The sequence below is a fragment of the Furipterus horrens genome, unplaced genomic scaffold, assembly GCF_987537825.1.
Source record: "Furipterus horrens unplaced genomic scaffold, mFurHor1.1.pri manual_scaffold_4, whole genome shotgun sequence".
Classification (NCBI taxonomy): Eukaryota; Metazoa; Chordata; class Mammalia; order Chiroptera; family Furipteridae; genus Furipterus; species Furipterus horrens.
This window is the reverse complement of record NW_028327174.1, coordinates 172583881-172723311: the sequence shown is the minus strand read 5'-3', so window position 1 is coordinate 172723311 and position 139431 is coordinate 172583881. Positions and strand designations below refer to the sequence as shown.

Sequence of the window (139431 nt, the reverse complement as noted above, 5' to 3'; positions counted from 1 at the left end):
CTTGTCCAAGCCATCATCATCTCTTGCCTGGATTACTGCAATGGCCTCCTAGTTGGTCTTCATGTTTGCCTGCAGTTGAGAGAGTTCCGCACACGACAGCCAAACTCAGCCTTTCACTCGCTGCTTGGTCATTTCTATCGGCTTCCCATATCATTCAGTCTTTTCACTACCTCCAGGAACCTACTCCAAGGCCCATGTTACCTCTGACCAAATATCTGACCATCCACCTCAGCGACCCTGTCCTAGCCCAGTGGACTCCTTGCTTTTCTTCTGACATATCAAGCAAACTTCCACCTTGGGATATTTATACCTGCTATTCTGCCTTCAATGCTGTTTTCTAGGTATCTCCATGGCTCTCTTCCCACCCACCTCCCTCAATTCCTGCTCAGAGTCCTTCCCTTAATATTTGTGCTTTAGCAGCCTTTCTGCTGTGGTTTTAAAATACCTCCATAAATTTTTTTATATTTTAAGAGATGAAGCCTGATTCCCTTACCCTTGAATATGAGCTGAATATTATATATATATATGTGTGTATATATATATATACATATATATATCCTCACCTGAGTATATGTCAACTGATATTAGAGAGAGAAACATCGACATGAGAGAAACATTGATTGGTTGCCTCCCATATGCATCCCAACTGGAAATGGAACACGCAGCCTAGTTATGTGTCCTGACTGAGGATCGAACCTGCAACCTTTTTGTGTAAGAGACAACACTCAACCAACTGAGTCACCCAGCTAGGGCTTAGTTATATATTTTTAACAAGTAATAATGTGGCAGAAGTGACAGTGTGACCTTCAAGGCTAAGCTATAAAAAGCATTGCTGCCTCTTTAGTCTCTTGGGTCATTTTCCGGGGAAAGCCAGCTGCTGTGTTGGAAGAACACTCAGGCATGAGGTCCTCTCTTGTGGAAAGGTCCACCTGAGGAGAACAGCCTCCTGCCAACAGCCACGGGAGTGAGCCATCCTGGAGACGGGTCCTCCCATCCCAATCAAGATGACAGCAGCCTTAGCAGACATTTTTACTACAACCTCATGAGAGACAAGTTAGTCAGAACCAACCTACGCAGCCACTCTCAAATTTCTGATCCACAGAATTGTGAGAAAATAAATGTTTGTTGTTTTAACTTGCTACTTTTTCATGTAATTTGTTACAGAGTAATAGATCACTAATATACCCTTCCCTTTCTATTCCCCCAGCCTGGATTTATGTCTCTTCATTTTACTTATCACCATCTAACAGCATTCCCCACTGAAATTATACCATTATAAAAGAGACTTTATTTACTCCTATATCCAGCAGTGCCTGACATAAAGTAGATGCTCAGTAAATATGTGTTGGACAAATGGAGGTCTAAGTCTGTCTGTCTCTCTCTGTGAGGTATAGGATCAGATGGGGGTTATGTGTGGGTGTGAGAAACAGCTTTTTCTCTTCACAGATGAAGAATGATAAACCAGGTCCCAGTCAGGCCTATTCCTTCCCCTCAGCCCTTTCTGCCTGTAGTACTCGTGGCTCAGACCCCAAAGGAGGGTTTACTATGTTTGATGGGTTCTCTTTCTTTTGGGAGTAGCTGCCCAGTCCCTTGTCCCTCTTCTCTTCCTCAGCTCCCTGCAAAGCAACCTCCAAACTCTCAGAACTGGAGTTCCCCAAGGCAATTTCAACCTTTCCAAATGGAATCTCCCCATTGATTTCTCTCTGGGTACCTCTTCTCTGAGCAGCCAGGGGAAGCTGTGTGGGGAAAGAGAAGGAATCTGGGTACAGAAATTCCACAAATCTCTACCCTCTGCCCTCTAGTCCCCCAGTAGATCCCCAGAGCATGGTTTTCTGTCTTTGCACATTTAGTGGTTCTCCCCTCTGTGGTCCCAGCCTTAGAGAGGTCTTGGGGACAGGAGGGGGCTTGACTGCCCCAGAACTTACCACGCAAAACTGCAGTAGGGGACATCGGTACTGAAGGTGGTTGGATTAACAAGGTTTTCTAGTAGGAAAGGAGTCTGATGCTTAGGTCACTGGAGTGAGCCGGAGGTGTGAACAGGACTGAGCCTTAGTGTGGCCAGGGATGGGCCAAAGAGAATAAGGACTTAGTGTCCCCGTGGGAGCTGGGCTGGGACAAGAGTGGAGGCTGGAGACAGGGAGAGCAGGGCCGGGGGTGGGAGGGGAGTGCATCTTGGTGAGAAGAGCTGGTGCCCTAGGCCAGGGCAAGCTGGGTCTGAGAGGACAAGACTGATTGGGAGAGGGTAGGTGGGTGGGGGGCTGGTTGGGGGGTTCAAAAAAGGAAGTAAAAGTCACACATGAATTTCTGCCTCCTGAGGGAATTTCTGTACCTGGGAGGAATCTTACCTCACTTGGTATAAGGTCAGGGGATGATTTCCAGCGCTGGTTTGGGTTTGACATAGCAGCTCCACACCCACACCAGGTGTCACCCCTACAGACATGTGTTTTCACCTCTAGGTGGCCCTCCTGCTTTAGTTGGTTGATTCCCTTGCATTCAGGAAGAACTGGGGGATGTGTGACTGTGCCAGAGAGGAGTGGGGTCCAGGATGCTCAGAATTGTGACCTGACTTCAGGATCCCCAAATAAGGAACAGCATTTCAGCATTTTGGGGGTAACTTGGGGCAGAGCAGACCTGAATCAGTTGGCTTAATGTGTCTAGAGATACAGACTGAAGAGTCATGCACACACGGGTGGAGGATATATGTAAAGATGGGCAAAATGCCGATCATTGTTGAAATGCGTGTTGAGTATCAGAGGTTCATTATACTCTTCGCTTTTGTATATATGTTTGAAGACATCCGTAATAGAACGTCAAAAGAACTTTTTTAAAGAACTGTGCGGTTGTATATCTCCATGTAGCACGTGTACCCTGCTGCAGGTGTGGAATCAGCACAAAGACCTGAGTGCACGTACACAGGTGTGAGTTCACCACCACGTGCACATAGTGTGCAAACTGCAGCATGCATGCAGTTGGGGACAGTACCTGGGCAGGGCACAGGGGGAAGTTTCAGTTCTGTCCACACTCACCTCAGCAACTAGTAGATTGATTTACCTTGTGACCACAGGCCATTGGCACTGTCGTCGTCGGCAGCCGTCCGTCTCGAGAGACGATGGTGTAGCTTCTTAAGAGTCTATCTGCACCGCCGAGAATGGCTGCGCAGTCCGACTCGGGAGTGACATGGTATCTGTCTCCTCCCGTGTTGAATCGACATCTTGCGATGACGCTGGAGTGTCCTCTCCAGTGAAGCTGAAGCTACAGAGCCTGGGCAGGGTGATATGGAGGGTCTGCTGTTGCCCATGCAGCAGACCCCCCCTCTCTTCGCAGCTGAAGGGTCCAAGGGAAAGACGGAGTCAATACAGCTTGGCTTCAGGTGCGCCGCAGGAGTTGCCGGTGTTGACTACAACGTCAAACCGCCTTAGGGACTCCGGCTCCGGATTTTCTGTCGGGGTTTACTCCCTTAGCCTTTCCCCTGAGGAGGTATGCCGCAAGGCAGCGGAGGTTTTTTGGAGTCAGAGTTTTCCTTCTCTGATGTGCCCTGACTGGAAGATCGAACCAGCGACACTTAGCTCGCAGGCCGATGCTCAATCCACTGAGCCAAACCAGCCAGGGTTATTGGCACTGTAGTGTCTGTGAAACTCAGTATGTGAAACAGGGCAGCTGTGTGCCTGAACTTGTGACAGGGTATGTTGATGTCTGAACACAGATGTTTGTGTGTGAATGCCAGGCACTGAATGAGTGTGGGTGTAGGAGGTAAGACTTGTGAGGTTGGGCGAGGCCCTGGTCCAGAGAGTCCAGTACCTGTAGACTCCCCACTCTCCTTTGCAGGATTCCCAGCAGCTCTCCAGCGCCCCCTCCCCCGAATCTGGCTGTGTGGAGGGTGAGAAACACCTGTTGGGGGGCTGGGAGAGGCAGAGCCCACCGGGGCCTTTCTCCCTGTGTCCCCGCCCGCCCTGCCCCTCTCGGGTCCCGCCCCCGCGGCCGCGGCCAGCAAAGCGGCGTGAGCGCACCGCGACCAGAGGAGCGCACGGCGGCAGGAGCGCACAGCGGGGAATCCCGTGCAGGGAACCGAGTGGAGGCAGGGTCTGCCCGAGGGGCGGGCGTAGCAAAGCGAAAGCCGTGGAGACGCCGGGGGCAGCGGGCCGCGCCAGGCTGGTAAGTGTGGCCGCGGGGTGCCGGGAGCCAGAGAGTGGGCGTCAAGACCCCGCCACCCCTGCGCATCCGGTCCGGGCCCGTCCCGGGCTCTGCCCCCGCCGCCCTCTATGCCTGCGCGTCCTTGGTTCTAGTTTTCTCCGTCGCTGTCGCGTCTCTCCGTCTGTTTTCCCTTCATTTTTCTGTCTCTCCCGCTCCATCTACAGTCTCTCCCTATCTCTTTCTAATCTCTCTCTTCTGTCTCTGTCTTCTGCCGCGTCGGTCTGTCCCGTCCTCTCTCAATCCCCGTCTCACTCATTGTCTCTATCTCTGTCTCTCTCGTTGGACTACCTGTCACTCAAGTCTTCGATATTTATCTCTTGCTCTCCCGTCTCTCTTACCTTCTTTGGCTCTCTACCCAGTATCTCTCTCAATCCCATCACTCCCCATCTCTCTCTCTCCTTTCCTGTCTCTGCCTGGTGTCTCTGCCTCTCTCCACCTTGGTCCCTCTCAGTCTCTGTCTCTCCCCACCTCTGCCTCTCATTGCCTCTCTGTCCCGTCATCATATCTGTCTCCACATTTCCTTGTCATTCTCCCCCCACCCTGCCCCGTCAGATTGCTTTCTCTCCCTCTCCCCCTTCTCTGCTTCTTGGTCCTTGTCATCCTCTTTGATCCGCTCAGTCTCCACCTGTCCTCGGTCAATGCCCATTTCTGTCTTTTTTCTCTGTCTCTCCTTTCCCCCTCTCTATCAATCCCTGGAAAAGCTATCTTTCTTTCTCCTTATGGCCCCTCTGCACTACCCTGAGTCCATGACCACCTCCCCTTGCATTGGGGTTGTGGGAGCAGCAAAGGTCAGCACCCACAATGCCCTCCCCCACAGACGGCCCTTTCCTCCGGGCCCCGCCTGGTGCCAGCCACCCCACCAGCGGGGGGACTGCGCCTGGAAGCTGTAATGGAAGCCCTGCAGAGGCAGCAGGCAGCCCGACTGGCCCAGGGGGTGGGGCCATTGGCCCCTCCACGCCCACCGCCATCGCGGCCTCCCTTGCCTGGCCTCCGGATTCTGCAGGCCCCAGAGAGGGCCTTGGGGGAGGTTGGAGCTGAGGAAGAGGAGGATACTGAAGAGGATGAGGAGGGGGAGGAAGCCGGGGATGAGGAGGGGGAGGAAGCTGGGGCTGAGGAAGAGGCAGCTGAGGAGAGTCGTCCAGGAACCCGTGGCTCCAGCTCACCTTTCAGCCAGCCCCCTGGATCTCATCCCCATGAGTGGACCTACGAGGAACAATTCAAGCAGGTAGGACCCCCTCAATGTCAACCCTCCCATCTTCCTGTTTCTGGGCAAAAGAAGAGCCCGGTTATTAGTAGCCCAGCCTGCCCTCTACAGGATAGAAAGACAGAGACACAGAGACCTAGAGAGAGACAGTGGAAAGACTGAAGGATAGATAGTGATTGGACACAGAAAGAAGTGTATAGGCAAACATTAAGAGGTGCAGAAGACACCTAGGAACATGGAGGCCAACAGATTGGAGGCTCTTGGTGAGGCTGGAAGGGAAAGTGGGAAGGGTGTAGGCGCCTTTAAGAATTCTTTTGAGGGAGGGGAATCTGACGACTAAGGAGTACAATGCCAGCACCATCCTACCCTACCTTCTCACACATCAAGTCACAAGGTCATATTTCCATGACCAGTGGGGGTGTCTTGGGTTGCCTCCTTCTGTCTTTGGAAGCAGAATGGAGGCTGCCACTCCTTTGGCAAGCTGAAAGCCTCCTCATTTTTTCCTGTCACATTCCCCTCATCCAAATCCTCTTCCTGGTTGGAGTTCTATGGGTGACTGTTCCCAGCCTGTAATGGCCATTACAGCCGCAGTGTGACTAACGAGCCCCTGTGCAGCTGGGAATGACAAGATCTTATTCATAGAGCAATATTTGAGTTATTCCTCCCTGCGGAACCCATCTGGATATTATTCTAAGCACTACTCCAAGCTGTCACTATGAAAGTATTTTGCAGGGCTGTGACTCTAAGGGTGCTACCTGTAGAGTGTTGGTCTTGGGTATTTCCCAGAACTCTTCATCTGTGGTCAATACTCTGTGGTATTAGTGTAAAAAGGAGTGTTACTCAGGGCTGTGTTACTCTGGAGACGTGGCTCTAGTTACTGTTTCTTCTAAGTCTGGGGATTATTACTTGGAGAGTGGGTATGTTATTTGTGGGCATCCCTCTAAGACTTAGGGCTCAGTTCTTGTGAGAGCACAGCAATAAGGGTGAATCTCTGAGGTGTGTTATTCATGGGTCGTTGTTTTTTTGTTTTTGCTTTTTTTTTAAACAGAGACTTCTTATTGGGGGATGGAGTGTTACCTATAGGTGTTACTCAGGGATTCTTACTCTTGGGTAAATGACTATTACTCTAGGGATTGTTCCTCCTGGGTGGTATTTGGGAGATGGTACTGGAGATAGGGCTCCAGGTGACTGGGAATGTGTGGGATTACCCCCTGGGCCTTTCAAGTCCTGTCCGCATAGGTCCTGGGTGGTGCAGAGCCATTGTCTCTCTGACAGCTTCTATAGTGGGCAGGTCACTGTCCCTGGAAGGAGATCAGACGAGAAGGTGGGCTGAGGGTCCCCAGGTTTCAGTGCAGGAGCTTCTGAGCATCCATCTTGCCTGAGGGATGGGTTAGAGTCATCAACCCCAGCCCTGACATGCAGAGATGTGAATAGCAAAAAGCCCTTGCAGGGATGAATGAGAGTGAATGAGTGCCTCAGATATATCTGTCAAGTTCCTCAGTATGGAACACAGCTCCAGCCTGACTTCCTCCCTGCGCTCTGTGCATGCTGGGAGCGCAGGCTTAGCCTCTACAGCTTCTTCTCTTCCCCTACACCTCAGATGGGTGGTTGGACCTGCCCAGGACACCACTAACCAATAGGGGGTCTCTGTGCGTATTAGAAAAAAGTGTCCCTACCTGCACCCAGGGAGAGAGAGTCTAATGTCTGGGAGCTCACATTTCAGACCCAAGTTACCCCTTCAGCTGGGGACCCTTATTCAGGGTACAACCTGAGTTGGGGTCCCAGGGGGTGGGGAGTGAGTGGAGCTGGAAAATGACCTGTCCTTCCTCAGCTGTACGAGCTCGATGCAGACCCCAAGAGGAAGGAATTTCTGGATGACCTGTTTAGCTTCATGCAGAAGAGGGGTGAGTGGAGTGATGTAAGAAAAGGAACCCCCCCCCCCAACTTACCAGGTTGGGTCCTCTCTGCAGAGGCCTGAGCTTGGCAGCACCTGTCCTTTGGGCCCTCAATAACATCTTTAACCTCTGACCCTGCCCTTCTCCTCCACCCAGCAATTAATTAGTGGTCAGCCCACTGGCAGGTTAATGAGTATGGGATCAATTGGGAGGGTGGGAAGGGGAACTGGTGGAGGCTGGCCTGGTGGGGAGGGGGGCTTCCCAAGACTTGAGGACTGGGAATGTCTTTGATCCTCTTTTGCTGACCCTTCCTCCAGCCTTGTCTCTCTTCAGTCTCCCCTTGCTTCAGGCAGGGGACACCCAATGTGCTCTACAGCAGGAAGGACTGGGATTAGACTGAAGGAAGGACTTCTCAAGGGGTAGTCTGGGGACCACATGAGTTGAGGCTATGGAGGGGAAGAAAATCCTTTTCAGAAATCTCAGAGCTAAGAGAGAATGCAAGGAGGGTCCAGCAGGGGATCAGGATGGGTGGCAGTCCATCACTTAGGCTTCTCCCCAGATTCATGTGTCCAAAGACTGACTCATTATCTCTCTCTACAAAGCTAATTAACTCACTCAGAGCGCAGCCCGATAAGCTGCTAATTAACTGGCTGCATTGCCCCCCCTTCAGTGCAGAAGCTCCACGAAGTCCCTCAGGCCCCCACCCTAGACCCAGCACCTTTACAGGTACATTCCTAAGCAGGGACCCTCAGTGGGGCCCCAGATCCCTTTACTTCTCAGGGAGACCTAGTCATTCTGGTCCCACTGTACCTTCCCTGCCCCTTCCTTGAGGTCTCCCCTCCAATGGAGGTTGGGGTAGGGAGGCCTGAGCAGATCCTAGCACTTCCCCCACCAGGCCTAGAGCTCTGCCTCCCTTGAGTCCTGCCTCCCTCAGCTCCCTCTGCAGTGGGAGGGGGTCTCGAGGGGCCGATAATTTTCCCCCATTAATCAGGCCGCAGCTAATTGTTCGGGTCCAAAGGCGGCAGCGGAAGGGGACGGGATCGGTAAGAAATTAACTGGGGCCCATCGCTCAGCGCAGACAGGCCCCTTTGTCAGGCCTGGGCAGCGGGGGTGGTGCGGGCTGCGGAGTTGGCCAGCCGAGGCAGGGGCTGCTTCTCCCATCCACCATCCTTCCGCTTCATGTAGCCACCCTGGTCGCTGCTTAGGGGAGTCGGGCTCTTCAGCACTGTCAGGAAGTCCTTCCTACCGTCTACCCCAGGGATGGGCAAACTAAAGCTTGCAGACCAAATCTAGCCGCCTGCGAGTTAAGAATGGTTATTATATTCTTAAATAATGTAAAAATTAAAAGACAAATAACATTTCCAGACGTGTGAAATTCGAATTTCAGAGTCTGTAAATAAAGTTTTATTGAAACACAGCTGCACAGCTGCTTTCAGGCTACAATGGCAGGGTGGAGGTCTTAAGAGACCGTTTGGCCCCTAAAGCCTAAAACGTTTAACCTCTGTCCCTTTACAGAAATTTGCCTACCCCTGGTCTAGCCTCCTGCCCCTCCTTGGAATGCTGTGGGCTCTGCCTGGAATACTACCACCTCCCCACTCCTCCCTCTTGCCCTCCTTCCTGGAGGTCCCACCCTATATGCCTTGCCTCATCCAGGCAGCTGACTTCTTCAGTCCCCGAGGATACCCACAGGGAGGGTCTTAGTCTTCCTGTCCTGTTTCCCTACCCCCACCAGGGACGCCAGTGAACCGCGTGCCCATTATGGCGAAGCAGGTGCTGGACCTGTACGCGCTGTTTCGCCTGGTGACGGCCAAAGGCGGCCTGGTGGAAGTCATCAACCGCAAAGTGTGGCGGGAGGTCACGCGCGGCCTCAGCCTGCCCACCACCATCACGTCAGCCGCCTTCACTCTACGCACCCAGTGAGGCCAGGCGCAAGAGCACTAGGCCGGGGGTGGAGGGAAGGGACGGAGGGAAGGGACGGAGGGGAGAGGGGGAAGCCCGCAAGGTGCGGGTGGAGGACCCTGCCAAGGGGCGAGGCGGGCCCCTGGGCGGGCGTCCGGGTGTGGGTCTTGTTCAGCGGGGCTCAGCTTCCCTCGCGCACACATTCCGTCCGCCCCTAGGTACATGAAGTACCTGTACCCATACGAGTGCGAGACGCGGGCGCTCAGCTCTCCCGGGGAGCTCCAGGCCGCTATAGACAGCAACCGGCGCGAGGGCCGTCGTCAGGCTTACACCTCCACCCCACTCTTCGGCTTGGGCCGGCCACCCCTTCGGGGCACTTCCGGCCCAGCCTCGGGTCCTGGCTCCGCCCTGCCCACGCCTACGCCCGGCCCCGGTCCCAGCCCAGCCCAGGGTTCCGCCTCCGGCCTGCAGGCGCAAGCCTGCGCGCAGCTGAGCCCGAGCCCCATTAAGAAAGGTGTGTGTGTCGGGGGCCGGAGGGAGGTTTTGAGGTCTCTAAGACCTAGGGGTACAATGAAATATAGGTAAATATAGGGAGATATTAAAATACGAGGACTCTGAGATGTGGGAGTCATTGAGGCGCTGAGATTTGATGTACTCTAAAGTTTAGGGGTCCTGAGGTTTGAGGTCAATGAAGCCTTGGGAGCTCTGGAGTAAGGATTACTGTGGCACGGGACTGAAGGTCTTTTATCCAAAAGCCACTCCATTCCATACCTGTCCACTTAGGGTTCCTATGTGCATGTGGTTTGTGCCTCCTGTGACCTGGCTTATTTAACAACTGAGAACAAGAAAATCCTCCAAATTGTTTTGGACCTATCTAGACATATATTGGTCCTTTGGGTTCTCCAGTTTCAGAGGCTATAGGCTGAGACTGTGGATGGGAGTGGAGATTGAACTTGGTCCTTGATCTTGGGTGACGGATGACCTCCTTTGGTCCCAGGCCAAGGGTGGGGTGGGGGGGACCAAATGCAGAGACTGAATTGGTTGGGCCAGGGGAGCTGAAAGATCTGTTGTTCCAGAGGAGAGTGGAATTCCAGCTCCTGGACTGGCACTGCCTGTGGGCCTGACCTTGGGACCTGCACCGGAGAAGTTGGTACCAGAGGAGCCTCCAGAGAAGAGGGCTGTGCTGATGGGGCCCATGGACCCACCTCGACCTGGTGCACACTACAGTTTTCTGTCCCATGGCAAGGTTCCCTTAAGGGGTGAGGAGGGGCTTGTTGCTGATAGGTCTTTGGGCCTGTGTACTGTGGGAGGACAGATCCATCACCTAATAAGCATTGGAGGTGGGGCAGATAGATCCCTCAATAGGCAACTGTGTGATTACCGATCTGGGGCTGAAGTAGAATGGGGTGTATCTATAGGGATAGAGGGGAAGCTCCTAAGTCTGAAGTCCTAGTCGCAAAAATGTGACTCCCCTGCCCCCTCCTGGACAGAAGAGCAGCTGGATGGGCCTCTCAGTCTGGCAGGCAGTGGTATCAGCAGTATCAACATGGCCCTAGAGATCAACGGGGTGGTCTACACTGGTATGGGTACTACAGACTGTCTACACTGGCATGAGGTCAGGGGTATTTACATTGGCATGGGGATTTTAGATTTTTCTACTAGCATGAGATTCAGGGATATCCCAACTTGCATGGGTAATATGGGGTTGAGGGGATTGCTACACTACCATGGGTTTAAGGGGCTGTCTACATGGCATGGGGTCCAAGGCATGACCTCTCTGGCATGGGTACCATGGGTTGTCTACCTTGTTATGGGCCTGTGTGTCAGTGTAAATCTTTATTGTTTACCTGTTTGAGGGTATCTATATTGGCATAGGAGTCTCTAACTGACCAAAGGGTTTTGTCCTCATTGGTTTGTGGCAGAGATATATGTGTGTGGTGTTCTAGCAATCAAGTCACTAACTTTTATTTCCTTCTTCTGTTTCTCTGCCCTACCCCCTCCTGCTGGTATTTTTCTTTATCATATCCTCACCCCTTTGCAAGGCATCCTCTTTGCCCGCCGCCAGCCTGTGACAGCTTCCCAGGGCCCAGCTAACCCAGCACCCTCAACTGCTGCAGGGCCCTCTTCCAACACCTCACCCTGAGAGCTCTCACTTGGAATTAAGTGTCCCAGCCCATTGCTGGTGGAGGGGTGGGACACATCCCCTCCACCTTGATTCTTCTAGGGAGCCCACTCTAGGACCCAGACCTGGGAGGTGACCACTACCACCCTCATGCTATGTGGACTTGAAGCCAAAGAGTTTTCTTATCGATGTTACATCTACCTCATTGTAAAGGGAGAGCACTTTCTCTGACCAACTCCAGCAGCACCTACCAAAGACCCCTGTGTCCAGTGACCCCCATGTGCCCCCTGTGTCAATGTCATCTGTAGGACCCCTATCTCTTGGAGTCAGATCTTCTCTTCAGGAGCCAGATGAAAGGTTGGGTTGTGGTGTTGTGAAAGAGATGTTCCTCAGGTCACATCTGGATAATAAAACTGCAGTCCCTCTCTCACCAGTGCCTCTTTTCTTATTTGGATCTGGGTGGTAGGAAAGGAATTGTTTGGTGTACACAGGCTGCGTTGGTCCAGGGGTTCTCATAGCGGAGACAGAATAACAAAGGCCCGTGAGAATAGAAGAGCTTAGTCTCATGAATCAGGCTGCCTGAGTTCAAATTCTGATTCTGCCACTATGGTACTGAGATGCCCTGCAAGGCACTTAATTGCTTGAATCTTATACTCTAAAAGATTATGGTATTTCACAGGACCTCCTATTGATCAAATGGACCAATCCCGGAATAATGGGTGTATTTATATGCGCAACGTCGGGGAATGAGGTGGGGAAACCTCTTTGGTACCCTAAAATTAGAAGAAATACAAAGATTGCCTTCAAAATCAGAAGCTGGAATAGGGTAGGGCCTGACAAGTAGCCGTTGCCTAGGTAACCAGACAGCTTTTGACTCCTTTCGCCGGCCCAGCCGGTCACTTCCGGCACTGAAGGCGTGAGTCGTGGCGTTACTTCCTGTGTAGAGGGACGCCCGTACATTCGGATTGGCCAGACTTCTTTATTTGGACGGACGTACCGCCCCCTGGCTATTCCCCAGCTGAGGCGGGGCGGTAACTATGGCGGCTGTAACCGATGTGCAGCGCCTGCAGGCCCGGGTGGAGGAGCTGGAACGCTGGGTGTACGGACCAGGCGGGTCTCACGGTTCGAGGAAGGTGAGCGATCTGGGGTCCAATGGTCTCTTTCTGGCGCAGAGCAAGGGCTGTCTAGTAGCCTGAGCCTCGGGATGGATGCCTTTCCAGTCCTGTCGCCTGCAGTCCGGCCTTTGAAATAAAAAAGGTCCGAGACCTGCGGAGTATATTGGACCCTCGGGGTCCATATCTATGCAGGGAACTGCGAGTTATTAAACCGGCTTGAAAGGGGCTTGGTGTGAACTGTGAGTAAGACTCCGCCCCTACCCTTTCGGGCCAGTTGGGAAGACTTGACACGCCAGTGAATTTCAGGAAGAGCTGAAGTCCTCAGTGGAGGACTATCATGGAGCCCTGTGTAATTAATTGCTAAGTGAATTGTGCAGAAAGAGGTCCATGGGACTTAGAGAAGGCAGAGGAAAGGTGCTTAAGGAAGGCCCCGGAGAGTGAGAAGTAAGATCTGAGAGGACCAGGATTAGGAGAAGGGATTGAATACTGGGTGTTCTAATATGGACTGGCACTCTTTCACATCAGTTACTGAATTTTGACAACTGTGATGCTCACTTGCCCTTTTTACTATGGGAAGACCTTTTACTGAAGGTGGAGTGTCAGGAATACCTTGGAATTAAGTGCATCAGAGGTAATGATATCTGTTTGTACACACTTGTGGAATTAGTTGTCATTAGCAGATGGTGCCCCATTTGAGAACTGACTTATTTTTAATTTTTATTTATTTTTTGTGCTGTGACTCGGATGAGAACTGACTTCTTAAAGCATTCTCTCCCTTTGACATATATGACACCAACCCTCCTAGTTTTTTTTCCCTACCTCTCTGGCAGCTGCTGCTGCTCAGTCTTATTTGCCTCGCCATATCTTTGACCCTTGAATTTTGGCATTCCTTACCCTCTATACTAAAACCTGGGGGAGATCATTTACTTCCATTGCTTCTCCATCTATCAGCCCTTTAATGTTGGAATTCTTCACCCTCTCTCCTTAAAGCCTAGGTAGGTTTAGTCAGAGAGGTAGGAAAGGGGATATATAGTATATGCTAGTGCTCCATAAACTATAAAGTAGTTCATTACCTTCTGCAATAAGACTTGAAACTCCCCAAGGAGTACATGATTATCTCCCTCTTACCACTGAGGATTCACAGAAGGTAGGGTTACATCTCCATTAATACAAGAGAAAGTGACCAACCTAGGTTTCTGGGGCAAAGAGGTTTGGCAGTCTGAGGGAATGAGAATTCTTTACCTCTTCAAATCCTTGAACCAGGGGGTGAATCTTAGAAATAACTTACTCCTCTTACAGGTGGCTGATGGCCTGTTCAAGGTGCAGTTAGCTTTGGGGAACATCGCCAGCAAGAGAGAGAGGGTGAAGATTTTATACAAAAAGAGTAAGTGTTGGAATGGGGTGCCTGCCTGTGCTTCCTTTGACCTTCAGCGCACTAGGTCACTGGAATTGCCCTTTGGGGATAGAATGTGAAGACATTTCCTGGCTGAAATGGTGAATTTGGATGTGCTTTCTATTCTGTGGTTAAACTTCAAGCCCATGACAGTGTCTTAAGTTATGGGATAAGGGCTCTACCTGAAAGATCCCTTTGGTGAAGGAGGGAAAAGGGGTGTGAGATTTCCACAGTTAAGGTTCAGAGGCAGGAATTTAATTAGGCACTGAGAGCCCCGGCCTTGGCTCAGCCATGCCTTTTTGATTTTGTCAGACCTAGAAAACTGCTCAGTAACTAGAAATCCGATAAAGCTCTGGATTGTTGGTGGCACTGAGGAGCAAGGGGCCTTCCACCCTTGATGAACATAGGTCAATAGGAATACTGAGGGCCCCAGGGTGGTGGAGGCAATTATGTTCCCAGCTTTAAAGCTTGAGGTGAGCCAGCAGATAATCAGAGAGGCGAGAGAGGGGGAAGTAGGGATAGGGGCCCTGGTAAGGCTTGCTAGTAGACACTGTGGGTGTCAGCTCCTCACTCAAGGCTCATCCCAAGGTGGACCATTCCTCCAATATCCTTCATGAAACAGATCCCCACTCCCCAACCCTATTCCATTTTCCATCTTCCTACTTTTCTAGTTGAAGACCTGATCAAATACTTAGATCCTGAGTACATTGACCGCATTGCCATACCCGATGCCTCTAAGCTGCAGTTCATCTTAGCAGGTGTGTACATGAATCTGGGGATGTGGATTGTGGGAGAATTTGGGCACAGAGATGGTCTTCCTGCCAGTCCTAATGGATCAAGCCCTGGAAACTGCTGTCTGGATTTATGGCTTTTTCTGAGCTGAGGCCCGAGGTGATCCTGTGGTTCTCTAGTAGGTACTGGGTGTGGTACACTTTTGAACCAGCTGTAGGCCATGGTGCTAGCCACAGTGGGAGATGCTCCAATGTTCTGTCAATAGCCTGCCTCTAGCTTTTTCCTTTAGAACCTTCTCATTTCTGCTCACCAGAAAGAGGAGCTTCTAGGAAAGGGTGTGAGCAGAGAGCTTTGCACATTTAGTAATGGAGACTATTGGCATGAGTTTCAACATCTTTTTTTCATGTGAGAAAACTATGGGATTTCAGAGTTCTAGGCAATGTCTGCTCATCAGTTAGTCAACCACTCAATGAGGTAGGGTTTGCCAAGCACCTATATTTGTCCATACATTGAAAAGATGTTTAATAATGACTTACTATAATCCAGACTGTCCTAGGTGTGAGGTATACAGTGGTGAACCAGAATGTCCCTGAGCTATTGCTATGGCTCAAGCATCAAGTTCAGGAGATCTTCTCCAGCACTGACTCTTGAGTCCAGCCTGCCCATCCCTCCCTGTGGCTACTGCCTCAGTGTTCATCCTCACACATAAACTGTTGCAGTCTCCTAAGTCCTCTTCTTGACTCTAGTCTTTACGTGTGGTCTAATATCATATTTCCAAAACACATTTCCAACATGCCACTTTGTCTGCTTTTGAATCTCAGTGTGTATGTGTGTGTCTCTCTCTCCTTGCTAGGATAAAGTTCTAAATCCTTAACCTGCCATTCAAAGCCTTCTACAGTCTGCTGAATCTACCCTCCCATCCAGCTCTATTTCCCATGCTCTCCCTGTTCCAATTCAGCAACTTGAATTCTTTTTCCTCTTCTAATTGACAAGCATTCTTGCCTCCAAGTATCTGACATAACAGTCTTCCCTTCAGTGCCCTTCCCCCCCTCCTTCACAACCATTGAAATCCCCTGTGCAGGGCCATGTTCTTCTTATTGGACTCTTCTGTTACTGTCCCAGTTCTCCAGAGCCATTGAGCAGAGCCTGCCTGGCAGTCTCCCATGTCTCCTCTTTCAGGCCTTCCCTTCCCAGGAGCCCTTGGGTGTGGGGACCTAAGTCTGAATCAATTTGTCTCCTGTGGTCTAGGAGGGGCTCAATGAATTTGTTGATAGGAGGCCAGAGGAAGAGGCCTTAGAGTTAAAATTTGGAGAAACTTAGAGGCTCGTTGGGCTCAAGCTTGGTTGAACCAGAGGCATTCAGCAGAGGTAGGGGCAGAACGGGGGAATGTGCACTTAGAGAAGGGGCGAATGGGCAGAGTAGCTGCCCCAAGCTCTAGGACCCAGCCATCTCCCCTGCCAGGTTCTCATCCCCTTGCATTGAAGTAGCAGTGCCCAGCCTCCCCTCACTGTGACTGTCCTGTCTGTTTATGCCTCAGAGGAGCAGTTTATCCTCTCCCAGATTGCACTCTTGGAGCAGGTGGAGACTTTGGTGCCTATGCTGGACAGCGCTCATATCAAAGGTACCTCTCCACTACTCTGCTTGAGGAGGTGGGTGGATGGGCAGGACTTCCCTGTATATTAGGTTCCCTAGGCTCAGGCTAGGTCTGCTCCTTGTTTTTACCTTTACACCGGGGGTACCTGCCCCCAGCATTGGGATTAAAATTGCCAGGGCAGAGAGCTCAGTTTCAGAACCCTAGACGATTTGGGCCTAAGGACAGTAGTATAAATAATCCCAGGAGCCCCAACTCTGGGGATTCCTTCTGCCTTTTACCTCACCTCTCAGCACCTGCCCTTCTGGGTGTGGCAGAGCCCAGATCTTACTGCAAGAGTCTCTGCCAGGTTTGTGAATGTGTGTGAATTCTACCTGCCACATTGCTAAGAACAGTCTTTATGCTTGGGTTTTGACAAGCAGACAGTGACTTTAATTGAATTCAGATATCCATCTTGTCTGTCTCTGGAGGTATTTTTCCCAGTTCTCTTTCCCTACCTTTAATCAGCTACCTGCTGAGCATCTGACAGTCTTAAGCTTTGGACCTAGCATGGTGGCCAAGACTTTGGGTGTTGGATTTCAGGAGGCCAGCTTAGGGACCTGGCATTTATTCTCCACCCACCTGCAGGCTCCCTGTTCCCCAGGACAGGCAGACCTGGTCCTACTGAGCTGAGAGCAAAGGGACAGATCCCATGATAGGCAAAGCTCTTTTTACCTGTCCTGACTTATGGTACTGGAATGGGGGTATGGGGCAACTCTGGGGACCCCAAGGTTTTATCTTCTAGGGGCCTATATATTCCCCTCCTTTTTGGGTCCTAGAGTAAGACCGGGGTGAGGAGGGAGCTCCACCACCACCTCTAGCCACAGCGGTCGATGAAGCCTTGCGTTTGTTTAGCTTTTCCACTCAATACTCTAATCCTGCCAAAGACCTAATAGACTATTGAGCAGTCCCGGGGGAAGGCACAAGGATCATCGGGCAGTGTGCATTGTGTTTTACAGCCGTTCCTGAGCATGCTGCCTGCCTGCAGCGCTTGGCCCAGATCCACATCCAGCAGCAGGTATGGGAGGGGAGAAGACTGGATGGGAAAGTAGAGGTGGTGAGGCTCCTAGTCTCCACCCCTACTGGGAAATAGCCCCAGGCTCCCCTGATATCAGCCTCAGGGAAAGCTTGGAGGTTTATCCTTTATCTTCCATCTGCCTTAGGGAGGGGAAGGGGACTTGCCTACGGCTACATCCAAGTCTCCTGCCTTCCAGAGTAAGGCTACTCTGAGACACAAAAAGTTTGATGTTGGGAGGTATCCCAGAATTCCTGGGGATGGTGTGTCCTTGACTGTGGGTAGAGGAGCAGTTTTTTTTTCCTTCTTCTTTCACTATTCCTAGGCTCTAGTGTAAACTCAAAAAGGGTTCAGAAATAGGCGACAGGGGAGGAGGAGACATATATTAGCAGTAATGTTTTCTTAAATGTGTGGTCCACTATCCCTTCCATTAGCGTGAAGACTTATGTTAATGTAATTGTCTTGAAGCCTCAAAGTACCCCTTTAGACATCTGTTCCTTTTGGCTCTGGGGTTAACATCACCTTAGCTAGGCTCTTTGGGGGTGAGGGCCCTGATGAGGCAGGAAAGTTAGTGGAAAGTGGGGGCTTTGTCCAACTCCTTTCTCTGACACTTCGGCCCCATAGGACCAGTGTGTGGAGATCACTGAGGAGTCCAAGGCTCTCCTGGAGGAATACAACAAAACTGTATCCTTTCTGCTCAGCCAGGCCCCTGAGGATGCTGTCCAAAACCCTGTCCTTTTGTTCCTTCTCTAGCTCTGTCTCATCCCATCCCAACCAGCCTATTTCCGTGCTCCCCCACCCTTTCGGCAGATGCAAAATATCTGCAGTGCCTTAGTCAGACTCCTGTTTTCACCTTGACCTGCAACTAGACATTGCTTCTCTCCAAGCAATTCGTGCAGTGGGATGAGCTACTTTGTCAGCTAGAAGCCGCCAAGCAAGTGAAGCCAGCAGAGGAGTGATGGCTGCTCCCCATCTCAGAGTGGTCTGGGGCAGCCAGGCTCTGGGGCCCTGTGCCAGCCTGCCCTTGTAGCAGGGCAGAAGCAATTCTGTATTTATTGGATTCACAGCCTACCTGTCTGCACTTAGGTGGGCCCCTGAGGTGACAGGTCTGGCTACTTGAGATTTCCTCTTCGCACTCCCTCCTCTCATCAGTGTCCTATTCCAGTGACAATAAACTGTAGAGATCACAGTGTGTTGGCTTCTTGGTCTAGGATGGGGAATGGGGGTGAGGATGGAGGTGGTGGAGGGCAGAGTTGTCAGCCTTCCTAGTGATTGAACCAGGAGCTATACTTGTCCTGGTCTGGCTTTCTCTGGATGAATGTTCTCATTTGGTTGATGTGAGTGGAACATTCACTTATGTATCCCTCTTCATGTCAGGTTCCCTGCCAGGTGGGGAGGACATAGATAGGGTCCACCTGATACCTGCCCTGTACAGGTTAGCTGTGAGAGAGTCAAGGAAAAGGGCAGTCCCACAGGTGGGCACAGGGTCCTTTGGGACACAGAAGACAGGATGGAGGAGGCAGCCCTAGAGGGTGATATATGGGCTTTTGAGAGTCCAAGGAGCAGCATGTGCAAAGGCAGAGAGGATCCTTGAAGTTTCTCAACTGGTAGCCTTCTTAGTACTATTAGCCGAAAAGGGAAGCCCAGAGAGGTTCAGATACAGTGGTTTGGCCAGGGTGGAGGCGGTGGCGCTGTGGGAGGGGACTCGTTAGGGAATGAGAAAGGAAGCCTAACAACGAACAGATACCTCACTCCACGAAGTGTTTGCTGCCCCCTTGTGGTATCAGGGAGTGCTGTGTCTCCAGGCCCCTGTCCAACCGCCTGCCCCATCACCTAACCTGCACGGTCTCACAGGCATCTCAAATTCAGCGAATTAAGTCTGAAACTGGGTGTCATCCTAGACTCTTCTCTGTCCAGTCACCAGCTCCTCATCACATCTACCTCCTAATATCTTCCAATTTAATCTACCTTTCTCTATTTTCAGTGTTGTATCTCTGATTCATTCTTAAAACAAGTCATTTAACAAATATTTGAGTGCCTAGTATACGCTGGGCACTGGACGGGTCTCCGTGGCCACACCTCTGGGACGCAGCGGCCAGGAGTCAGCAGCGATTGTGGCCCGATGTCCCCACCCCACCCCCTCTGTCGCTGCAGCCAGAGTGAGCTGCGCACATGAACTATTCTGACTGACCACTGATGAACCGCCCACTCACACCGCGGCCTGCCAGTGCCTACGGAATGATGTCGAAGTTCAGAACCCAGTGACCAAGGCCCTCCCCCCGCGCAGCAACAGCCACGCCAAATGGAACCTCTTGCCCGTGTCCAAAGTGAAACCCGCGGCTTCGCATTTGCTATTGTAGTGTATCATATCGGCAGCCGTCCGTCTCGAGAGACGATGGTGTAGCTTCTTAAGAGTCTATCTGCACCGCTGAGAATGGTTGTGCAGTCCAACTCGGGAGTGACACGGTATCTGTCTCCTCCCGTGTTGAATCAACATCTTGCGATGACGCTGGAGTGTCCTCTCCAGTGAAGCTGAAGCTACAGAGCCTGGGCAGGGTGTTATGGAGGGTCTGCTGTTGCCCATGCAGCAGACCCCCCCCTCTCTTCGCAGCTGAAGGGTCCAAGGGAAAGACGGAGTCAATACAGCTTGGCTTCAGGTGCGCCGCAGGAGTTGCCGGTGTTGACTACAACGTCAAACCGCCTTAGGGACTCCGGCTCCAGATTTTCTGTCGGGGTTTACTCCCTTAGCCTTTCCCCTGAAGAGGTATGCCGCAAGGCAGCGGAGGTTTTTTGGAGTCAGAGTTTTCCTTCTCTGATGTGCCCTGACTGGAAGATCGAACCAGCGACACTTAGCTCGCAGGCCGACGCCCAATCCACTGAGCCAAACCAGCCAGGGTATATTGTACTGTACTCAACTAGTAATGCCCATCACTGCCATCTTCTAAGAGCCAAATCCTTCCCATCCTTCGGACGTGGGACTCCTCCGATGGCCGTTCTTCTCCTCCACAGGGCTCTCTCCCACCCCAATGTGTTTTGGGTTCCCGCACCTCCTGGCGGAGCTCACTCCTAGACCTCGTAGTCACAGTTTTTTCTCAGAGGCCCTGTGGACCTCGCCCCTCAGGTCCCGCCCTCCACGCCCAGGTCCCGCCCCTGGGCTTGCCCCGCCCGGCGCGCGGCCCCTGCGCCTCTGCGCGCTCCCGGCCCGCGCGCCATCTTGGCTCCTGATTCAGCTCGAGGCAGGCGCAGCTGCGGTGGTGAGAGCCGGAACCTAGCAGAGTTGTGGGGCTCCTGGGGGTGAGGGGCGTAGGGGGCAGGAGAGGAAGACTCCTTGGCCGTGCAGGGTGCAGGACAGTACACTGGGGGCGGGCCGTGGCGTTAGAGACCGATGCGGCTGGCGGGCCCGACGCCAGGAGTAGCCCAAGCAACCCTCCGCGTCAAACCTGTGCTCTGAGTTTCTGAAGTGACCTGGGTTTGGGGGGAATGACCGTAGGAATCTCGAAGTGAGTGGTGCTCGACCCTGTCCTGGGGATTTCGGAGCGAGGGAGGGGTCAGCTCTGTCTGTAAGGAGCATTTTGATGAGGGCTCTTGTCTCTGTCTTGGGGAGCTTAGGGTGTAGAGGCTTAGCCCTGTCCTCTGGAAGCACAAGGTGTGAGGGAGCCTTGTCCCTGTTATTGGGGAGCCTGGGGTGAGGAGCCCTCAGTCTTGCTCTCAGGGAGTCTGGGGTGAGGGTCTGGACCCTGTCCCAAGGAGCCCAAGATGATGGCGCCTTGGTCCCAGTCCTAGGGAGCTTGGGATGCCCCCTCTGAGGGGGCTTGGACCTATCTTGAAGGGCCCAGTGTTTGGAGAATGTGGTTCTGTCTCCCTCTTGGGTGGAGGGAGGGTTATGGTCTTGTCCAGGGTAACGGGGTTTTACGGTTACAGACCTTCCCAAAGTGAGGCAGGCATAGCTCCCATCCTGAGAAGCTGGGAGTGAAGGACAAGTGAAGTCTTGTTCTTGGAAGTCTGGGATGAGAAGCAGGGCTTTGTCCTGGAGAGCAAGGGTTGGGGGATGGCCTGGGACTCATGGCTGAGCATTCTTCTGACATTTCCCTGCAGTGGGCAGCAAGATTCCAAGGACGCAGAAGCTAGCCAGATGGAACACTACCGGAAAGCTGGATCTGTGGAACTCCCAGCGCCTTCCCCAATGCCCCAACTACCTCCTGATACCCTGGAGATGCGGGTCCGAGATGGCAGCAAAATCCGCAACTTGCTGGGGCTTGCGCTGGGTCGGTTGGAGGGTGGCAGTGCAAGACATGTGGTGTTCTCAGGTTCTGGCCGGGCTGCTGGCAAGGCTGTCAGCTGTGCTGAGATTGTCAAGCGGCGGGTACCAGGCCTGCACCAGCTTACCAAGCTGCGCTTCCTGCAGACCGAGGACAGCTGGGTACCAACCTCACCTGACACAGGCCTAGATCCCCTCACAGTGCGCCGTCATGTGCCTGCAGTGTGGGTACTGCTTAGCCGGGACCCCCTGGACCCCAATGAGTGTGGCTATCAGCCCCCAGGGGCACCCCCAGGCCTGGGCCCCACACCTAGCTCCAGCTGTGGCCCCCGACCCCGAAGAAGGGCTCGAGACACCCGGTCCTGAAGACCTGCTGAGCAAGTTCTTCTCCAGGCCTGAATGTCTAGGATGGCTGTGCCTTCTCCGAGAAGCCTCTATAACTGCTCAACATCTCCAACAAGACTCAAATCCAGAGAAGCAGGCCTCCTTGTTCTGATTCCCCTTCCCTCTGGCATATGGAAAGGGATCTCAGCAAGGTTCTGGATTGCTTAAGAAAGGCTTACTCTGCCTTCCATCTGCAATGCCTCTGATCTGCCTTCTGACAGAGGTCCAGAGAGTGGGTTAGGAAATAAAGGTTCTGTTGGTTTGTCTGATGAGTCTGTCTCTGCTTGGCCTTCTATGTGGAGGTGGGATTAAGGGTGTGGGAGTCTCTGTCCTTGTCCCCCAGAAGCTCACAGGCTAGAGATGGGAGAGTAGGCTCAGGCTAGTGCTGGGAGGATCTAGAGTCATTAATAAGCCTCAAGCAGTAACCTGACTATATCTAGACCTTTGAGTGGGTCTGCCATGTGCTTTGGGCTGGTTTAGGGACTCTGTGCCAGGTCAGACATTTTTCTCTGTGGCAAATATATATATATATATATATATATATATATATATATATACACATATATGTGCGTATTTAAGATTTTATTTACTTTTAGAGAGGGAGGGAGAAGGAGAGGGAGAGAAACATCAATGTGTGGTTGCCTCTTGCATGCCCCCAACCAGGAACCTGGCCCATGACCCAGGCATGTGCCCTGACTGGGAATAGAACCAGTGACCTTTTGGTTCGCAGGCCGTCACTCAATCCACTGCGCCACACCAGACAGGGCTGTGGCATATATTATAGTGGTTATGATTATAGTCTCAGACAACAGACTGTCTGGATTTGAATGTTGGTTCTGCCTCTAGCTTATTAGCAAGTTACTGCTTTGTGCCTTAATGTTCTCATCCATAAAACAGAATGTAGTGCTTACCTCATAGGGTTTTTATGAGGCTTGAATGTAGAAATACACACATATAACTCTTAGATACCATCTGGGCATATAGTGCTGTATAAATATTAATTCCCTAATTATTAATGACTTCAGCTTACAAACATGCTTTTTCTTATCTCAAGAACATACCTCAGCCCTGGCTGATGTGGCTCAGTGGGTTGAGCATCAGCCTGGAAACTGAAAGGTTGCCAATTTGATTCCTGGTTGGGGCATGTGCCTGGATTATGGACCTGGTACCCAGTTTCTCTTGCATATCACATCAATGTTTACCTCCCAAAATAAATAAAACCTTTAAAAAAAAACACACCTCAATCCCACATATCCCCTCCAGGTCTCATCCTTGCCTTTTTACCTCTTGGTGCTCCTTTTCTGTCTCACCTTGGCCTTAGATTCCTCACAGTCAGGTCAGGGCCATGAAAGGTAAAGATTGCAATGATAGCCAGGGAGCTGCAGGGACCAGAGCAGGATCGTAGGCAGTGATAGACTGAAGAGTTGAACCAATTGAGTCTCCCACTGGATTTTTCTTCAATTACAGTTATGTTCAATACATTGATTTAGGTGTATAGCATAGTGGTTGGACATTTATATATAACTTAAGAAGTGATCCCCCTGATAAGTCTTCCCACTGGATTTTGAGATCTCCATTGTGCACAGTAGCCTGGATGTCTAGTTACCAGGAAAGCACAAAGTTAGGGGTCTTCTAAGCTCACATTGTAGCAGGGTAGACTCAACAATTTGAGTGGTGAATTATTTGGCTGAGTGCAGGCAGGAGGGGTTGAGATGTTGGGGAAGATGGAATTGGGGAGACTTGAGGCCTCAATAAGGGCTTAAAGCAGGGATGAAGGGACCACAGGTCCAATAGGCTGTAATCAAAACTTTGAACACTGCATCATCCTTTGCTTTCAAAGATAGGTTGCCCAGAGTGATGTGGAAGACCCTGAGGGAGAGGCAGGTGATGGAGATTCGGAGGATATGAGGAGAGACAGAAAACTCAGCAGCTGCCCAGCCATGTCTTTCAAATGCAGAGGGTCGTGGAGCACCCAATATACCCCTAGAGGCTGTGGTGGTGACTCAGGTGTCTTGCTACCAGCAACTGCCTGACTTCTCCCCATTCTCTTTATGGCTAATTAGGGTTTTTCACTCCCTCCCAGTTTCTGCATATTGCCTTTTCTCTGAGCATCTCCACTGGTGTGTCTTTACCATCAACAGCTCTCTTGAGTGTCATTGGTCCCCAGAGCTTTGGGACCAGGCTACTTGCAGAGTATTGCTCTTCAGCTCAGCATCCTGTCCTCATCCAGCCTATTGTGGCTAGGGTAGAATGATCATGTGGAATAAGCATGGTGCCCTGTGCTGAAGGAATCATTCAGTAAGGTGGCATCGCAAGCTCTGGGAGTACTAGGAAGCACTCCCAAATGGGCAGCTCATCATTAGGGCCCCATCTGGGATCTCCAAGATGAGAAGGATAGCGTAGAGAGAAACTGAGCTGGGGTCAAAATCCCTTGGGAAAAACAGGGTCTGCAAGTCAGAGAATCAGGAAATGAACCGCAGGCCTCATGAGGTTGGGGTAGCTAGTGATTCCAGGGCCTTTCCCCTCCTTGGCCTCTATAGGGCCTAAATGGGGCCTACAGAAAGAAAGGCGGGAAGGGAGCAGAGAGAAGTGAGGTCTTTAGAGGTTGGAAAACCTGACCAACTTAGGGGGGAGCATAAGAATTGTGTATAATTTCTGATTCAGTTTTTACTTCGTACTTTATTCTTAAGCCACTACAGTATAGCTTTTGCCTCCATATATTTTTTAGAAAAGGTAATGTCATTTCTAAACAGCTCTTTCAAGAAGTTGGATTATGAATTGGCAGAGAGGTGATAAAGAGCTGAAGAGGAATGTAGACTACAGAGATTTATTTATTTATTTATTTATTTATTTATTTATTTATTTATAATGAGTTGGCAGAGACTTGAACATGTTTGTAGGCTGATGGAGGAACCCAATAGGGAAAGAGATTAAAGATGCAGGGGATTGTGGGTAACTTACAGAATGAAACTCCTGAATGAGTGAAAGGGAATGGGACTCAAAACTCTGGAGGTATGGACCTCCCAAAGGTAAGAGGAGAGATTATTTCTTATAACAGGAGGGAAGGAGTTAAGGATGGACATGCATGCAGATAATGTGGTGGTGAAAGTAGGACATGAGTGATTTAAGAACTCAGAAGGCTTCTGTCTCTAGAAGCAGGAGTCCAGCTCTGCTGCTGAAAGTGCAGAGAGGAGGCTAGTGGGGAGGAAGTGAGACAGTTGTTGCAATTGGGAGAGATAATTGGGGGGTTATAGGAGGATGGCTGGGCAGGGCTAAAAGCCCTGTTGAGGCTGGGGACCATGAAAATATACTGCCACCCTGACCAGTTTGGCTCATTTGGTTTGTCATTGTTCCGCAAAGCCAAAGGTCATTGGTTTGATTTCCAGTCACGGTGGTAAATGCCTGAGTTGCGGGTTTGGTCCCCAGGTCAGGGTGTGTAGGAGAGGCATCTGATTGATGTTTCTCTCTCACATCGATGTTTCTCTCCCTCTCTCCTTCCCTTTCCCTCGCTCTAAAAGTAAATAAAACCTTAAAAAAGATAAAGAAAATGTAATGTCATCAGTCTAGGTGTATGAGCTCCAGGAACACCCATAGAACAGGTGAGGACTCAGAGAAAGCATTGTTGCATTATTCCAGACTGAGGTTAAGATAGGCAGTAATGATGGAAGAATAGTGAGGAGACTAGAGAGTGCATATAGTAAAGGACCAAGGAATCCAGGTTGGATCTGGAAAGAAGTAAAGATAGAAAGGGGCAGGAGTCGATGGCCTGGAGGCCCCCATGAAAATGTCTGGAGTGAGATGGAGAAGTTGAGAGACCTAGGAGTGCATTGTAGCTGTATCAGTTTCTAAGCTGCCATAGCAAAGAACCACAAACTGGGTGGCTTAGAACAAGAAAAATTTACTGTCTCATAGTTTTAGAGATTAGAAGTCTGAACTCAGTGTGTCAGTAGGGTCATTTTCTCCTGAAAACTTTAGGGGAAGTTGATTCATCCTAGCTTCTGGTTTGCCGACAGTCATTGGCTTTCTTGGCTTTTAGAATCATTACTCTAGCCCTGACAGGTGTGGCTCGGTGGGTCGGGTGTTATTCCACAAACTGAAGGGTCACTGGTTTGATTCCTGGTCAGGCCACATGCCTGGGTTTTGGGCTGGGTCCCCATCTGGGGGCCTGGCAAGACGCAGCCAATGTTTTTCTCCCTCCCTTCCCCTCTTTCTAAAAATAAATAAAATCTTAACAACAACAACAACAAAAATTGTTACTCTAGTCATCCATCTTCACATCCTTTTCCATTTGTGTATGTCTGATTCAGTGTCCAAATTTCTCCTTTTTATAAGGATACAAGTCATATTGGATTAGGGCCTACCCTAATGACTTTATTTTAACTTGATTACTTCTATAAAGATCCTATTTACAAATAAAGTCACATTTGGAAGTACTAGAGGTTAGGCCTTAATGGATCTTTTTGGGAGGGATACAATTGAAACCATAACAGTAACTAAAGAGTGAGGTAGAAGAGTTCTAGGAGCTGACAGGATTTGGTTGTGAGAGTGGATAGCTGGGTGGCCTGGAGGAAAAGTCACTGGAGATGAAGTTGAAGATTTAAGGGGGTAGGGATGGTGGTAGTGTGTGGGTTGGGGGCATGGGGAGCATCCAGGTGGGTGATGGAGTCATATAGAGTGGAATGTGCTGAGCATTTTTACTATCTGCCTTAGAGGTGGCATGTATAGCGGGGACTCAAGAACACAATATGACTGGAAGAGTTATATACCTCTCATATCCAAGCAGGCATGGAGTTCTGCTAGTTTTGCTTCCTTAAGTCTCTCTGCATTCCCACAACCTCTGTTGATTTGTGCCCTTCATCTTGCAACAGTCTCATTACTGGTCTCCTGTGCTCTCCTCCATACCAAGCCACTGGATGTCCCCTCTGTTTAGAATGCTCTGCCAGATACCATGGCTGTCTCCCTCCCTCCTTTAAGTCCTTGTGCAAATGTCTCCTCGGCAACGCCTATTCTGACCTCTTTGTTTAAAATTGCAGTCAAGCACTTTTGATCTTCCTTATCCTGTCTTCCGCCCCTTTTTGTTTGCCTTTTAAATATAATTTACTTCTTTAGTGTTTTCGTTTATTGTCTATCTGTCTCCTGATGAAAATGTAAGCTCTGAATGGGCAGGAATCTTTGTTTTGTTCACTGATGTAACCTAAGGATCTTGAATATAGTAGGTGCTTGATACATATTTAATGAGTAAATGAATGAATACGGAGCCTCCAAGTGTGTGGCCACACCCAGATCTATCATTCTGCTCCCCTAGTCTCCCCATGCCCAGATTAGAGGACAAGATCCAAATTCACTCACTGGATGGCCTTAAAAGACCCCCTCTTGGTCACTGCCATGGCTCAGCCGATCTTTAGTCTGGTCCCCATGGACCCTGGGCTCTGGCCACACTATTGCCTCACTCTTCCCATGGGGCCATGAGATTTTTCTGCCTCTGAGCCTTTGCTCTTGCCATTCTGTCTGAACATCAAGAGTGTTCAAAGGACACCAGTGCTGGGCTTTGAGAACTCCTCAGGGCCTACCTTCCCACTCCCCTCTGTTTGTCTGGACCACCAACCAACCTGGAGCTCAGGGATCAGGCCTGGTTCTATAGGGTATCTACATCTCTCACTTTGGTACTAGCACTGGGAAGGTAATGTCTGGCTGCGCTTCTGAGTCTGACCAGTAGGTGACAGCATTCGAAAAGGGATAGCCCATCCCTTCCCTTCGCTGAGTCTCCAGAGGTCCCCAGGAGTCTCAAAACAGCAAGGATAGTCTAGGCTTGAAATTTGGCCTTCAGTGGGCTCAGTGACCTCTCAGTTATTCAAAAAACAGTTAATGATCATCCACAGTGTAACAGATATCATCAATGGCTTGCAACCTCCAGCCCCATGAAGACTATAACCCTATATAGATAATTTCACTACTGGTGTGATGAGTTCAGAGATTAGACTTCAGGAATTCAGAGTCCCTCATCCAGTCTTTAGGGATAGGCAAAGCTTCAACAAAAAGGAGGTGACGCTTGTGTAGAATCTCAAAAAAGAGAGAAGTGGAAAAGACTTTCTCGTTAAAGTGTAGGCATGAGCTAAGATATAGATGGGAGAGGAACATAGAAATGATCACTGGAGCTTAAAGTTCAAGACAGGAAGGAGTATGAGGAATAAGGCTCAGAGGTGAGTGAGAGGCAGACTGGAAGGGCCTATGTGCCTGGCCAAGGAGCTTGGACTTTTTCTTTAGGGTAATGGAAAGTCACTGAAGGCTTTAAGAAGGAAGTGATATGGAATATAAGACTGGTATTAGACAGCCCCGGCTGCTGCAGTGTTAAGGATAGACTGGGAGCACAGGGCAGAAGAGCAGTGAGGAGGCTGCCACAGGGATCCAGGGGGAGAGGGTGAAGCCCAAATTATGACTGGATCAGGTCCTGGAGAAGCTCCTCCCAGCCCATGAGAGATTTCAAGGGCTGGCACTTTGAAAAAATTCTTGGCCCTAGCACCTTCTCCCCCACCATTCGAGCCACCTCAGTCCTTTTGTTCCTGAGGCTCCTTTTGGCTCTATTCTAATTGTAATTATTCTGGCTAGAAGCAAGGTCTGTCAGTTTCCAGATGGAGGCCACAGTGTCCTAGGTTCCTCTCTCTAGATCTGTCAGCCTTGAGCTCAGGCTACACCCCAGTGATCCTTTCATGCACTCCCTTCTTTGACAGAAACACCAGATAGAAGTGTGACTTAGATGCTTCCTTCACCAAGGAGCCACTGGTCACTCCCTGCACCAGAGTTCATGTGTACACACTTGTGAATACATGTGTGCATACATGTGTTCATACCATTGGCAAGACTGATGCTGAGGGCAGGGTATCCCTGGCAGGCAGAGGGGCACCGCCTGTGGAAAGGTCTGGAGGTAGGAAAGGACAAGGCATTATTTGGGGAGCAGGGGGCAATGTTGTTAGCAGGGTCTGACAGGGCCAGGGCCTGGGAGGTGGGGCCTAGAGCCATGACCTTGTGCTGCAAGCAGTGGGCACTATAGCCAGGTTTTGAGCAGGGATTGGGAGAGTCACCTTCACTCACAGTTTCATGAATATGCACAGACCTGTTGAATTATGCAGAAAGGATGTAAATGTATATGCAAATTTGGTGCTGCCCTCCATGTTGCTATGGAAACCAGAGAATAGCAAGGGGGTGGCCAAACCCTGGAGAGACCAGGCTGGAGAGACTGGAGAAAAAGGAGATTCTCCTCTGCTGTCCGCTTTTCCTGTTCCTGCTGTTCTGCTCTCTTTCATTGCCTCACCCTGTCTTTGTCCCCCTTTGCCTCGCTCTCTCTCCATCTCTCTGCCTCTCCTGATCTTTCTGTTTCTGTCTCTCTTTCTGTCTCTCTCTGTCTTCTCCATCTCTAGTTTTCTCTCCCGTTTTGTTTTTGTTTTTGTCTCTCAATCTCTGAGTTTCTCTGTCTGTGTCTGTATATCATTACTTCGTGCCACTGTTGTTCTGTGACTGAGATACTGTGTTTCTCTCTGACTTCACGTGTCTCCCTAGCTCTGTCTGGGTCTTTAATTCTGACTCCCTGTCTCTCTGTCTCTGACTCACATCTTTCTTTCTCTATATCTCTATTTTTGTGCCTGATTCTATCTTGGATTGTGTCTATTTCTTGATCTCCTTCTCAGTTTCTCTTGCCTCTCTTTTGCTCTGATTCTGTCTCTTTGAACTTTTTATCCAAATGCTTATCTTCATCTGTGGGAAGGACAGGAAGCTGCATATCTGTCTTTGCCTGACGGGATGCTCCACCCCTAGCCCAGATGCCCACAGGTTCAAGGATTCCTAGGTTTTTTCCCCACGTAAAATCCTGTTTCGCATCTGCCCCCGTCACAGTGTTGTTACAGGCCTAGGATGGTTTCCAGGAATACCAGGGCTCCTGTCCCAACCTCTGCCTGCTGTGTGACCCTGTCTAATGTTTCTCCCTTTCTGGATCTGTTGTCCCAGCTCTCTCTCCTTAATGCTGGGGGGCACCTTGAGGCAATGATGTTTCAGGAATAGGGAACTGAGGGATGAGTTTTAGTGGTGCACACATCTGGCCCTTTGCCCATGGGCTGACTGACGTGAGGGGTCTGGCTGGGGCCCAGGTATGAGGGCATCTAGGGCTAGTTGAGACCAATCCTGACCCCCGGAGTAGAGTCCTTGCTGAACCACAGAGTCACACAAGAACCTTTCCACAGTCTACCCATGCCCTTGCCTGCTACAGCCTCAGCCGTCCAATTCCCTGTTTGGGGTCCTTTGTTTGCCCTGCCTTCATTTGCTTTACAGTTCTAAAGCGCTGATTCTATGCCATTCTCTGTCCTCACAGATCCACAGTGACATAGAAATGACATCTGGACTTTTGTGTGTCCTCCTCCTCTAGGTGAAGAACACAAGATCCTTTAACCCCATAGTTTACTACCCCTGACAGCCTCATTTTGGGGATATAAAGCATATGTGGCTGCCAAAGTCACGGATCAAAGTTAAGAGAGATAGAGACAGATAAATATATATATATATATATGTATATATATATATATATATATAGAGAGAGAGAGAGAGAGAGAGAGAGAGAGAGAGAGAGAGAAGAGAAGCAGGATCTATGGAGACAGCATGCCTCCATACAGAATTTGGGATGGGGTATGGGAAGCTCAGAGCAGGACCTGGGCAGAGGGTGGGCCAGAGTATTTTGAGGGCAGTTAAGCAACCTTATGTAGAGGTAGAGGACTTCCCCTTTTGGTCCTGAACTCTGGGCAGGTTGCCTTACCTCCAGGCAGGCATTAGACATGGGGGATCTGGCTTGGGCCCAGGTGTGGGGGTGGTCAGTGCAGTCAGGGCAAGTCTCCCTTTCTCTAAGAGGCTGCCAGGCTAAACCCCCCACTTTCCTTCCCCATCACAAAGCACACAGACACAATCACTCTTCCCATTGACTGTGATTCACCCATGTTCAGGCCCAGGCGTGATCTTGCTTCCAGGAATTCCATGTGTGAATTAAAAACCTCCCCAGACATCCCACCCCACCCCACTCAGGCCAGTTGTGCCAGTGGGGGTTGGAGCAAGGTCAGACAGGGCTTTTGGGGTGGGGTGGAGTTCAGGCAGAGCCAGATTCAGGGAGAGAAAAAGGATCAGGAGAAAGAGAGAAAGAGACGGAGACTGAGAGACAGAAGATAATGTAGGTAGAGAAGAGAGGAAGAGAGACTGACAGAGAGAAGAGACATAGAGACATCAGTGGGGAGAAAGCCAAAGCCTGCAGGTGAAGAGACCTTTAGTACCCACCAGGCTGGTGCTAAACGCTTGACTGGATTATCTCATTTAATGGAATCTTTGCAAGAGTCTTAGGAAATAGGCACTGTTATGATCCCATTTTACACCTGAGGCAACTGAGGAACAGAGACATTAAGCCACTTGCCTGAGGCCACAAGGCCTTTGGTCTCACTGAAGAGCCACGGAGAGAGACAGATAGAGAAGTTGGGACAGATTCTCACACCAGCGCTCTTGGGGAATCTGGGAATCCTGGAATCATCATCAGGCAGCTGTGCAGTGGGAGGGCCTTCCCATCAGGCCAACAAACACGAGGCCTCCTGTCTTTTCTGTGAGAGGGATACAGAGGGAGAGAGAGAGACAGAGAAAGATATCAGAGCTTAGAGAGAGATAGAAGGGGAACTCCAGGCCACAGACTTACTTCCTCCTTTTTGCCACCCTGACATGCAACCTCTCCTAATTGTGCTTCAGATCTGGCCCAGCCAGCACCTTGTTCTGGTGGGTCCCAGGCTCTGAGACTGATTCTTTCTTCCTCACACATTTATTGAGCACCTGCTAGTTGAGAGGTATTCCTGCCCCACATCTCCTGCCTCTCTCTTTTCTCTTTCACTATTGAGTAATCCTTCCCATTGTCTAACTTCAACCCCCTACAATAGGTTCTGCAATAAAGGATTAAGATTAGAATTTGGGGACAACTTCAATAAGGGAATGGTTAGCTAATACACACTGAGGTTGTCTGAGCACAGAGAAGAGGTGCCGGAGGGCTGGATTTGGGTGCCTTCTAGTTGGTTTGGAGAGGAGGGTCATTGGCCCAGCTGATGGGGGCCTGGAGAGCTGAGCTGTCAGCAGCAAAGAAGATTGGGGTAAGAAGAAAACTGGGAGCTATCCTGGGGGAGCTGGGGAGTCCACGTTATGGTTTCTAATGTCTTAGCCCTGTTTTCAATTACCCCCAGAGTCCCCAGGGTTCCTTGACCACTGCAGGATCCCAAGCTAGAGGAAGGCTCAGGAGCTTCCTGGGAAGGCGGGAAACCAAGGGCTCAGGGGTGGAGGTTTGGGGGCAGGGCAGCTATTTCATCCTCTTTTCCCCTGTGCCTGGCTGAGAGAGGATCCCAGATCACGCCAGACTCAGGACTGCAGGGAGGCTGGGGAAGACTGGGGCTACACTGTACTCACAGGTACCTGGTGGAGAGTATACATCAGCCAACTCCATAGCACCAGCTTGGTCCCACTGGTCCCACCCAACTCCTAGCCACTAAGCCCAGGGCTCTTTTTGGCCTTATTGAAACCAGCAAAGTCAGTGTTCGTGCTGCCTGTCACTGCCAGAACCAACAAAGATTGAATCTTTATGGGCGTTTTGTTCAGATGCTGGCCATCTAAGAAGACAGTGGGTTATATACCCTCAAAAATCATCTTAACATCTGATCTTAAGCTGACCTTTTTATAAGGAGAAGAAAAGGTAGTCGGTAGGGGGTTTGGAAAAAAAAGGTTAATGGATAGGAGTTGCAATCCAGGGGCGATTTTCCTAGTATCTCTTTATCTGTTGATCAACAACTCAGACACCATTTTCATCACATGCAAACCCCCTAGGGCACAAAGGTTGAATTGCTTGTTGACCTCCTGGAGTCCTGTAGGTCATGTATTCCAGTTTCTGGAATAACAGCTTTCCACAAGCATTAATCACTTAAGCCTATCAACTATAACTAAAGCTAAAATATTTAACTCTTGAGTTTCCCTATCATTACTAGCTTTCTTTTTGGTCCTGTGACAACTCTGATTCCTGGCTGTCCTTGTACCTCTCTGATTTTAATCATGGTTCCCAGGATTTCAGCTGCAATTCTTTTCTCCCCTTCCTCTCATCACATCCTCTCCCTGCCCCCTGATCTTGTCATCTCCCAGTACCCTTATAGTGCCCAGGCCAGTCTAAGACTTCAGTGAATGCCCACACAACCACCACTAGTACAGGGGGTGCTGAGGGCACTGGGATCTGTTGGACAGGGACAGCCAACCAGCTAACCAGCCAGCCCTCCCTCAGCTTCTCTGTCCTCCCCATCCTTGCCCCTGCTGGCTATCATTCCCACAGACCCTTCAACTGGACATGTCAAGTCCCAGTTCTCTCTTCAGCTCAGTGAATGGCACTGTCATCTCCCAGTCACTCATGCCAAAAACATGGGAGTCATCTATGCTTTTGTACACAATGTTCCCTCTATGCCTGGCACACAGTAGGTGCCAGTAAAAGTCTGTTAAACTGAATTTAATTCTGTTTTCTCTCTTGGACTCCTCCTTTGCCTCTGTCTGTTTCCCTGGGCCTGGGTATCTCTGGCATTGTCTTCAAATCTCTGATTTTTCCTCTGTCTTCTGAAACACAACAGTGGATTTGGGGGTTTGGCGCACAGATTGAGAGTCTTTTCTTCCCTCTCCTCTGCCCCAGGAGAGTGCAGTCTGGCTGGGAATGGAGCTGTGGGAGAGGAAGAGAGGGAGCCAATCTTGGGGCCACATGGAAATCCTGTTTGGAAGTCCTGTTTGGAAATCCCATCCTTGTTATCAGAAACACAGCTCTATGGCAATAGGGGTCAAGGTCAGACTCTAGGCTGGCACTGGAAGGGGACCATCTTTTGAAGACATATGCCTCCTCCATGAAGAATGGAAGGTGAGGGAGATCAGGGCCCACTGGGGTGGGAAGGGAAGGAAAGAAGGAAGGACAGAAGGAGGGACAAAGGGAGGAACAGAGGGAGGGACTTTGTGCTTCTGAGCAGGGAATTAGCTTCATGCAAATTTTTGCAACACAAAATGAAAAACTATACCTGTGATTTTGCTAGTTCATACCTCTGTTCCTACCTTCAAACACATATACATATTCCCCTAACCCCTAGTTTCCCTGTCCTCTCTGTGCCTCTTCCCCTCTGGATTCTCTACCCCCTCCCTGACTATTTGCTTCTCTTTCCAAACTTAACCCACACCCCAGGATCACCCAGGGGGAGGGTTCTTGGGAGAACAGCCACAGAATTAAGTGTCCAGGGGGTCTGTTCTCTGTGTAAAGAGTGACATGGGTGGTCCTCCAGGGGTTATGGGAGCAAATGGAGAAGATGAATATGAATGGCTCCCCCAAAGCCCTGTCTTCTGTCTTCAGCCCCACGGCCCTGCCCCAGGTCAGGCTGGATGCGTCTCTCCTATGGGTCACTGCAAACACCTCCTCCCTGGCAACCCCACTTCCAGCCTTAGCCTTTCTCACCACCCTCTACATGGCAGTCTCAATGATCTCTCTAAAACAAAAGTTGGGTTCTGTTCCTCACCTACTTTATGCCTTTCTAGACCTATGTGACCACTTCAGGGTGTGGTCTCTGAGCCACTCAGCCTGCCTCCTGGGGCTTTGTTTAATTCTTACCTGGATACCAATCCCTCTTTCCCATCTCTTGAGGCTGTGAACCGTTCAGATGTGCATTCTCACTTGTGACCTGGGACTTTACTCCCCAGGTTGATGTTGTCCTGCTTGCTTGCTTGCGTCATTCATTCATTCATTCATTGAACCCTATTTCAAGTGTTAGGGGCACCTGCTCTATGGCAGGCTCAGTTCAAGTTTCCTGAAGATGGAGTCCACAGGTCTGCCCTCACGGAGCTCATAGGCACCACACAAGTAATTAGGTAGCTAAATGACACACTAATTACTATAAGGAAAAAGAGTATGACATTCTGGGACAGGAAAAAGGGGCTTCATCTAGGCTTCTCTTAGGTGATATTTAGGCTGTCACTTCTTGCCTGTGGGAGCTATGAAGTTAGAGACTGCACTCTCACATGGACAAGTTATATACTCACATATTTTGGTTAGTATCCATCTTGCCTGACTAGAATGTGGGTCCCATGAGAGCAGGGGATTTTTAAATGCCTTTTTTTTAGGCAAAGAGTAAAGTGCACAAACCTTAAGTGCACAGCTCAAGTTTTGACATATCTGTGTATGCCCCTGCCCCCAGCACAGGTAACTGTAATTCTAACTTATATCACCATAAATGAGTTGCCCTGCTTTTGAGGTTTGTATAAATGAAATCACTCAATATATATTCTTTTATGTCTGGTTCTTTTTTTTTCTTTCTTTGTTCAACATTTTGTCTGTGAGTTTTATCCATTTTTGGTGTATATAACTATAGTTGATTCTTTTCCATTGCTGTTGCTATATCACAAATTATTTGTTCATTTGGGTTGTTTCCAGTTTGAGGCTATTGTGGATAAAACTGTTATGAATGTCCTTAGCAAACTCTTCAATAATTTTTTAAAATATATTTTATTTTTTACATTGTTACAGTTGTCCTAATTTCTTTCCCTTAGCTCCCCTCTTCCCAGTACCCCTCTTCCCTCTAGCAATCCTCTTCCCCTTTATGTCCATAGGTCATGTATATAAGTTCTTTGGCTTCACCCTTTCCTATACTATTCTTAACTTCCCCCTGTCTATTTTGTACCAACCAATTATGCTTCTTAGTCCCTGCACCATTTCCCCATTTGTCCCCCTTCCCCCTCCCAGCTGATAACCCTCCAAATGATTCCCATACCTATGATGCTGTTCCTGTTCTTGTTGTTTGCTTAGTTTGCTTTTCTGTTTAATTTTTAGATTCAGTTGTTGATAGTTGTGAGTTTTTGTTTTTGTTTTTGTTGTTGTTGTCCTTTTAATGTTCACAGTTTGATCTTCTTTTTATTAACTAAGTCCTTTTAACATTTCATATAATAATGGCTTGGTGATGATGAATTCTTTTAGCCTTATCTTGTCTGGGAAGCACTTTATCTGCCCTTCCATTCTAAATGATAGCTTTGCTGGATAGAGTAGTCTTGGCTGTAGGTCCTTGTTTTTCATCACATTGAATACTTCTTTACAGTCCCTTCTTGCCTGCAAAGTTTCTTTTGAGAAATCAGTTGATAGTCTTACAGGCACCCCTTTGTAGGTAACTCTCTGTTTTTCTCTTGCTGCTTTTAAGATTCTCTCTTTATCTTGAACCTTTGGCATTTTAATTATGATGCGTCTTGATGTGGTCCTCTTTGGGTCTAGCTTGTTTGGGGCTCTCTGTGCTCTCTGGACTTGTATGTCTATTTCCTTTGCCAAATTAAGGAAGTTTTCCTTCATTATTTTTTCACATAAGCTTTGGATTTCTTGTTCTTCCTCTTCTCCTTATGGCACCCCTATGATTTGGATGTTGGCACATTTTAAGTTGTCCCAGAGGTTCCTAAACCTCTCCTCACTTTTTTCTATTCTTGATTCCTCATTTTGTATTGGCTGACTATTTTTCTTTGTTATATTTCAAATCATTGATTTGAACCCAGTTTCCTTCTCTTCACCATTGGTTATGTGTGGATTTTCTTATTTATTTATTTGTTTACTTATTTTTAGAGAGATGGGAAAGGAGAAAGAGAGGGAGAGAAACATCACTGTGTGGTTGCATCTCACTCACGCCCCCAACTGGGGACCTGACGTGCAACCTAGTTATGTGCCCTGACTGGGAATTGAACCAGCGACACTTGGTTCACAGGCCGACATTCAATCCACTGAGCCACACCAGCCAGGGTTGGTTACGTGTGGATTTTCTTTCGTTTCATTTGGCATAGCCTTCACTTCTTCGCTTATGTGTTTGCTGTTCTTAAGTAGATCTGTCAAGTCTGCGAGCATCTTTATCACCAGTGTTTTGAACTATACGTCTGTTAAGTTGGCTATCTCCTCATCTGTTAGGTTGGCTATCTCTTCATCATTTAGTTCTCCCACTGGAACCTTGATCCATTACCTCTTTTGGGCCACACTTCTCTGTCTCCTCATCTTGACAGGCTCCTGTGTTTGTTTGTCTCTGTGTCTTAGGAAGAGCTGTCACACCAGTTATGTTGTAAGGGGTGATGCCTTAGGTATTCGTCAGTACAGGGCGACCTGCTTCATCAGGTTGTGGCGCTGTGTAGCAGGGAGGGATCTGAGAGGGCACAAGACTGCTTGCTCAGCACTTGCGCCTTTTCCAGGCACTTCTCTCACTTCCTGTATGGGACTGGCGCCCCTCTAGCTGTTGCCCTGGCCATCATTCCCAGAGTGGGTGGGTCTGTGGATGTTCTAGGACCGTGGGGGCCCTTTAAACAAAGGGACTCTGCTGAGAGACTGGTAGTTTCTTCCTCTGCCCCAACCCCCACTGGTTTTCACAGTCAGAAGCAATGAGGCTTTATTTTCCCTGATGCTGGGACCATCAGCTGCGTGGTCTAGTCTGGTGCTGGGAGTGCTTCCCAGGTGTCTTTCCTTACTTTTTAAAATGTGTGACTGGGCTTTCTGCCAGCCTGCCACTGCCACCACTGCTGCCACCACCACCATAGCCACATCCACACTGCTTCTTCTCTGCCCTGACTCCACCCCTCTTACCTGTCTGGGTGAGTATTTCTTTTTTATATCTTTGTTTGTTGGACTTCCATGCAGCTCAATTTCTGGAACTTCTGGTTGTCTCTAGTTTTGAAAGTTGTATTCCTTCTTAGTTGTGGAGGGAGACGCAGCGTGTCTATCAAGTCCTCCATTTTGGCCAGAAGTCTCTACAATCATTTCTTTTGGGTATACACCTAGGAGTGGAATTGTTGGGTCATAGGGTATACATATGTTCAGCTTAGCAGATTTTTAGAAAAGAATTTATTTATTTATTTATTTTTAGAAAGATGGGGAGGGAGGGAGAAAGAGAGGGAGAGAAACATTAATGTGAGAAACGTTGATCAATTGCCTCTCATATGTGCCCCGACTGGGAGACCTTGTCCACAACCCAGGCATGTATCCTGACTGAGAATTGAACTAGCAACCTTTCCCTTTGCAGGACAATGCCCAACCAATTAAGCCACACTAGTCAGGGCTTTTTAGAGAGAGAGGAAGGGAGGAAGGGATAGAGAGATGGGGGGTAGGGAAGGAAACATCAATGGGCGGGGGGAGAGACAGTGATTGGTTGCCATCTCATTTGCAAATGGACCCAGGATCAAACTGCAACCTGACCTGGCTATGTGCCCTGACTGGGAGTCAAACTCGTGAGCTTTCAGTCTATGGGAGGATGTTCCAACCAACTGGGCCACACTAGCCAGTGATCAGCTTAGTAGATCTTGCCAAACAGCGCTCCAGAGTGGTTGTACCAACTTACACATGCACCAGCAGGGTGTGAAGTTCTAGATGTTCCACATCTTTGAAAGGGCAGGGATTTTTGTCTGGTTCACTGCTGTATCCAATCACTTAACTCAATACCTGGCATATAGCAGGTGCTCAATACATTTTTATTCACTGATTTATGAATACAAGAGCTGTTAGCATTACTCGGGTCCTTCTCTGGCTCTGGCACTAACCTGCTGTGTGTCACTGGGCAGGTGATTCTCCCTCTCTGAGCTATTTCCCTCTCTGTAGCATAAGGTGACTAACACAAGGGGCTTTGCCTTCCATTGCCAGCTGGGTGCTGTGAAAGCTGGATACCTATTCATTCACTCACTCCACTTGTGTTTATTAAGGTCCTACTATGTAACAGGATGGTGAAGATAGAATCTGTGACATGCCACTTAGAGCCTCTTTTAGGTCAGTCAAAACCAGGGTTCACTGCCCATCTTGTCCCCAACTCATCCTCCTGGAGCCTGCCCCATCTTCCTCTGTCCAGCCCTGACCCCAGGGGGAGGGGGTCTGGACCAAGCCCACAGATGGAAAATGTGATTAATAATAAAAAAATCCAAGAGGAAAAGACCAGGAAAACAACTTGAGGAAGGCTCCTTGCCCAGGGAGGGGGGCCTTGTCCTGGGCTCCGGGACAGCTCCAGCGGCCCTCCAGCCGCCCTCCTGCCGCCCTTTCTGGGAAGCTGCCAAAGGAGTGGAATTTTAGCCAAAGTGAAAAAAAAGTCACCCTAATTATTTACAAAAAATATGCCCCCCCAATGTAAATTATGTTTCCCCTGGGGGCTGCCCCCTACTCTGTGATTTCCCTCCTAGTGGTCCCCCTGCTTGGTCAGGCTGAGGGGCCCTGGAGACACTGGACTGGGGGCAGAGGAGGAATTTCAACATGAAATGTTTTGTTCATTAACGGAGAACATAGAAGGAAATTCCCTTTTTGCCTAGGCCTCAGCAGCCCAGGCAGATACTCAAAAGCTATTATAAAAAATAGAGTCTGGGCTGCAGAGTGAGGTGGGGGGTTATGTCAGGGGGTGGGCATAGATGTTCTCTCCCCTTCTCTTAGACTCCTAACTTTCAGGGGTTTCCTGAGCCTTAATCCCTCCTCCACTTGGGGATTTCATTTCCAATGTTTCAGGTTGTCCTCAAACTTCCTTCTTGGCAAAACAGGAGGAACTGGGGTTAGACTAGAGTTAGAACTTCCCACTGAGAAGGAAGGAAGGAAGGATGTCAAAGAGAAGGACAGAAGGCCTTGAATTTTTCAAATAATTTAGACTTTTGAGAGAATATGTTGGAATCAGTTGGCTGCACATCTGAAGGGGGCCTGAAGCAGGAGCAAAACCACCTTTCTATCAGGATGGCTTTAGAGGCCCCCAGTGAGGAGTCAGCTCCAGAAAATTAGGGGCAATTTCAGGCTGAATACTTTCCTTCTCCCATTAAGGCTTCAGCCCTCTCCCATTCTCTACCTTTAGGGAATCTTTGCTGTTTTCTGGTGCCAGAGGTTGGAAGGTCAGGGCACTCTTAGGCAGAGATCCAGATGACAGGATTCCAGAAAGGGATCTGCAGGATGGGGGTGCTATGAGTGGGCCTTAGGTGCCGTCCCAGGATAGTGCTGGGCGCTGTTTCAGGATGGGATGTGAATCGTCCTGGGATGGCTTGGCTGGACCCTGAGTGTCTGTGTTGTGTGTGTGTGTGTGTGTGTGTGTGTGTGTGTGTGTGTGTGTGTGTGGTGGGGTGCTCTGGGCCCTCCTCCCTTGCTCAGCCTAGGGCTGTGTCAGGATCGGGTTTCTCGGCGCCTGGAGCCTCCGCGAGGCCGAGCTGTTCCCGGGCCTCCGCCAAGCCGCCCCGGGCGCTGGCACTGCGTGTGGAAGCAGGGGGGTTGAGGGGGAGCGAAGGGGGACTGTGAGGGCTTTTACATAACCACCTCCCGGAGCCCGCCCCACCCCGCCAAACCCCAGTGTAAAACTGTGTGATTGGGAGTGTGTGAGTCTGAGTGTGCTTGTGTGACATGCGGTGTGACTGAGTCTGTACGGGGAGTTGGGTGCTTTTGGGACCTCTAGTTCCCAGTTCCAAGCAGGAGACCCTGACTCCCAGGGTGCCACATCAAAGTTAAATATAGGCGTTTGACTCTTTGAGACTGGATGTGTGACTTTACAGGATGATGTGTTTGACATTTGTAGGAAAGACACAGCCTGTGTGTGAGTGCTTGTTAACTGAGTAGCTAGATATGTGCCCCATGGCAGAGCTTTCTGACGGTATAGCAGGTTAGAAACGAGCACCGTTTCCCAAGGAGCAATGGAAAAGCTAGACCACCGGAGGTGGGGCACGGGGCAGGGACTCTCCTTCCTTGAGGACATACATCAGGAGGAATAGGGAAAGGTCCTTATTATCCAAAGGCTTAAGATGACACAGTTGATTCCTAAGGATGAGAGATGGTCCAAATTTAGGTCACCTGCCAGGGCGGAGGAGGATGGAGCCAAAAGTCCTGCCTGCCACAGAGCCCCTCTTTAATGGTATAAACTCCAGGGACTCAAAGTCAAGGAGAACTTCCCCCAAATTCCTAAGGCCTTCTAGGGTTATCAAATCTGGGATCCCCATCACTTGCAGGGCACTAGAGCTCCCAACTGGGGGGCGGGGCGTTATTTCCTGCTGCGCTTTATGGGAGAGACATGGTGAAGATGTGAATGGGTGTGTGTGTGTCAGTGAACTGAGGTTGTGGCTTAAGGGTAAGAGCGCCATGAGAGAAGAGGGGCTGGTGCAAAGCTAGGGAGGCCGGGGATGAAGCTAGAGAGGAGACAGAACCAGACCCTGCAAGGGCTTCTAAGGAGCCTGGCTTTGCCCCCATGGCAGTAAGGTCCAGGAGGGTTCAACACGGAGGCTTAGGAAGCTCAGAAGCTCGTGTGTAGATAAAAGTATTAGAGGCGGCAGGAGCGGAAACCCACAAGTAGTCTGTTGCTCAGCTCAGGTGGGAGGAGAATCGGTTCTGGGCCAGACGATAGCGGCGGGAGGGAAAGGGGGCCGCACCCTGGTTGTTTCCTAGGTGGGCGCTGCCTGGGTGTAGGAGCGGCAGCCAGAGGGGGAACGCGCGGCCCGTACCGCCCGCCAGGTGTCGCTGTGGCCCCGGGGAAACGGCGCGGTTGCGGCCGCCCGGGTGCTGCTCAGGGAGGAACTGCTGCAGGACAGACGCCGGGATCCCGCCCGATGTGCGCCCCTTGTCCTCGCTAATTCTCTGGCACACTTACATGTCTGGCTCCTGGTCCCTGGTTACCGTGCGCGGGTCCAGGCCGGGCACCTGTAGATTTAGGCACTGCCGGCAGAAGCCCCCGCGTCCCCAGGCAGAGACCTTGGTAGGGGCAGAACTCGCCACCGCTCTCAACCTGTCCGGGATGCTGGAGGATCCCGAGGTCAAGCCAGTGAACCAGTGTGACCAGCTGATCGCGACACCTGCTCTCCCTCCAGAAGAGGCGCGGCCCCCTGAGCATCCAAACACCCCCAGGCCCAGTTTTGGTGCAGGGGGAGGGGCAATTTCCGACCCCCAGAGATATCTTTGTTTCCACCCCTGGTCCTTCCTGGTACCCACCATCTGGTCGTGGACTGTGGCCCAGGGACCTGGAAGCTGGTAACCCCGAGAGGCCAGCTAAAGGACACCTATTGTGGGTGGGGGTGGGCTGGTCCCAGCTGGGTGACACTATTTCACTGTGTCCTTACACCCCAGACAGCCTTCTCTGAGCTTCAGCCTCGGTGACCCCTGCCGATTGCACTGAGGGGATTGATTCTTCGGCCAAGGAAGTTAAAAGTGAAAAGCCCGGACGCGGTGGAAAGGTTTTTTTCTCTGCAATGGGAGTTCCTGAAGCATTTGTTGGGAAAGGGCCCAGAGCTCTGGGGAGCCTACTGGGGAAGGGTGTGAGGAAACAGTGAGATATTTCTTTCCCCTCTCCCGCCCCCCAGCCCTGAAGCAGCTCCCTGGAGGTGCTAGGCGCAGAGATTATGGGTCAAAGATCAGGTGAAAAAATCCGTGGGGTGGAGATGGGAGTGGGCCACTCATACTCAGCCTCTGGCATTCACCCTTTCTGTTGCAGTCTCGTGTGGCCTCAGAAGTTGATCAGGTTGTCTAGCCTTAATCTTCCCCGTGTTGTAAGTAGACCTGGGGCCCAAAGCTAGCGAAGTGAGCACACTGGTCCCTAAGAGGGCCAAATTGGGAAAGGAAAGCTGGATGGGGTGAACCTCCTGCTTTGATCTCATGTGTGCCATCCAGGCATAGAGGGCTTTCCCTCCCTACCCTCTTAATGCCAGTGAAGGTTTCTCCCCAGGTCAGGTGTCTAGGGGGTGAGGAAGAAGAGGGTAATTGTGAAATCAGTAAAAAAAAGTGTTTCTGCTGCCTGTCACTACCAGAACCAATAAGGAGAGACAAGGACTGAATCTCTATGGTTGCATTATTCAGATGGCCGGCAATCTGAGAAGATGGTGGGTTATGTACCCTAAAAGACCATCTTACATTTCATCTCAACCTGACCTTTTTTATAAGAAGCAAAGTGTAGGTAAGAAGTTTGGAATTTGGGAAAAATGTAGGTAAGGGGTTTGGAATTCATAGAAAAGGTTAATCAGATAAAAGCTGCAGTCCTGCAATTTTTCTAGCATCCTTTCATCTGTTGACCAGTGATTCTTTACCTGTGTCCTGGGCAGGGACATCTCCCCCTGGAACACATGGTTCGGATACCAACTTGATTGCGCACAGTCCTCCTGGGACACAAAGGTCAAATTGTTTGTGGGTCCTCTGGAGTCAGGGTGCGTCATACCTTCAGTTCCTGGAACAATAGCTTTTTACATGCATCAATTACAAAGCTTATTAACTATAACTTAAAACTAAAATTTTTCCAACTCTTGAGTTCCTCCATCAGTTGTGTTGGTGTCATCAGGGATTTGGTGGGAGGCCAGGACCCCGGCCCCCAGCCTGCTCCATTCTGGAGCACAGGAGAGTAAAGCCCCCTTACCGCTGGGCAAGGGATGTGTGTGTGTATTGCTGGGGGCGGTAGGACTAAAGAAGGGGCCAGACGGCTGACCTCCTCTGCCAAAAGCAGGGGCCTTGGAGCTCTGGCTCGTGCTACTCTTATGGAGATACTGGCAGTAGGGCCCTCAGAGTTGGCTCCGGGTGTGCTGGGGTGTCTGTATGAGGCAGCCCGGGCCTAAATGTGTGGGAGTGTGTGCAACAGAGACCTGGCCAAGGCTGACTGAGAGAGCGAGTGTGAATGAGCGACCCAGGGGGATGGGTGCGCGCCCAGCGGCACTAGGGGATCTGGTGAAGTGGGTGTGGGTGTGTGTGCGCGCGCGCGTCTTTGAGATCCGCGGTAGGGGCTGTGAGTGAAGCGCTGGGATCACAGCCGTCTGGAGGGCGTTCCCGAAAAAGGGCGAATGTGAAGGGGCCACGCGTGCCACTGCGGGCAAGTGTGTCAGTAGGGGGTGGGGTGGGCGCGTGCCAGCGCAAGGCGACTAGGAGGGGGGCTCACAGGCCTGTGGAGGGTGAGTGTGCTCGCGCGATCGGGCTCCGTGTGCCAGGAGTGGGAGCGGGCCAAGGCGGGGACGCGCGGGGGGCTGTGGCCAGGAGGGGGTCGTGGCGCGCGGCTACGGAGGCGCGAGGAGACAAGGCGGGAGGGGGAGGGGAGTGAGGGCGCGCGCGGCCGAGCGGGCGCCCGCGGTCACATGGGCGAGGGAAGGGGGGAGGGAGCGCGGGAGGGAGGGAGGAGGATGGGGGGGTTAAAGCCGCCGAGCGCGGTGGAGCCGGTGCAGAGCGGGGCGGCGGCGGCGGCAGCGGCGGCAGCGGCTCCAGCCTGCGGGGCGCAGGGCTCGGAGGCAGGATTCGGCAGCGGTGCTAGCTTCGCGCTCCCTGCTTCGTTCCCTGACTCGCTCCCTGACTGGGGCGATAGAAGGACGAGGCGCGGATCCCCAGCTATAGAAGGTCCGAGGGTGCGGTGAGTACCTCGCGGCGGCGGATCTTGCGCTGCCGGACACTCAAACCCTTGGGCTGACCACAGACCCGCGGCCCTCGTGCGCGCGGACAGAAGGAGGGACACTCGTGGGCCCGCAAACGGGTGGGGGACAGGAAAGTTCACAGGAAACTTTGCCCGCAAACTCGGGGGCCGGGGCGCAGGAGAAGCAGCCCCCGCACGTCCAGGCAAGCCAGGGGGTTGGGCGTGGTGTAGTGGGGGCGGACAATAGGCTTGGGGAAGTGGCCAGGGCGGATTGTGCTAGCATCCCTGTTCTCCCTTACCCCTCAGCAGTGCGCGCGCGGGGTCTGGGAAAATTTCGGAGCTGGGGGTCGCAGTGACCCCCGCGCGCCCGGAGATGGCTTCCTTCTCTGGCAAAAATTTGGACTTAAAAGCACTCAGGGGTGTGAACGGGTGCGTCTGCCAGTGTCTGTGTGTCCGTGTGAATCGTGTGTGTGTGTGTGTTGTGTGCATGTAGGTATATGTGCATGTCTTAGCGTGAGCCTGTCTGTGGTTTCCTCGTGAGTATGCTTGGATGTGTCTCCACGTAGTGGGGCTCCTCCAGTGTCTTTTTGTAAGTCCCTCAGTATCCGTGTGAGTCCGCCTGTGGTGTACAGTATTCCCGTCTCTTTGTGAGTCTTCCCGTTTGAGTCTCTTCCAGTGCGGCTCTGTGGGAGCCGGCCTGGGTGTCCCTGTGTTGTTCTGAGTAGTGTATCTCCCGTGCGTGGGGGCTGGGCCGCGGAGAGGTCACCAGACGGACAGCTCTCCTCCTGCTCCTCTCCTCTCCTCACCAGAGCCTCGCCTCCTGCGTCTAGCTCTCGAGCTGTTTGCCTCCTTGGCCCCCTCCCCCCTTCAGTAGCTTCAGGCGGGCAGGACTATTTCACGCCTTGTTGAAAATTCAGGATTTTCTTTCTCATTCCGTCTAGTCTCTCTTTGAGAAGCGTCTGTGTGTGTCTTGTGTAGCTAGCAGCTTGTCTGCAACACTGGGTGTGTGTCTGCATGCCTCTTGAGGAGTGTGTCTGAACATTATTTGTTTTGCCTGTAATGCTTGCTATAATTGTGTCTGTGTCATTGGGGGTGTTCGTGTGGCTGTAATCAATGAGGTGGTGGGAGTCTGAAATGCTGGATATGTTTGTGCATCTGTAATTGCTGTATGTTCAGGGGCTCTGAAACACGGAATGTATTTTTGTGGATCTAATTCTGGGTGCGATGGTGTACCACTGCGTGTGTGGGGGTGGGACCTCAACAATTGGATAAGTCCTATGGCTGTCAGTGGGGCTAGCCTGGGCTGGGAGGTGGGGGTGGAGGCTCTGTGAGTCTCAATAAACTATGCCTCCATGTCTCCACTGTGAAAACCCACACAAATCCTCTGGACTGGTTCTTGGGTTCCCAGTCAGAATTGGTAACATGGAACCAAGGTTCACACGTCATCAGAGCTAATACTCAACCTGGGATCCTAGCCTTAAACAAAGACTAGGAATTTAAAGTTCACATTCAAGATTTCTTGGGGTTCTGGAATTCATACTCAGATTCACATTGGGGCACTTAAATTCACATGGACTCAGAATTACACTAGGACAAGGGGACTCACACTCAGATTCACACTTACATTCTGGAGCTCATATCCAGCTATACGTTTGAGTCCTGGAGTTTACACTCAGACTCACACTGGGACTCTGGGCTCACACTTAGATTCACATTTCTATCCTGCCTTAGTTCATAGACTTACGCTGAGACCTAGAGCCCATGCTCAGAATCTCAGTGTGTTCACCACTGGACTCATGCTAAGACCCTGGAGCTTATTCCATTCATACTTACATCCTAGGGCTCATACTCAGAGTCACATTAAGACTAGGGGCTCACACTCAGACTCACATGGAGAACCTGGGGCTCACATTTGAACTCAAGGACTCACATAGGACACAGGTTCATAGACTTAAGCTTCCATCTTGGAGCTCACACTAAGACTCAAACTAGAACTCTAATGATTACATGCAAGAGTCTCACTTCCACCCTGGGATAACTTAGGGATCCAGTGTTCACACTCAGACTTATAAAGGAACCCCAGTACTCATATTCAGAATGGCCTTACGATTAGAGGCTCACACTTAAACTTACACTAGAACTCTAATATTAATTTATACTGACCTGTATGGAAATCCAGGAACTCATAGTTCAGTCCTGGGACTTAGAGTCAGATGCACACTGGGACCTGGGTTCACACTCAAACCTATACTTCCATCTTGAAGTTCATACTCAGATTGACATTCCTGGCAGTTACATTAAACTCACCCATCCATCTTGGGGCTTATACTCAGACTTGCATTAGGTCCCTGGTGCTCACAGTCAGAGTCATTGCTTCCATCTTGAGGCTTTCATAGTCACATCACCTTGGGGTTCACCCAAGTTACACTCTTATCCTGGGGCTCAAACATTCAAATGCACACTAGGATTGTGGTGTTAACACTCCTAGTGGAATTTAGAACTCAGATTTAAATACATCCATGCTTTCTTTTGGTTTAGGGAGTATATCACGGCAATTGGGGTGAAGAACAGAGACTGCTATAAAACCCGTCCCCTCCAAAGGTGGGGTGGGAAGGGAAGGGGCTACATCTCGACTTGGGAAGTGGGCAGATGGAGAGGGTGGTGGTAAACACTGACCCAGTTTAACTTTTCTGCCTTTACTTCCCCAAGGAGTCTAGGCTCTTGGCAGGAAGATCTGAGTAGCTATTTGTTACAGGAGTAATATGTACCCTTAGTCTCCCATGTGCCTTGTTCATGCACATTCCTCTTAAATAGTTTGGTTTATTCCTTCTGTGCTAGAGAGGGTCAGGTGTGGGAAATAAGACTCTTGTCTTCCCAAGACATCTCCCCCATCCCATTCATCCCTACAATGGTAGGGGTGTGAAGATTATCTGGTAAGGGGGTAGATCTCTGGCCCTTTTGAGCAGTCAGGATGTTGAATCTGATTCTAAGGGAGTTGGTAGCCCCTGAGAAGGTAGCTGGAGGAAGAGACTGGATTGGAACCCACCCTCTCTTTTCTCCCCTGGCTAGAGAGGGGTAGAGGCTAAGTTTTGTTATCAATCATAGCCTCCTGGAATGCCTGTTGAGTCTTTATCCTGTCTCCATGGAATGCCCTGTGTTCTCTCTACTCTTCAAAAGAACAATAGCCCTGGGGGGTGGGGGGGGTGTTGTGTTGCAATCGACCCTAGGACTCCACCTCCTTTGGAGTCACTGTCTGGACTTTACATGCCCTCCTGCTACGGGATCAGTGGGTGGGGTGCCTGAGGTACACTATCACCCCTTGGGAGCCCAGGAAGTCAGGACTTGGTCCTCGGGCTTAGATAACTGAGCTGTAACTCCTTCCTGTCCCTGAAGGGGACACATGCTCTCTCCAGCCCCTCTATGGGTGTGGGGGGCTTAGAGGCAAGGCGCCCTGCTCTCTGCCCGCCCCTCTTGGGGAGTTGAAGTGTAAATGAATCTGAGACATATGGAGTGGATTTTCTTTGAAATGCAGATGGGTTGGGGGGGGGACCATGTGTGCCTGGTTTTGGGGGTCTCACAGAGCAAGGAGGCTGAGAAAAGAGCACTGACCCCTTCTTCAGAAGACCATGGGACATCAGCTGTGTAAACTCCTGTGGCGCAGGATGACCACACCCACCAGGGCTCCTGGCTTCCTGTGGGGAGGAGCAAGTTGTCTCTGGGCCAAAAGCACTGAGGTCATCACCCTCTCCCCTCTGCAGAGGGCAGAGAGCTCCCAAAGAACAGAGCCATGCTGGGGTGGGGGTCACCAGAGCCAGGAGCTCTGGGGGAACAAGGGGTGGAAGGTGGAGCTGGGACAGATGTGGGGACAGAGTTAGACCCTGCCACTGTGGGAACCATCTCCCGGAAGCTGGGGCTAGAGCTGTAGCAGAAGAAACTGAAGTTAGATTGTGGTGATGACTTCTGGTCAGCACAGGGGCTGATTCTGGGGTTTCAGGAATGGACTGAAGAGTCCTTAGTCCTGCAGGAGGATTGGTTTTTCCAGACCAGCACATTCAGTATGCCCCAACATACACTATACTTTCCCCTCATAACACTCAGCAAGTTTGCCTAGTAATTGCCCATGAACTTCTGTAGGAGACTCAGAGACTGGGTCTGCTTTGCTCCCCATAGTACCCTGCCCCTGGCACAGACCTGATACACAGTAGAAGGGCAGTGTTGATTAAACAGTACACCTTTTTCTCTCCCATCAGACTCAGTGCTTCTCATACGCAGAACCAGAACCCCAGCTCCCAGCATAGTGCCTGAGGGCAATTAGGTGCTCAATAAATGTTGAGGAATGAATCACTGAGTGGGGACTTCCTGGGATTTGTGATTTGAGACCCAACATCCTCTGTTGTACACCCTTATTTGGCTTGAAGGACCCCTGAGTAGTTTGCAGGCTAGACTAAATGTAGGACTTCCCTGTACTTAGGGTTGGAGAGCAGAGGACAGGCAGCTTCTTCCTGGAAAAGGTCTGGGCTAGGGGAGACTGGGGTACGGCAATGACCTTGATTCTGTGGCAGAGGTCAGAGGTCACCTCTGTCCTCTGCCCAGCTTCAGGATTCTTCAAAAGGTGGGAAAGTCCGTCTCTCCCCATGCTGTTGTGAGAGTGTCCCTTTGTTTAGGTCTGGGTTTCTTGGACTCTAGCTGAGACAATGGACTCCATCTCTGAGCCTCCAAGGCTAGGCTTTGAGGTTGTTAAGCTGTTGTGGGTACCACAGACTGTCTGTATTGGTTATTAATGGCTCTCTGAGAACACGGGGTTCAGATCCTAAAAATACCCTGTCCAGCCAGAGCCTAGGAGTTGCCAGTGTTGGCTGGTGTAGAGTGGCTGCATATTGATCAGATAGAGAGCCAGGAGAGATTGAGAGAGTGTGGGGAAACTGAGGCAGTATGGGCAGAAGAGGCACAGGAGATAGGACCTTCATTTTCTATGGAACAAAGATTTATAAGATTAGTTGTGTCAGTCAAATTATGGTGTGGCAACATTTAGGGTAATCTTATCTTACATTGCAGAGAATTTCCTTCTGAGATGTATCAATTAATTAGTCAACAGTAACTATCTCAAGTCTAGTTTCAGGATGTTGCAAAATAAGTGTGTAGCACTAGATTTTTCTCAGCCAATGCCTACATCCCTACCTCTTTGAGCCCTTCCTTGCAGCCCAAGTCCTACTGAGATTCTTGCATACCCACCTGACCTCTGACCCCCAGGCCTCTGTGTAACCCTTCCCTAGGTGAAGGATACTGCATAGTGGTCTCACAAAGGCAAAAAGAGCCCAGCCTCTGAAGTCAGATACTGTGTGACCTTGGTCTGTGAGCTGACCGTTCTGGGCCCCTCCATGAAATCATGGGATGGGGGGTTGCTGAGCCATGTCCCAGGCCCGGAGAAAAGGCGGTTTTGGCACCCATCCAGACCCCTGACGTCAATGACTCTCCAAATAATGGAATCAATATTGGGTGGGGTGGGGGGGCAAGCATGAACCAGGCCCCAGCGATTAGAAACAGATCAGCACAAACCCGCAGCTGATTCTGATAGAGCTGCTTTGGAGAGCTAGGGTGGGAGGCCTGGAAGGAGGTGGGTCTTCATGGGGAGCGGGGGCTCAGGAATGGGAGGCGCAGCCACTGAGTGTGCCCCAAGTGTCCAGAGCATGAGGATGCACAAGTGGGCAGAGACTCTGGTTCTGCCTGGGTTAGAATGATACGGTAGGGACCCATGTCCTTGTCCCTTGCTCGTTTGAGCCTGTAGGGTTCCAAGGCTAGGGAAAGTTTGTGAATGGAGACTTCATTTAATATTTGAGTGATAAAGAGTGGGCATCCCAGACTGAGGCCCCTAGGCTGGATTGTATTAAGGGCCACAGGTTGTACAAGTATAGAGAGTTGTGAGTGAGACCTAAGGGAAATGACCTTTAGTTTGGTGGCAAAAGACATTAATCTATGACTGAGAGATGGATATTCCCCCTCAGATTGGGAGTCTGGCATCTTCTATCAGTTCATGTACTTTCAGCCTCCTAGAAGGCAGGTGAGGATGGAGGGGGCCATGGGGTCCATAGGGGGCTGGCCTGGCGGCAGCTGACAAAAAACAGGAAGAAGGGCTGGGGGAGCAGCTGTAATTACGGGGCATTTATTATTAATCAGATGAAATTGCTGGAAGCAGCTGGTGTAATCTGCGTAGTGATACAGACTGCATGCCCCCCCACACACACACAACACACACACCACACACACAGCCTGAGCCTTGTTTGTTTTCACAGATTTTTTTCTTGTGAAGGCTGACTGGCTCTATATGTGTCTCTGTGTCTGTGTACGTTGGTGTGTATCTGTCTGTGTTTTTCATCTTCGCCTATACCCTGCTCTCTCTCTGTTGTCTTTTTTTCTGACTCTCTGTCATTCTTTGGCCTGATGTGGACCTGTCTGTCTCTGTCTTCCTCTCTGTCTCCTTCTCTTTGGGCTTATTTCTTGGTGTTTGTGTATCTGTTACCACTAGCCAGCATATCTCTAACACGTTGTTTCAGTTTCTGGCCATCTCTCTCTAGTTGGTGGTTTCTCTGCATCTCTGGGCAGAGTTGGATGACATGGAGTCCCTTTCTCATGGGTATGTGTTTAAGCACTTGATCATGTCTTTGGGACCAATATTTGGGGAAGAGGGTCATTTGGACCCTGAAGATCTCCTGGGGTCTTGTAGAAGGTGAGGGCTCTGTTAAGTAACTAGAGCTCTTAGAAGCATTAGTGGATTTCAAGACAGTCCAGAGAACAAGGCCAGCTCCCTTAACAATATGAGTTGTGTGACTCCGGGCAAGGTGCTTTTGTTCTCTGAGCCTCAGTTTCCTCATCTGTGAAATGTAAACAGGATTGCCGCCAAAGGTTGTTCTGATTATTCAGTGCAAAAATGTATGTTAAGTACTTCATGTGGTGTCTGGCTCATCAAGGATCCTGAACAAGTGTTAACTGTTACTGTTACTATATTATAATTTCTGGAAAAGACACTGTACAGATAAGAGAGAAATCTTCAGAGGCAAACTGGCATAGCAAAAAGACTTTAGTACCAAGATTCAAATTTATGTTCTGGAACTAACCAGCCTGTGTGGTTTTTGGCAAGTTACTTAACCTTTCTGAATATCAGTTTTTTCAACTGTCAAATGTGAGTTGTGCGAGAACCTACCTCATGGAGAAGTCAAGAAAATCAAATAGGATGATGCATACAAAGGGCCTAACACAGTTCCTGGCACATAACAGATGTTCAATAAATCAGAGTGGTGATGAGGCAGAGGAAAGGGATGGTAAGATGGTGGGTGTTTATGCGCTGCCAGTGGCCATGTGTCTCTGTGTGAGTATGATGTGAAAATGTGTGTGATATTGGAGGTACTTGTGACTGTGAACTGATTGTGTGGAGATTTCAGATTGTCTTTGGGTGAGTATGAGTGTGTGTCTGTATGCGGTGTCAGCCACTGGCTTCTGGCCTCCCTCTGTCCCTGTGTTTCAGCAAGGGGTGCCAGATGGAATTTGGATTATCCCAACTTTCCTTCTTCTAGATGCTTCTCTGCTCTCTGCCTCAGTCTCTCCTTCTTACAGTGGGGTTGTAAGTATGGAACAAGCTCTGAGTTGGACTAAGGCCTATGGTTCCTCTGTGACCTCTGATTTGCGCCCTTTACCCTTCTGGAATTCAGCCTTTTCACATCATCTGCCCCCTGGGTTTTGGAAGTCTCAGGAAGAGTTTGGTCTGGAGGAGGAGGACATTGATGTGCTCAGTGTGAGGCCAGTGGTGAAGAGGTATGTGCTGGGAACCCAGGTAAGGCAGGTCAGTCTCAGGGCATCAGGCAGATAGGGTGAGTGAAGGAGGGCCTGAGATCCCTTTCTTTTCCTCCCGTCTTCTTCCTCCTGAGGCTTTCCATGCTTTCATAACAGGTCTGTAAAGGGGAAGAGACTTACCCGCAATCACATGGGCAAGAGCGAAGCCTGGTCAGAAAACTGTTCTGCAAGAGGGGACTCCTGGATGTGAGAGTATGTTTCTTTCTCATTGTCAGACTTCCTCTCTGCCCCCAAAGCATTTCTCTGGCTTGACTGGGGAAGCAGCTGGGTTTGGAGGAAATGGAACAGGGGGTCAGAAAGTCCAAAATCTTCTAGGGCCAGCTATAGGTCTGGGCCTGACTCTCTCTGCCTTTCATTCAATCCAGGCCAGGCCCCTGGATTGGCAGCCTGGAGGTGGGGTTGTCCAAGGAATTGAGGCGCTGGAGCGGAACGGAAGGGCTTATTGTCCAAAACCCGCCAGAGGCCCACAAAGACCAGCCGGGCTTTTTATCTCAGCTCCCAAGCAGACTGGCCATTTTCCTGGCTTGGGAGTGGTGGGGAACGACCCTTCAGAACCACGACTATGGTGTTGTTCAGGGTAGGCTAGGGTATCCCAGGCTGATACATGGCCATTAAAGAGAGTTAAAATGGAGCTGAGGTTCTGGAGGAAGGGAGGCTCCAGAGGGTTGTAGAGAGTTAAGCTTCCATCTTCACTGTTCCCAGGGGACCGAAGGACATGGAGTGGGGTATCTGATAGAAGTTCAGATTTATACAATAATAGATAATATTTATAAGGGGCACACCTGGGAGGAGTCTGATGGCTTGTTGGGAAAGTGAGCTACTGAGCTGTGAGAGCACAGGACCCCCCCCCCCCTGCCAAATTAGGAACACCTTAGGGAATTGGAACAGAGGCTGCAGAAGAGCAGGCTAGTGGTCAGACAAGAGAATGGGGTCCCTGCAGCAGGAGGGACTGAGGCCAGACAGCAGGAAGGACTTCCTGCCAATGAACAGTAGCTCAGATGCCCTGACCCTGTCCCCAGGGATCCCAGAGGATAGCAAAGAGCAGGGGAGCTGGAGAACACCCCCCAGGGGTTAAGGCTGAGGCAGCTTCTGTGAAGGCTGAGGAGGCTGGAAGGAGGACTTGGCAGTTCTGTCCACCCTCCCCCAGCAGCACCTCCAGCTCCACTTTAAAAACAGCTTTTTAATTTAACAAAGTGGATGAAAAACTGTTTTTGGAAATAAAAGATAATCTGCTGTCTCCCAGCCTAGCACTCAGCCCTTGCAGAGAGCCTCTATCTTTGGGTTTCTCCCACTGCCAGTGGCTCCCTTCCTCTCTGTGTCTCTGTATCTTTATTTTTTGCTGTTTCTGCTCCTCGGCCCCCTGGCTTTCCTTTGGCCACCCCTCACCCTGCCCCCCTCCCCAACTTAAGCCTCTGTGGGAATCTCATCCTCATTCCCTTATCTCCATGTCTCTGCATTTCCTTCTTTCTCCCAGTCTCCTCTCTTCTCTCTCTCTCTCTCTCTCTCTCTCTCTCTCTCTCTCTCCCCCCCTCCTGATTCGTCTCTGTCTCCCAGCCTGTCTCAATCTCTGTCTCCCTTCCTCCCCTTCCTTTCTCCCCCAACCCCTGCTCTAAATGGGTCTATTTAAAACACCCGACGCTGCCAAGTTAGAAAAGCGTCTCCTGATAAAGCGCATTAGGCAGAGGGAGGGAGGAGGGGGGAGGAGGGAGTAGTGGCGGAGGGATTGATCCAAGCCCGTAACCCCATTAATCAGGCATTGTGGATCCCCCTCCCTCCCCCAGCTTCAGCCCCTTCAGAACTAAAAGCCCCTGAAATATTTATCACCCCTCCCCCATGGGGGCGAGGGGAGGAATGTGTGGCCCTTGGTGTGAGCATCCCCAGATGCTTGGCACACCCCCCACTGTGTGTAGGTCCACATGTGTGCATGTGCTCATGTCTACATGCCCGGGTGTGCACACCTGACAGGCCCAGGGGTCAGCTACCATCCCCCCTGACACACACAGCAGCTTGGTTCCCTAAGAGTCCGGCTGGGCTCCATCCTGCCCTTCCTGAAAGGTTGGGCTTGCAGAATAGGGAGACTTTGGGGTCAGGTGGGGATCTTCATGCCCCCCCCCCCCCCCACCAAATACTGGGTGACAATGAGGGCATGAAGGTGAGTTGGGATTCAATGTCCAAATTTCCCCAAATTTCCAGTGTGAAATGTAACTTGGGGAATACAGTTGGGGACTCCATGTTCCTAAATGCACAAAGGTAACTTGGAAGGCTGGTTCAAGTTCCCCCTTTATCCTCAGAGGGCAGGAATACAAGCTTAGGTGGTTTGGGAGCCTCCCAGTACCCTCAGAAATGCAAGGAGGTGACCTGGGCCTGGGAGGAGGTCTCCATCACCCCCAGAAGGTAGGAAGGTCGTCACTCTGGGGGTGATGTGGAACTGGGTCCCTCATCTCAGGGCTTGCTGATTGCCCCTGGCAGCAGAGGTCAGTCCTGAGACAAGCAGGGGTCTGTCCGAGTTGGCCTGAGGCGACTTCGACCTGGGGGGGGGGTCCCGCAGGCCCCGGTTGCCCCTGGGTTTGACGAGGGGCCCCCAGGTCAGGACCCGAGAGGGTCCCTTCCCCCTCCCCTCTCGTTGCATCAAGCGCCACATCTCCTCCTGACTCAGACAATTAGATTCAAAGGATGACCTCACTGCCTGCCGTCCCTTACTCGCTCTCTCTCTGCTCACTGGGCTCGCTGGCTGGCTCGCTCGCTCTCGGCGCGCTCCTTTCTCCCCTCCTCCCGGCCCGCTCTCCGCCTCGCTCGCTCGCTCGCTCGCAGCTCAGCGCAGCGGCCCCTTGCCCGCCCGCCAGGACTCTTGGGTGAGGGGGGGGTCTTCTGCCTCCCGGGCTGCTCGGGCCCCAGCCCCGAGCTCCGGGGGCTCGATGCCCGCGGGAGGCTGGGCCGACCCGCGGAGCGCCGGAGACACCGACGGGGCGTCTGCGTGGGGACACAGGTCAGTGGCCGCGCGGCCGCAGGGCCTCAGAACTTGTCACCTCCACTGCCGCTGCCGAGACGCCCCCGCCCGCGCCCACCAGCCCGCCCGCCTCAGCGCTTCCCGCTCCTTTCTCGGCCCCCGCCCCCTGCGGCTGCTCCGCGCGCTCCCCCTGCCAAGCTGTCTCTCTTCTCTGCTCTTTCTCCCCCCCAACCCCCCTGCCTCTGCAGCCGGTGGGAGGGACTGGGACTTCCTGAGGTCTCAGGGATGGGGCAGGGGGCCCGTTGACTGCAGCCGAACCAGGCCTCTGCCAGAGGAGGGGGCTCTGACTGCGTCCTTTGGCTTCGGGAAGGGGACCACCAACTGGGTGGGAAGGGGGTTACTGAGAGAGAGGCCCAGGGTGTGTGTGGGTGACATCTAGACAGAGAGGATGAGCTCCTGATATCTTTCTTTTCTCACATCCTGTGCGCCTCTTGCCTGGCTTCGTTGGTCCTCACGTCCTAGCCAAGTTCAGTCCCCACTGCTTGCTTTCACTTGGCCCCCACAGCCTGTGTTCTTTTGGGCCTGTCACCTGGTTTCCCTAAACCCTGCTGCCTGATTTCTTTTGTTCCCACTGCCTGCTTTCCACAAGTCTTATCGCCTGGCTTTATGGGATTGCCCTGCCTGTTTTCCTTAGGTCCTGCTGCCTGGTGTGGGCTCCCCTGCCTGGCTTCCATGGAGCCCTATCAGGTTCCCTTTAGGATGGGGCACCAGGGTCCAAGCTACACCCGGAGTAGCAAGTGGTGAGGATGTCAACAGCATTGCCAATTGTTCCCTGCTTGGGGCCTGGCCAGCACAGCCTGGATTCCGCTCTGCCTGGACAGCGATGGGTGGGGAGGGAGGGCTGGAGTGCAGACCCCCAGGGTCCAAGGACACTTTAGGATTCTTATCCTCAGTGATTACTTAGGAGAGCACCCACTAGGCCAGTGCTATACCCTTCTCCCTTTGGGCCTGACCATGATGCAGTGCTTTGGGTTGGGGGTTGAGGTTGAGGCCCCATTGCTTTCCCCTTCCTTCCCCTCCTGCAACCAGGCCTGACATTCCATGCCCTCTAGTTGTGGGCACTGAGCTTTTGAAGAAGCCTGAAATCACACAGCAGTTAGCTAGGTTAAGAGCGGCTGCTGGTCTTCATCCCAGAGAAGAGGGGATGAAGAGGGGAGACAGTAGGGGCCTGGGGAGTAAGTTGGTTTCTGGCTCCTGCTCCCACCAGTGCTACCATCTCTTTGCCCAGGGGCTTCTTCACCTCTCCTGTCTGGCCTGGAACTCCCCTCATTCTCAGATGCTGGTGTACTTGGGGTTAGGGGAAGAAGTAGCTACCCAGGGCAGTGATTTCCAACTGGTGTGCCACAAGAGTTTTTAAAACATGAAATACCTGACTATTTAGTCAGGGGCACTGACCTCTTTTCCCTTAGATTGTCAAATAAAAAAATAACAGCAGCCAACATAACAATAGCCATCCAGTGTGAATGAATAAAAATTACACCTATTTTTTTTTTGTCAGATCAGCCCCCCCAATTTTTTTTTTGGTGTGTCACAGAATTTTAGTAATTAGTTTATATGTGCCATGAGATGAGAAAGGTTGAAAATTGCTGGACTAGGGAATAATTGTCTATTTCCTCATTTTTAGCAACCAATGAAGTGCCTCTTTCCCTTTTCCTTCCTGTCTTAGGCTACCCTGAGCTTTATTACCCTCCCCCCAGGCACCACCTGGGCAACCCCAGGTCCCAGCATAGAGTCGCTCTTCTGAGTGTATATCTGTATTTCCCACTGCTGGGTATAGGGGTGTGAGAGGCTGAGGGTGACTGGGTGGCCAGAGTTTCTGGAGGTATGATGGTATCTGTGTGGAAGGAAAATCAACTGTTCTGAATGTGCGATGGTATCCATATGTGGGACCATCACTGTTCTGAGTGAGCACATGTGAGACAGTTTGTGTGTGACTGTGACTGTAATGAGTGTGTGCACGCACACCAGTGTGTGCGAGGCTGCGGCACGGGTATCCACGTGGGAGGCCATGATTTGTGGCCATGGTGGTAGACTCTGAGTGTCAGTGTCTGCAAGAGGCTTTTGGGTGTATCTTGAAAGCTCAGGCTGTGTGTTTGTAGAGATAGGGGCCTTGGGGAGCTCTGCCTGGTGGTTGTAAGAGCCCTAGTGTGTGCTGGGACGCAGGGTGAAGTTAGCACTGAGTGTTATGTGACCCTGAATCGCTGGTGTGTGTGTGAGCATGTGTGCGCGCATACTCAGGCCTGTGTTTACCCATCAGGAACAGATTGCTCTGGCTTCCCCACTGTGAGGAGGGGAGGAAAGGGGAGGAAGGATGGCTTGCTTTTGCCCAGAAGACCAGAAGCTTCCTCAGAGTGTGTGCAATGTACGTGCATGTTAGGAGGGTAGGGAGAACAGGACAATTATGTGATGAGAGTTGAAGTTTCTGTTCTCCCCCCACCCCCACCCCACATCAACTCTGTTCTGTCAGAAAGACCATCTTCAGTTCTTTTTGTTACAAACCACTGCTTCATATACACTGCCTCTCCAGCCGCCCTTTTCTGTGTGTATGTGTACGTGTACACAAGCTTACAAGCATAGGCTTCTGTGTATGTACTTGAGGGTGTGTCTGCACCATAGCTCTGATGGGGCCAAGGGTGGGGTGTAGTGGGAGATGCTGAGGCAAATAGGTCTTTGTCCTAGGCCCCAAATCTGGAAAGCGATTCTGTCCATTCTTCTGTCTCCATGGAAGGCCCTACAGCGTGTAACCTGCCCCTGCCTCATCTGTGAGCCCTTGAGCCCTTTCTCCCATCAGCTAAGATAAGTCTCATTCAGACCCATTGCCCTGCTCCTCCCCCACCTTCCATGGAGTTCTTCCAGCTGTCTAACCTCCTACTGCAGCATTTGGTCCCTCCAAGAGGAGTAGCCCCTACTCTCCACAGAATTAACCTGACCAGTGTGTGGGCCTTTTCTGGGTAGAGAGGTCCTCCTCATTCTTCTAGAAGCCAGAAGGGACTCTGGACTGGGGAGGGGGTGGGTGTTGGTGTTTGTACTTCAAGTTCTGTGAAGCTGTCCAGAGCCCATGTTCCCAGAGGGAGGATAGGAACTTATTTGTCCCTTCCTGCACCCTGGGGAGCTGGACTAATTGACTTGAGGGAGAAAGCCCAGACCTTTTGCACCTAGAGGGCTGCTTAAGTACAGGCCTACATATACAAGCTCATGCCCAGTTCACAGGCAGCCCCCCTTCTGGAGTGGGGTTCCACATGTGGGCACAGGCTGGTAGGATTTAGATTCCCACCTTCTCAGGACACCTCCCACTTGCCATCCAGGCTCATCGTGGAAGGACCCCAAGTGCCCCTCCACAACACACCCACACACACGTGCAGCAGGGCATGCACATGCTGATCTCAGGGTTCCCATGGTGCAAGAGGCTGGGGGTGGGGGGTTTGAGCACTCAGAGTTCAGGCTGCTGCCAAATCCATCGGAATCTTGCCCCCCCCCAACCCACCCCCATCTCCTGCTGCAGAGGTCACAGAGGTGTGGATATCGCCCCCCCCCCACCAACTCACTCACATTGGGCTACCTCCTTTTCTACAACCTTAGCCAAAGGCTGGAGCTGGGGGACTGATCTCCCTACCTCCCTCCTGCCCCCAACCCCGTGGTGCTCAGCTTCTCCTGCCCCCTTCTTTGGGGTGGGGAAGAAGGGGACCTATGTTTGGATGGGGTCCTTTTCCCTGAGCACTGGGGTTTGCCCCTGGAGTGTGTGGGGTTGCGGTAGCCCAGGAAGAGATAAGGCTGGAATCCTGAACATGGCATGGCTTCTGAGTCCTGTCCCCTTGAGGCAGGGGCACTGAGAGCTGAGAGCAGGGCTAGGTCTGGATTCAGAGAGAAAAGAGAAAGAGCCAGAGACAAGAGACTCAGGAGCGAGAGACGCCACAGGGAGTGGGAGCCTACCCCCATGGCCAGCCGCCTCAGCCCAGGAGCTGGCCCCTGACCTGGTCCCGCCCCCTCCCTGGTGGGGGGCCTGCAGGCCAGCTGCCAGGGGCCAGGCCTCTCTCCTCAGCCTTCCCCCCAACCCCCAGCCTCTGGACAGCTCAGTCCTCTGCCCCCTCCCCCACCGCCCACGCTGTCCAGGCTGCCTAGGCCTGGTGGGATCTGGGGGCCTCCTGGCCTCAGCCCCTCCTCCCTGTCCTGGAGCTTCCCGCCAGCCAGGACTGTCTCTCTCCCAGGCTCCCTCTCGGCCAGCACTGTTCCTCCCTCCCTGCCCACCACATCATTGTCCCTGTCTCTGTCTCCTCTGTCTCTCATTTTCACTCCATCTCCAAGTGTAGGTGTCTATCTCTCTCACTCTACTCTAATATCTCTGCAGGTCTGGGGCCTCTAGAGTTCCTCCTGTCTTTGAACGAGTTCATGCTGTGTCCTGTCCTGAGTTCTTGCCTCATTTCCAGGATGGACCCTCTAGGGCTGCTGTGGAGAGAGGGGAAGGGGCTGAGAATCCAGGAGAGAGTGCCATTTCCTTCACACAGAGGGATTGTGGAGTTTGGGGTTGTCATGGGGGACTGGAAGCTGTGGAGATGTCACCTTGGCTCTGCCATAGGCCATTTGCCCTCCATCAGATGAATGTTCCTGTCCTCACCCAGCCCTGGGCCATGGGGGTAGTCCAGGCCAGTGAACTTCATTGGATCTCAATTTCTTGGAGGCACCGCATAGGGCCTCCTTGCTCATTCATTGTCTAGGCCAGACTGAGCCTATCTGACTACCAGCCAACCAACACCCTGAAGCTCTGAACACACTGTTTCTGGCACATCATCACATACACAGCGCTGAGCCACGCTGAGCAGTGCTCAGAACCTCCTATGTTGGGCTTGTATAACCAAACTATCTGCTTCTGCGTGGATAAACAGGGTCTTTCCAAAACTCACACTTCCCCTTCCTCAGGTTCTGCCTTCACCTGGGCAGGGGCTGAGGGTGGGAGCACAGCACAGCTAGACCCTTGCTGGGGCTGGCAAGAGGGATCTGAGGGGGCCCTGGATCCTAAGGTAGACTCAGAACCTGGGTAACCGAGGTTCCTGATCTGGAGCCTGTCACTTGTGTCTATCATTGTCACTGCTGGTGACTGTCAGCCTCCATGGTGCCAGTATTACTGTAGACTGTTACTGAGTCTTATTAACATTCCTATAGTACTGTGGATGTTACCGTCATCATTACTCTATGTGACTGTCAGTCTCATTGCATTTTTGATCTTGAGGTTATTGTCACTATGACTGTGTCAATGTTAACAGGTATCATTGCCCTGTTTGTTGGTGTTGTTGTATGTGACCGTCACTGCATCATTGTCAATGTAGTGACTATCAACACCTGTGTGTCATTGTGAACTGTACAACTGTATTATTTATACTGGCTGTTGTTATCAATGTGTAATGGTGTCTTTGTGTCACAGTGGGACAGTGTCATAAGTTGTGGGCTCAGGATTTGTCTCTTGATGTGTCACCTGTGTATAATAATGACATCCTGGGGTTCTCTGTCAGGTAAGGTGCTAGGCTCCTTGTGCTGACAGGAGTTTGGGTTCCTGGGCACTGGGCTCCTTTCTTGCTACTGGGGTGCCCTCTGTTTTCTCCTCATTCTGGGGTTGGAGGGGTCTACAAGGAGCCTGGGTCAGTTTGCATGGCCCTTATCTGGGGCTTTGTGGGATTTATCCTCCAGATCTATCCCAGAGTCATGGGGTGTGGACTCAGAAAATTCCTGGGAAAGATGCTGTTTGCCCTGGGATAGGCAGCCTGAGGTGAGCTAAGGCAGGGTGGAGGTGTAGCCTGGATGCCTCTGGGCTCAGCTTCCCTACCTGGGAATGGGCCCAGCTGGGACTCTGAGGGAAAGGGGAAGTGAAATTGGCCTGGAGCTTTCTGGATTTGTGGGACAGAGATAGAATAGGGTTTTAGTCCACCCTTATCTCCTGAGGCCTGGGCTACTGGACCCCCAAAGAGAAGTCCTATAGTCCCCAGGAAGGCCCTGCTCTTCTTATCTTACATTGGCCAGCACTGCTGAACTGACACCGTCCCTCACACTGGAAGAGCTGGGCGGGCTTAGTGAGGTGTTCTAGGGTAGGCACAGAGACTTGCCAGTGTTTGTTATTCTCTCTAGGTCTGTCTCTCCTTCTGTCCTTGAATCTCTGCCCATCTCCTATGCTCCCCATCTCTCTTCCTGCATCTCTTCTTCCATTTCCCCCTATTTTGGTCCTTTCTCGTCTCTCTGTGTCTCCACTCACAGCTTTCCTTCTTTCCCTGCCTCAGTGTTCCCCCCTCCCTGGGTCTTTCCCTTTTCTGGGTGCCCCCAACCATGCAATATCTGTCTTGGTACCCCATCCCCCACCTTCTGCAGTGCTCACTCTCAGCAGCGCCCATCTCCCATGGCTGCAGCCCCGTTGGCCCAGGGCCCGGCCCTTACAGTAACTCATTGGGCTGATGGAGGCGACTTTGATGAAGAAGCCATCCCCCACTGCGGGGGCCCAAACGTGTGTGTGTGTGTGTGTGTGTGTGTGTGTGCTTGCTTGTAGGCATGAACACCCATGCCAGGCTGTCTCCTCACCCCTGCCCTCCCCAAACTGGGACCAGGAAGGAGCTGGGAGCAGGGGGCCCCCAACACCCCACCCCCTCTTCTCCCATTCTGTGACCTAATCCCCATGCACTCTGCCTGCCCAGCTGCCTCCCCATGCCAAGGTTCCTGCTCCCATGTGGTGGGCAGTAGGTGGCCCTGAGGTGGAGTGTTTTCCTGGCTGTGAGGAGAAAGGCAGATGGCTGAGATGGTGGGGGGTGGGTGATCTGAGGGCTACCTGCAAGGGTGGAGGTGGGGAACCAGCTCTTGTTTCTCTCTCTCTAGCACCAGCTCTAAATTCAAACAGTCCTGAGTTCATTTCCTGGCCCCACTACTTGCTGACTCTGACTTTGGCCACTGTCTTAACCTCCTAAACCTGAGGAGTAGCTGAAGATGGGGGAGTGGCTGAGGGTCAGGAGCCAGGCCAAGTGGTAGCTAAGGCTCCGGGAGCCACTGCCATGGGAGGATAGCCAAGGCCACGTGGGGCCTAGAGTGATGAGCTGTGCCAGGGAAGGGCAGTCAGAGCACCTGCAGCTGATGGCTGGAGGAAAACCAGGGCAAAAAGGAGACTTGCCTGGTGAGGGGCAAGTGTAGCAATAGGCAGGCAGGGGCCCTCTCCCATTAGGGAACCCCAGAAGTCAGATTCTCTCCAACTTACCCACCCACTGGTACAGGCTGACACCCATATTTGTCTCCTCCTGCTTTAGCTGTCTGCAGTGTCTCTGGCAGTATTTCTGACAGTGGCTCTGGCTGTGTCTGGCAGTGTGTCTGACTGTGTGTCTGAGTGTCTCTGGCAGTGTTTTTAGTGGTGTGGATACTTCCTGACTGAGCATCTGGCTGTGTCTCTGGTTCTCTCTCTAGCTGTTTTTCTGGGTGTATGCCTGTTTGTATCTATCAGTTTCTCTGGGGTTTCTCTCATTGTGTGTCAGGCAGTTTCTCTGGCATGGTTTCTAACAGTGTCTCTGGTGCAGATGGAGTCTCTGCCTGTGCTTCTTGCTCTTTCTCTGGTGCTATGTCTGCATGTGTCTGGTTGAGTCTTTTACAGTGTTTCTTGTGGGTCCTTTGGTTGTGTATTAGCTGTTCTCTGGCTTTGTCTGATTGTGCCTCAGAGTCTCCCAGCATAATTCCAACTGTGTGGAGCTGTTTCTTTGGGGCTCTGTTCAGCTGTTTTGGGCAGTGTCTCTGCTATGTGTCTGGCTACACCTTTGACAGAGTCTGGTGGAGAGTCTGGCAGTGTTTTTCTCTGGGTCTCTACTTCTGTCTGGTTGACAGTCCCCCTTTCCTCAGACTGGGTTGAGAGAATCCTATCTGGAGCTTTTTCTGAAGGTAATAGTTATGTCCCTGTTCTCATGTGTAAGTGTGTGCTGGGGTGGAGTGGGAGGGGGACAGCTAAACCCATTCCAGGAAGCAGGACAATAAGTAGGGGGGCAGTTGGATCCATCTTGGGTTCTGGGGACATGTCCTGGGTGTGCTTTATGTGCCCACAGAGGTTCGTATAGGCACTGATGCACATCTGCTGGGCTGCAGTTCACAGGCTCTTGGGCATGTGGCTAGGGAGAAGGATGGGCTGGGATCCCTGACAAGGACCTACATGTGAAAGCCCCTCATTCTTCTCTTGATCATTGGTGCCCACTAAAGAAAAAGTCACATCTGGCCTTGTTACAACTGGCCCCTGCTCTGGTACCCTGCTGCTCTGAACTCCTTAGAGCCCACTCGGGAGGCTCATGGAGGGGCAGATCTCAGGAGCTCCTGAGCATCCAGGTTTTGGGCTCTCTCCCCAGGAGCACAGCAAGGGACCTTCCATTCAAAACAATTTGGAGAAGTATAGACCTCCAACTGAGTTAAAACAGTACCCTTTCATTTTCTGATGTTTATAGCTAATTAGCCAACATCACCAGTAAAGTTCTTTCTTTCTTTCTTTTTTTTAAAAGAAAAATGACCCTAACATTACCAATGTTCTATAACTCATCTGTGGTTGACTACATCCTGTAACCAGCAGCCTTATCGAGCAACAAACTACTATAGGTTGCCTTCTACCATCCTGGCAAACTTTTGCCTACAGACGCAAATAATGTTGTTTTCTATTGCTTGAAAGAGGATCCTGAGTCCCATTAAGAATGGCATTTGGGGTCAAGGTGCCCTGGCCCTATGGCTGGGATTTCCCAGTCTTGCCTGAGAAAGGGGGGCTCCCTAGGAGGTTCCTGCCTGGGCTGATGCTGCCGCTTCACCACCCCCTCCACTGTCCCTGTTTCTCCCAACAGATGGCTGTTCCTGTCCCATGGGCCTGCTGTGCTGTGCTTGCTGCCGCCAGTGCCGTTGTCTACTCCCAGAGACACAGTCCACAGGGTGAGTGTGGGGGGTGGGGTGGGGGGGCAGTTAGTGATCATTCCCTGCCAACTTCCTCCCAGAGATGAGCATGAACTTTCCTTGGTATGGCTGTATTCACTCACCCAAGAGCCACACACTGACACATACTAGGATCACCACCCAGGAACACCCAGAAGGACATGAGTCATATGACACTGATATGCAGGGTGACCCAATGATGTCTCATAGGCATAGTCCTCTAGTCCCTCCTGGGGGGTCTCATGCTGATGGTATCTCTGGCTTGAGATGATCTGTCCCTCTTCCCACTAGGATGGATGTAGGGTATAGACAGGTGGGGTGGCAGTTGGAGGTGGCTAGGGCCAGGGCCCCTGTACAGTATCTGGTGAAATGGGTTCCCTGTGGCCTTTTGGGGTGTGCAGTGGGAGGCACTGAGAGAGACAGTGGGCAAGAATGCTTCCCATTACCCTAGAAGGAATATGGGGATAGAGATGGTAGACTGAGAACAAGATAGGGGAATAGGCAGGGTGACAAGTGAGAGAGGGTTGGGACACAAGGAAGGGGACTGGTCACCCAGTCAGCTGGAATGGAATGGCTGGAGGAGGCAGGCATTACTCAGGCGGTGCCATTGGCAGCGATGTCCAGTGAGGGCTGAGTCCTCCCCACAGCCCACAGGGCAAGGACTTGCACCCCTGCTGGGAAACAGGCACCCTTTTACCTTGAGCACTCATCCTGCCACTGCATTTAAGGCAGCACCTCAGACAGCCGCATCGGTATAAGGGCTGACCTCAAAACTCCTCCAATGCGGCTCCAGAGTAGGGAGCTCCTCTTCTGGATGTGTTCTGCCCCACCCACCCCCACCTCAGGTGGTTTGGGCAGAAGCAGAGAAGGTGGGGGTATCTCTGAGGCTCAGGCATAGAGCAGACCCTGATGGCTGAGCTCTGCCACTCTCAAGGCTGTGGGTTCAAGGTGGGTAGTGCGTCAAAGCTCCTGGGGCCTCTTCCTTGTGAGACCAACACTAAGACCCAGAGAGCCTGGCCTGCCCCCATGGCTGCTACTCAATGGGCAGGGACCAAAGGGACCACTACTAGGCCAGCCAATTGATCTCCTGCCTTCAGTCAGCCTGCCCTGGGCTCCTGTGACCACCTGACTTCCCTAGGCCTGCAGTGGTCTCTACCATTGGCCTGGTCCCTGCCCTGTATATGAAGCAGAGCCACATGTGACCAAGGCCACATCTCTACAAGTGTGTGGGACTGTCCTTGCACATTAGGCTGAATTCTTGTTGGGTGAGACCATGTCCCTGTTTGAGTGTGTTTCTGTGTGTTTGCATCCTGTGGGCTGTGCTCCAGTGTGACATTATCTGTGTGTGATCATGCCCTTTGTGGGACTGGGTCCTTGTGGTTGAGACTATACCCCACATGTGATAATTTATCTCTGTTTCTGTCTGTATGTTTGTGTCCCTGTTGAATTTTCCCCTCGTGTATGAGGCCATGTCCCCCTATGTAACTGTGCTTCTGGGTGATGGTGCCCTTCCTATACATGCATGTGATCTTGTATCAGGTGTTACCATCCCTGAAGTGGGACAGTGTCCCTGTGTGTCTGTGACCTTGCAGACAGTTGTCCAGTATGTGCTTGTTCTTTGTGGTGATTGTCCTTGCCCTATGTGTGTGGTGATGTGAAGTTGCTTAGGACACCCAGGGGGACTATTTCCGGCATGTGGTCCCCATGTGAGCCTGTGTGTGCAGGTGTGAGGGAGCCGTCGGCTCTGTCCCTCTGTGCTCTCTGTGTCCATGACCTCATCCTGTCTCTGTCTCTCATCCTGGCTTCTAACAACCTTTTCACAGCTGATTCCTTTGGAGCATTTGTCACCGCGTCAGGGCCAAGAACCCCATCCTCCCCCTGCTGCTTGATTTAATTTCTGAAATGGACAGCACATCAGTAGGGGCACCCATGGGGTGGGGGGAGAGCTGTCCAGAAACAAAGGATTAAATCACTGCCATCTTTGGAGCAGTTGCATGGCTGTGTGTATTGCCAGTGTTGTGTTACTGTGGCAGTGTGACACTGTGATTGTCATATCATGTTGCCCCCTCTGCTTCTGCCTTGTGGCCTGTAGTTGACTTCTGTCATTGTGTTGTCATTTTTTCATTCCTGCCCTGCCCGTTGGTTTGCCATTATTATTGTCATTGGGTTGTGTTTCCATGTCCTCTGTGAGGTGGACAGTGTGCAGTGGACAATATTGCCATTATATTTGTGGTGCTGTTGGGTCACTGTTTCCTCACCTGTAGCTGGACCTGACCCCAGGATTAAAGGACCATCCTGGGTCCATGCTAGTTCTGAGCTGCTGTTGGTCAATGTTGACGTGTTGATGTGTTACTGCTGGGACCATGATGGCCACACCCCCTCCCCAACGGTCAGTTTTTAGCCTCCTCCTCAGGCAGCTGGACGCAGAGTCTCTGCTTGGGGGGGGGATGTTGCAGAGAGAGAGGGGCTTGGCATGCTTCCTGGAAGCTCCAGGTTTTTGGAAAGGAGGCTGGAAGGGGGCTCAATGGCTAGGGCTGGTGGGCTGGGGTGGGGGGGCTCTATGGCTTGAGCCTTGGACACTGGGCCTCTGGTCAGGGGGAGGCCCCCATTCAGTCTCTGGTCCAGCCTCACAGCTGTGGCCTCCAAGGCCCCCAGCCACCGCCCTTCCGCCCCGTTCATCCTCTGCTCGGCTGGTCCCAGGCCCCACAGACGAATGGTCAGGGCTGGCTGGGTTTCCTGCTTCCCTCTCCTCTGACAGGGACAGGGAGGCTCAGAGAGGGGCAAGACAGAGACAGGCAGCGGGGGAGAGACCTGGAGACATGGAGAGACTGCAGCACAGGGAGACAGACTGAGGCAACAAACAGGGACAGATGTTCCAGCACAGAGAAAAGCAGTACTGGGGAAGGGGCTGCAATGGAGGGAAGCGGTGGCTGGTGACATGGGGGGGGGAAATCCCTACCCCCTGCTGTCCTGATGGTGTTAACAAGTCTAATTAAGGGGCCACTGGCCCAACTTAATTGGCTCGTTAACAGGAACTGCCTCTGAAAATTCCCCAGCTCAGTGGGGTAGCTCTCAGAGGGGAGACTTGAGCGAGTGTTAACGAGGGATCCCACAACCCCCCACTAGCCCCCTCCCCTTCACTCTTCCCCTCCCATCCTCACTCCACAGATCTGGCGGGGACCAGGGAAGCATCTGTCCTTCCAGCTTGGGGGGCAGGATGCAGAGATTAGATTCGGATCTCCCAGCAGTCTCCCGACTCTCCATGCCTGTGTCTCTACCCGTGTCTGTAGATAGGTGTTTGGGACTTTCTGTCCCACATGCCTCCCCGACCTAGTGCTGCCTCTTGACAGGTGCTCCCTCCCACCCTTCCACTCCAGTCTCCTGGGCTCCGTCCATCACGCCTGGGTTGCCGAGGCCAAGGCTGGGGTTTGCTTTTGGCTCTGACAGGCCCCTCCTGGGGGCAGGAGAGGAGAGCGCTCTCTCAGTCCCAGCACTCTCCACCCCCAGCCGAAGCAGTTCCTGCCTCTTGAAGTTGACAGCTGCCAGGAGTTCCCTAGAGCTCCAGTCCTCCACCCAGCCCTTTCTCCCTTCCTACTGCTGCCCAAACCCTGGATGGCTGGTTGGGGGTGGGAGGTGGGGCTTGTCAGGGGGGCCAGAGTGGGAGAGAGGAAGAGAAAGGCAGGACAGAAAGAGATAAGGATGGGGAAGAGAAACAGATGGGGAAAGACAGAGAAAGGAGTCCAGGAATGGGGCCCCTCAGCTCCAGCTTGCCTGGGTAGCAGATGTCAGTGACTGGGGCTGGGCCTGTTAGTGGTAAGAGGTTAGGGTCATGGGGGTCAGGAAAACTTTCTAAAAGACCTAGGGACTGGAGGTGAACTGGCTTTTCACTGAGTTCTAAAATACCTCCCCATACACTCTAGCCCTGGCCAGGTAGCTCAGTTGGTTAGTGTCATCCCAGTACACCAAGGTTGCAAGTTCAATCCTTGGTTAGGGCACATACGAGAAACAACCAATGAATGTATAAATAAGTGGAACAACAAAGTGGGTGTTTGAAAAAAACAAACCTCCCAGCACTATTCAATCAATCTCTCTCTCTTTCTCTCTTTCCCTCCCCCCCTTCCTCTCTCCTTCCCTCTGTCTCTCTCACACACACATACAGTTTTGTTTTGTTTTTGTTTTGGAGAGAGGGGAAGGGAGGGAGAAAGAGAGGGAGAGATACAATGATGTTCAAGAGATGCATCAATAGGTTCCTTCTTGCACGCCCCCAACTGGGGACCTGGCCCACAACCCAGGCTTGTGCTCTGACTGGGAATTGAACCAGTGACCTTTTAGTTCACAGGCTGGCACTTAGTCCACACCAGCCAGGGCACACATCCAGTTTTGGAGACACTTACATACCTGTACACTTGCTTAGCCCCAGAGACATTTTGCACACTCATCTCCCCAAGACACTCACACCAGCAGACATGGAGCCTCTTGGCCTGGACTCCTCTCTCATGCACATTCACAGGTTGTCATGCTTGCACACTCACCTGTGCTTGCTGGGCATGGCTGTGACCTGTGACTTTTGCTCTGTGCCCTCCCTATCCCCACAGAGGCACCCCACATGCAGTATGAGCGCCTGGGCTCAGACGTGACTCTGCCATGTGGGACAGCCAACTGGGATGCAGCTGTGACGTGGCGGGTAAACGGGACAGACCTGGCCCCTGACCTGCTCAATGGCTCTCAGCTCGTGCTTCGTGGCCTGGAACTGGGCCACAGTGGCCTCTATGCCTGCTTCCACCGTGACTCCTGGCACCCGCGTCACCAAGTTCTCCTACATGTGGGCTGTAAGTGTTGCTCCCAACCCCTCATTTGATCTCCTACTTCACTCAGAGGGGTTGTCAGTGAGGCCTAGATCCTTGGCCGAGGCCTAGATCCTTGGCCTAGCCTAAGTCCCCTTCCTGTTGGTGGAGGGAAGAGGGCTGCTGTACCCTGACCCTTGCCCTCTGATTTCATCCCAGTCTGCTCTTCTGACCTCTGAGCCAAGTCTTACCCATTGAGTCCAGACCCCTGGGCATTCTGCACATGTATCTCTGCACCCGCCCTTCCCAGAGGTCTTTGAGATCTTGAATTCCTGTTCCTATGACAAAGTGGGTAGAGGAGGGCTGGCAGATCATGGCCCATCTGGGGCCTGGTGGGAGTAATCCTGGGGTCACAGTTCAGGGTGGGAGTAGCGACAGTCCACTGCACTCTTACAGAGGCTGGCCATGAGGGCCTTGTGGAGGAAAATGGGATCTTTGGTTATGTAGATATGCATATGGGCACTAAGGAAGGCCCAGGGGAGAAGGAGGGCTTCCTCAAGTGGGAGACAAGTGGAGACTTAGGGGATTTTGGACTAATACATTCAAAAAGTTATTTCTGGCAGAGTGTAACTGTAGGTATCAGAGGCTGGGAAGGCATGAAATGGGGGAAGGAGGGGACAGGCAGATCATGATCCTAGATGCTGGGGAGTGACAAGAATCTTCCTAAAAGATTCCTTTTATTGTAGTGAAAAGAGCAGATTGGATAGGGCAAAGCCAGGCAGGAAGGAGGCTGTTGTTGGGATGCAATAGAGATGATGAAGACCTGGGACAAGGGCATAGAGTCGGGGAAGTTGAGAGGGGACAGCTGGACCTCCAGGAGTTGGTGCTGGACTGGAAGTGGGGAGGACAGGAGAGTAGAGAACAAGGGGAGTCCAGACAGCTGGCAGTACCAGTCACTGCTGAGACACAGTAGGACGACCCGTTGGAGGAGAAGACAGTACGTTCCATTTGGACAGGTCTTTTGGGTTTCCCTAGGATCAGACTCCAAGATGAGAATTCATGTGCAAGTAGTTTGTTTGGCAGGTGTCAGAAACACCATAGGGCAATGGGCAAATGATAGAAAAAGGAAGTTAAGTTAGTCAATAAAGAATTACCAGCTATTAAGTCTGGACTATTGGAGCTTAACCCATGGGGACACTTGGAGCCCAGGCAGAACCTGCAACTCAGAGATCTCCTGCCAGAGGGGTGTGGGAGCTTGGGTGCTTTTATACCAACTCCTGCCCATCCCTGGTTGGGGGATTCTCCTGGTGGGGGTGGGGGTTGGGGTGGGGGTATTGTAATTCTCCAGCACTTTTGACCTGATGTCTCAGCAGGCAATGCAGGCTTTGGTGACCAAAGAAAGCTCTTAGGCAAGTAACTGCAGAAGCAGCAGTGGGTATGGGTGAGGTATCTGTGATGCCACCCATATCTGCTATAGATACATTTTTTGGGGTCCTTGGGTGATAACAGGGGGTTGATGGCTGGTAGTCAGTGAATCTGAGGGTTTGGGGTTTAGGGGAGAGGTCTATGCTGGAGACAGGAATCTAGGGACTTGTCAGCATCAAAGCTATGGGAGGGATGAGATGGCCAAGGGAGAGATTGTGGGGTGAGGAGAAGAAATGGCCCAGAATGAGCCCTGAAGGCCATCACTGTATGAGGGGTTGATAGAAATGAGCCACAAAGAGAAAAGCAGCAGCCAGCAGGAAGGTAGAAGGAAGCCCTGGTGAGTGGGATTTGGAAGAGGGGTTTGGAGAAGTCAGAAGGATGAGGTTATCAGTGTTGCTGAGGGTCAGCCCCCAGATCCCAGCCAGAGGCTCCCACTGACCGAAAAAGTACTCAGAAAACAGTTTTATTTATTTTCTCCTTGAGCCAAAGATTCAAGCTTCCCTGGCCTTATGCCAGTTGGGTGATGCACCCTCACTGTCTGAAGATGGTTTCTTTACTCTCCCTGGGAGCTACCAAGGGGAGGAGATGCTTGAGAGGCCTGGGAGCAGGCCCTTGCCCCGCTGTCAGGAGATGGGTGTGGACAGCCATGGGAAATGGTTGACCCACCAGTAGGGCTAGAGGAAGGGTGGAAATATGGTTTGGTGGAGATATTTCTTTCAGCACAGAAAAGCTTTTGATATGTTTAAACTCTATAGAGATGGCTTTCCTAACCAAACTGCTTAGTTGCAAGTCAGGGGTGGAGCGACCCCTGTTGACCAGGTCTAGAAATGCAGGGCCAGCCTAAAGATGTCCTCCCTGATAAGCGAAGTGGAGGACTTAGCCTTTCCCAGGGAGCCCTTACTGGGAGTAGGGGTGGGGATGGGGGGGTGGGGGAGGCCATGTATTGAGTGCCATGGAAGATGGAGGAGACCTACTTGTCACTGTCATTTACACTCCTGAGTTCTCAGTTTGATTCCCAGAAGTCTTCAGGATGGACAAGGTTGATAGTAATGGCTGGGCCTTGGCGACCCTGGGCCCCCATTCCTAATGACTAGATATCCTTTGAGGGGAATTAGGTCTAGAAGTAATGGCTATAGTCCATACCCACAGGACATGCCCACAGCTGCCCTGTTGTGACCAGAGCCCAGACCTTTTGTATTTAGTGCTGACCATTCCCCAGGCCCTGCCCATCAGAGGGGAGCTGGCCATGAATTGGCTATAGCATTAGTAACAGGTACTTATCTCTCATTGCCTTATTTCCTTGTAAAGAGCTGGTCGGAGGAACAGGGAACATTAATCATGATTGTCTCAGTCACTTTATATTAGTAACAAGAGACTGGGTTTGGCAACACTTGATATCAAATTATCCTTCTTGCTAGCACTCAGAGAACAGGACAAAGTTACCCCTGATTTGTGGGTCATTCAAATAAAAAATTGTTTAATGTTTATCCTAGACACATATGATTTTTATGTCTCTTATTTCCACAGGAACCAGATCATAAAAAATATTCTGTTGAAATTCCTCTGAATCAGACTGGTCCCTGAATGGCTTTCTTGTGATCCACCTCTCTGCCCTCAGGTGGATACTCACAAACAGTTCTGAGTAGTTCCCTGCCCAGGAGGACAAAAGGACCACCTCCACATTAGGAAATAGGATCACAGGGTTCCCTTTCATAGTCTTATTTACTAGACACAGCTGATGCAGTATCATTCTGATTTTAAGCTAAAACAAATCAGATCAATTGAGTAAATTTAAATTGGACAGTTCCTTTTCCAACGTTTAAAATTTGTAGAGTGGTCAGGATGGGAACTTCAGACCCCCTGGTTCAGCATTACTTTGCCCTCAGCCCTGTTTGGCTGGAAGGAAAGAGCAGTCAGTGGGAGGTAGTGGTGGGGGGGGGCGGCATTTGGGAGTCCAGATGTTGGGTTATATCAAGGGATGCCATGAGATAAGGTTGGGACAGGCCATGGCCCTTGAATGCCAGGCAGGAGTAGGAGCATGAGTGGTCCCGGGTAGGGCTAGAGCTGGTCCTGCCCCACCCAGCCTGATCTGGCGTGGCCAGGGTGTGGGCAGCCTGCCCCTCCTTCTCTTTGGGCCTGCCAGCAGGCCTCGTACATGCCGGGGGCTCCAGCCCAGGCGGGCTGGCGAGATGAGAGGAAAAACATGCGGTTTGGTGGGCTGGACATGGAAAAACAAGCCAATTAGGAGGAAAACAAACAAACTCTGGGCCAGCAAGGGCACACGCACACATGGCCCCGCATGGGACCCAAGGGCACCCTGCCACTGGCTGACAGCATCACTTGGACTTCTCAGGAGTCCCCACAAGAGACAACTCGGGCTGCCTGGGTGTTCAGGAACACACCCGTATGCCCAGAGTGTGATACTATGATATGTGTATGCATATGAGCTTTTTCTAACATGCTCTCACATGGTGTTCAGTTCATCTGTGTGAGCACACTTGGAATTCTGGGCACCTTCCCATACCCAGTTCAAAAGATACATTCAGGCTTAAACTCTACCTTATATACAGTATCTCCAGTGTGTAGTGTCACTGTTACTGTGTTTCAGACATAGGGCACATCTGTATGTGCTCTCCCAGAGCACCTCGGCCACACAGCCTTACACATACAGACAATCCCGAATGCAAACAGCCACTCCCTGAGTCACATATGCCTTCAGTCACACACAGCTGATCACACAGGCACACAGCGGCCCAGAGTCTCAGTCACACACACGAAGCCTCTCAGAGTTACACACACACAGCCTCACAATCTCGCTGTCCTAGAAGCTGCCTCTCCCCAGACTCACAGCACACTTGCAACAGGCCTCCCGACCGCACACTGTCCCACAGCCTCACACTTGGTCTCTCGCAGCACCCCCACCTCCGCCCACCCGGCCCCTCAGCTGGGCTCCAGCTGCAGCAAGTCACTCCTTTTCTTCCTTTTCTTTGTTTTTCTTTCCTCCTTTTCCCTCTGAGAAACCTGGTCCCTGTCAGGAAACCCAAGCCCTTTCCTACTCAGGGCCCAGGGCCAGGCAGGAGTAGCCAGATGACAGACAAAGCCCTGCCTGGCCCCCCAGCCCTCTATGACCTGCCCAGTTAGAGAGGGAAATTGGTTTCAGGGGAAGGACAGTAAGAAGAATGGAGGAGGCCGGTTAGTGGGTGGCTGGCTGGGGGAAGGGGGCCGTGAGTCCAGTGCTATGGCCCGCTCTGCCCTCCCAAGAGTCCCAGGCAGCAGGGAGCTGACTCTGCAGGCTTCAGTACCCCACCCCCACCCCCCAGCGCCCTTCTCCTTTGAAGCTGAGGGTAAGGGGGGGTGGTGGCAGAAGGGAGGAGTGGAAGATTTTCAGCAGGCCGACCTCGGAATGTCCTTTCCTCCTGGGGTTGCTGCCAACTCTGTCCTGGCCCACAGGCCCCCACAAGGCACTTCCTGTGTCCTTGGCCGCCCCCCACCCCACCCCCATGCCTCTGTGCCCCTGGGCAGATAGAGAAGGGATAGGAGAGGCACACAGTATGAACATGCAAGAGCCACAAGATGGACACAGGGCCAGGAAGGCTTCCCATGGGAGGCAGATAGCAGTGGGCAGAATGCAGGTTGCCCCTGTGGGGCTTGGCTGGGCTCTGGCTCTCCCTTGTAGGCCAGGGGCATGCAGCTGCCTCTGCCCACAGCAGTGCCCACTCCACATGCTATGCCCAAACTTCTCTGGTGCCTCGCTGAGCCCCTCATCTCTTCTGCTGCAAAGCCAGATGGGGTCCTGGGGGTTCAGCCCAAACACATAAATACATACTTCACACATTCGAGACATGTACATGCAATCACACAAAGTCAGAGTCATGTGCACACTGTGGATGAAAGCCCACAGTTCTCCATGTGTCACCATGGCCACTCAGCAAGCATAGACATGTACTCCCCTTCACTGTCCCTGGCTTATTGAACTGCCCCCCTCCTATTTCCTGTCCACCTGTCAGGCAGGGGGTGGGGAGGGAGTGAGGGGGGCACAGGAGGGAGGTGTCAGTGTCCCTGGAGCCACCACAGACATTCCTTGCCTGGGTCAGATCACAGAAGCTGCCTCCTTCCAGGAACCTGAGCCGGCTGTGCTCACGCCTTACCCAGTGCCTGAGGGTGGGAACAGCTGGACTAAGTGCTCGCGGCAGCCAGAGTGCGGTCAAACAACAGAAAACACTTCCCAAGTGTGTGTGTGTGTGGTCATGTAGGTGGTATCCCCATCCTTGGGTGTAGTCCCAGCTTTGACTTGCTATGTGACCCCAGGCAGGTGCCTCTCCCTCTCTGGGTCTCCCCATTCTGGAGTGAAGACAGCTGCTGACCATGTAAAGAGCTTCTTAAAGGGTCTGTGACAGAATGGAGAGGCCAGGGCTTGGGCAGGGGTGAGATACACACCACGGGAGTAGCAGCTTTCTCGCAACTGGGATGTGCACACACTTGCAATCATATGTGGACACACACTCTGAGAGCCATGCACATAGACGCTCCTACACATGTGCCTAAATCCCATCACAGGTCACTTGTTCATGTCACACACACACGTAATATATATACCCATGCATGCAGACACATAAAGATGCAAACGTGAACTGCCACGCAGTGCTGTTGTTCCTGTGGAACCACAAGGCCTGTCGTGTTTCTCATGCTCTGCTGAAGGGAAGCCTGGAGAGTCTCCTCCCCAGGGAGTGCACCCTGATCATCCCAGCAACCAGGCTCCCCTGGGCCTCTGTTGTGCAGTTTGGGAATGGACACGATGTGGCAGGAGATGTGGGGCTGGGCTGATTCCCCCAGACATCACCTCCATCCTGTGATTGATGAGCTGAGGCCCACAGCTCCCTGCTCCCCATAGTTCCCGCCTCCATTGAGCAGGTGGGGGGGGCTCCCTTTCCTTACAGCCCTTGTTTTTCTTTAATTAAACATCTGGCTCTCTGTGGCCTGGGAAGCCTCAGACCCTCGCTGACAGTCCCCCCCTCAACCTCTGGCATTGCTGATGGGTTGGAGGGGGAGAACTGGGGTTCTGGGGCCCACCTGTCCCCATACTACTGCAGGGGACTCGGGGCTCCAGGAATGCCCTGACCATGCTGTTTTCACCCCCAGTGCCACCACGGGAGCCTGTGCTCAGCTGCCGCTCCAATGCTTACCCCAAGGGCTTCTACTGCAACTGGCATCTGCCTGCCCCTACCTACATCCCCAACACCTTCAATGTGACTGTGCTGTGAGTAGACCCGCCTGTCAATCCTGACCTCTGACCTCTCTCCCATACCCCCTTCACCCCACCTCATGCCCATAGTCCAGACCCTAGCCCAGCCTTTGGCTTGACCTGCCCCCAACCTCTGCCCCACCTGACCCTTGATGTTGGTAATGGTGCCTGGGCCTCACCCCTCTCCAGGCATGGCTCCAAAATTATGGTCTGTGAGAAGGACCCAGCCCTCAAGAACCGCTGCCACATCCGCTACATACACCTGTTCTCCACCACCAAGTACAAGGTCTCGATAAGTGTCAGCAATGCTCTGGGCCACAACGCCACAGCTATCACCTTTGACGAGTTCACCATTGGTGCGTGGGAAGGGGGGGTTCCTGCTGTTTACTTCAGTGGGATTGTGTAAGTGCGTGTGTGCCAGAGGTGTATATGAGTAATGGTGAGGTGTTCACATGTGTGCACAGGTATGTGCAGTGTGTATATACATGTGTACACACAGGCACAGCATATATATACCTGTGAACATTTGAGTGAATGTCCTTTACCTGCAGGGGCCAAGAGACCTCTCCAGCAGCTCTTCCCATAATCTCTCTGGCTCCCACAACATGCAGGAGGGGGAGGGGGGCAGGCTGGGCCAGACCCTTGTGCAGCTGCAGCCTCCACCCCCCGACACTAATAGCTTCCTTACGGCCTGTGATGAATGAGGTGTCAGAACAGGAGACAGGACTGGGACAGATACTGCCCTCCCCCTAACCCCCATCCCAACCAGACCCTCTGCCTGCCCCTGCTCCATCCCAGCCAGACCCTCTGCCTATCTCGCTCCATCTCAGCTAGACCCCCTTGCCTTCTCTTCGTCTTAGCCAGACCCAGCCAGACCCTCTGCTTGCCTGCCCCACCTCATGACTGGGTCCCCAGGCAGACTGTCTCTACATAAGCTGGGCCCTTATATGCTCCCATCAGATCTCAGCCTACCTCAACCCAGATCTGCAACACCTGTGGACTGTCTTTTAACCTTGACCCACAGAGCAGCTTCAAACCCAGACTCTTCCAATGGAGCCCATGTATCAGTTTGGAAATGGAAATGAAGTGAAAAGCCGGTCTTGGGTGGAGTGTCTGATGCTGGTGCATGAGGGGGTTACTGAGGTGACGAAGGGGATGATGGCTTAGTATTGGGATACTGGTCATCATGAGAAGGGGGTTGTGATGATGGAATGAAATTTGGGATGTTCATCTCATGAGCTAGTCACAATGACTATAATGACAATCATTGGTGACAATAGGAATGGGAGAGGGGAAAGTAATGAGATGGTTGTTAATGGTGGTTGCCAGACTTGACAACAGAGAAGAGGGATGGCAACCATGATGATGATGATGACAGTTGTTGGTGATGTAAGATGGTGGACATGGTGACAAAGTGGTGTTCCCAGAGATTAGTGTGGTAATGAAGCTATATCTCTTGAACAGTGAAGCCTGATCCTCCAGAAAATGTGGTAGCCCGGCCGGTGCCCAGCAACCCTCGCCGGTTAGAGGTGACGTGGCAGAACCCCTCCACCTGGCCCGACCCTGAGTCCTTTCCTCTCAAGTTCTTTCTGCGCTACCGACCGCTCATCCTGGACCAGTGGCAGCATGTGAGTGCCCTGCCCCTGCCCTGCCCCAATCCCAAGTGCCTTAATCACAGCCACATGGCATGGGAGCTACCTGTATCCCCACTGGTAGCTGCTCTAGTGTGAAGCCTGAGGGCAGTCAGAGAAGCTTTCGGAGGGGAGAAGGCACTGGGAAGGCCTGGGAGGATGGATGGAGCTGAGGGAGGTGCCCTGATCTAAGGCCTTTAGGGCTTCCCAGTCACTCCCATTAGATGGGAACACATCTGTCTTTGTGGCTCCCCAGGGTTTTGAGAGAAATCCTGGAAGGGAAATGGCAGGCAAGGCAGCCTTACTTCTGTTTTCTTACTTCTGGATCTCAGCCCTGATCAGGCATCTCCCTCTGATACTTTGGGCCAGTCCCTATGCCTGTGCTAGACCCAAGTGTCAGAACAGTCCCTGTCCTTAAGGACTCATAGATGGGCTCAAGGGGTCAGAATGAGGCGGTGGAGTTGAGTTTGGTTCAGGGAGTGAGTTCAGGCCGTGACTAGTGTCAGGGCACCAAAGTCAGCTCTAGCTTAAGGGTGAGCTTAAAGTTGTAGGTCAGAAGTTAGCCCGGGCTGGGAACTAAGCAGTGGACAGGGGGCAGTATGGGGTCAAGCTGTGGCCTGGAATGTTAATCAAGCTGTGATGGAGTTTGGGGCAAACTTGAGGTTCTCTGTCCTTGAGAGCCCTGAGTTCATAGGGTTGTGGGAGCTCCATGTGGCCCATGATGTCTGGGCTGGGACTGGGGCTGGGATGGTGCTTCATGGGGCAACCCAGGGTGGCACCTGGAGGATCAACCTGTCCCCTGACAGCATCCACCAGGCTCCAGCTCCATCTCTTCATGATCCCCTCCTAGCTAGCCTTTAAAAGTACGTAATTTGATTCTAGGGCGCCAATCGGGGTTGCAGACCTGTCCCCCACAAAGGCTGCTCTCACGCTCACATGTTCCCTGACAGAGTCCGAAGTCCCTCCCACCTGGCCGGTTGCCTGCGCCTAATGCATTGCTAATAACCAGGGTCTAGTTTCACAAGCCCCCTCCCCCGCTAACGAGCTACAGGCAGCAGCCCCGCGCGCGTCGCGGCGCACACGCCTTGCAGTGGACCTGGCACACTGCCCACCACACACACGGGAACATGCACACACACATGTGGTTCCCAGGAGGAACCATGATCCATACATGCATGTGACTAACATGGCAAAACAATTCACTGGCCTCCACCATGGGCAGAGCTGACCCCACACTGAGGTGGGCAGAGCAAAATATGTGAGGTTCTGTAGCAAGAATATGCATGGCCTACAGCACGTGCTAGCCCTGTTCCATGTCTCGCTGGCATTGCAGTTGGTCAGATTTATGGCTCTTTTGAACTTGAGTTTTGCTCTGAACAGAATCTATTCTCCTGGATTCTTCATCTTAAAGAAGAGGCAGGTGTATAATTGAGGGCGCGGGGGGGGGGGGTGCATTGCAGAGGGGAGAGCAGAGAAAAATATCACTTGGATTTTAAGGAGGAAATGAGAGGCGCAGGCCAGGAATTGAGCAAGAAGAGGCACTATGAGGCCTGACAGGGGCTCTCTACCCATGGACAAGGGGAAAGCAAGTCTTGGGACCTAGCTTGGGTTTTCCTTCCTAGTGTCTTTTACTCTGGCCCTAGCTCAGCAGGGAGGCCTAAAGACTGGATGGAGGACTCAGGGGTGAGACCAAAGCCAGAGACTAGGGAGTTCCTGCCAATTGAAGAGCCGTTCTTTTAAGGGGGTTATAGATAAGGTATCAATGAAAACCTAGCAAGAAGGGCTCAGGCCTAGGAAATGTAGCTGCCAAGAGGGTATCAGGCTTCTGGTACATATTCCTAGAGGTATGGTGCCCACCATAAGCCCACCAAGGAGGTGGTAATTTGATCTGCTCCCCATAGCTCTCTCCCTTTGGGGAAAGGCAGATGTGGAGGTCTGAGAGACAATCAAGGGAAGGAGCTGGGGCTACTCAGCCAGAGGAAGTTTTTGCAAAGCAAAAGGGGACCAGGGGACCAGAGGTAAGAACTGGAGCCCAGCTCCAGGAGAGGAGAGTCTGTGGGCCAACCAATGTTCTAGGGCTGGGAGTAGGACTTACTAAGCCCAGATCTGGGCCCAATGTGGCTTTTACCCTGACCCTGACCTTTACCAGTGCCTCCACCTCAGGGCCACAGACTTGGGGGGAATTGGAGGGGCTTCCCACTCCATGTGAACCCAGCTGCACACACACAAATGCACACACACATGTATGCTTATACTCACAGCCTGTCAGGTCAGGTAGCCCAGACCCCCGTTTTCTGGGGGGCAAGTTGAGGGGGGGATTGGAACAGGGACCAAAAAAGCCCTGAGGCCAGACATGGCCCAGAGAAGCCCCCTCCTCCGCCACCCCCACTGGCTGCCCCTGTTTATGAGGCGGCTTAATGAGGCAGCGGGTGCCGCTGAGATGAACCAGAGCCCCGCCTGGGCCTGGGAGGGGTGCCGGACAGGCAGGCCAGCATGGAGTATGGAGGGAGACCAGCAGGGTAAGGCTGGGGGTGGGGGGTGCGATGCCTCCAAGAGGAAATGGAGCCACTGTTCTGCTGTCCTAACCCCCACCCCTTTCTGCCTCAGGCAGGGCCATAACCACACTGAGGCCTTCTCATAGGGGAGGCCCAGCTGGGGCCAGGCTTGGTGGGGCGGGCACTAGGCACCTGGGAACCAAGGCCTGAACTGGAACTCATGATAATGATAGAGCTGGCTGAAGTCTGTTTGGTGCTTCCATGTGCATGAGCCCTCATTACAATCCTGTGAGATAGATCGATAACACCATTTGACAGGTGAGGACCGCAAGGCTTGTGGAAGTTAAGTAACTTGGTCACCTAGCTAGTAGGGGATGGAGTCTAGCTCCATATCTGTTTTTGTAACATTCCCTCTAAACTGCTTCTTGATGGGAGAGGGCAGCACAATGCCATTTTCTCTTGCCCCATTACTTTTGTCACCTCTAGGCTGGGACTGAGGTCAGGTCTCAGGCTGGGAGGTTTTGACAGAGCTGGTATGACAGCAGAGTCCAAACACTGAGCAAAGTTCTCCTTATTCTCCCCTAGGGGTGCTTCCAGTCACCCTAAAGATTTTCATACACTCCTTCAAGACCATCTTCCCTCCCTTGCGGATCTCCTCCTTAAGATGTCTTTACCCTCCCACAGAAATATTCTCAATATCCCCTCACCCCCTGGGAAGCCCTCATTCCCTCCAGGGCTGTCTTCATTCTTCTCTCCCTAGAAGTATTCTCACTTCCTCTGGGGGTGCCTCACTCTCCTGACTCCCAGGGGTCCCTCCCACCCCTCCCCTCCCCACCCCTGTGGTCTGGCTGCAGGTGGAGCTGTCTGATGGCACAGCACACACCATCACAGATGCCTACCCTGGCAAGGAGTACATCATCCAGGTAGCGGCCAAGGACAATGATATCGGGACATGGAGTGACTGGAGTGTGGCTGCTCACGCCACCCCCTGGACTGAGGAGCCACGACACCTCACTACCGAGGCCCAGGCTCCAGGTGAGCCTGCCCCTGCCCCCTGTGCTCTTAGCCTGCACTGTTCCCTGGCTTTGTCCTGCTCCCTCTAACTCCTCCTGGGACTTTGGACCCTCTGCCCCAGGGGGCTTCAACTCTGTGTGGCTGCCACACTCCTATTTGTCTGTCTAGCCCCTGTTCCCAGTCCTTGCTGTCTGGACATGCTTGGTAGAGGCCATTGGGTAGAGGGTTCATCTCTGAGCCTTGGGAAAACAGAATCTGCCTGACGGGGGAGGCAGGGACTTTCTGATGGGGAGGCAGCTCTGGTGTGATACAGAGCTGGGTGGGACTCCAGACCCGGCCCTGCCCTGAGTTTCCCCCGTGTTCCCCAGAGACCACGACCAGCACCACCAGCTCACTTGCACCCCCGTCCTCCACGAGGACCTGTGACACCATGGAGTTGAGCAGCGGCGGAGGACCCTCAGCACCCTTCTTGATCAGTGTCCCTGTCACTCTGGCCCTGGCTGCCGCTGCTGCCACTGCCAGCAGTCTCCTGATCTGGTAAGTCAAGTGAGGCTGGGCAGCAGACGGGAGCCTGAGGGGATCCCCATCCCACCCTCATCCCTCACAGCCCCTCGCCCTGTCTCCCCAGAGCCCGGCATCCCATGAGGACATGCCAGCGCACCTGCAGAGGAGCAGGAGGCCGGAGCTGAGCCCACAGACCCCGGTTTCTATTTTGCACACGGGCAGGAGGACCTTCTGCATTCTCTTCAGACACAATTTGTAGAGACCCCGGCAGGCCCGGGCCTGCCACCCCCTAGTCCTGCCACAACACACTGGCCCTCCACCCTCCCTAAGGAGAGGAGGACCATGCAGCTAACCCACCCACCAAAGACCACCCCACCCCCACCTGCCCCCTTGGGCTGGACCCTCCAATGCCAGCGACTCCCAGGAGCCCTTGGGGGGGGGGGCCTGAGGGGAGCCCCTCACATCCACAATTTTTCCTCCTGCCCCAGCCTCCTGTCTGTCCCAGGGTCTCTGTTGCCACCATCAGATTATAAGCTCCTGACACTGGGGGGACCCCAGCCATGCCCCTCCCCCCAGCACCCATACTTTTCAGTCCCCCACCTCTGCTCCTGTTTTGTATGACCCTCCCTTTTCCTGCTCCTACACCACAGTATTTAATGCCCTGTCAGTCCCTTCTAGTCTGGCTCAATGGTAACTTGCTGTATTTGAAATTTTTATAGATGTATATACAGGTGTGGGGAGTCCAGGGTGTTCTCATTAAATGTCAGCATTTCATGAGTCGTTGTAACAGACCTTCTTTGGGAGGGTGTCTCTCTTCCAAGGATTCCTCCTCTTTCAGGCCTGGAAGAGGAAGAAATTACAATTGGAGAGACAACTCTTTCCATACAGGTGGGGAGAGGTGGTTCAGCAATCAAACTGATGTGTCTGGGGATGGGAATGTCTGCTTCTTTGGAGGGTAGGGCTCCCTGGAGGTCAGGGGCAGACTTGGGGGAGTGAGGGGTCCAGTGAAGCAGGTACCACTTGGGGGTATCCAATTAGTCCTGGAGGCTTCTGGATTCTGGCAGGATAGAAGCCTGTCTAGGGTCGTCTCTGGAGCTGCCCTCCATGAGTGCCCACGTCTGGGCTTGACCCACCAGGGCAGAGATGCAAGAAGGGGAGGAGGCCAGACTTCATCCTTAGGGCAAGGGCTGCGGTTGTCATCCCTGCCATCCAGGAGACAGTCTAGAGTTTCTAGCAAGTCAGGCCTGGGGCTCAGAGTGTAGGGTGTCCTCGGCCTGGGCAGGCAGGAGGCTGCCTGAAGGAGGCCACTTGGAATGTGATTAGGGATCAGGCCTGCACTCCAGGACTGGAAATGTGGAGTGCAAGGTTTGATTCCAGTCAGGACTCAGTGTGAGCAGGAGACAATGAGGCTTTGGTTTTATAGGCTGCCCAGTCCCTCTCCACACCCTGCCCACACCCTTCTAATTCCCAAACTGGGACTCCAGGGTCCCTTTGATTTTCTCCTCAGAGGAGGGGCCCCTGGCTGCCACAGGCCTGCTCAGGTCTAGCCCCACCTTGTATAAGCCACCTCACTGTGCACCTTAGCTGAGAATGCCTAAGGCTGGGACCAAGTTGATAGGCACCTCTGGCTGAGGGTTGGGGGAAAGTATTAGGCTAGAGCCTTGCTCTGAGTGGCTGGAACAAGAAGAAAGAAGTGGAGTCAAGGCCATGAGTACACTGAGCACGTACTCCCCACAGCAGGTACTGATGCCACTCCTCCACTAAGCCACCAATCCATGTCACACATGCATACCCCAATTCAAATCCTTTTCCTCAGACCAGGGTCCAAAATGGACATTCCTTACTGGTCTCACCAGGCCTGCCTAGGATCATGCAGCAGGAGGAGGATCCACAGTCCTCAGCACTGATGAGTCAGGCCTGGACAGGATTTGGGGCTGAGTGAGGGATTCAGAGTGAAGGTGGCTGGCTCTCCTATAGGTCAGGGCTAGAGAAGGGTGTTCCAGGTGGGAGACCCCATGGAAAGCAAAGGCCTGATGTCAGGGTCGAAAGGCCTGTGGCTTTTCAAGCTGAATGGCCCCAGCTATGGGAGCACATGGCTCCTTGTCGAAAGGAAGAGGCTTCCAAGGTGGACATCTGATAAGTGGCTGTGGACCTGTCTCCATACCTTGGACTCCCAGTTCTGCCTGCCCATACCTGCCAGTGTGGCTCAGGCCTGAACCTGCCCTCAGGTCCAGCAGCTGTGGAGGGAACAGGGACTACCAACTCTTGCCAAGGACATTGTATTCCTGGGATGGGTCTGAGCCTCCCCTTTTCCTGTCCTTGGGGTAGAGGGGCTGAAGTTCGGGGGTCTCTGGCCTGTGCTGCCTTCCTGCCTTGGTCAACCCTGACCCACCAGCCGCCCACCCAGGGCTTGGGCATCAGCAATCTGGCCTCCATTAGCAACATGGGAAAGCAATTATGTGGGGCCTGGGGAGGAGGGGGAGGGGAGGGGGCCTGCTGGAGCCTTGGAGGCTGATGGAAAGGAGAACTGGGGCATCTCCCTGCCCCCAACCCCAGGAGAGAGACCCAGCCCCTTCCCAAGCCCCAAGGTGGCTGGAAGGGCAGTGTCATGCCTCTAACTGAACTGTGCCTGGGCCTGTCATCCCTCCTTGGGGGTCCTGGTCCTTGGCCTCACTCATAGAGGCTGCTCTGCTTGCTTTGGAGGGGCTTGACTACTTTCTGCTGCTGCCTCTGAGTGCTGTTCCTCCACATCCATATTTCCCATGATGGTTCTGGGGAGCTAGGGATAAGTATAGACATCATTTTTTGGAGCTAAGTCAGAATCTGAAGAATTAAAACACTGCTAAGGGGGGGCTGCTAGGGGAGGGTTGGATCCCAGGCCCAATGTGCACAGCAGTCCAGCCACTCAGCTCACTAGTTCTTCTTGGTGATCTGGGGATGGGGAACCCCCTCTATGCCCCATTCCTGTAATGCTAACTTGTCTCTGCCCCTACCGTCTTCTTACTGGATCCATTCCTCTCTGTCTCTGCCTCCCCTTCCTCTCTCTGAATATGTCTGTTCTTGTTTTCTCTCCTTATGTCTTTATCTCATCTCTGTCTCTCTCTGTCTTCATCTCCTATCTCTGCTGCCCTCTTTGTCTCTCCAGCCATCTCTGTCTCCACCCATCTGCCTCTCTGTCTCTTCTCTCCGTCTCTCGATCTTCCCTTTCGCTGCCTTTCTCCTTGTCTCTGTGTATGTGCCCATCCCCATCTCAGAGTCTCTGTCTCTCACTGTGTGTATCTCCAGCTTCAGCTCTGTCTCTGTGCCTCTTCCCTGACACATGTTCCTTCCCTCTCTCTGCCTCCCTCTGTGTGTTCCTGTGCTGGTCCAGACCCCATCCTGTGGCCACTGCTCCTCACTGACCCCAGCCAGGGGCTGTCCTGGCTTCTGCTGCCCCCTCTCGGCCACCTGCCTGCCTGTCGTTCCTGCTCCTGGGCAGACGGCTAGCCCCACATGCATTCCACATCTGCCTTCCAGCAGCCGGCCAGGAGGGAGGGAGGTGGCCTGGAAACATTAGGCAGGAATCCCTCCTGAGGAGCCTCCGGCCCTGAGAACACCCCAGAGCTAGTGAGCTCACTAACTCCCTGGGCTGGGGCTCTGAGGAAGTTCATTCTCACGTGGAGAGAACAGAAGGTTTGGCTCCAGGCCACTGCTCTGCGCCCTGCACCTGTGTGTCTTTTTGTTTTGAAGCCCACATGTTCACTATGCCCATAGCCCGGAGCTACTGAACCTGACCTTCAGATAGTAACACCTGTTGGGGGAGGGGGGCAGGGCTAGAGCCCTGGGGGCAAAAAGGGTTGGGGTGTAATCTTGACACTCTTCTCTTTCTTGGAGGAGGGCAGAGGGGGGAAGGAAACCTGGTGAGGGGAGTCTGATAGAGCCAGTCTGAGGAGCGAGCCTAAAGGGGACCTTATCTGACACTCTGAGGAGGGAGGCTAATTTGAAGGTGCATGGGTATGAGAGGGCCTGTGTCTCACAATTACTCTGAAGGGAGGCTGGTCTGGGCTATGCTGCTGGAGAGATCCCGTTTGGGAGGGCCAGTGTGAGGGGATAGGTCAATCTAGAGAGGGTCTGACAGGTGTAAGCTGAGGAAAGACTACTCTGAAGGCACATGGATTTGAGAATAGAATCCCCAACTAGTCCTAGCTTGCCTGGGAGTTGCTCAGTTTTAGCACTGAATACCTTGAGTCTTTGGAAACCCCTCAGTCCCAAGCAAACTGGGACAGTTGGTCATCCTATTTGAGAAGTCCTTACCTAACAGCACCAGTCTGATGAGGGAGGCCTCTTTGTGCGAGCAGATTCAAGGGGGCCTAGTCTGACAATGCAAGTCTGAGGGAAGAAGCTGTTTAAGGGTAGAAGTTTCTTTGGGCAGGAATCAGGCCCAGAAGAAGATGAATAGCTAGGGTCCATCCAGAAGGGCAGTGGCTTGGGGAGTGGCCACCAGGGGGCAGGGCAAGCTCTTGGGAGAATCAGAGGCAAGGATTCCAGAGAAAGAGCGAGTGCGTTGAGTGTGCCTGCAATAGTGTCTCACTGTGCCGTCACGTGTGAGTTTGCAGTGATGGCATACCACTGTGTAATTATGTTTTTGAGTGACCAGGGGCACATCCGTGATGTGTTAGTATATAGCCTGTGATGGAGAGTATACCTCATGAGGTCATGGCTGAGGCTTATCTGTGTCTATATGGAAGAGAGAAGGAGTAACTTGGAGCACCAGGACAGCTGAGCAGTGCCATTGAGCAGTCAGAGAAAGTTCCCTAGGAGGGGCTGATGGGGAGCAGAGACAGGATCTAGACTTCCCTACCTGCGCCTGTCACTGCCCACCAGAGTATTCCCTGAGAGTCCAGAAACAAGAGCCAAGTGCTTGGCTCACACCTAGGGATGGCCCCCAGGCCAGTCTGCATGCCCTGGCCCTGCCTCTCCTCCTCTCCAGCATCTCTCCTGCTCCCTTCAGCTGGCCCTCCTCCAGCTGAACACCCACATCCCCCCTCTCTGCCTTGTTCCCCTATCATTGTTCCTGTGTCTTCTACTTCCACACCCTTGTTCCTGCTGTGCTATGCATGTGCCCCATGAAACATTTGAGGTCCCTCAGCCACTCCCTTTGTGAAACACTCCCTGATCATTCCCTCTTTGCTATGGACTGAACACCTACTATGTGCTGAGGCCTGACCCTGTGGGCCTCTCTCACCTCAGGGACTTGAAAGGGCTGGGGACTGGAAGTTGCTAAGGTCTTACCCAGGGGAGGGTCTGACGGAGAGGTATGGACCAGGTAAGGCGAGGGATTGTTGGGTGAGGACAGCAAAGTGAAGCCAACACAGAATCACTCCACCCCATTCGACCCCCAACTAACAAAATGAACAAAAGCTGTTCAAACAAAACAAAAACGCTGCTACAAACTCAAGTAAATTCTTTTTATAAACCTTAAAAATATGATAGCCAAAATGTGAAAGTAACAGAAGATTCTAGTGCAATGGTGAGTGGTACGCCCAAAAGTAGCATTGAGAAAAGTTGAGTCAATGGAACACCAAGAAGTCTCACTGTTGTCCTGTAGTCTGAGAGAAGTGGACTGTGTGGTAAGTTAGTAGACTTAGGAAAAGTCTGGGAAAAAACCTTTGTAAGTAGAAGCCCCTTCATGAAGAAGCCTCTCATGAAGAAGTCCTTCATGAGACCCAGGAGAGGCAAGAAGAGCTGCCATAGCTGGGTATCTTCCAGGGAATGGAGCTTAGGTCAGGGTAGGAGAGGACAAGCCAATGCCTACAGGGTGGGATGTGCCCCACACCCCAGCTGGAGCAACACAGCTAGGCCTCAGAGAAGAAACAGAGCTCAGGCCTGAGCCAAGCCACCCTCAGGCCACAGAAGTTGGGGTGGGGGGTGGGGCATGGGTGCCTGGTTGAAAAGCAATAGGCAGCTTCAAACCTCCCAAGGCAGCTAAGATAAACTGGAAAGATAAACTGGTCCAGAGAATATGAGGAGCTCAAGGACCTACATTTCAGAGCAAGAAGAGGCCTGCTAAAATGAGCCATGGTAGATCGTTGTGAAAAGAAAGGAAAGGGCATGGCCTTTAGGCATACACACCACAGCCACAATACAGGTAAGAAGGAAAGAAAGAGGGAAAGTGTAAAGGAAGGGAAGGAGGGAGGGAAGTAGGAGAGTAGGAGGGAGAGAAGGAAAGAGGGGGAAAGGGTTGGAGAGAGGGAGGGGGTAGAGAGGAAGGGAAAAGGAACAAGACCAAATACAAAAAATAGATGAAGAACCCAATCTAGAAGAAAACACACCAAAGGAAGAAAAGCAGATTCCTGGAAAGTTCTTCCTGTTATAGAGGGCCTTAATTATAGTAGGAAATCAATAGAATAAGAACTCAAATACAAGATTAAAACAACAGAATGAGATAAAAAGAGATTATAGAACCCTGGCTGGTTTTGGCTCACCCCTTGAGTGACAGCCTGTGAACCACAGGGTCGCTGGTTTGATTCCCAGTCTGGGCACATGCCTGCGTTGCGAGCCAGGTCCCCAACTGGGAGCACATGAGAGGCAACCACACATTAAAAAAGGGGGGGGGAAAAGAGATTATAGAACCGTGGAAAAATAATAAAGGACAAAAACAATAGCATTACAGATGTAGTAAAATACAAATAGCAAAAACACAAGTATAACTGAAAATCAAGATAATGAATGTTGTATAGGAAAGGCTTGTGATACTGAGAGTAATTGTGATTCTCAAAAGTAAAGATATTAAAGCAATCAGAGTGAAGTTAATAGGATGAAGACAAGCTTCCATAAGCATAACTATTGGCAACCCTAAAGTAGAGATTCCAGAAATGCAACAGAAAAAGATACTAAGGTATGAAATACAGAAAAGCTTTCCCTGAAATGCAAGAACTGAATAATCAGATTGAAAGTGCATACCATATACTAAAAAAATTAATACAGAATAATCGACTTTAAGACACACTGATTTAGTTACCAAACTTTGAGGAAAAAATAGGAATACTTTAAGAACATAGGCATAAAAAGCAAGTCACATACAGGGGAGAATTCAGTCTGATCTCAGATTTTTCCAAGGTAACATTCGACAAAGATGAATACCTGTCTAGTTATTCATCCATCTATTTCATTTGGTTTAAGGCAAATCACTTTACCTCCATGAACTTCAGATTCCTAATCCTCAATATTGGGAAAACAAGATTTACATTAAAGGATGTTTTGAAGATGGTGAGATAATATGCTATCACCCCTTGTGGTAGGCTAAATAATGGCCCCCAAATATGTCAGCATCCTAATTCCCAGAATCTGTGAATGTTAATTTAAATGGCAAAGGGATTTTGTAGTTTGATTAAGTTAAGGATCTCGACATGGGAAGATTAGCCTTAATTATCAGGTGATCCAAGTGTAATCATAACCATCTTAATAGAAAAGAAGCAGGAGGAGGTGATGGGATGATGAATGCAGGGATTGGAAGGTGAAGGAAAGGGTCAACAGCCAAGCAATACAGGCAGCTGCTAGAAGCTGAAAAAGCAAGGAAATTGACTCTCCACTCAGAGCCCCAGAAGAAACCAGCCTTGCCCGCATCTTGACGTTTGAGCCCAGTGAAACTGATTTCGACCTCTGACGTTTAGACTGTAAGAGAGGAAATCTGTGTTGTCTGAAGCCATTAAATGTATGGTAACTTGTTAAAACAGCAACAGGAAACTAATATTACACCTTCCTATGAGCTGTTGCTGTTCTCTCGGCCCAAGTTGACCTCCCCATCCATCTCTTTCATCCCAACTCATACTTGTTCAACATCTGTTTCAAGTTTCCCTGCCATCGCCTGCCTTCCACTGCTGCCCAGAGGTGGGTAGTGCATCCCCCATCACAGCACTCACCGCTCTGTTATAGTTGTTTATAGATAGGTCTCTTTTCCTCCCTGCCTACCTAGCCCAGCAGAGGAACCAACTTGTTGACTATTTAATGAACAGATGAGTAAGTGAGGGCTAGGTGAGTAGTTGGTACCATATAAATAACCATTACTCTCCTTGGTGTCTGAATCTCTCCCTTTTCTATTTCTACCTGACCCTCTCTTGCCAGCCTGTCCTCTACATATACACACTTCCCCAATCTCAGAAAACTGACTTGTGCCTTTATCTCTGACTTCTTTCTTCAGTCATTGGTCTAAAACATTTGCTGTTGTGTGAGTCTGTCAGTAGGCTTACGTGTGTGTGTTATGGAGACCTATGAACTTTGTATTTTCCTTGATATGTAGTGAGTTCTAGACACGTGTATCTCTATATGGGTGTGTTTTCATTTGCATGCCTGTGTCTGTGGGTCGGCTTGTTGTTTCTGTATACATGTGTCTTTGCTTGGATAGATGTGTGTCTGCTTTATGGCTTGTGTGTATGTGTGGTAGTGTGTGTCTATATTCAGAGAAGGATTCCTTTTGATTTCTGCCCCCAAGGGATTTGACTGCCTGAGGCAGGAGTTGGTGTGCTGCAGTAACTTCCTGCTACAGTGTTCCCTTTCCTGTCTCAGGCAGGAGGCCGGGACTTTTTTTCTCTCTATTTCTTGGGGTAAGGCTGTCAGGCCCAAGGCAGGGTCAATCACAGACATATTCCTGACTCTGGCCTTGTGGAAGCCCAAGCTTCTTGAGGTGATTATGTGAAGGAGGAGAGGGGACAGGGGCAAAGAAATCCAGAGAGTACCCCCAAATGAAGAGGGGGGTCTGTGTTTGCATGGACAGGTGGGACACACAAACACTCCCTACTGATGTCCTAGGAGCGGGGGCAGGGTGGGCTTGGGAAGGAAGGATCCTGGACATTGAACTCCCAATCTGGGCATCTCAGCAGAGACCATGTGAATCCCAGCATAAAATAACCAGGACCTCTGCACAGTTGGGGGGGATGGAGTGAGGAGGAGCCTGCAAAATGACATTCCTGCTGGCTGCAGGAGCTGGGACCTGGGAGAGGAATTACACTGTTTTGTTTTGCTTTATTATTTTAACCATTTTTAAGTGCACAATTCTATGGTATTAAGTATATTCACATTGTTGTACAATATATATTTATTCAGCATATATATTTAGTTTTTATAAAATAGAGAAACATTACCAATTTTGCTCACCTCAGCACACCCACCACTGGGCTCAATGCCTCGGGAAAAACACACAACAGGGGTGGGAGGGACCACTGTGGGGAGGCAGAAGACATCTCCTACCCCTGGGGAGTAGAGCAGAGGAAGGATGGGAGGGAAAAGCAGGAATGGTGAGGACCTTCCCATGGTCCCTCCTGTAGAGGGGCTGCAGAGGAGGTAGGGCCAGGCAGTCTGGGCTTTGAAAGCCAGAGGCTCCTTCCAAGTGTCAGGGGGCCCTGGTTGCCGTGGGCACCCGGTCAGGTTTGTGTTTGGGGACTGCTGGGAGCCATGCAGAGGAAGGAAAGGAGGGAAGAGAACGTGGAACCCTTGGTGGCTGAGAGCCTGAGCAGGCCTGAGTGAGATGCTTTGAATGAACGATGTGGGAGGCCTGAGAGCAGGTAGGAGAACTAGGGCTGGAGCAGTGAAAATGGTGCCTTTTGAGCATGTAGTTACTAAGTCTTAATGAACGTGGGATGGAAAGCGTAGGGAGAGGAAAGAGACTTGTACAACCCCTGTTGACTGAGAGGTGGTAGGACTGTTGATTGATCTGGTTAACACAGGAGATGGACAGGCTTTGCAGAATTTGATAATAACCATGGCCCAGACATCCAATCACTTGCTTACAGTCACAGAGCAAGTAAGGGACAGATGATCTCAGCGCTAGACATGTCAAGTATAAGACTTGGGGGACCTCTTGGTGGAAGGCATCTGGTTGGTAGTTTAAAGAATGGACACTAAGGTCAGACAAACCTGGGCTCCTATTGAACTTGATGAATCTAAGGTTTAGCTTCCCTAACTGCAAAATAGGAAGACAGTACCTACCTCATAGGGTCGTTGTAAGGACTTAATTAAATGATGTATATAAAGAAATTAGCACAGTGCCTGCCATGTTGTAAACACTCCATAAATCTTAGCTGTTCTAATAACCATAGCAGCAGCAGGAGCAACAACAAATACCAGTCTGGGACTTGGGAGTGGGGTCGGGATTGGTGTTAACAATTGTCAGTATAAAAGTGGGCACTGCAGCCACAGTGCAGAGGAGATCACTTAAGGAGATGAGAGAAGAGAGTGGGTGCAGAGAGCACAGTTACCAAAGAAGCCGTGGAGGGACCAGAGAGGCGAGGGAGACAGACAGCATGCTTGAGTTAAGGGCAATGCAGCCACCTTGGGTTTTAATCCATACACTCTACTATGGCTGCTGTGGGTGCCTTAGAAAAATGCCTTGATTGCCTTGAGCCCAGACTCTTTTACCTGTTCCATGGACATTTCTTATATGTAAGTGAGGAATATCTATGATGATGGAAAGCTCTGCCGGAGTCTAGGCAGTGAATAAACAATACTTGTTTTAGAAGGAGAAATAAGTGTTCGCAGAGAGTGAAAACAAGGGAAAATAGAGTTTCAAAAAGGGATCAACAACCTCAATGCTGCCAAGAAGTCAACAAAGATAAGGACTGAAGAAGGTGAAGGTGACCTTGTTGATACAGCTGCAGGGACTGAGTGAGCAGAAGGTGGGGGCAGTGGCTGAGGAGCAATGGGAGGTGAGGAAGTGGAGCTGAGAAGGGAGGTGACGGCTTGGCAGGGATGATGAGGAGTGAGTAGGTGGGTCGGGGACAGGGACAGGCACAGTTTTGAGATGGGGAAATCGAAGCATGTGGCAAGTTTGCTTGAGCCAGAGTGTAGCTGCTTTGTGTCCACCCTGCCCCCACCTGCAGAAGACTGGTCCCAGCCCAGAGGCTCTTTGTTCTCCACACAAGGCCTTTCTGTCTAGGTACAGACCATGGTCCAGTCCCAGAGCCCTGGGTAACCCAGGCACCTCCTCTTTCTGCCCTACTTTCCATTATGGCCTGGGCAAAACTGAAATCATTTGTACTTTCTGCCGGGGCCTTAGCTTTCATCCCTGTCCCTGCCTTCCTAGATCTGCACAGACCAAGGGAGATGGACAGTAATAATTAAAAGAGCTATCAATTATATCCTTTTCCTGGTTCCTTCTCACCAGTACTTACACTCCTCACCTGCATGTAAGACAGGTACAGATCTTGTGAGTTCCTTCCCATCAGTACTTAAACATGCCCACATAACAAACATATAAGAAATTTTTAGAAATGAAAAAGCTTTCCGACTTCATATCCTTGTGATCCTTTCATATCTATCCTCCTTGACTATAAAAATTTTATTGCATCTGCTTCTTACTCACTCTTGAAACCTCTAAAATCTGGCATTTACCACATACCCCATCTCCACTGCCCACTGCCCACTGGAACTACTTCTTCCCAAGATAATCAACAGCCTCTTTGTTCTTAAGTCCAATGGTCCCTTTAAAAAAATAAGTTTATTTATAGAGAAAGGGGAAGGGAGGGAAGAAGGGGAGAAACATCAATGTACAAGAGATACATCAGTTGGTTACCTCTCGCATGCCACCAACTGGAGACCTGGCCTGCAACCCAGGTATGTGCCCTGACTGGGAATTGAACCACTGGCCCTGTTGCTCCAGCCAATGATTCCCCATGAAGCCAGAAGGCGTAGTCAGAGGGACTGAAAGAGCCCCTAGACATAGGGCTAAAAAGAGAAATCACTCCTCCAAGACCTTGGGCAGCAGGCCCTGTATCTTTTTGGCAAGCCTGTAGATTCAGAGAGCATGGTTCTACAAAATTCTAGTACTGAGTATGGTAGTAGAAATAAGTTGTATTACTGAATGTCCTTCACCTTTTAAGTTCTCATTTTAAAATGCAGCCTCCTTGAACCTATGGCCAAGATAGGGGCCTAGACAGACACACTGTGTCTCCCTCCACAGCTAAGAAGGAATTACAACTACCTCAGAGCTAGAGACAATCAGAAGATCCAGAAAATCGAGCTGCATGGAAGCCCAACAAACAAAGATATAAAGAAGAAAAATTCATCCAGACAGGTAGGAGGGGCAGAGCTGGGGCGGAGAGGATACGGTGTGGTAGTGGTGGCAGCAGCAGTGGCGGCAAGTTGGTGGAAAGCACAGTCACACATTTAAAAAAGTCCAGAGAGACACCTGGGGAGCGTTCCCAGTCCCAGACCAGACCGCGCAGCTCACGGTTCCAGTGCCAGTGAAAATAAAGCCTCATTGCTTCTGACTGCAAACCAGTGGGGGTTGGGGTGGAGGAAGAAACTGCCAGTTGCTCAGCAAAGTCCACTTGTTTAGAGGGCCCCATGGTCCTAAAACGTCCGCAGACCCACCCACTCTGGGAATGACAGCCAGGGCAACAGTATAGAGGGGCACCAGTCCCATACAGAAGTGGGAGAAGTGTCTGGAAAAGGGACAAGTGCTGAGCAAGCAGCATTGTTCCCTCTCAGACCCCTCCCCCACATACAGCGTCACGATGTGGCGAAACATGTTGCCCTGTACTGACGGATACCTAAGGCTCCGCCCCTTCCAACATAACAGGTGTGACACCTCTACCTAAGACACAGAGGCAAATAAACACAGGAGCCTGTCAAGATGAGAAGATAGAGAAGTATGGCCCAAAAGAGGGAACAGTTCAAGGTTCCAGTGGGAGAACAAGGCAACAAGGAGATAGCCAACCTAACAGATTCAGAGTTCAAAACACTGGTGATAAAAATGCTCACAGGCTTGACAGATATGCCTGAGTGTGGCAAACGCATAAGGGAAGAAGTGAAGGCTATGCTAAATGAAACAAAGGAAAATCCACACAAAACCAATGGTGAAGGGAAGGAAATCGGGGTTCAAATCAATGATCTGCAATATAACAAAGAAAAAAACACTCAACCAGTACAGAATGAGGAAACAAGAATTGAAAAAAATGAGAAGAGGTTTAGGAACCTCTGGGACAACTTTAAACGTGCCAACATCCGAATCATAGGGATGCCAGAAGAAAAGAGGAAGAGCAAGAAATTGAAAGCTTATCTGAAAAAATAATGAAGGAAAACTCCCCAAATTTGTTGAAGGAAATAGACATACAAGTCAAGGAAGCACAGAGTCCCAAACAAGCTAGACCCAAAGAGGACCACACCAAGGCATATAATCATTAAAATGCCAAAGGTTCAAGATAGAGACAATCTTTTCAAAGCAGCAAGAGAAAAGAGTTACCTACAAAAGGGTGCCTATAAGACTATCAGCTGATTTCTCAGAAGAAACTCTGCAGGCAAGAAGAAACTGGCAAGAAGTATTCAATGTGATGAAAAGCAAGGACCTATAACCAAGATTATTCTATCCAGCAAAGTTATCATTTAGAATGGAAGGGCAGATAAGGTGCTTCCCAGACAAGATAAAGCTAAAGGAGTTCATCATCACCAAGTGATTATTATATGAAATGTTAAAGGGACTTATTTAATAAAAAGGAGATAAAAACTATGAACACTAAAATGACAACAAACTCACAACTATCAACAACTGAATCTAAAAAATAAAAACAAAATCCAGCTAAGCAAACCAGAATAGGAACAGATTCATAGGTATGGGGATCATTTGGAGGGTTATCAGCTGGGAGGGGGAAGGGGGAGAAATGGGAAAACGGTGGAGGGATTAGGAAGCATAATTGGTTGGTACAAAATAGACAGGGGGAAATTAATAATAATATAGGAAAGAGCAAAGCCAAAAAACTTATATGCATGACCCATGGACATGAGCTAAGGGGGGATGGGATTGCTGGAAGGAAGGGGGCAGAGGGAAACAAAGGGGGAAAAATTGGGACTACTGTAAACACGTAATCAATAAAATATACTTAAAAATTAAAAATAAAATGCAGCCTCTTCAGTACAGAAGTCAGAACTAAAATTCCCAGCATCACTTTCAGCTTGTTTACAAGCATGCTACTTTCCCTGTGAGAAACTTGAATGTGGAAATGAGGAATATGAGTGAGGTAAATATCACCAAAGTTCACCAGTATTTCTGGTTTTTCTATCCTTCTGAGCACTAGGAGAATTACACTTTCCTTGTCCATTATTAGGTGTGGCCACGAGATTTTTGATTAATGCAATGTAAGCAGAAGCCAGTTTTTCTTCATTCTCTTCTGCCACAGCAAACTAGGAGGGTTCATAGCAAGAAGATGGCATCATCATATGATGGTGGTGTCTCCATCAGCCTAGATCCCTGAGTGACCACAGTAAGCAAGACTCCCCTTTCCCCTTTCATTCTGCTGGAACTATAGCATGAGCAAGAAATACATTTTTGTTATTTTAAACCAGTAAGATCTGTAACCACCGTGTTACCTAGCTAAACCTGACTGATATAGGACAGAAGCAGGTTGGATATAGGGCTTTGGGTTCTGCTATTGCTGGTAAGTACCACAAGTGCCCAGCTGTTTGTAGTTAGTGGTTACAGCAGTGGTTTCCCAGTGGTCGGGATATTAAGTCTCTACCACAGAAGTGCCATAGAGCTTGTAAAGTTGGCAGTCAAATTGAAATCCTGGTGCTTAATATTTGGAATGGCAGTGGTGTGGTTTCCTCATCAGGTTGTGTGGTATGGTTTGGGTATTGTTCCTAGAAACAGCCTCAAGTCCATTTTCCCAGCCCCCCCCTCCCAATAATTCTGAGCTAAATAATATTTTTTAAACATATCCATTTTATGCTTCAACTATCCAGAGTGGATTCTATTATTTGCAAAAAAAGAACTGACTGATAAAATTACTATATTTTAAATCTAATGTTCCATCAATTATAAGAGGCAAATTATTTTATGAACTACTAAGAAAAGACAGGTTAAAAATCTATTACATGTCATTAATTGAAAGACATATTCTGATTTCAGAGTTGTTTAAACTAGGAAAAAAATGTGCTTTAGGATTAGGGAAATACATTTTTAGCAAAAGGAATTCTCCCCCAGATGAAACTGACAGACATCTGATTATGGTTTTAAAAGAACTGTATCATCTGGAAGGAAAAATAAAACCGCACCCAATCCTCATAAATGCAGAAATCTATGTTTGCTAAATCCCAGAACAATCCCTAAGACACCACCAGGAAGTGTACAGTAGCACTAATCAGTACAGTGCCCCACAGAGAAACCCTTCATAATTGCACTCTCAGAACAGTGGATAAGGAATCTCATCCTTGTGGGCAAGCCCTTGGGGCAGCCAATCAGGAACCCCATAACCAGAGAAGTATGTCAACAAACAGATACCATGAGATTTCCTAGTCTCATTATTTTCATTGTTATTTGTGGCCAAAAATAATATAGATGATGCTTGGGATTAGTGACTACTGTACAGAGCCTTCTTTTTATTTCATTTTATTCTCTATTTCTTCCATCTCTAAATATTAGAAGGCTTGGGGCTTTGGGGGTGGAGGTGATTAAAGATAGTTCAAAGGCAGTTTAAACAAAGGTAATAGGATTATTAGAAACTATGTTCACACCTTGTAGAGACCCGACTATAACTAGAGCGTGAAGGGACATTACCTAGAGAACCTATATTTGAAGAACAGTGTTCCTACGAGATAAAGTCGAGAAACAATAGCTGAATGTGTCTGTCACTGAGCTTCCCTCCTTCAGAAAGGAGGCAAATTTACTGGCATATGTATGTGGGATGGTTGGATTATGTAGGTGAGGGCATTTTTGGAATCATATATATAGGAAAACAATATGTGTGTTGGGCAAAAGGTGAACTACAGAGAATACCTGCCCTTCTGCTTTCTCAGGATCTCTTTTCCTGGGAACCCCAACCTCATCCCAAGGTATCTTTTTTGTTTAAACCATTCCTTACTTTTCCTGGGTGAGCTCATCTACTTTTCTGGTTTGACTACTACTGTTTGCTATTAACTCACAAAATGTTATCTTCAGCCTGGAACTCACTTCTAAATGTCAGACCTGTTTATCCAACTGTCTATTGGACATCTCAACTTGGGTGTCCATGGTACCTCAAATTCATCATGTCCAAAACTGAACTCATCTTCCCTCAAACCCCAAACTTCTGATGAAACTCACCCCTTTTCATGTGTTCCCTGTCTCAGTACACGGCATCACAGTACCCCCTACTCATCAGTCTGGGAGTTATCCCAGATTTTCTCTTATCCCCATATCCTATAGGTCTAGGTCTCTAAGTCCTGCCCATTGTAACTCCCAAATATGCTCTCCTGTTCTCACCACTCCTACTGCCCTACATCATTTCAGTCCCTGTCATCACTCCGTGTCTTCATTCTCAAATGCTTTCAATCTCTCCTTCCACCTACCAATTCAAATCATCCTTCTAATTTCTGGATATGATCACATTACTCCTCTGCTCAAATTTCTTCAGTGGCTCCCAACTGTTCTCAGGATAAAATCTGAGCTTCTGCAGCTGGGTCGCAAATTCACTCATATTACACTCAGATGTACAATGATGTAAGTCTCCTCTGTTTCCTAGAACTGATTTGATCTTGCTCACAATGCCTCCACCCTGCTGGGTAACAGGGGCAGGGGAACTAAAATTAATCCACTCTGGTAAACTCAGTAGGGTCTACAAGGTTTTTTTTTAGACAGTCTCTAAGTAATTCACTATGTTTGGATGACTCTATTTTTCTGATTATTTCACCCTTCCCTTTCTCATTTTCAAGACAGCCTTTATATTTATAGGGATCACATGTGAATTTCATGGCATTGGGGGAAGGAGTCTCTTGGCTATGTAGTCCTTGGGATCATGTAAGTTGGCATCTACTGAAATGTAGTTTGTCTCATGTCAGTGAATGAGTGAATTACAACCCTGAGAGATAGCTGTTACTATAACCATTTTACAGATGAGGAAGCTAAGGCTAGAAGAAATTAATAACTTGCCCAAAGTCACAAAGTTAGGTAAGTGGCAGAACCAGGAATTAATGCCACCTGAATCTGGTAGGCACTTGGATCTGAGTGTAGAATTCCAGAGATAAGTTAAGGCTGGGCCCTGACTGGTGTGGCTCTGGAGGGTGGCTGGTTCAGTTACCTGTTAGGGCACAAGCCTGGGTTGCTGGCCAGGTATCCTGCTTGGGGGCAAGTGAGAGGCAACTGATCGATGTTCTCTCATACCTCGATGTTTCTCTCCCTCTCTTTCTCTCTCTGTTCCTCTCTCTCTAAAAATAAAAAAATAAAATCTTTTTTTAAAAAAAGTTAAGGCTGGATTTGGGAGCACTGTCTTCATGATATAGCTTCAGGGATGTGCTCGCCCATGGAGAACATGTGGAATGAGGAGAGAAGGTCCAGTTTGGAACACTTAGGAATATGAGATGGGGTAGGAAGGCCTACCTGATGGTTCCTGTCCAGGCTGATCTTCTTGGGAGAGCTTCTAGGATGGAGTCATGCCTGCTCCAGCCAGGGCTGAGCTATCCTTCAGGGTACCCCATTTCTCTCTGTCCCAGGCTCCCCCACTGGCAGCACAAAGCACAAACCTCGACCAATAAATACTGGGTGGGAATTCAGTAAATGTGCCCAAAGAACTTGTGTTAGCAGAACTGCTCACACCTCCTGTGGCCTGGGAATGTAGAGCCAACTAAACAGCCCCTCTGGAGGCAGGAAGCAGACTCCCCACCCAGGTGGGAGTGGACATGAGGGAGTATAGGGAGTTTTCAAGATGAAGAGGTTGTCTGTTCCCAGATGTGGGGGATATAGAGTCCGCTACCAAAGGTGGAGAAGTGATCCCCTCAGATGTAGGGGTACAGAGGCTTTCATCTTTCTCAGATGCTGGGTGTGCAGCTCTTCCAGGTGTATAAGGTGTAAGAGATCCCAGCAAGTGGGTGGGCCTCGCTGCCCCTGCCCCACTTCCCTTGGGGAAGGATCAAAAAAGAACAGCCCCTTCAGCCTCCCCCCTCCCCCTGCCCCCGTCCCTCCCCCTGCCCCCGTCCCTCCCCCTGCCCCCGTCCCTCCCTCTTCCATTTTCCCCTCCCCCCGCCCCTCTTGCATAAGGGGCGGGCCAGTCCCCACCCAGCACACAACCAATGGCACGTGAGTCTGGAGCAGCCAGCCAATTGAATGACGGTAGCGGCGTGGGGAAGGCTCCGCCCCTTACAGGCCGCCGGCCTCCGGCTGCCAGAGAGGCAGGAGTATTCGCTGTTTTTGCTATCCTCCGAACCTGGCCGAGTCTAGCCGAACGCAGCCGAGCCCAGCCGAACCTCGGACTCCGGCTGCCGCGGCTGTAGCCGGAGCGCCGCCTAGCAAGCGAGCGGCTGCGGTCGAGGAGTAGGCGCCGCCCCAGGGAGAGGAGGTACCCGCTCGCCGCAGACCGCCCGCGGCAGAGGCCGCCCCGGTCGCGCCGCGGCGGGAGCGGCCGGCGGAGGCTGCGCGGCCGAGGGGAGGGGACGTCTCCCCGGCCCGCCTCTCGCGCCCCCCGCCCGCAGGCTTCCGAGCCTCATTCGGTGCCCAGCATCTCCCTGCCCTGGACCCTCCGCCGGGCGTGCACCGGGCTCTACTCAGGTAAGGGGGCCCTTCTCCCACAGACACGGGGGCTGGGAACTAGAGAGACCCAGAGACGTAGATTAAAAAGACCCAGACAGAGGCACAACCGAGGGAATGAGACAGACACAAAGACACAAAAGAGACGTACACAGAACCACAGGGACAGACCCCACCGAGAAAGGAAGAGAGACACGTCTATGGGTACAGAGGCACACACAGCAATGAAGAAAGAGGGAGAGACACGAGAGACCCATATGCACAGAGACAGGGAGACGACAGAGACTGATACAGAGATAGACAAAGAGACACACTGGGGGGGAAAGGAGACATACAACAGATACATTCAGACACTCAGAGATGGGGACACACACTTCAGGCAGATGCACACTTCAGGCAAGGAAACTGAGAGACAGGCAGACATATACCTGACCTGGAGAGACAGTCCCATAGAGAGGTCACACCTAGGTGCACAGCCTTGGATACACGGACCCACACATGCCTGCCAGGGCCTCCACAAAGTTGCCTCTGTGTGAGCTGGCGTGGCTGGAGGTCTCCTGGGCTGGCTTGCTACAGTCCGAAGATAGGGGAGGTACCCAGGCCACAGTGAAGCTGGTCACAGTCCCGTCCTCCAAGGCCTTGGGCTACCTGGGTCCCACCCACTCACAGAATGCTGTAGAGGGCTGGAAGCTGGGGGTACAGGGCCAGAACATGCCCACCTGTTCTAAGGAGAATAAAATGTAGGCTGCCTACTCCAGCTTCCCCACTGTGGCTATACACCCCCTCCAGGTATCCAGAGCCAGGCCGGAGCATGGGGTGTTGGCTCTGTGGAGGATTTGGGCCTGCTGGGACTCAGTTCTCTGCCAGGGGGCCTGAGATGTGGGAGGGGGCTCTCTTCTTTCCTTCTCTCCTCCTAGGCCTTATCCCATCCCCTCTCCTCACCACCCTTTCCTTTACTCTGTTCCCCCCACAGGCTCAGGACTGCAGGTGGACAACCCTACTGCCCAGGAATCATTGAGTGTGCAGACAGGACGTCCTCCTCGGAAGGCCAGCTATACCGGTGTCCCGCCTCGGCATGGGCCTTGCCATTGAGGCAGCCCTGCTGTCGGCCCTGCTGTCTGTGCTGGTCTGAGGGTGCTGCCTGTCATGGGGGCAGCCATCTCCCAGGGTGCCCTCATTGCCATCGTCTGCAACGGCCTAGTAGGCTTCTTGCTGCTGCTGCTTTGGGTCATTCTCTGCTGGGCTTGCCACTCCCGCTCTGCCAACATTGACTCGCTCTCTGAATCCAGTCCCAACTCCAGCCCTGGCCCCTGTCCTGAGAAGGCACCCCCACCCCAGAAGCCCAGCCATGAAGGCAGCTACCTACTGCAGCCGTGAAGGCCTCTGGCCTAGCCTGGAGTCTGGGACCTAAGCCCACTTCACCCAGAGCCTGGGGTCTAAAACTCAAGAGTCCAGCCTGACTGGAGCTGGTCCTAGCAGGACAGAGTCTAGCCAGCCTGTTCCAAGAGGGGCTCTGGTGGCACTGGGTGGACAGGCCCAGGGTGGGGGTTTATGAGTTGGTGCTAGGGCCTGGGCCTTCTGGACTCTGCTCCATCCCAAGGGCCAGGGGCTGGGTCCACCCTCTCCCTAGGCCGAGTGCCTCTAGGCCTTCTCACTTGGGGAAGCAAACTGGAATCCTTGGCAATAATGGGAGGGTGTCCAGGCTTGGCCCCTCCTCTGGTCCTCCCACTGTTTGCTGGATAATAAACGGAGCTATGGCTATACCCTGAGATTTTCTCTTCCTGAGGGCCCTGCAGTAGCAGAATAAAGGTGATGGTGGGCTTCCAGACACAGGTTTATTTGTGCAAAGTAGGAGTGGGTAATGGTGATTGAAGACCAAGTCCTGGAATGAGGTGCTGGGAGCAGGGCTGAAGCAGGGTGTTAAGGGCAGATGCTGGGACCTGATCAGGGGTGGGGTCACATATTAGGTGCTAAGGATGGGCTTGGTACCAGGGTCAGGGGCTACAAGTACTGGGTTCAAGAAATAGGACAAGGACTGAGGTCAGGCCCTTAGATCTTGGGTTTCACTTCCCTCACCAGGTTCAACAGTTTGTCCAGTTTTGCGATCTCCACAGCTGGACCCTTCTGCACTTCCTGCCCCTTCTTTTCCTGGGGAGAAGGGAAGTACAAAGGGAGGAATGGTGAGGGATGGGCCACCTCCCTCTGGGTCCCAGCATACCTCCTCTGCCCAGCCAGCCCCAGTTGTACCCTGCCCTGTTAGATTCTAGATCCCTATCTCCCCTACTCCTACCTGCTTCCCCCAACTCAGGATAGGTGACACAAGTTGGGGCTTGCAAAAAGCATCCAGACCTGGCTCTGAACCTCAGATGGACATAGGGTCTTGATGCTTGGAGGAGTCGGGGATAATATCCACCCACTGACCCTCAGAGGAACAAGCCTTTCAAGCCAGGGGGAACTGAAGCCCTGGGGAGAGGTGGATCCTCTGACTGTTAGGACCACCCTTCCCACGGGAAATTCCCTGGCTGAGTTCTAACAAGGAGCTAAGAGGTATGTGGTTGCAAGGGAGAGGTGTGAAAAAACACAGGTCCCCTCAGTACTATAAACTAATACTTTTAGGTCAGGTTGGTAGTTGTGTGTCATTTAGCTAGGTCTGCTATGTCAGACATACCCATGGTTGGGGGAGGGTGTCAGAAGACCCAGGAGGAAAGATGGGATATCCCATGTGATTCTACATGTCTTTGGCTGGGCCTGTTCCTCAGAGGAGCAGGTCCTGAGTTTATGACCCCTCACCCCCTCCTACAGAGCACTCTAATGTTTTAGCTTGTAAGCCAGGCCCTGAGGTAAAAGAGTTGGGACACTGGGGTGTGTCACTCACAGGCCTCAAGAGCTCTTTGGCAGATGAGCACCAGTCCTATCCTCCCTCTGTCCAGGCAGTGGCGTGTGGGCTAGGTCGGGACAGCTGCCATTTCCTTCCCTCTGCTGCAAGCCCCTGCCCTCTCAGCCACCTGTGCCCACTGCTTACTGGCACTGCCCCAGTCTTGACTGCTGAGAGCCCAGCCTGCATTTGGCTTGAGCTGTGAGGTGGGAGAGAGTGCAAGGCCAGCAGCCCCCTTTCTGGTCCCATCCCGGCTGGCAGCTGACACTGTGTGGAGCTCTCATTTCCTCCAGGTGTGACCCATGCACCCGCTCCCAAATCTGTCTCCCCTCCCCTTTCAAGCCAGTGCCTTTCCCACTATCCAGTTTACCTCTATTCTCTAGAGGCAGAGGACAATAATGCCTCTTTTTCTCTCCCTCTCAAATTAAGTTTATGTTCTCTTCTTGGCCTCATCCCATCCCTTGGGAGGTAGGGAACTTGGGTTTCGTCCCAGCTTTGTCATTAACCCCCTGTACCACTTTGGGCAAGTCCCTTGCCTTTCTGAGCTTCAATTTCCCACCTATAGATATAGTAGTTAGGGTTAGATAATCCTTGACCTTTGATAAGCTTCCCATAAAGGTCCCTGGGCTGAGAGTTGGGCCTGTGTGGCCAAGCCTGCTTGGGAAGGGCAGAGGAAGGCCAGAAGGGATGGCCAAGGAATTTCTGTTTGTACGAATCACTTGGCTGCTGATAGGATTGCTGGAACCTCCAATCCACCCAAGCACCATTTCTCAGTTGTCACTTGCTCAGGTCCTCTAATCCCAAGGTGCCCATGTCCTCAGGTCCTCAGTGAAATAGGTACCAGATACACAAAGCCCAGCTCTCCCTTGCTCTGAGAGGATAATAAACTGACCGTGGGAGATCCTTGCCTCCCTGGGTCAGAGTGGGCAGGGCAGATCCAACCCAGATCTATCACCCTCACCTCATGAGAGCTGTACCCCTGCCCCATGAGATGACTGTCATCCCTCCCACACGGCTGTCCAGCTCTGCCAGCTCAAGCCTGGGTCTCTCCTGTCACTAAATAAAGAGCAGATTTAATCTGTTTCACTAATTGTGCTGCCTCTTTCCCCGTCCTTAAAGCCAACTAGCTGGGCTCAGCAAAGAACTTCAGACCACACCCGACCACTCCACCCCACCCCACCCCCACTCCCAGCCCACCACTGCCTCTGGGCCACAGCTGCAGGCGCTTAGCAGCCTTCTGAATATTTATAGCCAAGTTCACCCCCTCCCCCAGCTGGCTACAATTACAGGCCTGGCCAAACTTCTAGTCTTTGCCTCCCTGGCCATTGCAAGCCAGCACCAGAGGGATGATGCAGTGGCTCCCACCTTGGTAGGGGTGCAGAGGGCCAGGTGTCAGTTGTTGAGAAGGGCCTCTGCCCTTGACTCAAACTGCAGTAAGTGCCTCAAATTGCAACTGCAAGGTATAGTCATCAGGGCAACTTGGCCCAGCCCTGGCTCAGCTCCAATCCTAGGCTAGAATTTGGCAGAAGGCAAGTTCCATTTCCTCTCTTAGCAACCAAGTGGGCAGGACTGAATCCTGGGCTCCTGGGCTCTGGATTTTTAAGTTGGGTCCTTGGCCTCTGGATTCTAACGCCTGGGTTCTTAAGTCTGAATCTAAATTCTGAGATCTAGACTTTGAGATCATGGCTCTGGGCAATGTGGCCTGTATTTGGGGCCCTTGGGCTCTGCACAGAGTGTTCTGATCATTAGAGATCTCAGAAAAGAACCAGAGCTCAAAAGGAGGACTGCCTGGCTGTTGACCTAGTTATCCTCCTCACGGCTAATTTCCTTCTTCGCTGTGTGGACCCACAGTTCCCAGCTCAGAGACCATTGGAGCTAAAGCCCTGTGTAAATCTAGCCAATGAAGCAGTGGCTAAGCCCCATGTGCCCTGCCTGGGTGACCTGGTCTACACCAAATAAGCCAATGGTGCCCATGCGCTTCCCCCAGATTTAAGACCCACATGGTCACTTTACTCACTGAATATGTCCACCTGGGGGTCCCACAGGAAACTCAGATTCAGCATATGCAATCTGATCTCATTGTCTCCCCACTAACTTGCTTCTCCTTTGCTCCTCATTTGGGCTATGACATCAGTCTTAGCCTGGGTTTCTCAAGCCACAAACCTGGGGGCCACCCTGACTCCTCCCATTTCTCCCATACCCCACCACCGTGGAGACTTTCTTTTGTAGCCCAAACTCCCCAAGAATACCTTTGGCATCTTGCGCAAGTTGGGTGAAAGTTTGAGGCAGGTGACATGCCCACGGTCATCGCCCACAATGATGATGGGGTGGATGGGATTGAACTGCACGTGGGTGATCTTGTTCTTCTTTTTGGCCACCACAGGCTGATTGCAGATGGCCTCGTACTTGTTGATGGACAAGTCAAACACGTGGGTCTGTGGAGAGGTGGGTGTCAGCACACTTGGGGCTAATGAGGCTTCAGAGGAACCACCCCTGGGCTTTTGGGGAAACATGGTAGGAGCCTAGCACACTGGAATGGGAGGCCGTGGAGAGGGGATTTGTGTCTCTGTTTATGTTTTTCCTGTGGTTGAGGAAGTGAAAAAAAAAGTTTAGGAGAAAATTTAAGTCTCGGCAGAATTAATAATAATAGCAGCTACCATTTATTGAGCACTTACTATGTATCAGACTATGGGCAAGCAAGGTACATGATTGTATTATCTAATTATAAGCCTCACAGTCACTATATAGAGGTAGGTTCTGTTGTTATCTCCATTTATAAATGAGGAGATAGAGGCTCTTAAGGCTAACTTGCTAGTAAGTAGCAGAGTCAGGGTTTATACCAGTTAATATATATGTAAGGTATTCAAATAGTATTTGTCATATAAGTGCTAAACAGATGTTTGCTCATTTCTACCATGCCTTAAGTCCAAACCATTAGCAACTTTTGTCTGGACAACTGTGTCAGTGTCCTGACTGGACTTCCTGCTTCTACTCTTGTCCTTCTTCTACAGTCCATCTTCCATGAAGCTGCCAGACTTACCTTTTATTAAAAAACTAAAATCCTCCAATAGTCACCTTCAACACTATACATAAAATCCAAATACCTCCACTCTGACCTCATACTCTCTCCCCTTTATTCACTAGACCCCAGCCACACTTGCTTGCCCATTCCTTAAACATCTCAAGCTCGTTCTCACCTCAGGGCCTTTGAACTAGCTGTGCCCACGTGTGGAATACTGTTGACACCTGTCTTCATGTGGCTGGCTCTTTCTTCTCATTCAACTCTCAGCTTGAATATCACCTCTCGGAGGAAGTTTTTTTCTGACTACCCACTCTAAGAGGTCACCCAGTCCTTTTTTTTTTTTTTTTTTTTACATCAGTTTCATTCTCTTTTTGAAATGAAACAGCTTTATTGAGATAGAGTTCACGCATTTAAAGTACACAATTCTTGGTTTTTAATATATTCAGTTATGCAACCATCACTGCAACAAATTTTAGAACATATTCATCACCCTGAAAAGAGCCCTTGTACCCATAAGCAGTCATTCCCCATTTCCTCCCACCATTCCAACCAACCTGAGACAGCCACAAATCTACTTTGTCTCTATAGATATGCCTATTTAGACAAATATAAATAGAATCATATAATGTGTGGTCTTTTGTGACTGGATTCTTACACTAAGCATGTTTTCAATGCTCATCCATGTTGTAGCATGTATCAGTACCTTATCCCTTGTTATTTTTTAAAATTATTTGTTTATTTTTAGAGAGAGGGGAAAGGAGAAGGAGAGGGAGAGAAACATCACTATGTGGTTGCCTCTCACTCGCGCCCCCAACTGGGGACCTGATGTGCAACCTAGTCATGTGCCCTGACTGGGAATTGAACCAGTAACACTTGGCTCACAGGCCGATGCTCAATCCACTGAGCCACAGCAGCTAGGGTTATCCCTTGGTATTGCTGAATAATAATCCTTTTGGATATATATTTTATCTATTCATTAATTGACGGACATTTGGGTTATTTCCACCTTTTGACCATTGGGAATAATGCAGCTATGAACATTGGTATGCACATCATCTTTTTATTTTTTTCCCAAAAGTTATTTATTTATTTTTAAATAATTTACTTATTTGTTTATTTATTTTTATTTTTAGAGAGAGGGGAAAGGAGAAAGAGAGGGAGAGAAACATCACTGTGTGGTTGCCTCTCACTTGCAGCCCTAACTGGGGACCTGATGTGCAACCTAGTAATGTGCCCTGACTGGGAATCGAACCAGCAACACTTAAGATTTTATTTATTTTTAGAAAGAGGGAAAGGGAGAGAAAAAGTGAGGGAGAAAAACATCGACCAGCTGCCTCTCGCACAGCCCTAGCTGAGGCCTGGCCCACAACACAGGCCTGTGTCCTGACTGGGAATCAAACCAGCGACCTTTAGATTTGCAGGATGACACCCAATCCACAGAGCCACACCAGCCAGAGCTGTATGTACATCATCCTCTTTTAATTTCTGCCTAACACTTAACACTATGGGAATTTTACTGTTGTTGCTTTTTTGTCCCCTTTCTGTCCCTGGAATATAAGCTCCATGGGAGCAGGAACCTGGATCACCAGGCTGTAGCCTGGAGCCAGATGCCATAGTTGGCCCTTGGTAAACATCTGTTAAGCAGATAGATGACTGACTAATTTCAGTGGGATGCCTTAATCATTACATTCTTTCCTTGGGTAAGTGCCTCACTTATATCAAAGTCCATAAGGAAAATGGGTTTACAGCTCAGAATTTTCTTACAAATTTTTTTTTGCTGAACTTTTACCAATTCTCAGTGTTGAACAGACCATGCCCATCTCCCCTTCTCAAACTCGACTTGCACACTTCCAGGGAAGGGGACTTCACCACCTTTTAGACACTATTTTAATCACAGATCAGTTATGATTCATAAGTTTTTCCTTAGATCAAGCTGGTACTTGCCCCTCTGCAGCTCCCACCCTAGGTGCCTCAGAGAAGAAAACTGCTCTTCATGGCCTCTCATCCCCCTCAGTGCTCTCTTCTTCAAGATGAACAGCCCTATTCTCTCCTTGAGGCCTCATGGGATGAACAAATCCTATTTTGACAGGGCCCTGGGTGGTCTGGCCCTTGAAAACACACAGACAGTCCTTACATCCTGTCATCCCGACCTGGCCCGGGCATGGGGTGTGCTCTCCAGGAGGAGACCCTGGGATACCTCATCCTACCTCTAGTAGTGGCTCACCATTCCCATTGGTGATGGGAATGAGGATACTCACCTTCCCATTGGTGGTGACTGCTGCAAACACAGTAGAAGAGTATGGTGCCCAGGCCACGTCGCCCACAGCTGAGTTTAGGTCATAGATGAACATTGGAGTCCTGTAGTGGTGGAGGGGTGGAAAGTTCATGACACAGAGAGTTCACAGTGCCAGAGCCCACAGACCCCAGCCCAGGGTGAGGCCTGGGGGAAGGCAGGGCCAAGGGCAGGCCCCTCACTTGATGGTGTGGTCCCAGATCTTCACTGTCCAGTCAGAGCTGCAGGACATGAAGACCTTGGTGTGGTACGGGTTCCAGGACACAGCATCCACTGCCATGTTGTGGGCATCATAGGTGTCCAGGAATTGGCTGGAGTAGGATTTGGAGCACTGGCGATTGGGTAAGGGGTCAGGGGTCAGGAGTGAAAGAGAGGTCAGCAGCCACCGCTTCCTTGGGAGCCCTGGAGGATCAGAACCTGAGACTCCTCTTCTGTCCTCATTCCCCATCACTGTCACAGTGAAGCTGGAGCCAAGCTGCTAGCTGCTTTTCTCATCCACAACACATCAGAGAAATAGGAGGGGCTTAGGGGCCTGGGGGTTGGGGTGGACAGGAGACCCTTCCTGGAGGGAGAGGGAAAGTGCTATATATAGTCTGCCCAGAGGATTCCAGGCCAGGGAGAAAAGGCCTTTATTCTCTGAGCCAAAGCAGAGTAGGTCTGGGGGTCCTGGGTGAGGTGTGGCTAGCCTGTGTCCAGGCCAAAGCCTATGGGCAGATGGGCAGAGCCTTGGGTCCATATGCAACCTACAGACAGAATCCTTGCAACAATGATAAATCTCCCACCTTGTCCAGGTAAGAGCAGGTGCAGAGACAAGTGCAAATACCAATTTCATGATTTCCCATTCTGTTTCTGGCCCTGACCAGCATGCCCCTATGTCCTTCCTCCTAGAGACAGTGTGACTGACTAGTGTATTCCCTCCAGCCTCTCCTGGGCCACAACTGGGAGGGGTGGAGAAGGGGTGGGAATCTCTTTTGCACAGACTAGCTCTAGCTGGGCCTCAGGGGCTCCCAGGAGGCTTCCTGTAATTAACATTCTGCATCTCTGAGTCTACTAAAGGCTTGCAGTAGAGCTATCTCTGGATGGGTGGAGATGTTCAGAAGGATGTTCACCCACTGACACTGAGATCTTGGAGAAACTGACCACGAAGTTCCATCCTGCCAGCTGGGATGCACCCAATATTCAGAGATAAATTTTTCTTGTTATTTGGCCTTCAAAGCTCACCTCAAGTCCGTATCTCCTCCAGGAAATCTTCCCAGACTGTTCCAACTCTCCCAGCTCCCACTCCCACCTCTATCTCCTCCACTCCCAGGAAGGGAGGGACAGCCCTGAAGGAAAGATGCTGGGCTGGGCTAAAGCCACCCTCTAGATCAGTACCTGTACCCAGGTGGCACAGCAGGAGGTGAGCTTCAATGTAATGTGCTTGAATCACCCTGAAACCTCTCCTCCCCACCCCGCCCCCCACTTTCCATGGAAAAATTGTCTTCCATGAAACCCATCCCTGATGCCAAAAAGGTTTTGGACTGCTGCTCTAGATTCTTCCCTCCCTTTCCTGCAGTTAGCCCCTCTTTCTGCCACCCAATCAGTTCAAGAAATACATTCTCTTCCCCCAAGAAGCCTTCTAGAACTGATGAGCACTAAGATTTGTCAGAACAGGGTCTGTTGAGAACAATAAGCCCCAGGGGTACTCGGGTTTAGCGGCCCTGTAAGGAGTTGGCACAGGGGCCAGGCTGCCTCACCTTGTAGATTTTTCCCTCCTCTGTCCCCACTAAGAACATGTAGTCGATCTCTTTGTGGAAGTCAAAAGCAGTGCCACAGCCTTGGGAGAAGAGGGAGCAACCTTAGCAGGGCCCTGGGCAGGAGGTTCCCAGCACCTCCCCTCCATAGCAGGCCCTGGGAATGGCCTGAGCCCAGCTCCTGAGAAGGCTGTGGCCAGCTAAGCAAACAGAAACCAGCCCTCTGGCCTGCTGCTGGTCCCAAGCAGTTGGGACTCTGCAAAAGGCCAGGGCTTCTGCAGCCGGGAATGGGGGCCTGGGTAAACAAGGCAGGGATTGAGTTTAACAAGGTCAGGGTCAGGGTAAACAGGGACAGGGTCTGCAAACAGGGACGTGGTCTGTGCAAACAGGGATATAGTCTGCATAAACAGGGTAGGGATTGAGTAAACAGAGACAGAATCTGGGTAAACAGGGGCCTGATCTACATAAACAGGATTGGATCTGCATAACAACACTTGATCTGCATAAACAAGAACAGGGTCTGCAAACAGGGATGGAACCTGCACAAACAGGGAGGGTCTGCAAAAAGCCAAAGCCTGGGCAGCCGGGGCCAGACTTTCCCATTACCTCCAGTTCTGGGTTCAGCACAAGTGGAGGAGGGAATACCCAAGACTGGGGAGGCCCACCATCTCTGACCCTCATGAGGCCCGAGTGTTCGGGGTAGGCCTGGATGTGAGTGAGCTGAGGCTCCTACCCACTGTGTGTAGTTGTAGCCCCTCCAGACCTTCCGTGGTGCTGCCCTCCACCTTCAGCTTGATGACATCTGTGTGAACCAGCTCACTCTGCAGTCACAGAAGAGATGGGGAGGGCACGAGGACTGGGCTGGATCAGCAGGGTTGGGGGGGGGGTCCCTTTTCCATTCAGCTCCCCCAGCTCCCCATCCACCCCTGCATGACCCTTTCTGGGAAAAAGGCACCTTCACGAGCGTCCAAGACACGATCCTGCCATCAGATGACACAGAGAAGAAGTTAAGGTTGTTGTCCATGTCATCCTTCTGCCACTTGACCTGAAACATCCCAAACTGTGAGCTCTGGGACTCTGGTAGGGTGTTGCATTAGGCCTGTAAGCTGAGTACAGCTCCCTCAAGAACCCATCTGAGGTTCAGAAGCAAGTTCTGGAAGCCCATTTCCCAGAGTCCCATTATTGGCTTTCCCTCCCTCCCTATGTTCCTCCCATCCTCCCTCCCTCCTTCTATCTTCTCTGTCTCTCTTATCTCTCTTGGCCCTGACTATCCTGGGACAATAGTACCAAGTCAGGACACTGCTTTAATCCATTGGCTTGTCAGTGGAGGTGCCCAATCCCTCCCTGGGTTGGGTTCAACCCTGTCCAAGTTGAAAGGACAGGGCCCATGAACCAGTTTCCTCATTTATAAAATAGGAACTGTAACACACAGGTTTGTTGTAAGAAAAAAAAATGAGATAATAAATGTGAAGCCCTTAGGTCAGAACATTGCATATATTAAGTGTTCAATAAATGTTAGCTAATGTCCTCATTATCACTACCATCCTAGGAACTGGGGTACAAATGTTCTGCAGCTGGCTTTTCCCTGCTTGCTCCCTCCCCAATCTCCTCTTCCAGGCTTAGCCTTTTCCTAGGCAATTGTTCTTCTGTTCCCAGCTTCACTTTACCACTAGCTCCTGCTCTGAGAATCTTCCTCTCAAATCTCAGATTTGAGGGGCATTTCTTCATCTACAAATTGGGGTTAATAATCCTGCCCCACCCATCTTCTTAGGGCCAGAAGCAAACATATGGGAAAGTGTTTTAGAGACAGAGCTGTTGTCTTATGAAGATGACATGCTTGAGGCTCAAGTTTCTGTTGCCAGATGTGGAGGCTGGGCCAAGCCATGTTCCAGAGAGCTGGGGAAGGGCTGGGTGCCTAGAGCTCTCCAGCCTCCTGCTCCCTGCAGACTCCCATGCTGGGACCACAGGCCCCTTCCCCTGTCACAGGCAGAGGCCCAGTGAGGGAGGACAGAAACCTAGTGCCACTGCCTGTAACCACAGCTATCACTGTGGCTGTTGATGGTGGTGGTGGTGGGGGGCGTTGGAGAAGGAGGGGTTGCCCCTCCCCAACGACCACCCAGGCCTGGTGGATCAGAGCTGCAGTGGGGCAGCTGCTCTTCTGTGCTTCCACTGAGGGTGCCCAGACCACCACAGTGCCTGTAAGACACAAGTCAGAGCTGGCCCTGATGCTGAGACCACTTCCCCTTCTGTTTAAAGGTAGTCCCTTTAAAGAGGGGTGGAGGCAGGGGTGTCAAAGGCCAAGCTGTAAGAGGCGCTAGGGAGCTGCTAAGGGAAGTGTTTAATGAGCAGCCAGCAGCATGCATGGAAATTGTATTTCACACCCCATTGAGCAGCCTGATGCCCAGTGCGGGGTGGTATGTGCATCTGCAAGTCAACGTGTATGTGTGTGTGGGTGTGCAAGGCACACCCATGGTCCTGGGGTAGAGGTGGGAGGGTAGGAATAAAATGTGTGTGGGGGGTGCAGGTGGTAAGTGAGGTTAAGAGAATGAATGAATGCCCAAGAAGCAGGAAGTAGGGAGGAGATGAAGGATGCTCAACAGATTCTTTCTCTTCTGCCTTATCTGATTAGAGCAGACCTACTTGACCCCAGTGTGTGCTCATTTATCTTTCTTGCCAACTCCTAGTGTTGCACAGAACACACACACACACACACCCAGCAAAGTGTTGCTGGTTGAGGCTTCACAGTGGGGCCTGAACAAGGCTGGGCTACTCGGGCGGGCTCCCTGGGAAGTAGCCTGTGTCATGAGACAGGAACTCAGTTCTCTTTGAACAGTTTTCTCCCTGGCTCCAAAACCTTCCATGCTCCCTGCTGCCAACAGAACAAAATCCATCTGCCCCAGCTTGGCATTTGAGATCCAAAATAGCCTCCTCAGTTCCCCTGAGACACAGTCCCTTTGAGAAGGACCTAGACTCTGATGTCTCTTATATCTCATCCACCAGCCTGGCTCTCCTTCAAGCTCCAGGCTCAGATGGCCAACTGCCGGTAGGACACTTCCTCTGGCCTCTTGTATTAACTTCTGTCCAAACCTGTTCCTCTTCTGCATTTCCCACTTCCGTGGATGCCCTACTGGGCACCCCAAATCAGAGTCCCAGGAAGAATCACCAATTCTTCCTTTTTCTATATAAAATCAGTTGTTTCTTTCTATCGGTTTTACTGCTTCAACAGCTCTGGACCCTATCTTCTCATTTCTCTCTTCACTGCCTCTGCCCTAGCTCAGGCTTCAAGATTTTTCACGCTGCAGCCAGAGGAAATCTCCAAGACACAAACATGACTGTGTTACCCCTCTTTCCCAAACCCTCTGATGGCTGGGCAGTGATTTTCAAACTATGCTAGGGGGAAATCTTAGGAGCCTGGAGAAAGTACCTCAGGAAACAGAGGGAGTGATAACAGGGGACCCTCAAACAAGTAGGACACTGATACTAACAGCGCAGCTCCACTTCTTTTTAACATATTGGGCTTCATACGAACACTTCATGTGAAGCCAGCAACCTACAAAGTCCTAGAGACGCGCACTCCTGACTGGGTGCCTGTGCTTTCCTCGGGTCCTGCTCCCTCCCTGTCTCTCACACTGAGCTCCAAATGATGTGCTGTTCTTCACAGGCCACTTTGCTGGATGCCCTTGTGTCACTGCCCCTGTGATCCCTCTGTGTCCTTTATCTAACTGATACGTTCTTATCCCTCGCAATTCAGCTCAAGTGTTGCTTCCTCTAGAAAGACCTCCCTGGCCCTCTTGGCCCTGCTCCACACCCCAGACAATCTGAGTGCCCTCCTCGGTAACCCCATGAGCCCCCGGTAGCGCATAGCGTACTGTCCTATCTTGCTCATCCTGGGGCTGCGGTTATCTCCCCATTAGGCACTCCAGAGACTAAGCCCTTAAGCATCCTCAACTCCCAGAGGAGCAAATAGGCAGGAGATACCAAATGGATGAATGAGGAAGAGGGGGCCAGGAAATATGGGAAAGAAGGGAACAGGAAGTGAGTAAATGAGTGAGAGACAGGCAGGCCCCTCCCATGTCATAAGCCATGATTCCAGCCAAGAACTCTGAGTCTTTGGTTTTGCAAAGGGACAGCCCTGTTTTCCTGACAGGCTGGTGGGAGGGCAGAAGGCCATCTCTCTCCAGATGGGTTCCAGTCACCCTGGCACCTGCCCAGTGAGAAGGAAAGTATGGTTTCTGTATGCCCCATTTCTTTCCCCAACCTGCTGTTTGATTTAAAGAACATAGCAGAGTGGGAGCAGGGTGGTAGCCTTGGCCCATTGCCTTCTCCTGGGCTTGAGGAGGGTGGTCAGGTGGAGAGATGCTTCACGCTTAGCCCTGGACTGAGAGCAGGGGTAAGGGCTGATGCTAGTTCAGACTTGTCAAAGCGGCTCTTTTCTCCTCTCCCTGGACTTTAAAATCCCTGACAACATCTGTGAATGGAGGCAATGAACTGGGAGGGGTGTTTTCAGTAGAGAGAATTCTGAGGCTGCAAGGTCTGGCCCCTGCTTTGGTAGAGAGTAGTGGGGAGGGTGTTTAATGGGTGGGGTGCCTCCCTCCATCTGCCCTTGCTCTGGGTAATGATGAAGCTGAAAGTACCGTTTCCCCTGTGCCTGGAGAGTCCTCTCTCTGCTCAGGCCTGTCTGAGAGTTGAGAGCCAGTATCTGGGGCAGGTGTCCACCTGACTCAGGGGCTCCTGGGTCAGAAAAGACATGGTTACAGAGCCTGACTGCAGACTGTTTCAGGGCAGGGGACAAAGAAGATGAGAAGACAGCTGCCTGATGAGCGCAGGGGCCTTGGGCAACTCAAGGCAAAAATCTATTCTGAAATTCTCTCATCTGCCCATAAGGTAAGGGCTCATAGCCTCAGAAGGAAGGGGAACTTTGGAGCATAGTGAGGAAGTGCCTGCAAAGCCAGATCCACCAAGATTAAAACCATGAAATGAAATCCACTCCCAGTGTAATAAGATGGAAGACACGGTGAAATCTAGACCCGATGTCCAGGTAATGGTCCCATTCTATGCCTGTCTGGAAAAGAGGGGTGCTACAAAGAAGCCACAGGGTCAGACCTTGCCAACCAGGCCTTACAGTACCACTCAGAGGACAGAAAGGGGGCAGCAACCACACCTGTCTGCGAGTTCCCCCAAATCTAGCCCAGATGGCAGAGGAAAGTCTTGTGGGGAGTTGAGGAAGCTCACAGACAGGAGACTGGAGCCCTGGACATACTCATCAGAGGCCTGTCAGGCCTTGGAGGCTTCTAGCCACAGGATCTGGGTCATTAATCACCACCCCTAAGAGAACCCTAGCAGACAGATGGGTCCTTTTGATGGGAGCTCTGGGGCAGCAGACCCAGCTCTTACTGCAAACCCTCTTACCTCCTGATTCTCACCTTCTACCCTTCCGTGCCCCTTCTCATACCCAGCTCTTGGGCTTCTAAGCTGGTACCTGTCACCCCATCCCCTTGCCTGTGGCCCTCTCCTCCCCAAAGTCCCTTCTCCGTACCCACATCTCCCCTCTTGGTTCAAAGCTGACCTGCCATACAGGGTCCGTGTGCTTGCCAGACTTGGCTGAGCTGCGGAAGGCGGGCTGGGAGTGGGGCTTCTTGAGGTTGTAAATAGCCACGTTGCCGTCATAGTGGCCCACCACCACCAGGTAAGGGTGGTCCACGTGTATGTCGAGACACATGATGCCGCTGTCACTGCTGAAGATGTATTCAGGGAAGCTGGGGTTCTTCATGCTGTAGAGCAGCAGCATGCCTCGGCTCTGCTTCATGAAGTCATCTGCTCCAGGGAAGATGGGCCTCAGCGGTTGGAGGATCCAGCTGCCCTGCCAGGAAGCCCCCATGCCCCTTCTCTACTGGATGAACAAGCCCTGCCCTGCTCTGCCTCTGCCAGAGAGTGTGGGCTTCCTCTCTGGGCTTCCTCTTCTCTGTATGTAAAACAGGACCATAAAACTTGGCCTACCCTTTCTCGGGGTTCATGGGAGGACCCAACAACCAGTTAAGGTGACAAGGCTTATCTGAGGGACTGACCATTATTCCCTTTATTCTCCCTGGGGCGCAGGAAATGGGTATGTAGACAAAAAATTGCTATGTGAAGAATGTGCATAGGCTTAGGAAGGAGCAGTATCCTCAGAGAGGGTTCAGATGCCTGGACCAGGGACAGGTTGCTATCCTTAGATGCCTGCATAATGCCTATGTGCCTCCTAGCCCCTCAGCCAAGGACAGGGGTTGAGTTTAAACTAACATGGAAATGTCTATAGGAGTCCCAAACTAGCTACATCTGGGCATTTTGCTATACCCTCTGGCTCCACAATCCCCAGTTGCAGCCTGAACCCTAGATCTAGGCATGCTCCCAGAATCGAGAAGTCCCAGGCCAGCTGTTCAGGCTTCCACAGGCCACTGTGCCATCCTCTGGCCTGGTACAGCTTTTGGAGGTCAACCATGGACCAGTCGGCAGGGTTTCTCCTCCCCCCTGCTCCATGTCCAGGGAGTACTTTCCACTCTTTCTTTTAATTCTCTGCACACTTGGTGCCCATCCCAATAAAGCAGTCACTGAACAGAATCCAGGCCTAAGTCCTTAAGTCTAGCTCTCATGCCACCAGCCCAGGACCTTTTCTAAGTTCAGAAGAGCCAGAGCTGAAAAGGTGGAAGGCTAGAGCCCTCTCCCTCATGTAGTGATCAGGAGAGAAAACGCTTCTGCTCCGAGGAAAGTGAGCCTCTTATAAAGAGGAGGAGCTGGGGTGCTTCTAGATCCCCTGGAGCTAAGTTGGGTTACTCACCTGGTGATATCTCAAAGCTAGTAGGGAGTTGGCCTTGAGTTGGGGGTGGGGAGAAGAGCTGGAAGCACCTCATTGGTAGGTCTCTAGAGTAGGCTCTATGGGCTGACTTTATAAGGGAGAGATCTGCAGCTGGCTTAGGGGAGTCTCTTTCCCACTCACATCATGAAGGGCTTGAACTAGGCAGTGTGACAGTCACTTGTAGCTCCTTTTGTTCATTACGCAAATCCTGAGCACCTGATCAGGGCTTTCCCATAAGCTGGACCCTGGCAGGTACAGAGAAGGTCCACTCAAGACATGAGCTTGCCCTCATGAGCCAGAGCCTGCAGTGGAATGAGGTAAGCCCTTGCTGGAGAATCACGTGCTAACCACCAGGCCAGAGGCAAGCTGCTGGTGCCCCTGATGTTCAATCTGTCCTTGATGCTGGGCAAGATTGACAGAGGGTGAGTGGGTAGGCATGCAGGTGAGTGAATAAAAGGGTGGGTAGGTGGGTGACTGATGCTCAGATTGAGGATTCAGATGGACAGTGTGGGCATGACCTTCACAGGACCTGGTCCCTTGAGCGACAGCAGTGATGACCTCCTTGCTCTAGAGAGACTTCAAGTACTCCCTGCCCCTGCATGTGTGCGTAGTGTCTTCATGACCAGTGAGTCCATGAAAGGAGGGTAAGAAACCCTGAGGTGGCTTAGTATCTGTAGTGAGGACATCTCTGACACATTTGCAGAACCACTGGGACTAGGAGCTGGACTTATGCCCCCCCTAATTTTACAGATGGGTAAACTGATAATAGAGGGGAGAACTGGTATACTCAGGTATATTAGACCCATCAAATGATGTTCACCACACCCAATATCCTATTTATACCTGAAATTACCCTGCTCAGAATAATGACACTAATCTGGTTTTTACATGGAGGTAAAGAAAGAAGGGGAAGGGGCATCAGACCTGAGAGGGTGGTGGTGACTGGCAAAGGCATAGAGAATGTGTAAGGGACAGGGAAGTTGAACATGATAAGGGGAACTTCTGGAAGAGAGAAGCACAGATTTCATGCGAGAAGGACACACTGAGCACCCAATCACACCAAGGCCTTAGATTCTGCCATCATTCCCAAGCTACATGCATCCTGACAATAAGCCTTCCTTTCTGAATCCAGCTCTAGTGGTCTCTGTTACTTGTAACCAAATGCACCGTCTTGTGATAAAGATCACAGTTTCTAATCATGGCTATACTATGTGTTTCCTGAATTCCAGTTCAGGGCTCTATCTGCCAAACTACACCAAGAAAGCAAAGGAAACACTCATTTAACTGGGACTTCCTCTCCATTTCTTATTCTATAATCTTTTCATTTCTGACTCCCGTGGGCCCTATGAGACCTCACTATTCCACTGTCCAAGTATACACAGTGTGACAGCACAGCCCAAACCCCCAACTGTCCCAGAATATCACCATCTGGTCTTCTAAAAGTCCTAAAATGGCATCACTACTCAGACCACCAATGGTCCCCACGTGATATCACTGCTCAGGCTACAAGCAGTCCTCAGTAGGCCAGCCCTCCAACATTTCCGGTATGATGTCACCAACCAGATCACCAGCAGTTCCACTATAACACTGGCATCAAAGTCATCTACAGTGCTTCAGTTCCCAGTGAGGGCTAGAATTCCATTAGACCCCAGGCTACGGAGCCTGGGGCCCTGGGCCCTGGGCCCTGGGGTGCTTTTTCCTGAATCCCACAAACTCTGGCTCATCAAAGTAGGACTGGAGAATCCAGTGACAGTGATGGGAACCCCTAACCCCACACTCTATTATATAAAGAGGCAGAGACTTGGGTGGTGAACACACAATACAACATACAGATTATGTATTATAGAATTGTACACTTGACACCTATTCAATAAATTCAATAAAAATATTTTTAAAAAGAGGCAGAGACTGAAGTCTGTGGCCAGAGAAGGAATTCCAGGTTCCTCCAGGCAACAGGATTTCAGTATGTGTGGCTAGGTAGAAAGGAAGGAGGAATAGAGGAAGGAAAAAAGGGAGAAAAAGAGGAAGGGAGGGAGGGAGATGAGAAAGAGAGAACCTGGTCTGTGACCCTGAACCAGGGAAAGGGCTGCTGGCCTGGTCTTAGGTCTCCTACTCCACTTTGCACTTTTGCCCTCCTCCAGGAAGGCTTCCAGACCATTCAGCCCCTTCCCTGAGAGTGCCCCATCTTGAGGAGCTCCTCTGTGTATATCTCATTATTACAGATGAGCAGGTCTTTTACCTAGCCTTCTACTGAAGGATGGAGTAAGCATGGCCTGGCACAGCCCAGCAGCCTTGCTCTCTCCAGTGGGAGGCTTGCCTCCTGCTAACCCTGCTCTGCTGGATAATCTCTAAGGCCTCTGACTCAATTCTCGATGATCCACAAGATTTGGAAGAGAAGAATCAACTGCCTCTTAGAACCTGATCTGGCAGTTCTCAGAAAGCCATGGTCTCTGGGGAGGGGTAGCTTAATTCCACCATCAACCTTTCACTGCCCTCCGTTCCCTCTGCTAGGCCCAGGCAGAGTAATGCCCAGTGGGAAGCAGGGATGAATGTTTTCTTGAACTAGCAACCACAAACGGGCGTCTCAGCATCCCCCCCACCCCTGCCCTAGCTTTATCCCTGCCCTGCAAGTAACAACTCTAGATCATGGGAGACCACTCTAGCGGGTTCTGGCTGTCAGAAGAAGCCTGGGCTCCTGCTCAGGACTTAGGGAGGGCAAGGCAGGCAGAGGGCATGTCTGAGCATCAGGCTAAAGCCAGGGCAGTGGGAACCGGGAAGTAGATGACAAGCTGCCAAGACAAGGATACTGAGCCAGCCTCGGATAGCAGGCCCCCTCCTCTCTAACTGTGGAATCCCAAATTCGGTTCAGGGCCAACTCTAAGGCAGCAGCTGTTTAATGACTCCCTTTATTAAGTCATACAAGAGGCACATGGAGGGGTGCTGTGGTAGGCCAAATAGTGCCCCCCTCCCAAAGATATCCATGTCCTAATCCCCAGAACCCATAAATATGTTACTTTGCACAGCAAAAGGGATTTTGCAGATGTGATTAAATTAAAGCCTTGAGATGGGGAGATTATCCTGGATTATCTGGCTGGACCCAATGTAATACAGGGGTTCTTATAAGGGAAAGAGGGAGACTGGAGTGTCAGAGAAGGAGATGTAACAACAGAAGCAAATGTCAGAATGATGCAATTGGTAGTTGGAAGGGAGCCACAAGCCATGGAATGTGGGCAGCCTCTACAAACAAGAAAAGACAAGGAGATGGATATTCCCCTAGAGCAGTGGTTCTCAACCTTCCTAACGCCACGACCCTTTAATACAGTTCCTCATGTTGTGGTGACCCCCAACCATAAAATTATTTTTGTTGTTACTTCATAACTGTAATTTTGCTACTGTTATGAATCGTAATGTAAATATTTGATAGGCAGGATGTATTTTCGTTGTTACAAATTGAACATAATTAAAGCATAGTGATTAATCACAAAAATAATATGTAATTATATATGTGTTTTCCGATGGTCTTAGGTGACCCCTGTGAAAGGGTCGTTCGACCCCCAAAGGGGTCGTGACCCACAGGTTGAGAACCGCTGCCCTAGAGCCTCCAAAAGGAATGAAGCCCTGACAATCCCTGATTCTTGTTTAGTGAAATTCATTTTAGGCTTCTGACCTCCAGAACTGTAAGATAATAAATTTGTGTTGTTTTAAACCATTATGTTTGTGGTCATTTGTTATAGCCGCAATAGGACACTAATTTTGTAGGCATTTGGGGAAAGTTGACTCAAGCCTCACTTTAGGTATCAGAGAGACATGCCCCCATAGATGGCACCTTTTCCTGGAATGGTTTGGAAGTAGTCCCTCTCAAAGTCAGGGGGATGGATGCAATGATCCCCAGCACTTCTGATGACTCTAATGAAACCCTCCCTAAGTTTCCCACATCCTACTCCTGCTACCTTGGACTCCAGGAACAGAAATGCCCCTTGGATTAGTATTTTTACAGTCCCCAAAAGCAGAGGACCACCCCAAGCTGCTCCCAAGAAAGAGAATCAGTGCTAGAGGGTTCCAAACCTCCAGCCTGGCCCAGAGGCCTTGGTGCCAGGCTGAGCTCAGCCTCCCAGGCAGCTGGGTTTTCCCAAGTACTGTCATATAATTAGAATTCATAGTTAAACGATGTGGGATGTTAAGAGCAAAGCCTTGGAGACAGAATACATCAAGCAGGACATTTAATTTGATTTAGGGAAAATGAGGCAAACATTTGAGAACCTAAATAACTAACCAGTAATTAAACTAACAACGGGAATGCCCTGGCACTACAACGCAGTGAGCACAGTGGCCTTTATGGACTGTATTTACAAAGAGACTTGACAACATTATTAGTCCTGTAAATTTTATGCACCCTGCAGCCGAGGAGTGATGGATTTTTGTGTGTGGAGGATGAACAGGGAGAAATGAGGGAGATGAATTTCCATTTTCAGTAAATGAAATTAACATTGCTTAATTAGTGAAGCTGACAAATAAATGATCAGGGAAGATTTAAATCCCTACAAATGTATCTGTGGCCTGGGCAGGCGCAGGGACAGGCCAGCATGTGGTATGACTGAGTGGAAATGGGTTTAGTGTTGGGACCCAGGGCCTGACTTTGGCTCCTTTTGATGGTGCAGCCCCCTGAGGGAGGCTGGGCTAAGAGGCAGCTAGGAAGCTTCCTCCTGATCGCCCATGTGATAGTCAGTCAGGACCACACAGAATTTCTAAGATCCGTTCCACCACCCCTGCCCGACAGACCATAAGAAGTCCCCTTTCCCATGCCATGAACTGGCTAATGGGCTGGAAAGGACCGCATCAATGCAGCAGGCCAACATAATTGCAACCCAGCTTTGGCCTTTTTCCTGGACCAGCTCCCTCTGCCTTCCAACGTTCCTCCATCTGTGTTCACCTGCTGATAGCCTCTTTCTCTGCTCTGCTGGAAAGACGGAACCTGGCCCCAAGGGGTGCCCAATCTCTGTGCTCTATGCAACCTGGGAGGCAGCTGCATGTGCTGCTGCAGGCAATTACCCAGGCTCCCTTTTTCCTACCAGGTTGTTCCTGGCCTGGCTCTAGGCAACCTGCCATGTCCCCAAAATGGGGGATTGCTCCCCATCCTCCCTAGGGTGCATAGCTACCCCTGCCAAAGTCTTATTTGGCTGGGTCAGAGAATAAACGTCTGGGAATTCTAGGCAAAAGGAGGCCTGGGCTGAGCTCATCAGGGTCAAACTCAACAACAGATCCAAATGCTCATTTCAGTATTTATTCACATGAGGCAAAGTCTGATGATGGAAGGCTGGCATCTGGGAGCTTCCAAAGACAGTGTGATGTATGGTGGTGAGCCAGCCGCTCCTCACAATGACCCTGACCAGTAGCTGGAGTGTCTTTGGCCTGCCTCAGCTTTGCCCTCCTTCTTCCAGGGAGGTACCTGGGCACTCAAGAGCATGGGGCTCCCAGAGGCAACCTCAGGAGTGAATGCAGGGGCCCTTCTGAGTCCCAGCCCAGCATGGCTCTGCTCCGGCCTCAGCAGAGTCGTACTGAGGTATGCAGGGTCTGGAGAAGAGATGGCTGTCTGAAAGTTGGTCAACAGCTCCTGTGCCAGTGACATCAACAGCGAAAACCACCGCTGCCACCAGGCCCTGCTCTCTAAAGAGAAGGTAGGGCCCTCGTCTGATTCCCCTCTGTCCCCGTAGCCTCCTTTCTCTGCTCCAGTGCCCTGAGGGTCCTATAGAAAAGCTAAGGGAAAGACCAATAGCCAAATCAACAATGACTACCAAGCTCACAGGACACGTTTGTCCCCCACCCCTTTATTTTTACAAGTGTGCCTCACAGCCGCTCCCTGTCACCAAAGAGGAAACCAAGGCTCAGAGAGGCTTCTGGCCCTAGGTCACACCACTAGAAAGTGACCCTCCAGCCAGAAGATTTGCCCCTGACTGGTACCTCCCAGGAAATGTGGATGTGGCTGAAAGGACCAACAAAGGACAAAGAGACCCTTACTGGGCGAGTGTGTGTCCCAAGGAGGCTGCGAGGCCTGTTGGACTTGAGGTCATCTATTCCTGAGGGGTGGGTTACTCTTCCCCACTGCTCCTGGAAGAGGCTACCTCCATGGACAGTCCCTGTGTGACTCTGGTCAGCCGACCCTGCTTCTGGCCCTGGGTGGGAGGAAGATGGGGCTAGAGTCTAAGCAGTTTCTCCTCCCACCTGCTGGGGAGCTCCCCATACCCCTACCCCAGGCCTGGGCAGAGAGCCTGGGCTGAGAGCAGCCTCATAACCATTCATGTCCACACCCACTCCTGGGAGGGCCTGCCCAGCCCTCAGGCCCTGGTCCAGGCCCAGTAGCTGCAGCAGAGGGGGAGGAATGTGCTAGTTCCCTGCCAGAGGGGGAGGGTGCTTCCAGCTTGGCAGCAGCCTGCCCTCAGGAGTTGGGACACAAAGCGGGCATTTAGGGCATCCTCAAAGGCAGCCCAGACCACGAGACTGGGAGCAGCTCCAAGGTCTCCTCCCTGAGAGGAATGACAAACACCAATTCCTCCTTGCCCTCCCCGCCACCTACTCTCCATGCTGGTCAAAGAATGGGCAGACAGGCGGTCTGAGGGGCAGAGACCAGGAGCTTGTAAGCCTGCCAGCCAGCAGCAGCTTGGAGAATGGAGAGGTTTTCCTGTTTGCAGAAGCTGATCCTCCCAGCTAGAGAACAAGATGTTAGCCCAGGGGAACTACAGCTAACGCGAAGTGTGGGGCCCTCTCCCGTTAGGAAGGAGGAACGTCCAGGCCGGTAAGGAGGTAGGGGGCTTCTGCAAGGACCCAGGAACATGAAGGGAAAGCAAATTGGCACACAATTACCATAGCGCTGTCTCCTGCTGCAGGGCAAGGGAATGGGCAGGACCGCCCTGGATAATGGTGGCCAAGTGATGACCATCAAGCACTTGCCCCACCGCTGCCTGCTCCAGGATCCGATCAGGAACACTGCCCTCCCTCAGCCCCCACCATCCTACCCTTCCCCAGGTTTGGTCTAGTCTATCTTCTCACACATCTCAAACCCGCTTCTCCATCCTCACTCCATAGTCATGGTTCAGATCCTGCCATCTCTCCTTGGGATGCTTGCACCAGTCTCCTAACTGGTCTCCCAACTCCAGTCTCATGCCTGCAATTTCACTTAGACTGGTCATGTCCCTGCCCTTCTCCAATTCCTTCAGTGGTTTCCCCTTGGGAGAAGGTCAGAGGACTGTCCTTAGGAGAAGGGCCAAGCTTCTTGGAATAGCTTACCAAGCCCTGTGGGGGTTGACCCCCGGCCCCTCGACAGCTTAATTTCCTGCCATATCTCCTGTGCCTCCAGACCTTTGCATATGCTAGTCCCTCTGCCAGAAGCGATTTCCCCTTCTTTCTTCACAATAATAACCCCCTCAAGGCTCATTTTGTCATATTTCTTCACCCAGTAGCACTAATTGCTGATGTGATTGTTGGTCTTCTGACTGTTGACTGTGAGCCCCAAGGGCAGTGACTGTGTCCTAGTCATCTCTGTATCTTTCACACTTGGCAAAGAACTCTGCACTGAATAGGCCCTTAGTGTTTGCTGGTTATGTGAGCAAATAAATAAATAGCCAGATTACTTACAGGAGCCATGTCCCACTGCAAACAGATCATTGTACTTTGGATTCCTGTGAAAGAAATATGAACCCATTGGCCCAGGAAATGGACATGGCTCGCCCATGGACATGAAACTTCCCATGAACACTGGTGCCTAGCCACACTGCAGACATCTACTGCTGAGCTTAGAGACATGCGCTTATCCTACAATCTCATGAGAATCCCAGTCCCATTTTTTCTCATAACACTACACATCACTCTCGAGGTGGCTAAGTGCAGGAGAAGTGGCCTGCTTAGGGCTTGGCAACAACAGGCACTCAGGGTCTCTGGGTTTGTGGCAATGACTATACTTACCAGCAGAGGGCGGTGACAGCCAGGCGCTTGGCTTTGTCATTTTGGAACTTCCAGAGAGGCAGCAGCGTACCCTCCTGGTCCCGGTATTCGTCGGCAGCATCCTCGTAGTACTTAAAATCTTAAACACACACAGGCTGTCAGCCCTGGGACTGCTACTTTATGTCTAATCCAGGTCTGCCACCTTCTGTCTGTACCTCCTGGCCAAAACAATTAGCCTCTCTGTTTCATCTTGTGAAGATTAACAGAGTTAATATATGTAAAATACTTACAAAAATACCAGGAGCATAATAAGCTCTCTATACATTATTGTTACTGTCATCATTGTTGTTGGAGGTAAATTACAATAAAGTGGCCATGTCTGCCAGATAAAATCCCAGGTTTGCCCATCTCAATAGTTAGTGCCAAGTCCCACTCTAGTAAAACTGCCTGGATCCCTCATGGGTTCTCTGAACTCAAGCTCATCTCCTGCCTTAAATTATCCTGCCTCCCATTTCCTCTAACTTAGGTATAAGCTCCATCCTTCCTTCTACTTGTCTAAACCAGAAACCTGGGTAACCTTTGACTGATCTCTCTCCATCATCTCTCATATTTTCCTCCTGATTATCTTTTCAATCCATTCACGTCTCGCTAAATACTTAGCCGCTGTGCAGGTTCAGGCCCCAATAACTGCCACCTGGATCGTTACACTATTTTCCTAACTTGTCTCCCTACCTCCTCCAGTCCATGCTCTGCAGAGCTACCAGAGTGAGAACAAATAACTCACCTCACCATACACCTCCCCCTTCCCACTAAGAATCCCTCAGTGGCTCCTCTTGCACAGGGTCTTCCTAGTCAAACCAAGGGTCCAGGCCACTGTTTCCATGTCATTTCCAGCCAGCTGTTCACAAACCCTCTAAAATGCCCTACTCCTCCGTCTTCTTGGCAATTCCTACTCAGTCCAGATGCAGATCAAACTGTTCCTCCTCCGGGAGGCCTTCACATTCTTGTTCAGGAGAGTTCATTTCTTCCTCCATTCCAGCCCTGGGCCTCTCCTCTACTGAAATGCCTGTTACACCTGAGTTGCCTCTATTTACTCTTTGGCCCGTCACCTCCTCCGGACAGTTTCTAGAGAGCAGGAAGCATGTGACAGTCATCTCTGGATCCATAGTGCCTAGCACAGGGCCAGTCACAGAGCAAACAACCAGTGACTGTTCAAAGAACGCAATGAAATAAATCAACAGAAGTGAGTGACTCTCAGCCTTCTTTCCAGCCGAGGGCGATGTATGAGAAAATGAATCCTTTCATCCAACATGGTCAAGGACATGCCCAGGCACGGCCCCAACCTCTCTCACAACGTCCACACCTTGAGATTGTGGGACTACATTCAAACCTCAAAAATGTCTTAGAACAAAAACAAAAATTAGAGGGGTCAGAGGCATGAGCCTTGATCACAGCAGAGGTCCCTGAGCTCGGGCTATCTTTGAAAATGCCTCATTTCAGAGAGACTAATTGGTAGCACTTCTCTGTTTTTACTTTTCCTTCATGATTACACTTTCCCGGAGGGAACAGAGTATGCATTTAAAAAAAAATCAAAGTTCAATGCATTTTTATGTGGCTGTGTTTTTATAAATGAAAAAGGTTCACCAAGGCCAATTTCTCCATGGATATTAATCATGTTTGCTGCCCTTTGCAGGGCTGGTTGCAGAGGCTGGGTTTCAGGAAGCCAAGCTGTGTGAGTGACAAATTCATTCAGAGCTGCTGTGTACTTTGACAGCTTTGAAAAGCACTCAAGGTCGTTTTCCAGCCTGAATGATAACAAGGGGGCTTGTTTAGGCTTCTCATCTTGGCAGCCCCAGTTTCTATGTTCCATGGGTGAGCAATGAACATCAAGTCACCAAGAAGAGCCCTAGGCTGTCAGCAAAGGAGAACAGCCAGGAGTGAGAAGCTGCCAACTCTGGGGACGCAGCTGCTCCAAATAAATGCACAACCTCTTAGGGAAATACAAGCCACTTGGGAATGTACTGTTCATACCCTGGGAAGGATTCCATTTTCCTGGCTCTGTCAAAGAACTTCCCAGGCCCCCAGGATTCAATCTTTTTCTTCACCTCATCACTAATTAATCACCAGCATAGACCTATTGAATGTTTATTTGAAATGTCTCTTTCAGCTCAGCGGCTCCGTAACCTCGTGCTCAAGTGCTTCGGCTATGGATCCAAGGGGCCTGTGTGTGAGTTCTGATTGCGCCACTCACACCTCACAGTAGCTGTCATTTTGAACAAGTAGCAATAATACAGCCTGAATTTCTCATGTATAAAATGGAGATAATAGTGGTGTTAACCTGAGAGTGTGACTGGCAGGATTAAATAAAATAACACAGTAAATAGCATAGCATAATGCCTGCTATACAGGCCATTCCCAGGGAATGCTGGTGCTTGTTTTTCATTATTATTACTGCTTCTTTTTCTCCGTCCCCTTGATGCAGTTCGGGCAAGGTGGGATGAGGCCCACTCCACCCCACACCCAAACCTCACCTTCACCTCTGTCTCTGTATCCTGCCCAATCACATTCTCCTCCAGCCCTGCTCTCACTGGGCTGTGTTCCTGCCTGGATAGTATCTTTGAACTGTCTTCAGAGAAAGCTCAGATCCCCTGTGTGACCTTCAAGGCCCTCCATTTTCTGGCTCCAACCACCTCTCCAGCCTGAATTCTCATCATTTTCCAACAAAGTACCTGTTTGGGTCACTGAGCCTGCTGCCCCTTGTCCCTAGAGTCCGTTGCAATTCATTTTCACCACTGAGTCACTGCTCATGCTGTCCCCTGCTCAGAGCATCCACTCTTCTGCTAATCTCCTACACAAACTCTGCTTATCCCATGGCATCTAGCTCAAACCTCCCTGAAGCCTTCCTTGACTGCTGCCACTCATCCCTCATTTTCCTCCCTCCATTCTCAAGGATCCCCAGAGGAGTTTCTCTCTGCATCCTAGCATTTATATTGTCTCCAAGCAGGATGGAGTAGAGAACAAAGCATAGAATTAGGAAGCTCAAGACCTAGTTTTGGGTCCTTTTTGCCATTCACTAGCCAGGTGACCTTGGCTTGAGCTTCCTCAGGTACGAAATAGGGTTAATAACCCCAGATCTGTCTGCCTCCCAGGATTATTGGAAGATGACATTGGGTCACGAATTACTGCACCATTGTCAGATCTCATTACTACACACATTATTTTCTTATGCCATTTTTCATGGTTGACCTGTGACTTGTCTCTGTAGTGATACCCAGAGGAAGGGGGGATTTTCTGTTCTCCCCTTGCACCTTAGGACCTACCATCGGACACTCAAATACTGACCTTGTATGAGGGATTTTTAATGCAGGCAATAATAGTAGTTGTCAGAACTTCAAATCTTACCCTGAGCAACATCATCATATGTGTTCTGGTTGACCATCCTCTCCATGATTTTAGCAGCTTGTGTCACTTTGGTGATATCATCACTCTGTGGAGATACAGAGGCGACAGTTTCTCTTATAAGCCAGCACATGAAAGGTCATGTCCCAAGCCACAGCCCAGCCTTGTAACTGGTTCAGCAATGCCTCTCTAACATCATATACCCCAGAGAGCTCTGTAAAGGTATCTGTTCATGCCTCAAGGTCCAGGCTGCCCCATCACACCCTACTGGGAATGCTTAGTTCACAAGTAGCACAAGGAGTCTACACTGCCATACATGGCTCCTGGGAAAAGCCTAATCTGTGCTCTTTCATTCTGAGCTTATTCTGGAAAAGGCATGTCTCTGAGCACAAAGCAGGGCATTAAAGACAGGAAGAGTACCAGAGTGGAGAGCAGACAAGGGCAGGTAAGAGGCTTCTTTGGTGGAGACCTGAGATCTCACCAGCTCAGGCAATGACAAAGACTCCCATTGAAAGCCTCATAGATCTAGTCAAGAGTTGAGGAAGACACAGAGGCCAAGAGAGGGGAGAGAGACATGCTAATACATAGGGAGTATCAGGCAGAACTGACTCTCAATCCAGGGACCTGCACACTGGCCAGACCAAAGAGAGTGTAGGAAGTTTTGTGTCATAGAAAAATAACTCATTTTGAACCAAAAAACAAGATCATCATTCTGTAAAATTCCATAAATGCACAAGGTGAACCATTTAGCAGCTTACTAGAGGAGCAAAGAGTTAGAGGAGGGCAAGAAAAACCCATGAGTTTAGGGCAGGTGGCAGGTGTGAACCAGCTGAGTGGGCAGCCAGGGGGCTCCAGAGAACCAGGCCCATGGCTCTCAAGATGAGATTTCCCAGGAGTGGCAGTGTCAGAAAGTGGTTATTAAGAGAATGGGTTCTGGAGCCACCCAGATCTGCATTCCCATCCATTCCACAGATTAGAAGCCAGGTGGCAACTTTGGGCAAATTGTTTAACTTCTCTGAGTCTCAGAGTATTTGGAACAGACTGAGGATGAATAACACCACCTGCGTCATAGGGCCATTGTAGGAATAAACATAATAATGCACATACTATTGTTAACTCAGTGCCCAGTTGGTAATGGTGTCAGACGAAATATGTGGACCAGTGTGGTGGGGGCCTATGAAGTCATACATGGGAACTGCCCTATGAGAGCCTTTTCTCAGGTCTCAAACCAACTCCAAGTTTATCTCAGAAAACTGGCCAAAGACATTCACTGGAATCTTACAATCATAGTCCTTAGAGTTCACCTAGTCCCAGCTACTCCCCCTACTACCTGACTCAAAACGGGAATCCCCTTTCCCATCATCAGCTTCCTGGCAAATGAATCTCCCTATGCCAGGCAGAATCTTCAGAGGCCAGGCAGCATATTGGCTGAAACCAACTTCCCTGGGTCTTTTACCCATGGTCCTAACTTTGTCCTCTGCCCACAGAGAACTGTATGCCTGGTAATAGCTCCTCGGCTGTAGGGGACAGTGACTCATCCCCTGAGTTAGCACTTCTTCAAGTGAACCCTCCCAGCTCCATAAACTGTGGTATGGTATCACCTACCAATCAGTACCAAGAAAATACTATGTTGGGGGCTGTACATACATTATCTTGGGTTCTCATGACAATCTGGCAAAGTAGGTATCATTAGGATGTCTTTACAGATGAGGAAACAGCTTTTAGAAAAACGCAGCTAATAAGCAGAAAAAGCAGGGTATAAACTCAAGTCTGAAGATTCCAGGGCCCATACTCTCAGCCCCACACAGACAGCCACTTCCTCTCCAGTCTGACCACCTTCCAGTTAAGGTTTCTGTAACCACGGTCTCAGCACAGAGCCCATAACCAAACCCCTGATGGATCTTCAAGTGAACCCTGACCCAGGCCAACAGCCCCTCTGAAGCCCCCTAACCTCTAAGGGAATGGTGCAGCAAAAGTCAAAGGTCTGGACAGGGCAACCTGCAGTGCAGGGACTTCATCTTTCACCTCAGGGTTCCAATATCCGGCATGGTCATGACCACAAAGAGCTTGGTATATGTTGAATGAGACCGAATCCTGGCAGTATCTATTAAGCCAAGGCAGGGAATCCTTAAACTGCTCCTAAAATATGGTTTTATCAGGGACATGGAATTGAGTGGAAGTGGGCATACCTCACACAAAGGAAGCAAAACTTCTTTAAACTCATCTGGCTTCTCTTCTGGGGTGGAGGAGAGTCACTTTCCTGAGAGCTCTCCAAGGTACTGAACTCAGACCCTAGCTCCTGTGGACCTCGTTCTTCCCGCCTTATTGCAGGTCAAACTCATCCTGATTTTCATATTGGGATTCTGGCTCCTGACCCAGAGACAAATGTGGCCCTTCAACATCTCCCTGTGGTGAACCTCCCTGCAGTGACCTCTCACTGTAACTTCCATGATGACGGCCAAACCTATGTGGCTATATCCATCTATAACAACTCCTATGTGGTTCCTCATGCTAAATCCATCAAAGAGTGGCCACACTCACTGGCCTGGATTTGCTGTTACCCATGATCAGATCTGACATGGCTTCTGGCCCTCAAGACTCACCTAAAAAGTTGAGTGCAAATAAAACCAAGGACTAAAGGTCAAAGAGTAAATTGTTCTCCCAAACCCCATGAGCCCCTATCAATGGAGAGGGTGCACTATTCTCACATCCCACTCCACCCTGAGAAGATTCCCTAGTTCTTCCAGGGTGCATATCAGGCTTTCTATATCATTCCTATCTTCTGTTGCCCCCTAGCCCAGCAATACTGAATCACTGCTGGTCTCCAGACTTATGTAAAATTTGGGGGAGATATGGAATGCCAGAGGCAGTTGTATTTCTCTTCACATCTTCTCACAAGGAAAGGACTATTCATACTTGAATATAAGCCCCCACCCCTTGGAATGTCTCTGAAGTTCTCCCAGATAGCCAGGCTTATGTCTACCCAGGGCCAAGGTCCAACTCAGTCATCCTCTATGAGAGAGCTATGGTAACCCCTCACCAAACCTGGGACTCCATAGATGTCGTCTTCCTCATGGCCATCTTTCCCATTTTTTTAGTCACTGGTGTCTTTGTCTTATCCTTCTCTTTGGTCTTTTCCTGCTTCTCAAGTTCCTCTATGTAGGCATCATAGATCTCCCACTAGGCAAGGGAGAAATGAGAAAGATCAATGCAGGGCAAAATCTTCAGCCAGTCAGCTCCTCTTCAGCTTTTAGGTCTTGAGGAGTTGATCATGCCAGCCCATCACATGCCTCCACATCATCTTGTACTTGGCCCACTGTAATAATGTATTCAACATCTGTCTTCCCTACTAGCCATGGAATGAAAGAGGTCTCAGGGCATCTCTGGGCTGGGCTTTCTACCCTGCCTCCCAGGGGCTTGGTTGTCAGCTGGAGATCAGTATTATTTCAGCCTACAACCTCCACAAGGCAAAACAAATGGGCAAACATGAGTCTAGCTCACATTTTTTCTTGGCAACTTACACAACTCTGAACTACAAAATTAAAAGAAAAAAATTCCCCCATGAGAACAGGATAAATGTATTGGTTCCGGCTGGCTGTCTATTGCACTGACCATACATTCTCAGCATAAGAAGATAAACAAAAAGTTAGGGAACTCCTGCTAACCGGATCTGACAGCAAGAGAAGCCCAAGGATGAAGCAGCAAGGATCTGAGAGGTTGGACAAATGCCCCAGATCACACTACGTGGTCTCCAGAGCTAGGCAGTCACTGCCACCTGGAGGCCAGATAGGCACACCTTACATTTAAGAATTCACCTATGGGTCAGTACTCCACCCTGCAATGTACTTCAATGATATCTCATTCAGAGCCCTCCAACAACCTTGTCACGCCGCTTGTCCTCATTTGACAGAGAAAGAAACAGGTACTGGGGTAACATGGTTTGGCAAGGATCTTACAGTACGAGCAGCCAAGTTGGGAGCTAAACTCAGGTGTCTTGGCACCATATTCTGCTCAAATCAGCATGCTTATCAAGGAGGACCTGAAGGGGAAGGAGGGTCAGCAGGAACACTGAAGGCTGTTGGAAAGCAGGGTTAGAGTGTTAATACTTCAGAGTCAGCCCTGGGGTGCCATGGGTTATAGAGTCCATGGAAACAAATGTTTTCCCCTGGTCTTAGAGGAACTCCCAGAAGCCTCATCTCTTTCCCCCTTGGTCAGCCTTGCCCTGGGGGCATGTCGCTGATCCAGAGGTCACTGGGTGGGAACCTAGTGTCTCCTGTGCCTGATGTTCAGAGCCTGAACAAGGAGCAGGGAGGTGGATGGATGAGGAGGGCAGACTCTCAGAGGACTCTGACCACATCAGTCTTCCTTGTTGCCAAGTCAGACAAGGAGGAATGGGGGTGAGGGGAGGTGATCGTTTTTTAGACTGGCTCAGGGTCTCACCTGATTGGCTGTGGCTGAAAAGTTTGTCCTGGGAGGAGGCTCCATTTGGCATTCTCGGTCCTAGAGAATAATGACAACAGGAAGCCTACAGAAAGCCCTTAGCTCCTTCTCACTTAACCCAACAATATCTCCATAGGTGAAGCATTTCTGCTGGAGCTTAGGGTGGGGTGGGACACAGAACTGGGGAAGTCAGGAGGGCCAGAGCTAGGGCCAGGGAAGTAAAAGGACCAAATGATGCAGTGAAAGCCTACATTTTCCAACCAAGTCTCCTTCAGAAAAAGCCTAAGCTAGAAATCAGGGGCAGTAAAGCCTGATTGTGCCAGTCTCAACCAAAAACTCCATGTGGGGGATGGACAGATCTGCCAGAAATCAGACCTTGCTGTGGCCAGCCTCCAGAAGCAGGACACAGAGGTCAACCTCTGACAGGCCATTGGGCTAATTAATATCCCTCACCCTGAGAAGTGTTCTCTCTCATACTGAGGTCTCTGGCTTCACCAGGAAAATGTACTCTCTCCCCACTGTATCACCCAGATTACCAAATGTTAGCACACGGACTGCAGAGGATGATTAAGAGCTTCCAAAAACCCACCCTGTAGTCCTCTGCCATCTACACACAGATTCCTTTCTGTAAAATACTGCCTTAGACATGTGAGTCTCTCACATGAAATCCTGAGAGGCTCTTTCTGCCTGGTACTCAGGGTCCTCCATAATTACGAGCCAGAGAACTTTTCTACTTTTCTAGCCTCTTCTAACTAGTCTCTCACAGAGACTATCAACTTCGGTCAAACTGGCTCCTAGCCCCACCTCCCCAGCACATTCTGGCCTCCTGTCTCTTCTTCAGATCCTGACCTTCTCTTCAAGGCCAATTCAAGTTTTGCTGTCTCGGTGGGGGGCTTCATTCCCCTTTTACTCCCTCTGAACTCCTTCCTGGATCGAGTACTAGGACCTGAACACATGTTCCCAGCTCTCCTTGGAGAGAATAACCATGGCATCTACCCAGTCACCCTGCCAGGCTGAGGGCTGCTGGAGCTGGGGTCAGGCCTGCTTCTTCCCTCCCATGTACAAGGTAGAGTTGTGAGGTAAAAGGGCCAGGGTGGGGGCTACTCTACCCGAAGACGGTTGTTGAAGGTCTGTGAGGCTCTGTCACTGAAGTTGAACTGGTTGGTGAGCTTTCGCTCCTTGGGCTGCTTGGGAGTCATCAGTTCTTCTTCAGTCACTTTTTCAGCTGCCTGTGGGGGTCCGGAGGAAGACCCACAGGACCAGGGCTCAGCCATGAGGAAAATGTGGTGGGGAATGGGGAGTGGGGAGAAGTCATGTCCTGGAATAGGATGGCAGTGGGAGAGGGTGCTGATGCCAGGGGCACTGTACCTGCAGCTTCTAACTTCTCACTCTAAGCCCCATCTATAATGAGTCAGCCCCGAAGCCACCCCCACCCACAGCTGGAGCAGGAAAGGGCATACAGGTTGGAGAGTAATGCTACACGGTACCGCTGCTGTAGGCACATCTGTTTGACTCCCAGCTTCAGCTTCTGCTTCTGCTTCTGCTTCCTTGGGTTCTTCTTCTTCTTCAAGGATTTCTGTTTCTGAAAACCCCAACTTGGCAGACTCCTGAGAACCTTCATAGGATATTGCTGATGAGCTCAAATTCCAGGCCCACTTCCCCATCCCCTGACAGGGCAGGGTTTTTGGGTTCCTGCCTGTCAGAATCCCCTGCCCCAAGGTTCTCCTTGGCCCGAGTCTCATGGGTTAGCTCCCAGACCTATCCAGGACAGCCAGCTGCTGGATTTTACATAAGAGGGTACTCTGCAAATTTCTGACTTAGCAATCCACTCCCTAGAGTAACCAGAGAAAGGGAACTAGACTACAGCCTCAGGCTGGCCCAGCAGCCTACCTGCCACTAACTCATCGCGGTAGTGCTGCCGCCGTCCTTCATCCGAGTCCTTGGGAATCAGGTTCCCGACCTGGCTGTAGTGAACTGCCAGTTGGTTCACAAAGCCAATAAGCTTATATGTGCCTTCCTAAGAAAAGAAGGAGCTGAGTCAGCCCAGGGGTCCTCAGAAGGGCTGGAGTCAGAATGCAGTCTGCCTTCATCTCTAAGACAGTCAGTCTACCTGGTAACAGAAAAGATAACTCACCAAATCCTCAGTCAGCCTGAAGTTTTCACTGCATTCCAGTTTAAAAAAGAGGAGGAAAATGGAATAAAGTGTTTTTTTTTTTTTAAGTTCTCATTAAAGATATATTTTTAAATACCTTCTCCTTTCAACTTTTATTTCCCTATTGCTGGCTCCTACCTCTATGCCAAGGGACCCTGGCTCACCTGTTTCACCACACACCTCAGGTCACACATAGTCATCGCCACAGGGCAGGCCTTGTACTCAGCGGATGCCAGGGCTGGCTAGGTCCTCAGAGACACCAAATCCCCAATCCCCCTGTTCCACAGAAGAGGACCACAGAAATCTAAAAAAGGTTGGCATTTTGCACTTGTTTAGGTCACACAGCAAATGAGAAGCAGGGCTAAGCTTAAAGCCCAGGCAGCCCGGTTCATTTTTTCTTCAACAAATAATTTTTTTAAATAATTTATTTATTTGTCTGTTTATTTATTTTATTTTTTTAGAGAGAGAGGAAGGGAGAAAGAGAGAGAGAGAAACATCACTGTGTGGTTGCCTCTCACTCGTGCCCCCAACTGGGGACCGGACGTGCAACCTAGTAATGCGCCCTGACTGGGAATCAAACCAGCGACACTTGGCTTGCAGGCCAACGCTCAATCCACTGAGCCACAGCAGCCAGGGCAAAGCAAATAATTTTTGAATAGATACAATGTACCAGTATATTTCCTAGGTTCCAGGGATATGTAGCTTAGCAAAAACAGATATAACCCCTATTTTCATAGAGCCTGTAGTCCCATTCCTCTAGATCAGTGATTTTTAAACCTTTTTCATCTCATGGCACAGTAAACTAATTACTAAAATTTTGCAGCACACCAAAAAACATTCTGTTTCCTTTGCATTCTGACAAAAAAAAATGGGTATAATTTTTATTCATTCACATTGGATGGCTATGGTTGTGTTGCTGTTGTCATTTTTTTATTTGACAATCTAAGGAAAAATACTAAACAGTCAGGTATTGCATATTTCAAAAACTGTTGTGGCACACCAGTGTGCCCCTTGTGGCACACAAGCTGAAAACTGTTGCCCTAGATTGTCTTCTTATTGATTAGCAGCCTAGTCCTAAAGTTGATTTTGAGACCAGGGGTCCCTTCCTTCTTTTAATACAGTTCTTCCCAAACATTTTCAAGTCATATTGAAAATTATTACATTTGTATAGCATACTGGGGTAAACTCACTACAGAGGAAACCAGCCCATGGGTTCCAGCTATATCAGACCCACCTGCCCCTGAAGGACTGAAAAGATCACTATTTCTGCCCAGAGGTTAGGAAGCTCTGACTTAAAAAGTCACCACAAAGCCCTTCCTCTTTGAATAACTCAGATGGATGAGGAGATGGGACAGTGCTGTGGTTAAGAGCACGGTCTGTGAAGTGGACAGAATTGGATTCAAATCCTGATTCTGCCCCTATTATATGCATGACCCTTGGGCTTCACCACTCTAAGCCTTAATTTATTTGGTAAAATGAGGATAATAATACCTAATTTGCAGGATAATTAAAAGTATTAAAAATAATAAAAACAATCTATTAACACAGTATCTGACACAAAATAAGTGCTCAATAAAAATAGTAACTATTATTACGATGATGGAGATTCCCTTGGGTACCATATAGTTGCCTTTTGAGATTTCACCTTCACTCTGTCCCCAGCAGTGACTAGGGATGGGATTCCTTTTCAGTTTAGGGATGGAATTCAGACTCTGTTACTTCTGTGAAAAGAGGAGAGGTGAACCTAGATCTAAACCATCTGCCTCTCATTCCAGCACTTCAAGGGAAAGTGCTTTGGATACCTAAACCTCTTAAATCTCAGTGAAGGAAAAATGAAATGGAGACCAGCTCTGTGGGAGGATACTGGACAGACCCAGGAGGCTGTTAGAAGGTTGGGTACGGTGGGCCTACCTGCGAGCCTAGGGCTAACCAGTTGGCAGTTGACTCAGAGGAATTTTTTCTAGTAAGTAGGCTTCCCAGAGAGCAAGAGGAATGCGTTGCCACCCACAAGGCAGTGCCAGTCCTCTACCTGTGGCATGCCTCTCATGGCTAGCACACTGAATCCCAGAGAGAACCTCTTTCAGACATCAGAAGGACAGGAGCCTATAGACTGCACCACACTCTAGCATTAGCTCAGGGACGGTGAGGCAGCTTCCTTCTTCCCCTTTGTCCCTGTGTGGGTTGCCCAAGGGAGGCCACTAACACAACTCAGGAGTGGAACCTCTCAGAAAATACATCTGTATTTGTCCCAACCTTTGTGGAGGGGTTGACTACTCAATCTGAAATAAGAAGAAGTGTGTTCAAAAAACTGTTCACAAAAACTTGTACACAAATGTTCATAGCATTGTTTATGATAGCCAATCCAAATTTCCATCAACTTATAAATTGATAAATACAATATAGCATGTTTATACAATAAATATTTGACAATAGGTATATTTATTTAGGACACCTATTTTATTTTAGGCAATTAGTAAGACTGCAAGGGAGATTCATAAAAAAAATTTCAAAAATCTCTGGAAAACTCCATGTAAAATCTCAGAGTTTCAGCCAAAAACCTGAGTTTAACGGTAATCTCTCTAATAGCTGAGAGGCTTTTGCAATGTAGCAAGTCACTGCCAATCAAGGAACATCTAGTGGCGTCTGGCCTAGAGGGGATGACTTACTTTAAAGCTGTACCTGACGATGTTCTGGGGTGCATGTGGGTTGTTGGCTGTCAGAATTCTGGTGAACTCCTCTTTTAGCTCCTAAGGAAAAGAAATACTGAGAGGGACATACATGGAGTGCCCCCATCCCACTCTGAGGTTTGGGAGGACCCCCCAGGGTGTCAGTGGACATCTCACACCCAGGTTCTTGCAGACTCTAATCAGTACTATGAAAGAACACACTCTGAGGCTGGAGGAGGAAGAAGGAGCAAGAGTAGGATGCTGCTAACTCACCGCATCAGTTAACTCCAGCTGGTCAGGGGGTCTGACCGTGACTTTGGACTGGGCCCATTCATCTGCTCCTTCTCCCACTTCAGTCCCTGAATCTTCATCCTGTACAAAAACCTCATGTGAAGATCAGGAATGTCTGATCTGCTTGGATAAGTGAGCATGCTGCAGGAAGCCCATTCATTCAGAAAACTCAGAAGCCAAGCTCTGCCATGATTCATAGAATACAAAATATACAACAGACCACTCATGAAAAAGTCCAAAGGAACTGCTTAGGCTAGAATTCTCATTGCCTGAAGATCATGGCCACCTCAGCCCTGGGTGTCATGTCTTAGCTGGAACATTGTGGTGGGCCTTCGGCCCCAGTAGTGGACAAGAACTGGCTCCTCCCGAGTGCTTCCCACACAGCCTGGAAGCTGAGGGCCAGGATCAGCTGCCAAAGACAGGGCTTTATGTAATATGAAAGGATGCCCAGGTATTCTTTATGCTACCTCAACTTTCTAATTCGCCACCTTGAGTTTACTCTTACAGCAATAATCTCAGTACTTGGTAACTTTAAGCCTCACAGTCCCATCAGATCCTTGGAGCAAAAATAATCAAGGACTAGAAATGTTTCTTTTCCCTGATAGGCAATTATACACCTTGCCAGCATGGCCCATGACATTGCAAAACATATTCGCCATCACAACAATTAGAGATGTGCAAAATAAAATAATGTAGTTTTCATGATAAAACTGGTGAAAACTAAAAAACAACAACAAATGAAAATAAAACCAAACAAACAAAACTAATATCCAGTGTTGGTGAAGTTGTGAGAAAATGAGTACCCATAAATTAGCACTACCTTTCTAAAGAACAATTTGGAAATATTTATCAAAAGCCTAATAAGTATTGGTACTTTTGGACTCAGATTTCTATGTATGGAAATTTATATTAAAAAAATAACCAAAGATATGCCCAAGAATTTAAATGCATGAATGTTTATTGGAGGATTGAACTGTAATAGTGAAAAAGAGGAACCATCTAAATGTCTAACAATAGGGTACAGTTGAACTGATTATGATATAGCCTTAAGGAACATATGGTAAAATACTATGCACTAATTATTAATGATGCTATAAAAGTATATTTATTGGTTATGAAAGATACTCTAAATATATTATGCAAAAAGGAGATTATAAAATAACATATACAATTTGAAATTTCCATCAAAAACAAATACATGTAATTTTTATAGTATGCATAAAAATATCAGGGAGGGTGTAATATCCTATATTAACTAAGAGGTTTCTGACAGTGGTAGGTTTAAGGGTGATCTTAATATTCTTTTTGCTCATTTGTATTTTCTAAAAAAATTATAGCTAATAATTTCAAAAGAAAAAGTGCCATTAGCTTCTCGCTGAGAGATGGTGGTAGTTCCAGCACTTACTTTCTTCCTGGCTCCTCTGCCCGCAGTGATGCTCTGAAAGAATGGAAACAGAAGGTAGGTCATAAGCGAATCTCCATGGGGATATCAGATACAGCATCACAGGGTGGCTTCTGCCCAGGGAGCTTGCCTCTTGTAAGCACCCCAGCTGGGGACTGAACCCACAACCAATGCATGTGCCCTGACCGGGAAGCAAACCTGCGACCTTTTGGTTTATGGGATGACGCTCCAACCAATGAGCCACACTGGCCAGGGCAACATGTTCTTCTTAGTCCAGCCAAGGAGGTCCTGTATCTGAGGCAACCCCAGTCCACCATCAGTAGGACTGACCCATGGAGAGCAACCAGGCAATTTAGCACTGGGTATGTCTTATCTGCAACTAGTTCAACAATTTTTTTTAAAGCATATTTTAAGTGCTCAGCTCTTAAGAGAATTTTAAAGGGCAAATTACATTCTAAACATTTGTGACCCTGGATGCTGTGGCTCAGTGAATTGAGCATCGGCCTGCGAACCAAGTGTCGCTGATTCGATTCCCAGTCAGGGCACATGACTCGGTTGCATGTCAGGTCCCCAGTTGGGGGCGCATGAGAGGCAACCACACAGTGATGTTTCTCTCCCTCTCTTTCTCCTTTCCCCTCTCTCTAAAAACAAACAAACAAACAATAAATAAATAAAATTGTTAAAAAAAGATTTAAACACTTGTTTGGGATGAATGTAAGTTCTTTATAAACAGGTACTTTGTTTTGTACACTGATGTCTCATAATATAGCAGATATTCAAAAATACCTGTTGAATAAATGAATGAATACCATGAAACCCATTAGTAATCATGGCCCTGGGAAAAATAATTCTCC

At 50.5% G+C, this 139431-nt stretch overlaps 6 protein-coding genes and 1 long non-coding RNA gene across 12 annotated transcripts; 5 read left to right on the top strand and 2 right to left on the bottom strand.

Annotated features, from left to right (window-relative positions):
- The first annotated feature begins 4261 nt into the window (after positions 1–4261).
- Positions 4262–11629, top strand: ARID3C (AT-rich interaction domain 3C). Of its 4 annotated transcripts, XM_090275904.1 has the most exons (7): positions 4262–5416; positions 7227–7299; positions 9023–9206; positions 9408–9703; positions 10266–10448; positions 10680–10769; positions 11232–11629. In XM_090275904.1, the coding sequence occupies exons 1-7, from the start codon at positions 5081–5083 to the stop codon at positions 11330–11332; spliced, it is 1263 nt and encodes a 420-aa protein (XP_090132030.1). In that variant the 5' UTR covers positions 4262–5080; the 3' UTR covers positions 11333–11629. The 4 variants fall into 4 exon arrangements, with proteins under 4 accessions (XP_090132030.1, XP_090132028.1, XP_090132029.1 ...); XM_090275902.1 differs by lacking the exon at positions 10680–10769 and having other exon boundaries at positions 10266–10403; XM_090275903.1 differs by lacking the exon at positions 10680–10769 and having other exon boundaries at positions 11255–11629.
- A 674-nt stretch (positions 11630–12303) lies between these two features.
- Positions 12304–18383, top strand: DCTN3 (dynactin subunit 3). Its single transcript, XM_090274316.1, has 7 exons — positions 12304–12444; positions 13726–13810; positions 14491–14577; positions 16089–16172; positions 17141–17199; positions 17821–17880; positions 18066–18383. The coding sequence occupies exons 1-7, from the start codon at positions 12349–12351 to the stop codon at positions 18153–18155; spliced, it is 561 nt and encodes a 186-aa protein (XP_090130442.1). The 5' UTR covers positions 12304–12348; the 3' UTR covers positions 18156–18383.
- A 1984-nt stretch (positions 18384–20367) lies between these two features.
- Positions 20368–22110, top strand: RPP25L (ribonuclease P/MRP subunit p25 like). 2 transcript variants are annotated; one of them, XM_090275898.1, is made up of 2 exons: positions 20368–20450; positions 21292–22110. In XM_090275898.1, the coding sequence occupies exon 2, from the start codon at positions 21329–21331 to the stop codon at positions 21818–21820; it is 492 nt and encodes a 163-aa protein (XP_090132024.1). In that variant the 5' UTR covers positions 20368–20450; positions 21292–21328; the 3' UTR covers positions 21821–22110. The 2 variants fall into 2 exon arrangements, with proteins under 2 accessions (XP_090132024.1, XP_090132025.1); XM_090275899.1 differs by lacking the exon at positions 20368–20450 and adding an exon at positions 20470–20490.
- Positions 22111–44025: 21915 nt separating this feature from the next.
- Positions 44026–81851, top strand: CNTFR (ciliary neurotrophic factor receptor). 2 transcript variants are annotated; one of them, XM_090275896.1, is made up of 9 exons: positions 44026–44217; positions 63895–63979; positions 68575–68808; positions 75328–75445; positions 75620–75786; positions 76895–77058; positions 80411–80591; positions 80939–81107; positions 81199–81851. In XM_090275896.1, coding segments are annotated over exons 2-9 (1119 nt in total). In that variant the 5' UTR covers positions 44026–44217; the 3' UTR covers positions 81200–81851. The 2 variants fall into 2 exon arrangements, with proteins under 2 accessions (XP_090132022.1, XP_090132023.1); XM_090275897.1 differs by lacking the exon at positions 44026–44217 and adding an exon at positions 54861–55048.
- On the bottom strand, positions 81770–98907 carry LOC150013325 (uncharacterized). Its single transcript, XR_016510808.1, has 3 exons — positions 98395–98907; positions 98096–98222; positions 81770–81914 (listed from the first exon to the last, which is right to left on the bottom strand). It is a non-coding gene; the product is annotated as an uncharacterized LOC150013325 (long non-coding RNA).
- A 263-nt stretch (positions 98908–99170) lies between these two features.
- ENHO (energy homeostasis associated) lies at positions 99171–101300 on the top strand. Its single transcript, XM_090274315.1, has 2 exons — positions 99171–99558; positions 100511–101300. Exon 2 carries the CDS (start codon positions 100684–100686, stop codon positions 100912–100914), a length of 231 nt encoding a protein of 76 aa, XP_090130441.1. The 5' UTR covers positions 99171–99558; positions 100511–100683; the 3' UTR covers positions 100915–101300.
- Positions 101301–101358: 58 nt separating this feature from the next.
- DNAI1 (dynein axonemal intermediate chain 1) lies at positions 101359–138643 on the bottom strand. Its single transcript, XM_090275239.1, has 19 exons — positions 138581–138643; positions 137158–137256; positions 136885–136965; positions 133957–134083; positions 133554–133681; positions 133176–133295; positions 132067–132126; positions 130672–130806; positions 127630–127714; positions 124249–124366; positions 123922–123965; positions 115027–115274; positions 110416–110505; positions 110194–110281; positions 109464–109543; positions 107910–108058; positions 107693–107792; positions 104662–104847; positions 101359–101685 (listed from the first exon to the last, which is right to left on the bottom strand). The coding sequence occupies exons 1-19, from the start codon at positions 138641–138643 to the stop codon at positions 101587–101589; spliced, it is 2100 nt and encodes a 699-aa protein (XP_090131365.1). The 3' UTR covers positions 101359–101586.
- Between the last annotated feature and the right edge of the window lie 788 nt (positions 138644–139431).

Bases quoted from the DNA above. Each gene is read 5' to 3' on its own strand.
- DCTN3 (XM_090274316.1), top strand. From the start codon at position 12,349: ATGGCGGCTGTAACCGATGTGCAGCGCCTGCAGGCCCGGGTGGAGGAG. The intron at 12,445-13,725 runs GTGAGCGATCTG...CTCCTCTTACAG, and splicing joins GGTCTCACGGTTCGAGGAAG to GTGGCTGATGGCCTGTTCAA. The intron at 13,811-14,490 runs GTAAGTGTTGGA...CTACTTTTCTAG, and splicing joins GAAGATTTTATACAAAAAGA to TTGAAGACCTGATCAAATAC.
- CNTFR (XM_090275896.1), top strand. From the start codon at position 63,895: ATGGCTGTTCCTGTCCCATGGGCCTGCTGTGCTGTGCTTGCTGCCGCC. The intron at 63,980-68,574 runs GTGAGTGTGGGG...CTATCCCCACAG, and splicing joins CCAGAGACACAGTCCACAGG to AGGCACCCCACATGCAGTAT. The intron at 68,809-75,327 runs GTAAGTGTTGCT...TTTCACCCCCAG, and splicing joins AGTTCTCCTACATGTGGGCT to TGCCACCACGGGAGCCTGTG.
- RPP25L (XM_090275898.1), top strand. From the start codon at position 21,329: ATGGAACACTACCGGAAAGCTGGATCTGTGGAACTCCCAGCGCCTTCC.
- ARID3C (XM_090275904.1), top strand. From the start codon at position 5,081: ATGGAAGCCCTGCAGAGGCAGCAGGCAGCCCGACTGGCCCAGGGGGTG. The intron at 5,417-7,226 runs GTAGGACCCCCT...GTCCTTCCTCAG, and splicing joins ACGAGGAACAATTCAAGCAG to CTGTACGAGCTCGATGCAGA. The intron at 10,449-10,679 runs GTGAGGAGGGGC...CCTCCTGGACAG, and splicing joins TGGCAAGGTTCCCTTAAGGG to AAGAGCAGCTGGATGGGCCT.
- ENHO (XM_090274315.1), top strand. From the start codon at position 100,684: ATGGGGGCAGCCATCTCCCAGGGTGCCCTCATTGCCATCGTCTGCAAC.
- DNAI1 (XM_090275239.1), bottom strand. From the start codon at position 138,643: ATGACCTACCTTCTGTTTCCATTCTTTCAGAGCATCACTGCGGGCAGA. The intron at 134,084-136,884 runs GTAAGTCATCCC...TTCTTTTCTTAG, and splicing joins TCGTCAGGTACAGCTTTAAA to GAAGGCACATATAAGCTTAT. The intron at 109,544-110,193 runs GTAGGAGCCTCA...TCTTCTCCCAAG, and splicing joins GCTACAACTACACACAGTGG to GCTGTGGCACTGCTTTTGAC.